Source organism: Rhinoderma darwinii, chromosome 7 (genome assembly GCF_050947455.1).
Source record: "Rhinoderma darwinii isolate aRhiDar2 chromosome 7, aRhiDar2.hap1, whole genome shotgun sequence".
Lineage (NCBI taxonomy): Eukaryota > Metazoa > Chordata > Amphibia > Anura > Rhinodermatidae > Rhinoderma > Rhinoderma darwinii.
Genome location: NC_134693.1, coordinates 91211905 through 91356083, shown reverse-complemented (window position 1 = coordinate 91356083; position 144179 = coordinate 91211905). Strand labels below are relative to the sequence as shown.

Genomic DNA, 144179 nt, shown 5'->3' with positions numbered 1-144179 from the left:
TTTTCCCGCACGATGAACACCCCAAAAAAAATCAATAAAAAACGACACCAGGGGGGCGTGGCCAGCTATGGGAGAGTGAAGACGTGCTCTCTCCAGCTCCTCTCTTAGCGTTCCCGAAATCGGCTGACATCCGCTCCCAGCTATGGGGAAGAATCAAAAAAAAACGAAGGCAGCAGCCCCTACATGCCCCTCATCGCCCCAGCGCGATATCGGGGAGTATTTTGGGCGACAGCCCCAGATGCAGCTGCGGGCTGCGACGCGGGCCGAGGCCGGTGGTCAAGATGGCCGCCCGACCTCTCCATCCCCAACGGACCAGTGCACAGGGGGGCCGGGGATGGCAGAAGGACACGTCCACTCACCCTCTGAGGTGCAGATCTTGAGGGTCCCCGGTCCTCTGTCTCCTTCCCGGGCTGTGATGTTTCCTGCGGCACGGCCGACAGCGCCTGCCGATCTCCAAGATGGCCGCCGGGACCATGAGGCGTGCGGATGCGGGCCTGCTCTGGAGAGCACGGCCCTCCTTTCAGCTGCTCCGGAAGAGAGTGTGCCAACGCAGAAGGTACCGGACCCAGAGGCACCAGATCCCCGGTCTAGCTGGGAGGCATTAGGGGCCCCTGAAGCGGCGGACGCCGTTCCCCTGTCACAGGACCATGTGGCCTCTCAAGATGGCGGCCGGCTTTCTCCGGAGGGCCTGCGCATGCCAGGACACCACCCTCCCCCGTCACTGCTCTCATGGCCTGCAGGCCCTCTCCTTCCGAGACCCGACAGCGGCCTACTACCATCCCCGGGAGTGAGAGACACCACACCTGCCCTGCCTGCAGTGCTGCAGTTGGAGGAGCTAGCTAGGAGGCACAGTGAGTACCGAGGCCCTGAGCCTCCCATCACCCAGCTCACCTCACACGCTGTGGGACTGATAGCTCCAGATCTTCCCCTCCCACCCAGGGACCCTGGGCTGGTGGGGGCCTCTCCCTCTTGGTCCTCTGGCTCTGCATGGCACAGCTTCCCCAATGCCCCAACAACCATAGCCTCGACCCTGCCTATGGGAGCTCCCCAGCACCCTGGGGCTATGCCTGCACTACCTGCAAGTGGCCAAGGTCCTCAATTGCACCCACTCCCGTCGCCTGAAGTGGACACCCCAGCCAGTAGGGGATTAAGTTTTACTGACCCGTCGTCTGGATCTATATGTGAAAATCGGCCGGCGACTCTCTCAGATATCCGCCAGCTTGTTCAATTGTTGCCTACTAGGGCTGATATGACGTCCTTCGCCAGACAGATCGTTGAAGAATGCAAGCTGGAGTTTACACAGTTTCGTGCTGAACTTTCCTCACTTTCTACAAGGGTGGACACTCTTACGCAGGACCGGGTGGCTGATAATGCCACTATTGCAGATATCCAATCCACTATTCAGCAGCACTCAGCTCAGTTGTTCACTTTGCAGCAGCACCTTGATGATATTGAAAACCGTAATAGGAGGAACAACCTACGTGTTCGAGGATTGCCCGAATCTGTTCCTGCGTCTGAGCTGTTTTCGACTCTCTCCACCATCTTCAATACTTTACTAGGCCGTCCGCCGAATACCCATATAGAGATCGACCGGGCACATAGAGCTCTCCGCCCTGTAAGTGTTGATGATCCTCGGCCGAGGGATGTCATCTGCCGAATCCATTTTTACGCAATCAAGGACTCTATCCTCCAAAAAATCCGACGGCAGCCCATCATTCTCCACCAAGGCACGCAGTTGCGTATTTTGCCGGATTTATCTCGACACACGCTGGCGCAAAGAGCTGCTCTCAAACCCCTGCTGGAGGTGCTCCGGAACCGGGACATCATCTACAGGTGGGGCTTCCCGTTTGCCCTGATGGTTCGACAGGAGGGCCGTACCTATACTGTGCGATCCCCGGCCGACCTGCCTGGTTTCTTGCGGGACTTGAACCTTCCTCATGTTGCATTACCGGAGTGGCCCTCGTTGTTATCCTCTGCTGGCGGGGGATCGCGGGGGAGACGCCCGTTCTCTGGGCCCCTGGCTGTGGCGGAGGGTCGTCCTCCGCGTGGACCTCGCAGACGATCTAGACGCCGACAAGAACGTGATCCTACTCCACCCATGGAGACCGCCCGTTCGGCATGATGATCCGGACTGTCGCTCCTGGAATTCCTCCTGTTACTTACTTACTTGATGTCTGATTTCAAGATTGCTTGTTGCTCTGAGTATTACCTTCAGATGCCTTCCAATGTCTTCCTCTCTCATTATTTAAAGTATGCAAATGATGTTAAGCTGTTAATACTTATATTATTGTACGCTAGGGAGTGCGGATAACTCTTATGCATAGTTGTCACCTTCCCCCTGTAGGTTTTGGACCGAATTTTTGGTCTTCCGCAATTGTGCGCTTAGTTTGTGCGGCAGTTGTTTTCGTACTGCCTTTTTTGTTTGATTTTATGTCTGTGTTTTTCTCTAATGCTCTGTTCTTTACTCCTAGCTTGTTTCCCTCCTCTGCTTCCCTCCTGGTGATCCTGGACTCCGATCCTTCGTGCGCTACCCGGCATACCTCAGTGAGCCGTTTAGTCTGCATCCATGGCTGACCTTAATATTGCCTCCTTCAACGTGAAGGGGCTGAACGTTCCTGAAAAGCGGGCGCAAATCTTACACCATCTACACAAGCGTAAGGTACACATCGCATGCTTCCAGGAGACACATTTTAAGGAGGGACATGCCCCTACTATCAAGCACAAACACTACACTACGTGGCATTTCAGTAATAATCCCCTCTCCAGATCGTGTGGAGTTGCCATAGCCCTTCACAAGTCTCTCCCCCATCAGGTTGTCAATCTTGTTGTGGATCCCGAGGCGAGATACCTCATCTTAGTGCTTAATATTGGTGGGAGGGAATTCACGGTGATTAACGCTTATGCTCCTAACCAGGGTCAGGTGCCCTTCATTCTTCAACTTATAGAAACCGCCCTTCCGGTGGTCCGGGGGACTGTGGTGCTGTGCGGAGACTTTAACCTTACTCTGGATCCGACGGTGGATAATTCTACTGGTCGTTCTAGTGTTGCATACGGTGCTATTAGGCGGGCGAGGCGAGCTCTCCTACAACTTCAACTGTGTGATGCATGGCGCATTCAACATCCCACGGATAAGGATTATAGTTTTTACTCCCATCCGCATGGCACCTACAGTCGCTTGGATTACATTTTCCTTCAGCATCATGCTCTCCCCTGGGTAGCCTCTACGTCCATTGGCAGTATCCTGTGGTCTGACCATGCCCCGGTATATTGTACTTTACATCTCCCCTTCATCACTAAAGGCCCCTGGACTTGGAGACTGAATGAGTCCCTGCTCCTGGATGGGGTGTGCCATGCTGATTTGCTTCAAACTGTGGAACATTTCACACTTGATCATGCCCAAGATGACACGTCCCCCTTGGTTCGTTGGGAAGCCCTTAAATGCGTTCTCAGGGGGGTCCTCATAAAACACGGGGCGCGCCTTAAAAGAGAAAGGGCCCACTCCCTTAAAATTGCTCTCCAAAAAATTAGCGCTCTTGAACTGGCTCACAAACGTGCGCTGTCTCTTCCGATTTTACGGGAGTTACAGGTTGCCCGACAGGACGCCAGACGGCTGTTGGACTCTGCCCAGCAGCGCGCTCTCCAAGTCTGTCGCAGTAAATTCTACGAGTTTGGCAATAAGAGCGGACGTATGTTGGCCAGAGCTGTAAAAACTAGAATTGCCCAGTCACACATCCCAAATACTAAGGCTCCTTCTGGCCAAGTTGTTCACACGACCCCAGAGATAGCGGAGTGCTTCCATAGCTTTTTCTCTGATCTTTACAACCTTGACCCTCCCACCCCCGCCCCCTCCCATCCGCCGGACCGGGATTCTTTCTCATCCCCCTTCACACCGTTGTCTGGGGAGATAGCTGAGGAACTTGATTCGGACTTCACTTCCTCGGAACTCCTCAGGGTTATAACCGATCTCCCAGGGGGGAAGAGTCCTGGCCCGGATGGCTACACTGCCAAGTTCTACAAGGTGTTGGCGGACCGGTTGCTACCGCTTTTGTTGTTAGCTTTTAACTCTATTTCCCCGGAGGTCCTGTTTCCTCCTAGTTCCACCTTGGCTCATGTCGTAGTGATCCCTAAGCCGGGTAAGGACCCTCAATTATGCTCCAGTTATCGTCCCATCTCCTTGCTCAATGTAGACCTAAAAATGTACGCTAAATTGCTCGCCAATAGATTGAATAAATACCTGCCTGAACTAATCCACCCGGACCAGGTGGGGTTTGTGCCTGGTCGGGAGGCCCGTGACAACACCCTTAAAACTTTCGATATCACTCACCACGCCCAGACTAACCGAATCCCGCTCATGATCCTGTCCCTGGATGCTGAAAAGGCATTTGACAGAATATCGTGGCCTGCACTTTACCAAACCCTTCGGCATGTGGGAATAGGACCTTCTCTCTTGGCAAAAATTATGGCATTGTATCGCACGCCTTCGGCCCAAATAAAAATAAATGGCTCCCTCTCGGCACCTTTCCCTATTTACAATGGCACACGACAGGGCTGTCCCCTATCCCCCCTGTTGTATGTCCTGGTTATGGAACACCTCATGGCCTCCATTCGGAGCAACACGGATATTAAGGGTATTAACATTGGAGGGAAGGAATACAAGTGCTCGGCATTTGCTGATGACCTATTGGTCTATCTCACAGACCCTCATGTCTCTCTCCCTTCACTGATGTCCGAGTTGTCTCGTTTTGGAACATGGTCTAATTTCAAAATCAATTTCTCTAAGTCTGAGGCGTTAAATGTTTCTCTTCCAGGCCCGTTAGTATCGCTTCTCCAAAGTAATTTCCCCTTTTCATGGCCCTCCAGGGGTATTACATATTTGGGTGCCCGTATAAGTGGGGACCTTACACAATTGTTTACAAATAATTTTATCCCCCTACTGGCCAAGTTTCGCACTGATCTTATTTCCTGGCATAAGACTGAGTTTTCCTGGTTTGGTCGTATCAATATTATTAAGATGTCTCTCCTCCCCCGCTTACTTTATCTCCTGCAGACGATCCCCATCTCTATTCCATCCTCCTATTGGTTGCGGCTTCAGCGATGCTTCGGCTCCTTCATTTGGCCGACTGGTCGTCCACGTCTGAGCCGGGCTCTGCTGACTCGTTCCAGGGGTACGGGTGGGGTTGGTCTGCCGGATTGTCGGCTCTACTATCTGGCATCAACTCACGCACGTGTTTTAGATTTTTTTCATAACCAAGAATCAAAACTATGGGTCCGTTTGGCTCAACAACTATGTCCCAGTACCCTATCATCCCTGCCGTGGATCCTGCCCGGGAACAGACCGACTCAAGCCTCCTTTGTTGTTTACCATACCCTCATGGCGTTGAGGTCCTTAGGGCCTGGATGTTCGCTTATAGACCCCCTGGGTCCTTTAACTCCTATCACAGATAATCCAGCCTTTCCTGCTGGTAAGGCTGGTCGCTCCTTCCTAGGCAGGCCGCCCACCGGCCCCATGTATTTTGCTCAGGTCCTCTCCGCTTCCTCTCTTCTCCCCCTAACCTCCATCTGCCCCGATGCCGTGCCCCTCACTCGCCATATATATGAATATGCCCAGTTAAAACATTTTTATGGAACAGTTAACCGACGCGCACACCTTCACAGGTTGTTGACGGACTTTGAGCGCCTATGTGTCTCCTCCCAGCCACCTACCCATACCATATCCACAATATATAAATTACTCCTTTCACAGCGTTCCCAACAACTACCCTCCTTCTGCGGGGCCTGGGAGAGAGAATTACATACTACATTTACTGATGCACAATGGAAGCGGTGTTTCTCCCTCTCACAAAAAGCCTCTATAGCCATTAGGGCCCAGGAAACTAGTTACAAAATTGTCTCTAGATGGTATAGGGTCCCGGCTGCGCTCCATAAATGGTATCCGTCTGTGCCTGACAATTGTTGGCGTTGTGGTGCTGTAGGAGGTTCTATGTCTCATGTTTGGTGGAGTTGCCCCTTGTTGAGGAGTTTTTGGGATGCGGTGCTTAAATTAATATGGGAGGTTACTGGAGTCTATGTCCCCAACTCTCCGGAAGCAGCTCTTTTATTCATGTTCCCGATGCCAATACAAGTTTATAAAAGCTCACTAGTTAGACATCTCCTTCAGGCAGCAAAGTCAGTAATCCCGCGCAGGTGGAAAACGGCAATACCCCCAACATTAGATGAGTGGTTTCGGGAGGTTGCCTTGATACAGCGAATGGAACACTTGGTGGCTCACTCCCCGGCATCTGTGGTAAAATACACGTCTACATGGTCTCCTTGGATAGTGTTTCTTTCTTCTCCTTCCTACCTCACGGCGGTAACCTGAGTCGGCCTATGCCCCTGTGAAATGTACTATGGCTTTTGCGCGCTGCTGATTTTCATTCATAATACGCCAGAACTGGAGTCCAGGATCCCCTTGTCCTCTCCCCTCCCTCCTATCCCTCCCTCTCTTGGGGCCTTTTTCTATACTTTCTCTTCCCCTGTCTAGGGTAATGTGCCTCTTCTTCTCTGTTTGAATTAAGTGGTCTCGCTGTACATTCTGTTGTTATGCCTCTAGGATTACTCATGCTACTGTTGTATACCGACCACTCTTTTTCATGTTGAGATGTGTTGCACATTATTGATTTTCCTTTTGGTGTTTTGTTTGTTTTTGCTTTGGTCCACTGACCTTGTTTGTTTTTATTTAGGTGTGGAGGCCTTCCCTCCACTATGTTTTGTAAATTTTGTGTTCTGAAACTCAATAAAAATTTGAATAAGAAAAAAAAACGACACCAGAATCGCTATTTTTTGGTGACCACCCCTCCCAAAATAGAGAATAAAAAGTGATCAAAAAGTCGCATGTACCCGAAAATAATACCGATAAAAACTACAACCCGTCCCGCCAAAAACAAGCCCTTACACAGCTTTTTTGACTGAAAAAAGTTACAGCTCTCAGAATATGGTGACACAGAAAATAAATTATTTTATAAGAAAGTGATTTTATTGTGCAAACGCTGCAAAACATAGAAAAACCCTATATACATATGGTATCGCCGTAATCGTACTGACCCGCAGAATAAAATATAATGGTCATTTATAGTGCACGGTGAACGCCACAAAGAATAAACTAAAAAACATTGTGAGAATTGCTTGTTTTTGGTCACCCGGCTTGCAAAAAATTTAATAAAATGTGATAAAAAAAATCGCATGCACCCCAAAATGGTACCAATGAAAAGTACAGATTGTCTCGCAACAAATATGCCCTCACACGGCTCCGGTGGTGAAAAAATAAAGACGTTCTGGCTTCCAGGATTATGGTGATGCAAAATTTGCAGTGTTTTCTAAAAGTGGATAAGATCCGACACAATTTATCAGTGCAACACCGGCCACACATCTATGAATTATTATTTATTTACCGCATTTTTATACCCTCTTATTATGCCCTGATGTTCTCCGCACAGATTACATATGCCCCCACATTATAAACTGAAATACCAGCAAAACCCCAAACAGAACTAATACCAAGCAAAATCTGCGCTCCAAAAGCAAAATGGCGTTCCTCCCTTCTGAGCCCTGCAGCGTGCCCAAACAGCAGTTTGTGCCCACATATATGGCATCGCCATACACCGGGAGAACCCGCTTAACGCTTTATGAGGTATTTGTCTTCAGGGGCACAAACTGGGCATGACATATTATGCACTAAAATGGGATATCAGTGGAAAATTGCAATATTCACACCATCCGCTGTGCATTAACCCCTTTGAGCACTATGACTTAATAGCACGTCATGGTGCGGAGGTTGATGTATGGAGCGGGCTCACGTGCTGAGCCCGCTCCATACGCTGCGGGTGTCAGCTGTGTATTACAGCTGACACCCGGGACTAATGGACAGGCACAGCAATCGCACTGTTACAGGAGTCTGTAAAAATAACAATACACTGCAATACATTAGTATTGCAGCATATTGTACCTACCCGCGGATCCAATGATCGCTGGTACAAGTCCCCTAAGGGGACTAATAAAATGTGTAGAAGAATTAAAGTTATTAGTAGTGAGAAAGAAAAAAGTTTAAAGTTAAAAAAAAACCTTTTCCCATTTTTCTTCAAAAGTAATGTCAAAAAAATAAACAGAATTGATATCGCTACGTCCGTAAAAGGCCGAACTATTACAATATAACATACTTAAATAATTTAAACCGCCAAAATCGCTGTCGTTTTTACCGCACGGCGAAAGCTGTAAAAACGAAAACCCCAAAAAATTGAATCAGATTTTTTTCCTATATTCCTATATTTTCCTATTGTTGTTTTCAGTTTCCCAGTACTTTTTATGGCACTTTAAATGGTATCAATAGAAACTACAATTCCTCCCGCAAGAAATAAGCCCTCACATCACTCTACTGACGGAAAAAGAAAAAAGTTATGGCTCTTGGAAGGCGGGTAGTGAAAAACGAAAATAAGAAAGCCAAAAATGGATCAGTCCTGAAAGGGTTAATTAATTTCTAATGAAAAAAATGTATGACCACATGTGGGGTATTTCCGTACTCGGGAGAAATTGCTTTACAAAAATTGGTTGTTTATTTCTCCTTTATCCCTTGTGAAAATGAGAAAATGCAACATTTTAGAGGAAAAAAATTGTGATATTAATTTTCTCCGCCTAATCCTAATAAATTCTGCAAAAGACCCGTGAAGTCTAAATGCTCACTAAACCCCTAGAAAAATTCCTTGAGGGGTGTTTCCAAAATGGGGTTACTTGGGGGGTTTCCACTGTTTTGGTCCCTCCAGGGCGTTGCAAAGGCGGCATGGCACCGAAAAACAATCCAGCAAAATCCGTGCTCCAAAATCCAAATGGCGCTACTTCCCTTCTGAGCGCTGCCATGGGTCCAATCAGCAGTTTATTACCACATATGGGATATTGCTGTAATCAGGAGACATTGCTTGAGATTTTCATTTTTACAGACTAATTCTGATAAATTTAGCGAAAAACCTGTGCGGTCAAAATGCTAACTATACTCCTAGATAAATTCCTTGAGGGGTGTAGTTTCCAAAATGGGGTAACTTTTGGGGTGTTTCCACTGTTTTGGCACCACAAGGCCTCTTCAAACCTAAAATATATTCTAAAAAAAAGGAGGCCCAAAATCCACTGGGTGCTCCTTTGCTTCTGAGGCCAGTGCTTCAGTCCATTATCTAGGGCCACATGTGGGATATTTCTAAAAACTGCAGAATCTGGGCAATAAATATTGAGTTGCATTTCTCAGGTAAAACCTTCTGTGTTACAAATTTTTTTTTATTAGATATGAATTTCGGCAAAAAAAATAAAATTTGTACATTTCACCTCTACTTTGCTTTAATTCCTGTGAACCGCATAAAGGGTTAAAACACTTTGTGAATGCTGATTCGAATACCTTGAGGGGTGCAGTTTTCAAAATTGGGTGACTTCTGGGGATTTTCTAATATATAAAGCCCTCAAATCCACCTCAGAACTGAACAGGTCCCTGAAAAAATAGCCTTTTGAAATTGTCTTTAAAATATGAGAAATTGCTGCTAAAGTTCTAAGCCTTGTAATGTCCTAGAAAAATAAAAGGACGTTCAAAAAACGATGCAAACATAAAGTAGACATATGGGAAATGTTAACTAGTAACTATTTTGTGTGGTATTACTATCTGTTTTACAAGCAGATACATTTAAATTTAGAAATTTCAGAATTGTGGTGTTTTTCAGAAATAAATACCAAAATTATCGACAACATTTTTTCACTAACATAAAGTACAACATGTCACGAGAAAACAATCTCCGAATCGCTTGGATAGATAAAAGCATTCCAACGTTATTACCACATAAAGTAACACATGTCAGATTTGAAAAAATTGGCTTGGTCCTGAAGGCCAAAACAGGCTGGGTCCTGAAGGGGTTAAACAACATTTCATGTCAGGGGCTATACCAGGTGATGTATAAACAAAGCATATGAGAGGGCATGCAGAACTAAACGGACTCAATTACTTCTACAAACTGATGGGATTCTAGCTGAAATACTACCTACAAAGCCTGCGGTAGCATCAAGAAGGGCAAGGAACCTTCGCGATGCATTGGTTTACAGCTATCACCAACCCCAGGTGGTCAAACCGATCTTTGGAGCATCTAAACCTAAATGGGGTTGTCACCCATGTGGTAGATGCATAACATGCCCAAATATTGTTAGCAGTGATGACTTTGTGGACTCGTCCGGCCAATCAACATACAATATCACTTGGCCTATTAAATGCAATACGAAGGGCGTAAATTACTATGCATATTGCCCCTGCCCAAAAATTTATATTGGTCTCACGACAATAGAACTTAAAATTAGAAAGAGAGAACATGTCAATAGTATTGAGGCAGCTAGGGGGACAGCGCTGGACAAAATAGATCTTTTGAAAACTTTACCACAACATTTTTTCCTGCATCACAACTGTGCATCTAAAGACCTCAAAATTAAAGGCATAGATCACGTGAAACTTGACATGAGAGGAGGGTCTTTAATGAAAAAACTGTTGAGTGTCGAATCGAAATGGATTTGGAAACTAAAGACATTACAACCCAAGGGCTTGAATGAAAGCCTGGGTTTTGCAGCTTTCCTGTAGGGTGTCAGGATTTTTCATGGTGTTGTTTTTAAGTCGTTCTTGGTTGGGTCTTGTATAGGCCATTTTCTAATGTGTATTTGTTTTTTGTTTTTGCAGATTGTCTTCCAATTTATTTAAGAATTTGATATGACCCAATATTATGATGTTTGCCTGAGCCTGTAACAACGTCTTTATTCACTTCTTCTTTTTTGACCATTCTGATGGACAGTTCATGTGAGGAGATGCAGTTTACGTGTTCCATCTACAAAGATTATTTTGATACAATGATATGTATGGACGGATTTATCTATTTATTTTATGTATTTATTATTCATTATATGTTGTTTACCTTAATGTGCAATATTTATTGTGTAATATTTATTATATAGTAATTATCATGTATTATTTAATAGTGTGGATTATCTTTGTCTCGTTTTTTCTTATATGTATATTCATCATACATTTTTAACCAATATCAGCAGTGTCATGGGCGTATGTATACACATACATATATGTGGGTGTATGTTTATGCCTGTTGATATACTATGGATTTATGTAACCATTTTTTTTTTGCACCTAACCACGCTGTTGGTGTGATGCATATATATCGAGATATGTACAATGGGATGTGTATGGATCTCAACAACACGTGCAAAATAATTTCATGTAAAAGTTGAAAATGATTGTGTGTTTCTATATTTATTTGGATTGGACATTTACCATATGGACAGTATTTTTACATGATTAATAATTCTTTGTACATATATTTGTTACCTCATATTTTTAGCCTTTACACACACACACACACACACATATATATATATATATATATATATATATTTTCTTGATATTTAATTTTTGATATATATTATTATATTATATAATTGCATTTTTGCACCTAATTAATTCATACTTGTATCACACTAATAGATAGCTTATTTATCTTAGCTATCACATTTATTTATTTCACAAACTTTCTTATTGTTTAGTCACATTTCTCACAATTAAATATAGGATTTTTTATAATCATTTATTTATTTTTTTATTTTTGTCGTATATGTGTTTATGCATGGGTGTATATATGTATGGTTTTTTATACAAATATAGTTATTAAATACACAATTTTTTAATATAACACATTTTCTATATAACACTTTTTTTCTTCACATGTAGTGATTATTAATTTATTGTTTAGCATTAATGTAAATTAATATATATAGATATACAGTATGTAGAGGGGCAATTAAGAGGAACACAAATGAAAATAGTTAATACATATAAAGTAAAATAAAAATCTTTTTACACTTAATATTTATTCATAATTGTGTTTTGGTCTTCACTGTTGCACTAATTATTACACAATATTTTTGCTATTGAATAGTCATTGGTTTTAATTATTATTCAATATATATATATATATATATATATATATATATATATATATATATTCTTATTTTTTATATATATTTCTTCGTATTCTTAATTATATAGTGCACAATTTATATACATATTTTTGTATATTTTGGTTTATGGTCACAATTTTCACCAAAATATATATTCTAAATAAATTTAGGTATGTCTGTGTATATAGGTATATGAGTATATTCCTTTGTGTGTATGTGTGTGTATATATATATATATATATATATATATATATATATATATATATATGTACATATGTGTTTATTTATTTTTTATTTTTTGTTTGTTTTTATATATTCATTCTGTATATATTCACTTTATATATATATATATATATATATATATATATATATTCAATGTATATACTTTGGATCTTGAATGAGTTGATATCTTATGTATATATAATAATGTCTATTAACTATGTACATCTCCATGTATACAGCTATATATATTTGAATTATGCAATCTAAATGTGTATAATAATAACTATGATTCTTTATCTAACAACTATGTACATTTCCATGCATGCTGTTATATGCATCTAAATGAAATGAAATTATATTTATTTATTTATTACGCAATTTTGAATATGTATAATAACAATAATTTTTGTTGCAATGATTTGCATTTTCACTCGTTATATGGTTTCTTTGTATCACATTGTTTGTATGCCGTTTCCTTTTTATACGAGTAGGGACAGGTTAGGGAAAGATTATAAACTTTTCAATGCAAAACGAACAAACACTTCTCTTTTTCCACTGTTTTATATCTATCATTATTTATTTTTATTATCTTTATCCTTCTTTCTCCATGCTTCAATCCACTATCGTCATTAATATTATTTCTCCTGTTCTTATATTTATTTTGATTTTTGTCCTGTGTTCTATTACGATCCAACTAAGCATCTTGATTGTGTTATAATTGATATCCAATTTTATGCTTCATGCGCATGCGCGGCTTCGCTGTTCCATGATTCCGCCTCCCGGCCGGGTCTGGAGTGCGGGACACGTGTCTTCGGCGTATAGTGCCTCCGGGTCTGAGCTCCGGATGCGGATGTGGGACTGCGGCGCCGTGGACACGGATGTATGCACTCTGTGCATTTGTTTGGTCTTTATCTGGTCATTTGTGATTGGCTCAAGGCAGTTTAAAGGGCCTGTTTTCTGGTCCCGGCACCACCCCCAGACGAAAGCTTCCGGGCCGAAACGTGCTGTCGGGGCTGACACCAGAGACGGTGACTTCCATGATGGGTAAGAGTTCCCTTTCAGTATTGACCTCTCATATAGGGTATATACCTTCTTTCTGATTAATTTATATAGGAAATCTTTTGCTGGTGGCGCAGATAATATCCTGTGTGCACCATGTAGTAGTTTTACATGGTGCATATATTGCCATTTATACCAATTACTAAATTATCATAGGTTTATTTACACCCCACTATTCATTATTATCTATTATGCAGCCCATATATGAAGTGCTGAGCAGGTCTTCTTACCGTTTCATGTGTTGATATAAACATACTATACAAATGTAATGTGCTGTAGCTTTACTTTCTTGTAGTTACACAGCGTTACTTATATATTTATATGTATACAGCTACATTCTCTGTACAATCTGGTTGTCTTTCCGCACTGTGGAAATCATCTCTGCTTTTAAATTTGTGTTATTTTATATTGATCTAATAAAGTTACATTGTTTTAACATAACTTTGGTGTGTCAGACTCCAATCTTTAGGTTTTCTTTATCCATCAGCGGGTTTCACCGTCACCACCATGTTCATTATGGGTTGTTATGCCCCGGTCCCTATAGACACTGCACACTAGGTGAAATACATGGTATAATAAATACTCTAGGGACTTTCGTTTCTGGTGCTCTCCATGCTCTCATGCTCATTTAGTTTTTTACTCAGGTAAAGCACCGGATGTTCTTCTCCTCCCCTCAGTTGTGACAATACAGCCCCTACTCCTACATCACAGGCATCAGTTTGCACCACAAAGGCTTGCAAAAGTCCAAGTGGGTGTGTTTAAAAGTAAAAGTCCAAGTGGGCGTGTATTATGTGCGTACATCGGGGCGTGTTTGCTACTTTTACTAGCTGGGCGTTCTGATGAGAAGTATCATCCACTTCTCTTCAGAACGCCCAGCTTCTGGCAGTGCAGACACAGCCGTGTTCTCGAGAGATCACGCTGTGTCGTCACTCACAGGTCCTGCATCGTGTCAGACGAGCGAGGACACCGGCACCAGAGGCTACAGTTGATTCTGCAGCAGCATCAGCGTTTGCAGGTAAGTAGCTACATCGACTTACCTGCTAACGCTGATGCTGCTGCAGAATCAACTGAAGCCTCTGGTGCCGGTGTCCTCGCTCGTCTGACACGATGCAGGACCTGTGAGTGACGACACAGCGTGATCTCTCGAGAACACGGCTGTGTCTGCACTGCCAGATGCTGGGCGTTCTGAAGAGAAGTGGATGATACTTCTCATCAGAACGCCCAGCTAGTAAAAGTAGTAAACACGCCCCGATGTACGCACATAATACACGCCCACTTGGACTTTTACTTTTAAACACACCCACTTGGACTTTTGCAAGCCTCATTTGCATAACTACAAAAATGGTCATAACTTGGCCAAAAATGCTCGTTTTTTAAAAATAAAAACGTTACTGTAATCTACATTGCAGCGCCTATCTGCTGCAATAGCAGATAGGGGTTGCAAAATCTGGTGACAGAGCCTCTTTAAGCTCTGAAAAGCCTGCTCAGCTTCAGTAGTCCATTTGAGCATAACAGAATCCTTACCCTTTGTGAGGTCAGTTAAAGGTGCAGCAATGGTAGCAAAATTTTCGATAAACCGCCAGTAATAACCAGTTAAGCCCAAGAAGGCCTTCACCTGTTTTTTGTTTACCAGCCTGGGCCAGTTCTGAATGGCCTCAACCTTATTTATTTGAGGCTTTATAATACCTTGCCCAATTGTGTACCCAGGTATTTCGCCTCCTCCTGTCCAACGGCATACTTTTTGGGGTTTGTTGTCAAACCAGCTTCTCTAATAGAGTTCAAGACTGCTTGAACTCTGGGTAGATGACTCTCCCAATCTGGGCTATGTATGATCACATCATCCAGATAGGCAGCGGCATATTTGTAATGTGGCCTTAGAATTCTGTCCATCAATTGCTGGAAGGTGGCCGGAGCCCCATGCAGACCAAAAGAGAAGGACCACATATTGAAAGTGTCCCTCAGAGGTGCTAAAGGCTGTTTTTTCTTTGGCTGAATTGGTCATTGGCACTTGCCAGTAGCCTTTGGTAAGGTCTAAGTTTGTGAAATACCTGCCATTACCCAGCCTATCAATTAGCTCATCCACCCGTGGCATTGGATAAGCATCAAACTTGGATTCAGCATTCAGCTTCCGGAAGTCATTACAAAAGCGTAAGCTGCCATCAGGTTTTGGGATTAAGACTATCGGATTGGACCAATCACTATGTGACTCCTCTATAACTCTCAGTTTTAGCATAATTTGCACTTCTTCGGCTATTGCTTTAAATCTAGCCTCGGGCACTCTGTAAGGCTTTTGGTTTACCCTGATGCCTGGTTCGGTTATTATACCATTACTTTGGTTCGACCGGGTAGCTCAGAAAATACATCTCTGTTGCTCTGTACAAACTCCCTGTCCTATTGGATTTGAGAACCTGACAGGGTGTTTGGAATTTTTACCTCTGGTATCCCAGAGACCTGAATCACTTTACCCGTACTGTTGGTAGCCACCAACACTTCATGGGCCTTACATGATTTAATTAAATTAACATGATAAATTTGGTAGGGTTTGCGTTTACCTGGTTGTGCACCCTATAATTTACCTCTCCCACCTTCTCTACAATTGCATAAGGCCCTTGCCATTTAGCCAGAAATGTACTTTCCACGGTGAGGACTAGTATCAAGACCCTGTCCCCAGGGCTGAAGCTCCTTATCTTAGTGGTCCTATTATAAACCCGGGACTGACTCTCCTGGGCCTGCTGTAAGTGCTCCCTTACCAGGGGCATTACTTTTTCGATTCTGTCCTGCATCTGCGCAATATGTTCAATCACCGATTTGCATGGGGTAGGTTCATGCTCCCAAGTCTATTTGGCAATATCTAACAGACCACGGGGGTGTCTGCCATAAACTAACTCGAAAGGGGAAAACCCTGTAGACGCTTGGGGTACCTCCCGGACAGAGAACATAAGGTAAAGTAAAAGACAATCCCAGACACATTCACTCTAGGCAGTGCCACACACATTCACTCTAGGCGGTGCCACTCACATCCACTGTAGGTAGTGCCACACACATCCTCTATAGGTAGTGCCACACACATGCCCTGTAGGCAGTGCCACACACATCCACTCTGGGCAGTGCCACACACATCCACTATAGGCAGTGCCACACACATCCACTCTAGGCAGTGCCACTCACATCCACTGTAGGCAGTGCCACACATCCACTGTAGGCAGTGCCACCCATATACACTGTAGGCAGTGCCATACACATCCACTGTAGGCAGTGCCACACACATCCACTGTATGTAGTGCCACACACATCCACTGTATGTAGTGCCACACACATGCACTGTAGGTAGTGCCATTCATCCCCCACTTGTAGATAGTGCCCCACAGCCCCCTTGTAGATAGTGCCACACAGCCCTCCCTTGTAGATCGTTCCATACACCCCCATTGTAGATCGTGCCATACACCCCCCCTTGTAGATCGTGCCATACACCCCCCCTTGTAGATCGTGCCATACACCCCCTCTCCCTGTAGAGAGTGAAACACACACCTCCCTGCATATAGCGCCCCCAAGAAATAAAAAAAACCAACCTATACTCACCGAGCCTGGGCCGTTCCCGCGATGAACTGAGCTCCAGCCTACTCAGCCACATTAGGACTGAAGTGTACGCCAGAGCGATGACATCATTGTGCCTGCGCAGTTGCAGCAAATAGCAAACCAGTTCGCTAGCTCCCTGCAGCTCCATCATTGTATTTAATTGTACCTGCATCCAGAGAATAATTGAATATGGATTACTCCATAAACATATTGAAGCAAATATACACATTCAGAGGATAATAACGGTGCTGTCATGGAGGGTTTAATAGAAGGCGAATTACCGGTAAGTAGCAATTCTATTTTCTCAAATACACCCTCCATGACAGCACACAGGAGAGTACCAAATAAATATTACTAGGGAGGGATTGCAGTTTTTAGGACTTTCCAACCGAAGGAAAGATCACTTTGGTGGGGAACGACCGGCCCGCAAGATCATTTGGTCCGGCCTGACCTCACTGACTGCCACCGCGCCATTTGCCACTTGGCTCCATCCACCCTACTCACTCGCATTTAGGAGCAGAAGGGCGGACGGAGCCAAGTAAGGCGGCGGTCTGAGGGAGTTCGGTGCGTGCCGGCCCAAGGAGCGGACCAGTCCGGTCACCTGACCTGAGTCAGTGATGTGAGGTCAAGTGACTGGACTGGTCTACTCCTGTCACAGCTCGTCCTTACCTCACTCACCTGCCACCGTATCATTCCCTCCTTGGCTCCATCCGCCCGCTCTCTGATATTGTCTGAACTAATTGTGGGCATATTTATTTACTGCTCTTTATTCCAGTGGCTATTTATTTTCCATTGCATTCCTTCCAGGCTTAGGATTGGCTAGCCTGGCTGTCAATCAATCTCTGCCCTATTTATAGGGCTGTGTAATGGCGGTCCCCCACCCCTAGAAGAAGCCAGAATGCTGGCGAAACGCGCGTCGGGTGTTCATTCCTTTTAACTGTCCTTGGTGTAACATATGGCTTGGGTTGCCTCCTCAGGCTAATTGATTGATATTTGCTATCGCTCTCCACAATATCTGGCTGACAGCTGATAGCCTACAGCGCGACTGTGCTGCTAGTGCGGCGCACCCAGCTTTCATAACACGAGCGGCTGGTTGTGTTATTCCTCCCAGCCGCCGCTCCTGTCTGACCGCCGGTGTAATTGCCGCGCGGCTCCCTCTATGCTGCCCACTCCTTGTCAATACGGGGACAGGGCTACATGCTTAATTCAGGTCCACCTACAGTGGACCTGTACTCTGGTATAGAGTCTGTGCCGCGTCTCAGCTGACAACTGGGCGCGGGCACATTCAGGGAACCACAGCTGATCTCCACGCTGCCGCCCTGATACACAGGGACAGCGGCGTGAGAGTGCAGCTGTATGCTGATGATTCACACGCACTGCGGCAGACATGCATGGAGGTGCGTTGGGATACTCACTCTGACTGACAGCATGTCATGCTCTGCAGGCAAGAGTGGCTCTTATGTATCCAACCAGTGCAATCTAAATACAATATACCGCCACTTCACACTGTAACTACTGTTTGTTTATAATAAAATTGTTGCTTTTCAAACAGTTTGTTACACCATAACAATATTGTTATGGTTTCCAGCACTCCATAGCAGTGCAGTCTCGGGCTGTGATTTGTGCTCTTGCTCCAGCGCAATAGACACACAGCTATAGGGCGCTGCTTGCAGGCTCCTGTTCACACTACACCGCAGTGCAGCCATATAGTGGTGCAGCAGGCTACCATTGCTTAATCCTGCGCTATCGCCACTTTATAATTTACAAACATTTTGCAAGCTCAGCACTTTATGTGTTCTCCGTATGAACACTTTTGACACAATCATAATCATTATATCCCAATTTATATAGCCTAGGTATGTGAGTTTGGGGGTCACTCGCACATACCTCTTACACCAAGGATTTTTACAATTTATCTCTATTTTAATGCATATTAATAAAAGTTAAATATTATTTCAGATCACATACTTTCTCCCTTTTCCCTTCCCTCATACATATAGAAAGTTTATTAACCCTTTAGTCATGTCACAGGAATTAAAGCAAAGTAGATGTGAAATGTACAATTTTATTTTTTTTGCCGAAATTCATTTGTAATACATTTTTTTCTGTAACACCGAATGTTTTACCAGAGAAACGCAACTCCATATTTATTGCCCAGATTCTACAGTTTTTAGAAATATCCCACATGTGGCCCTAGAGTGCTAATGGACTGAAGCACCGGCCTCAGAAGGAAAGGAGCACCTAGTGAATTTCAGGGCCTCCTTTTTTGTAGAATATATTTTAGGCACCATGTCAGGTTTGAAGAGGTCTTGTGGTCCCAAAACAGTGGAAACCCCCGAAAAGGAATTTTGGAAACTACAGCCCTCAAGGAATTTTTCTAGGGATATAGTTAGCATTTTGTCCCAACAGTTTGTTTTTTTCAGAATTTAGTGGCATTAGTCTGTGAAGATGAAAAGCTACTTTTTTTTTGTAAAAAACATAGAATGTTTTCATTTTTACAAGGAATAAAGGAGAAAAAGCACCACAACATTTGTAAAGCAATTTCTCCCGATTACGGCAATATCCCATATGTAGTAATAAACTGATGTGTAGAACCACGCCAGAGCTCAGAAGGGAAGGATCGACATTTGGATTTTTGAGCGCAGATTTTGCTGGAATGGTTTTCGGTGCCATGTCACGTTTGCAACGCACTGGAGGGACCAAAACGGTGGAAACCCCCCAAAAGTGACCCCATTTTGGAAACTAAACTCCTTAAGGAATTTTTTTAGGAGTATAGTTAGCATTTTGTCCACACAGTTTTTTTTGCAGAATTTAATGGAAATAGTCTGTGAAGATGAAAATCTACTTTGTTTTGGAAAAAACAGAATTTTTTCATTTTTACAAGAAATAAAGGATAAAAAGCATCCCCAACATTTATAAAGCAATTTCTCCTGATTATGGCAATACCCATATGTGGTAATAAACTGCTGTTTGGACCCACGGAAGGGCTCAGAAGGGAAGGAGAACCATTTGGAGCACAGATTTTACTGGGAAGGTTTTCAGATGCCATGTTGTGTTTGCAGATCTCCTGAGGTACTAGTACAGTGAAAAACCCGAAGAAGTGACCCCATATTGGAAATGACACCATCAAGGAATTTTTTTAGGGGTATAGTTAGCATTTTGACACCACAGGTTTTTTGCAGAATTTATTGGAATTAGTCTGTGAAAATGAACATCTACATTTTCTCAGCAAAAAATTTACAAATTTAAACTTTTTACAAGGAACAAAGGAGGAAAAGAACCCCAACATTAGTAAAGCAATTTCTCCTGATTACGGCAATACCCCATATGTGGTAATAAACTGCTGTTTGGACCCACGGCAGGGCTCAGAAAGGAAGGAGAACCATTTGAAGCACAGATTTTGCAGGGAAGGTTTTCGGGTGCCATGTCGCATTTTCAGAGCACCTGAGGTACCAGTACAGTGGAAAAACACAAGAAGTGACCCCATTTTGGAAACCGCACCCCTCGAAGAATTTATCTAGTTGTGTGGTCACTTTTATGACCCCATATTTTTGGGGGCTGAATTTAGTAGAAGTCTGGCATTAAAAATACAACTTTTAATTATTCACAAATGCGCCATTTATAGGACAGATTTTTCAGACGCAGCATGTAAGTGCAGGAAGACACGTCAATGTTTATTGGGATTTTTCTTCTGAGTTTAGAAATAGCCCCAAAGTGGTCTAAATATGTTGTCTGGAAACTTAGCAGTGCCTGGAATTGAGGAAGCACCACAAGGATTTTGAGGCCTTATTTTTACTTGGATGATTTTTAGCCACAAGCATAGGCCTGAAAAAATTGTGCAAATCATACACATTTGTTAGAGTATTAGGTATTCATCTAGGGGTATAATGAGGGTTTTTCGTTTTTGTTTTTTTTTACAATACCTGATGATTCAGTTCAACCAACCACCATGAATTTATTATATGCCTGAACGCACACACAGGCTTCATCGTGGATTATGTGAATCCACGTGTGGGGACAGGGGTGCAGATGGCGTCATGTATAGATGTCAGCATAAAGACCTCTTTTTTGTCTCTAAATTTTAGACACAGGATCCTGTCCTGCAGCAATGCCCTGCTTTCGCCAATTTGCAGGTATTGGCTGATGAGGGTCTTGGGAAAGTGTCTGATTTTTTTCGCACCGTCCCACATGCCACTTTTTTTTGTCTTTTAGACATTTGAACAGGGGTACACTTCTGTACCAGTTGTCCAAGTAAAAGTTGTACCCCTGATCAAGCAGTGGGGGCAGGAGGTCCCACACTATCTTGCTTGTGTCACGATGTGGGGTGTGGACCCACTGGGCCATACCACGTAGCGGGATGCCAGCTGGCCAAACAGGTATAGTGCAGAGTCTATATTCCAAGAGGGTACATGTGGCAACTCGGACAGTAGCAAGGCAGGCTCGGCTGGGACCAGGCGGCAGGTAGAAGTCAGGCGTGGCATAGCAGAACAGGCGTGGAATACAGCACAACACGACAACAGCTCAGCACGGCACTTGACCAGGATAGCACGGGAAACAGGATACAGGAACAGGGAACACTTGGGAACTGGAAGACACTAGGAGACCATTTGCTAGACAAACTTTGAGTAACGAACAACGCTTAGGCAAAGAACAAGAGGATATAACACTTTTTATAGTCCAGTAGCATTCTGGGCTTGATTGCAGACTTCCTGCACTTATGCGCGCACTGGCCTTTTAAGATCGTGCGCGCGCGCCCTCCGGGAGACAGTCTCGATACCAGAAAGTGAGTGCCGGCGCCTCACAGGGGGACAACACTGAAGGCAACTCACATGTCCATGGCCGCGGCCGTCGAGGGGTAAGTCAGAACGACGGGCCGTGGCCATAGACGTTACAGTATCCCCCTCTTACACCGCGTCTTCTTGGGACCAGAGCGGGAGAGAAGCTTCCTCACAAGGACAAGGGCATCGATGTTCTCCTCTGGTTCCCAGGACCTCTCTTCTGGACCGAATCCCCTCCAATCCATCAAATTAAACATCCTTCCTCCCACCTTCTTGGTGGCTAGAATCTCCCTTACTTTGAAAGTCCCTGACGAGCTGCCAGGAGCCACTGCAGAACTAGGAGTCCTAGAGTAGCGGTTCAGGACCACGGGCTTTTTCACGCGTGTCGTACGCACCTATGTTAGGCTATGGGGCAGTGCAGACAGTGTGTGAATTTTGCGCAGCGCGAGTGCTTTGCGTAAAACTCACGACATGTCATTTCTTTGTGCGCTGTTCACGCATCACGCACCCATTGAAGTCAATGGGTGCGTGAAAACCACGCAGGTCGCACAGAAGCACTTCCGTGCAAACTACGTGATTCGCACAACAGCTGTCAAACTCTGAATGTAAACAGAAAAGCACCACGTGCTTTTCTGTTTACAAACATCCAAATGGAGTGTCATAATGATGGCGGCTGCGCGAAAATCACGCAGCCGCTCATCATACAATGATGACACACGCAGCTGTTAAGTGCCTTTTGCGCACACAAATCTCTGCGTTTTTTGCGTCCGCAAAACGCACACGCTCGTGTAAATCAGGCCTTAGGGATCATGAGGGTAGGAGGCAGCCGCAGCTTGTAAGACACCGGGTTAATCTGTAGCTGGATCTAGAAGGGTACGAGGAACCTGGGAGCAAATTTGCAAGACAGCACCCTCAGCCGGGTATTCTTTGAAGACAACCAGACCTTCGTACCTGCAGGATAGAAGATCGGGTCTGTTGCCAGATTTGCAGAAAGTCTCTGAAGGTAGAGTCAGCTGCAGGCACTGGGACATAGTAGAGACAGGAAGAGGCATACGAGGGTGTTGGCCGTTGTCATATCCGTGGGTGCGGGCTGTCAGCTCCAATCTCCCCCTGACCGCCACAATCACAAGTCGGCAAGCGCTGGTCCCAGCCTCCTCCTCAGGAAACGCCAGCGCTCGCTTCCACTCACCTCAGCCGGATCCCGTAGGGTGTGCGCGCACACTCGTGCCCGTGCGCAAGGGACTTTGATGAACTTTGAACCCATGAGTCCCTGAACTATAAGAAGGGTTCAGGACCTTGCTTCTATGCCTGAGCATTGTTGTTGTTTCCTCAGTTTGTCTATGTGATGGCCTCCTAATGAGTTCCTGTTCCTGATCCTGTTACCTGCATTCCGTACTATCCTGGTCGCGTACTGTGCTGAGCCAAAGTCGTGCCGTGCTGTATATCACGCCTGACGTCTGCCTGCTGCCTAGTTCCAGCCGAGCCTGCCTTGCTACTGTCCAAGCTGCCACAGGTACCCTATACGAACTATAGACTTAGATCTGCGCCCTGTTGGCCAGCTGCCATACCGCCAAGGCGGTACGGCCCAGTGGGTCCACAAACCCTATGAGACAGTACGCTCAGGCAATGGACCGTGCTACTCGATTCAAGACCATGACGACGTCACAAGAGATGCAGGCGGATATGCTAGACCTCCAGTCTCGACAGGACCAACTCCACCAGGCATTGAACATTATTGCACGTCGACAGGAGGCGCAAGCTGCCGTTCCTTCTACTACACCTCCTGGGGCAGTGTTGATCCTCAGACTACAACTCTTGGTGGCAGTGTAGACTGGCGTTTTCTTTGCCATTACCTGACCGCTATGATGGAGACGCAGGTACCTCTCGTGGATTTTTTAATCAGTGCCAGATCCACTTCACCCTGTATTCTAGGACATTTTCGTCTGATGGCGCAAGGGTCGCGTTCATCATTTCTCTCCTCACTGGCAAGGCTCTTGCATGGGCGAACCCTATCTGGGAGAGACAAGGACCAAAGACCCGTGACTTCCAGGGCTTCCTCCGGACTTTTCGCATGGTGTTTGAGGAGCCTGGCCAGGTCTCATCTGCAGGAGAGCTGTTATGGAACAATGAAGCCCTGGTGGCTGCATTCTGGCATGGACTGACTCCTAAAATTAAGAACAAACTTGCCGCTCGAGATCTGCCGTGTATCCTAGATGACCTCATCCTTCTGTCCGCCCGGATTGATATACGGATCTGAGAACGCCTCCGAGAGGTTCGTCGGGAGGGAGGCCTTCCTAGTCTGGTTCCTACTTTGCAGCAACCCCTATGGTCCTCAGATGTCGATCCTCCTAAGGATTCTGTGAGGATTAACCAATGTAAGCTATCCACCCAGGAGAGACAACGCAGACGCACTTCGGGACTCTGTCTATATTGCGGCCTGTGTGGAGAAGCAGGACAGGCGTGGTATACAGCACAGCACGGCTACAGCTCAGTACGGCACTAGATCAGGATAAAGGTTACAGGATACAGGAACAGGAAACACTGGGAGCAGGAAACACTAGGGGACCATTTGCAAGACAAACTTGGAATACGACAACAAAGCTCAGGCGTGGGAGGATGGGGCTGAGACTTTCTTATAGCCCAGGGTGCTCTGGGAGCAATTAGCTCAATCTCCAACTTGCGTGCGCTCTGGCTTCTTAAGTCTAGATTGAGCTCGTGAGCGCACCCTGGTGGTCTTTGTGGAGCAGGATGGCCGTATGTGCAGACATCTCTTGAGAGAAGGGCATCGACTGTATGGAAGGAATTTGTTGTCAGCGACCACGGACGTTACAGTATCCCCCCTCTTACGCCCCCTCCTCTTGGGACCAGAACGATAGAGAAACCTCTTAATGAGGGTTGGAGCATTGAGGTTCTCCTCTGGCTCCCAGGACCTCTCTTCAGGACCAAACCCCCTCCAATCCACCAAATAAAAAGTCTTTCCTCTCACTGTCTTGGTGTCCAAGATCTCCTTAACCTCGAAGATATCTGAAGGACCGCTGGAGGCAACCGCAGGGCTTGGAGTCTTGGTAAAGCGGTTCAGAACCACTGGTTTCAGGAGAGAAACATGGAAGGAGTTGGGGATCTTGAGGGTAGGAGGCACCCGAAGCTTGTAGGCGACAGGGTTGATCTGCTGCAGGCTCTCGAAGGGACCGAGGAACCTGGGAGCAAATTTGTAAGATGGCACCCTCAGTCGAATATTCCTGGAGGACAGCTAGACCTTCGTGCCAGGAAGAAACTGAGGGGGTTCTCTTCTCCTTGTGTCCGCCTTCCGCTTCATGCGGTCGACCGCCAGCCGGATGTTGTATAGAGTCTGCTGCCAGATCTGCAGAAAGTCCCCAAAAGCCGTGTCAGCAGTTGACACCTCGGACATAACAGGGACAGGGAGAGGAATTTGTGGGTGCTGGCCATAGCCAATAAGGAACGGTGTCTTCTGTGTGTACTCGCTGGTATGATTGTTGTAAGAGAAATCAGCCCATGGAAGCAACTGCACCCAGTCATTATGCTGCTTGGAGATAAAGTGGCATAGGTAGTTCTCCAAGATCTGATTGATCCTCTCGACCTGATCATTGGACTGAGGATGGTAGGCCGAGGAAAAGTCCAACTTCATACCTAGGAGTCCGCAGAGGGCTCTCCAGAACTTCGAGGTGAACTGAACCCCCCGATCAGACACAATACGCTGCGGCAAGCCATGCAAGCGGAAGATGTGTTGGATGAACAGCTTGGCCAGCAGACGAGCAGAAGGAAGACTGGTCAGAGGAACGAAGTGGGCCATCTTTGAAAATGGATTAATCACCAGCCAGACAGTACTGCATCCGGTAGAGAGAGGCAGGTCCGTAATAAAGTCTATAGCTATATGCTGCCAGGGGGCATTGGGCACAGGCAATGGCTGGAGCAGACCAGCAGGTCTGGAGTGAGCGACCTTGTTAGCTGCACATACTGAACAGGAAGAAACAAAGTCCATAATGTCCTTGGGCAGCGTGGGCCACCAGAAATTACGCGCAATCAGATTCCGAGTCTTACGGGTCCCCGCGAGACCTGCCAGTCTAGAGGAGTGTCCCCAGCGGAGGATTCTTCCACGGTAAGCCAGGCGCACAAAAGTCCACCCTGGAGGAATGTCCACAACTTGCAGGGGATTGACAGAGACAATGCAAGACAGATCAATGATGTTCTGTGGAATCTCCATGGGGGCTTCTGTCTCTAAATACCTGGACAAGGCATCGTCCCTCACATTCTTGTCGGCCGGGCGATAATGGAGCTCAAACTGGAACCTGGTAAAGAACAGTGACCACCTGGCCTGACGAGGGTGCAGCTGTTGGGCCATCTGAAGATAGGTGAGGTTCTTATGGTCCGTAAAAATCAGGATGGGATGAGCTGCGCCCTTTAGTAGATGTCTCCACTCCTCCAGGGCCAATTTGATGGCCAGTAACTCCCGATCCCCAATCGAGTAGTTGCGTTCTGCGGAAGAGAAGAGCTTAGAAAAATATCCACATACCATTGACTTGCCCTTGGAGCCTCTCCGGAACAGGAGTGCACCATCACCGACAGAGGATGCGTCCACCTCCAACGAGAGACATCTGGATGATGGAGGATAGAGGCTGACGTGAAGGCACTCTTCAGGCTATTGAATGCGGACTCTGCCTTAGGAGTCCACGCTTTGGTGTTCATGCCCTTCTTAAGTGAGGTTAGAGATAGGAGAAGTCAGTGAGGAGAAGTTTGGAATAATCTGTCTGTAAAAATTGGCGAATCCCAGAAAGCGCTGTATGGCCCTCAAGCCTTGAGGGCGTGGCCATTCCAGGACAGACTTTACCTTTTCAGGATCCATCTTGAGACCTCGATTCGAGATGATATAGCCCAGGAAGGGTAGAGCATCTTTTTCAAACACGCACTTTTCCAACTTAGCGTATAGACGATTCTCCCTTAACCGCAGCAGAGCATGACGGACATGTCTCTGATGCGTCATAGGATCTGGAGAAAAAAATCAAGATATCATCAAGATAGACTACTACACAAACATAGAGGAGGTCACGAAAAATGTCATTAACATACTCCTGGAAGACCGCGGGAGCATTACACAGGCCGAAGGGCATTACTAGATACTCGTAGTGTCCATGACGGGTGTTAAAGAGGCTCTGTCACCAGATTTTGCAACCCCTATCTGCTATTGCAGCAGATCGGCGCTGCAATGTAGATAAGAGTAACGTTTTTATTTTTAAAAAACGAGCATTTTTGGCCAAGTTATGACCGTTTTTGTATTTATGCAAATGAGGCTTGCTAAAGTCCAACTGGGCGTGTTTAAAGTAAAAGTCCAACTGGGCGTGTATTATGTGTGTTACATCTGGGCGTGTTTACTACTTTTACTAGCTGGGCGTTCTGACGAGAAGTATCATCCACTTCTCTTCAGAACGCCCAGCTTCTGGCAGTGCACAGACACAGCGTGTTCTCGAGAGATCACGCTGTGACGTCACTCACTTCCTGCCCCAGGTCCTGCATCGTGTCGGACGAGCGAGGACACATCGGCACCAGAGGCTACAGTTGATTCTGCAGCAGCATCGGCGTTTGCAGGTAAGTCGATGTAGCTACTTACCTGCAAACGCTGATGCTGCTGCAGAATCAACTGTAGCCTCTGGTGCCGATGTGGCCGACACGATGCAGGACCTGGGGCAGGAAGTGAGTGAAGTCACAGCGTGATCTCTCGAGAACACGCTGTGTGTCTGCACTGCCAGAAGCTGGGTGTTAACGAACAGAAGTGGATGATGCTGATTGGTCAGCATCATACACTCCCATTCCTAACGCCCAGCTAGTTAAAGAAGTAAAAACGCCCCGATGTACGCACATAATACACGCCCAGTTGTACTTTTACTGTAAACACGCCCAGTTGTATTTTTGCAAGCCTCATTTGCATAAATACAAAAATGGTCATAACTTGGCCAAAAATGCTTGATTTTAAAAATAAAAACGTTACTGTAATCTACATTGCAGCGCCGATCTGCTGCAATAGCAGATAGGGGTTGCAAAATCTGGTGACAGAGCCTCTTTAAATGCAGTCTTCCATTCATCAGCCTTGCGAATCCGGACTAGGTTGTAAGCCCCACGCATTTCTAGTTTGGAAAAAATCTTGGCACCACGTATACGATCAAACAGTTCTGAGATCAGTGGCAACCCTCTCCAAGTTCTCTTTCACATAGGCGGACACGGACAGTCTCTGGCAAAGAGAGGGAATCAGCTCGACAGGGCAGTCATACGCCCGGTGTGGAGGCAATGTCTCCACCTCCCTCTTGCTGAAGACGTCCAAAAATGCAGCATAATGACCTGGCAATCCTGCCAATGACCGAGGCAACGAAGGCTGGGCCGGACGAATCTGCACCAGGCATCAGCTTTGACACTCAGGGCCCCACTGGAGAACCTTTCCAGAATTCCAGTCCAGGACTGGGGCATAGAGTTGGAGCCAAGGCAGGCCCAGCAACACAGGGTTAACGACTTTGGATAGGACATAGAACGACAGAAGTTCGGAGTGAAGAGCTCCCACTTGGAGCCTCAGCGGCTTGGTCACAGCTATAACTGGGTCTGGCAGAGGTAGTCCAATCACTGATGCAACCGTCAACGGCCTCTCCAGGGGGATGGTGGGTAATTGAAGAAGATACACCAGGTCTCTACTGATGAAATTAGCAGCGGATCCAGAGTCCAGATATGCAGAGACCTGATGGGTTCTCTCGCTGGACACTATGGTCACTGGTATGGACACTTTAGACAGAAGTCCTTTCTTACCCAAGGTTGTCACTTCTAGCAACCCTAGGCTTTGGGATTTTTGGGGACACGGGCGCACAAGATGGCCACCGGGGCCGCAATATAGACAGAGTCTCGAAGTGTGTCTGCGTTGTCTCTCCTGGGTGGATAGCTTACACTGGTCCATCATCACAGAATCCTTAGGAGGATCGACACGTGTGGACAGCAGGGGCTGCTGCAAAGTAGGGACCAGACTAGGAAGGCCTCCCTCCCGACGAACCTCTTGGAGGCGTTCTCGGATCTGCATATCAATCCGGGCGGGCAGAAGGATGAGATCATCCAGGGTAGATGGCAGGTCTCGAGCAGCAAGTTCGTCCTTAATTTTACGAGACAGTCCATGCCAGAATGCAGCCACCAGGGCCTAATTGTTTTTCCGCCAGGGTGCGGAAGTGGATGGCATACTCGCTCACGGAGGTGTCTCTTTGGTGTAGGTTAATCAAGGAAGCCGCTGCAGATGAGACCCGTCCAGGCTCTTCAAACACCATGTGAAAAGTCTGGAGGAAGCCCTGGAAGTCACGGGTCTCCGGTCCTTGTCTCTCCCAGATAGGGTTTGCCCATGCAAGGGCCTTGCCAGTAGGGAGAGAGATGATGAAAGCGACCCTTGCGCCGTCAGACGAAAATGTCCTAGTATACAGGCTGAAGTGGATCTGGCACTGGTTCAAGACAGGTATCTGCGTCTCCATCATAGCTGTCTGGAAGTGGCAAAGAAAAACGCTGTCAACACTGTCAGGAGGTGTAGTCTGAGGATCAACACTGCCAGGAGGTGTAGTAGGAGGAACGGCAGCTCGTGCCTCCTGCTGACGTGTGAGAATGTTCAAGGCCTGGAGGAGTTGGTCCTGTCGAGACCGGAGGTCTAGCATATCCGCCCGCATCTCTTGTGACGTAGTCATGGTCTTGGATTGACCAGCGGGGTCCATGGCCTGAGCTTACTGTCACGTAGGGTTCGTGGACCCACTTGGCCGTACCGCCTTGGTAGTATGGCAGTTGGCCAACAAGGCGCAGGTCAGAGTCATATAGGGTACCTGTGGCAGCTCGGACAGTAGCAAGGCAGTATAGGCAGGAACTAGGCATCAGGCGTGGAGAAGCAGGACAGGCGTGGTATACAGCACAGCACGGCTACAGCTCAGCACGGCACTAGATCAGGATACAGGTTACAGGTTACAGGAACAGGAAACACTGGGAGTAGGAAACAGTAGGGGACCATTTGCAAGACAAACTTGGAATGCGACAACAAAGCTCAGGCGTGGGAGGATGGGGCTGAGATCTTCTTCTGGCCCAGGGTGCTCTGGGAGCAATTAGCTCAATCTCCAACATGCGTGCGCTCTGGCTTCTTAAGTCTGAACTGAGATCATGAGTGCACCCTGGTGGTCACTGTGGAGCAGGACGGTCATATGTGCAGACATCTCTTGAGAGAAGAGCGTCGACTGGATGGAAGGAGTTCGTGGTCAGCGACCACGGACGTTACAAGTGCTTTCACGTCAGCGTCTATCCTCAAATCATCCGGATGTCTCTCTGCAGTTCTCCTTGGAGGTGGACGCATCCTCTGTCGGTGCTGGTGCACTCCTGTTCCAGAGAGGTCCCAAGGGCAAGTCAATGGTATGTGGATATTTCTCTAAGCTCTTCTCTTCCGCGAACACAACTACTCGATTGGGGATCGGGAGTTACTGGCCATCAAATTGGCTCTGGAGGAGTGGAGACATCTACTAGAGGGCGCAGTTTATCCGATCCTAATTTTTACGGACCACTAGAATCTGACTTACCTCCAGACGGCCCAGCGGCTGAACCCTCGTCAGGCCAGGTGGTCACTGTTCTTTACCAGGTTCCAGTTTGAGCTCCATAGCTCCATTATCGCCCGGCCGACAAGAATGTGAGGGCCGATGACTTGTCCAGGTCTTTAGAGACAGAAGACACCATGGAGATTCCACAGAACATTATCTGTCAATCCCCTGCAAGTTGTGGACATTCCTCCAGGGAATGTGCGCCTTGCTTGGCGGCGGAAGAATCCTCCGCTCGGTACACTCTTCTAGACTGGCAGGTCACGCGGGTGTCCGTAAGACCCGGGATCTGATTGCTCGTAATTTCTGGTGGCCCACGCTGCCCAAGGACATTATGAACTTTGTTTCTTCCTGTTCAGTATGTGCAGCCAACAAGGTCGCTCACTCCAGACCTGCTGGTCTGCTCCAGCCATTGCCTGTGCCCAATGCTCCCTGGCAGCATATAGCTATTAACTTTATTAGGGCCCTGCCTCTCTCTGCTGGATGCAGTACTGTCTGGTTGGTGGTGAATCGATTTTCTAAGATGGCCCACTTCGTTCCTCTGACCGGTCTTCCTTCTGCTCCTCAGCTGGCCAAGCTTTTCATCCAACACATCTTCCGCCTGCATGGCTTGCCGCAGCATATTGTGTCTGAGCGGGGGCTTCAGTTTACCACGAGGTTCTGGAGAGCCCTCTGCGGACTTCTTGGCGTGAAGTTGGACTTTTCCTCTGCCTACCAACCTCAGTCTAATGGTCAGGCCAAGAGGATCAACCAGATTTTGGAGAACTACCTACGCCACTTCATCTCCAAGCAGCATGATGACTGGGTGCAGCTGCTCCCATGGGTGGAGTTCTCCTATAATAATCACACCAGCGAGTCTACTAGGAATACACCGTTCTGCATTGTCTACGGCCAGCACCCATGAATTCCCCTCCCGGTGCCTGATACTTCCGAGGTACCTGCAGCTGACTCCACGTTTAGAGACTTTTTGCAGATCTGGCAGCAGACTCTATCCTCCATCCTAATGGCAGTGGACTGCATAAAACGGAAGGCTGACACAAGGAGAAGAGAGCCTCCTCGGTTTCTTCCTGGCACGAAGGTCTGGCTGTCGTCCAGGAATATCCGACTGAGTGTGCCGTCGTGTAAATTTGCCCCCAGGTTCCTCGGACCATTCGCGGTCCTGCAGCAGATCAACCCTCTCGCCTACAAGATTCGGCTGCCTCCTACCCTCAAGATCCCCAACTCCTTCCATGTCTCCCTCCTGAAGCCGGTGTTTCTGAACCGCTATACCAAGACTCCTAGCCCTGCGGTTGCCTCCAGCGGTCCTTCAGACACCTTTGAGGCTAAGGAGATCTTGGACACCAAGAAAGTGAGGGGAAAGACTTTTTATTTGGTGGATTGGAGGGGGTTTGGTCCTGAAGAGAGGTCCTGGGAGCCAGAGGAGAACCTCAATGCTCCCACTCTTCTGAAGAAGTTTCTTTCTCGCTCTGGTCCCAAGAAGAGGGGGTGTAAGAGGGGGGATACTGTCATATCCATGGCTGCGAGCCGTCATCTCCAATCTCCCCCTGACAGGCTCAGCCGCGAGCCGGCAAGTGCTGGTCCCAGCCTCCTCCTCAGGAGACGCCAGTGCTCGCTTCCACTCACCTCAGCCGGATCCCGAAGGGACTTTGATGAACTTTGAACCCATGAGTCCCCGAACTATAAGGGTTCAGGCCCTTGCTTCTATGCCTGAGCGTTGTTGTTGTTTCCTAAGTTTGTCTATGTGATGGCCTCCTTGTGTATTCCTGTTCCTGTTACCTGAATTGCATACTATCCTGGACGATTACTGTGCTGAGCCAAAGTCGTGCCGTGCTGTATACCACGCCTGACCTGCTTCACCACGCCTGACGTCTGCCTGCTGCCTAGTTCCAGTCGAGCCTGCCTTGATACTTTCCGAGCTGCCACATGTACCCTATACGAACTATAGACTTAGATCTGGCCCTGTTGGCCAGCTGCCATGCCGCCAAGGCAGTACAGCCCAGTGGGTCCACAAACCCTAAATGACAGCCGTAAACGATGAAGAACGGACTGGAGTTCACTAGTATGGTTATTATAGGAGAACTCTTCCCACGGAAGAAGCGGCACCCAGTCATCATGCCGTCTGGAAACAAAGTGACGCAGATAGTTCTCCATAATCTGGTTAACCCTCTCGAGTTGCCCATTGGATTGGAGAAGTCCAACTTTACACCGAGGAGACCGCAGAGTGCTCTCCCAAACTTCAAGGTGAACTGGACCCCTCGTTCCGAGACAATATGCAGACACAAGAGTGCAGACGGAAGATTTGTTGAAGGAAGAGTTCGGCCAATCGCGCAGCAGAAGGCAGACCAGTTAAGGTGACAAAATGAGCCATTTTAGAAAATAGATCCACCACCACCCAGATCACTCTGCAATCCGCAGAGAGCGGCAGGTCCATGACAAAGTCCATTGCAACATGCTGCCAGGGAGCAACGGGCACACGCAGTGGTTGGAGCAGACCAGCTGGTCTGGAGTGGGCAAATTTATTTGCTGCGCATACCGTAAATGAGGAGACAAAGTCCATGACGTCTTTGGGCAGCGTGGGCCACCAGAACTGACGGGTGATTAGATCTATGAACTTACGTGCACCCACGTGACCTGCCAGCTTGGAACTGTGACCCCCATCGAAGGATTCTTCCTCTGTCTGCCAGACGTACAAAAGTCCTTCACGGAGGAATGTTTCTAACTTGCAGAGGGTTCACAGAGATGATGCAGGAAGGATCAATAATATTCTGTGCGGGATCCACAGTGTCCTTTGTTTCAAATGACCTAGACAAGGCATCGGCCCTTAGATTTTTGTCGGCAGGTCGGTAGTGGAGTTCGAAACGGAACCGAGCAAAGAACAACGACCACCTGGCTTGACGAGGATTCAACCGCTGAGCCGTCTGTAGATAGGTCAGGTACTTGTGATCCGTGAAGACCAGGATAGGATGGGCTGCGCCTTCCAGTAGGTGTTTGCATTCATGAAGATCCAGCTTGATGGCCAGTAACTCCCGATCCCCAATCGAGAAGTTGAACTCTGCAGAAGAAAACAGCTTGGAATAGTAGCCACATACCACAGTCTTGCCTTTCGAACCTTTCTGGAACAACTGTGCACCAGCACCAACAGAGGAAGCGTCCACCTCTAATGAGAACTGTTGGGATACATCAGGGTGGTGAAGAATAGTGGCTGACGTGAAGGCTTTTTTTTAAGGATTCAAATGCGGCTTCTGCCTCCGGAGTCCACACCTTGGCATTCATACCCTTTTTAGTGAGGGTAGAGATGGGAGCTGTCAAAGACGAGAAGTTGGTAACGAACAGACGGTAGAAGTTGGGGAATCCTAGGAAGCGTTGTATGGCCCTTAAGCCTTGGGGGCGTGGCCATTCCAGGACAGACTTTACCTTCTCAGGGTCCATCTTGAGACCATGATCGGAGAGGATATAGCCCAAGAAGGGAAGAGACTTTTTTTTAAATACACACTTCTCCAGCTTGGCATAAAGATGATTCTCTCTTAAACGAATAAACATGTGGCGGACATGACTCTGATAAGTTACTGGATCTGGGGAAAAAAATCAAAATCTCATCGAGATACACCACAACACAGACATAGAGGAGATCACGAAAAATGTCATTGACAAAATCTTGAAACACCGCGGGAGCATTACATAGGCCGAAGGGCATACCTAGGTATTCATAGTGCCCATCACGTGTATTAAATGCAGTCTTCCACTCGTTACCTTGACGAATCTTGATCAGATTGTAGGCCCCCCGAAGGTCCAGTTTAGAAATGGGTACCTGTTCTTCACCGTGATCTGGTTGAGGCCTCGTTAGTCAATGCAGGGTCGAAGGGATCCATCTTTCTTCTTGACAAAGAAAAACCCAGCTCCGGCCGGGTATGAGGATTTAAGAATGAAGCCCCTCTCCAGATTATCCTTAATGTAGACAGACATAGACTGGGTCTCAGGCAAGGAGAGAGGGTACACTCTACCGCGACGAGGGGACGAATCAGGAACCAAGTCGATCAGACAATCATATGCTCGATGTGGCGGCAAGGTATCTGCTTCCTTCTTATTGAAGATATCAGCGAACATAGAGTAACAAGAAGGCAACCCTGTCAATAACTGAAGCGGAGGAGGCTGCGGTGAATGGATATGACCCAGACAGTGGTCGAGACACTTGGGACCCCACTGGAGAACTTCTCCAGAGTTCCAATCCAGGACTGGGGAGTGCAAACGGAGCCAAGGCAAACCCAGCAGCACGGGGTTGACGGCCCTGGACAGCACAAACAGGGAGATGAGCTCAGAATGAAGAGCTCCCATTTGAAGTCTTAATGGCTTGGTCACAGACAAAACTGGGTTAGGCAATGGCAGTCCATCTTCCGAGGCCTTTCCAGCAGGACAGTGGGAAACTGAAGAGGATCCACAAGGTCTTGGCAGATGAAATTGGCTGCAGAGCCATAGTCCAGGTAGGCAGAGACCGGATGGGGCCTCTCGCCAGCAATGATGGTCACAGGAATGAACAGTTCTCGAATAAATGCAGTAGCGTCCAGGGTTGTCTCTCCAACCAAACCTAGTCATTGGGGTTTTTTAGCTTCTGAGGACACAGACCCACGACATGGCCAGCGAGGCGGAAATATAAACAGAGTCCAGAGGTGCGCCTGCACTGTTTTTCGTGAACGGACAATTTTGGCCGATCCACCTGCATTGGAACCTCGGGCACAGCAGTAGAAGGAGGCAAGAGGGGTTGCTGGAAGTTGGGCGCCAGTCTAGGAAGCCGTCTCTCCTGTCGAACCTCATGAGATTTCTCTCTCAGCCTTATGTCCACCCGAGTAGCAAGCAGAATCAGGTCGTCCAAGACAGATGGCAGATCTCGAGCAGCAGTTTCTTTCTTGATCTCGGGCGATAGACCATGCCAGAAGGATGATACCAAGGCCTCATTGTTCCAGGACAGTTCTCCTGCCAGGGTCCGGAACTGGATGGTGTATTCACCCACGGAGGTGTCCTCCTGGCGAAGGTTATAGATAGCAGTGGCTGCCGATGAGACTCGCCTGGCTCCTCGAAAACAGTTCGTAATAACCGCACGAACCTCTGGAAGTCTTGGGTCTCAGGTCCCTGACGTTCCCAGATTGGGTTCGCCCATGCCAGGGCCCTGCCGGCAAGTGGAGACACGATGAAGGCGATCTTGGTTCCGTCCGATGGAAATGCTCTGGCGTGCAGGGTAAAATGGATATGGCATTGGTTCAGAAATCCCCTGCACATACTTGAGTCTCCATAGAACCGAGAAGGTAATGGCAGCGAGAACTGCGGATCCGAACCGGCACTGCCAGGTGGTGTAGCAGGAGGGTCGATCTGAGGAGCTTGCATAAGAGCAGGAAGGGAACCAGCTAGCACCCCTAGCTGCTGTGCCATGGAGTCCACTGCCACAAGAAGTTGATCCTATCTTGCTCGGAGATCCTGCAGCTTTGCCTGCATGGCTTGGAAGGGTGACATGCCCTTGTATTGACCAGCGGGGTCCATGGCCTGAGAGTACTGTCACGATGCAGAGTGTGGACCCACTGGGCCATACCACGTAGCGGGATGGCAGGTGGCCAAACAGGTATAGTACAGAGTCTATAGTCCAGAAAGAGTACCTGGGGCAACTCAGACAGGAGCAAGGCCGGCTCGGCTGGGACCAGGCGGCAGGTAGACGTCAGGCATGGCAGAACAGGCCTGGAATACAGCACAACACGACAAAACAGCTCAGCACGGCACTTGACCAGGATAGCACGGGAAACAGGATACAGGAACAGGGAACACTTGGGAACTGGAAGACACTAGGAGACCATTTGCAAGACAAACTTTGGGTAATGAACAACGCTCAGGCAAAGAACAAGAGGGCAGAGCCCTTTTTATAGTCCAGTAGCATTCTGGGTTTGATTGCAGACTTCCTGCAATGATGCACACGCTGGCCCTTTAAGACCATGCTTGTGCCCTCCGGGAGACAGTCTCGGTACCAGGAAGTGAGTGCCGGCGCCTCACAGGGGGACGACGCTGCAGGACACTCACATGGCCACGGCTGTCAAGGGGTAAGTCAGAACGACGGGCCGTGGCCATAGACGTTACACCCTGTTGTGGACAGGACGGGGGAACAATTTGGGGGCTGTATTGTCCTGTCCTTCCCCTTTTATCCCGTACCTGGCACGCTTATTTGGTAAATATTGGCGAAACTCCAGCCTGCCTTTGAAGTGCACCAGGGATTCATCTATGGATATTTCTCTTTGAGGGGTGTAGACTGATGAAAAATGTTGGGATAAAATGTTAATGAGGGGCCTAATTTTAAGAAGTCTATCGAAACGTAGGTCATCCTCAGGGGGGGCATTGGGAATTGTCATTAAAGTGCAGAAATTTATAGGAGGACCTCAAAGCGGGATCTGGTCATAGTATTGCGGTACAGCGGACAATGATAGAGAATGTCCGTGGACCAGTGGGATCTCACTTTGGGCTTTTTAGGGAGACCAATGTTGAGGACTAACCCCAATACTTGTGCATTTCTTCACAATTAGTCGGTTTCCACCAATTGGCCTGGGCATGAAAGGCATTGGGGTGTTCCGAAATAAACTGCTGGGTGTAAATGTTGGTTTGATCAACCATGAGCTGGATCAAATTGTCTGTCAAGAATAATTGGAAAAATCCAATAATAGGCAGCCCTTCTGTCTGTATTTTAATTCCTGCCGCAGCAGTAAATTCTGGGATTTAGGGGGGGGGGGGGGGGTGTAATTGGTTGGTGTTGACCAATCACTGCTGACTGTACCAGGGTCAGGCAGATCGGCAGTTTCAGGGTCAGGCAGAACCTGGGCACTAACCCTCCTGCGACTACGAGGAGGTTCCTCACGGTCACTGGAGGAGGATGAGGATGAGAGAAGGAACTGGGGTTCCTCACCATTCGCTGAGTCCGTATCGGACGCGGTCATGGCATACACCTCTCTTCAGCGGTGTAAAGTCTCGCTGCCATTTTGGGGGTGTGTGTGTGTGTGTGTGTGTGTATATATATATATATATATATATATATATATATATACACACACATATATACTGTACATGTGTGTATATATATACACATATATATTTATATAAATATATTGCAAGAGGGCAGCCCACAGGACTTTTAGCACAGTAAGAACAGACTACAGTCCAGTCACAGTGTGGTACTACTGGACAGTTTTATTAGGTAGAAAAGCCATAGCAGAAAACAAATAAATACATAAAGTAAATCCTAGGCCGTCTGGCCACTAACTAACATGTAGTTTAGAGCTCCAACTCCCAAACACAACACCACAGTTGCTTTACTCACATCCAGCTTTCCCAGGAGCAGAGAGACTGTGAACTCTTCCTCTGTTTAAAGCACACCTCAGCTGTGCAGGTAATTAGCCACAATGCAATACCTGAAGTGGCTAGTTGAATAGAAACCCTCCCAACTCTCCCTATTCCAACAACCAGGCCCTTTTACCCAGGTTTTCCAGAAAACCCTTGAGCAAGGAAAACACATTTTCCTTCTAGCGCAATTTTATTATTTTCACATAAAATACTAACGCGAATGCTGAAACACTAAAGTTTTTTTGCGGTTTTTAACATTTCTCACATAAAACACAAAGTATTTTTTTTTGTTTTATAGCACTTCGTAAAACTTACTACACTTACTAACGGACACTGAGACTGACTGACACGGATGCTACAGATTGATACCGACAATGGATTGAGGCTGATTTACAAGTGACACGACTGACAGTAATGGATTGACGCCGACTTACATGGACGCTATGGATTGATACGGACAATGGATTGACGCTGTCAACTGACTTACACGGATGCCACGAATTGACGTAGACAAGCAACTACCTACGAAATAAATCAAATTATTATTTTTAAGTGATCAAAAAAAAAAGAGAAAAAAAATCTCCCTTATACACGGGGAGGTGGTGGAGAACAGTGGAAGTGAAAATTAGGGGTTATTCACTATTTTCACTGACAACACAATACAGGCTCTGATCTCTCCAACTACTAAACACCAACTAAGATATCAGAGCCTGTATCCTTCATCCGCTCTGCAAGAAAACGCACTGTGATTGGTGGGTCTGAACAGACCCACCAATCACAGCTCTCGAAGGCAATGGGCAGCAGTCCATTGCCGTTCACATGGGACATGTGGGGGGGGGGGGGGGAGGGAGCACAATTAGAGTTTTTACAACTTTTCTGATACTTTTGATAACTTTTAGGGAGGATCAGTGGATCTGTACAGATCCTTTGATCACATCGATCATCGGCATTGGACCGCTTTTACGGGCCCGTTGCCGGTGACTGAGATATGTAAGCTATCGGGGGCGGGCATTTTTTAGGGAGAAATGCCAGTTGTGAGCAAGAGCATCTACTCCCAAACTGGAATCTCTTGCGTTTAGAGGGAAAACATTTTTTTAAAAAAATTTGCGCTTTGGAGTTTTGTTGATTCGCAAATAGATCTACTTCTGGGCTGTCCCATAACAGTGTGATCGGATAGAATATTTTCTGGTGAGTAGAGATCCTTTCGACTGAGATAGTCTGCCTGTATGTTTAGAGACCGTTTTAGGCGAAGGGCAGAGATGAATCGGACATGTCGTTCTGCCCAGTTCAAAATCTGAGCTGACAGCAGCTGGAGGTTTCTCTTCCTTGTCCGTCAAATAGGCAACAGAAGTTACGTATGTTGTCGGAATCAGTTTTTATATTTGAGCCGCTTGTGAGATGTTCTGATGCCCTCAACACTTCCAGGACTGCTCAGTGTTCCAGAAAGTTGGATGAGTGATGTCTCAGGCTTTGAGGGCAGACTCGCTGAAACGATAAATGGGAGACAACTGCTCCCCAGCCACTTCTAGGCTGGCATCTGTGGTGATGGCAGACACAGGAAAGCGATGCCAGGCTACTCCCATATTTAACCCCTTAACGCTCCATGACCTACTATAAGGTCATGCTAACTGTAGCGTTCGCGCTCAGTGACCTAATAGTAGGTCATGGAGTAAACACGGCGCCGTTCGCGTGGGGCGCGTTCATGAGCTGTGATAGCTGCTGTTTCCGACAGCAGACTATCACTGCTCAATGTGCCGGGACCGATCGCGGAGCTCCCCCGCCGATTAACCCCTCAGAAGCCGCGTTCAATAGCGATTGCGGCTTCTTAGGGGTTAATCCGCCATCGCCGGCCTGCTACACGATAGCGGCCGGCGATGGTGACTATGGCAACCGGACACCAAACAATGGCGTCCGGCTATGCCATAGACGGAAGCCTAGTGGGTCCTGACAACATCAGGACCCACTATGCTTGCTGTCAGTGAGTAGCTGACAGTTCTAATACACTGCACTACGCATGTAGTGCAGTGTATTAGAATAGCGATCAGAGCCTCCTGCCTCATGTCCCCTAGTGGGACAAAGTAAAAAAGTTAAAAAAAAAGATGTGTAAAAATAAGAAAATAAAAGTTTTAAAAGTAATAAAAGTAAAAGTCCCACTTTTTACCTTATCAGTCCTTTATTATTAATACAAATATATAAACAAACAAATAAACTATACATAATTGGTATTGCCGCGTCCGTAACGGCCTGAACTACAAAATTATTTTGTTATTTATCCCGCACGGTGAACGCTGTAAAAAAAAATATTAATAAACCGTACCACAATCACAATTGTTTGGTCACTTCACCTCCCAAAAAATGGAATAAAAAGAGATCAAAAAGTCGCATGTACCTAAAAATGGTATTGATGGAAACTACAGTTCGTTACGCAAAAAATAAGTCCTCGTACGGCTTTATTGATTGAAAACTAAAAACGTTCTGGCTCTTAGAATAAGGTAACACAAAAAGTGAATGATTGTTTACAAAACGTATTTTATTGTGCAAACGTCATAAGACATAAAAAAAAACTATAAACATCTGGTATCGCCGTAATCGTATCGCCCCGCAGAATAAAGTGAATATGTCATTTATAGCGCACGGTGAACGCTGTAAAAAAAATAGAATAAAAAAACAATAGTAGAATTGCTGTTTTTTAGTCACCACGCCACCTAAAAATAGAATAAAAACTGATCAAAAAGCCGCATGCATGACATGAAAACTGCAATGGATTCCTCAAGGGGTCTAGTTTCCAAATTGGGGTCACTTTTGAGGGGTTTCCAATGTTTTGGCACTACAAGACCTCTTCAAACCGGACATGGTGCCTAATAAAAAAGAGGGCTCAAAATCCACTAGGTGCTCCTTTGCTTCGGAGGCCGGCACTTCAGTCCATTACCACACTAGGGCCACATGTGGGATATTTCTCTAAACTGCAGAATCTGGGCAATAAGTATTAAGTTGCGTTTCTCTGATAAATCCTTTTGTGTTATAAAAAAAATGGTATAAAGAGGATTTTCTTACAAAAAAAAATTTAAATGTCACCTCTACTTTGCTCTAAATTTCTGTGAAACACCTAAAGGGTTCATAAACTTTCTAAATGCTGTTGTGAATACTTTGAGGGGTCTAGTTTCTAAAATGGGGTGTTTGATAGGGGTGTCTAATATATGGGCCCCTCAAAGCAACTTCAGAACTGAACTGGAACCTAAAAAAATAAATAAATGAGGCAATACTTTGCTTCTCACATTATACTGATAATGAGCCGTGCCCACCCCGAGATGACCCCAGTTTTGACCGTTTGTATAAACGGAGACCCCTATTAGACCGTTTCAGTGCCCGGTTTTCCCAAGCATACACCCCCGAGAAGTGTATTTCTATTGATGAGTCCCAGGTACATTTTAAAGGGAGGGTTCAATTCCGCCAGTACCTGCCGTGTAAGAGGGCAAGGTATGGCGTGAAGATGTATAAGCTGTGCGAGAGTGCATCACGGTATACCTACAGATTTAGGATATATGAAGGAAAGGCCACCCCCAAACCAGACTGCATCCTGGACTAGAATAGGTACATGGGAGGGATGGACTTGTCAAATCAAGTCCTGAAGCCCTACAGCGCCATGCGGTGTGGTATAAGAAGCTGGCCGGGCACATCATACAGATGGCTTTGTACAATGCGTACGTGGTACGTCGATGTGCAGGCCAGAGGGGAACTTTCCTGGAATTTCAAGATCTAATCTTTAGGGACCAGGAAGGGGGGGCACCCAGTACTTCTGGAAGCGAGGCCACACGCATCGTACCAGGGCAACACTTTCCAGGAGAAGTTCCCCAAACCGGTGGAAAGGGAAAGAGTCAAAAGAGGTGCAGAGTCTGCTATAAGAGGAGGATAAGGAAGAACACAATATACCAATGTGACACGTGTCCCGAAAAACCAGGGCTCTGTATAAAAGATTGTTTTAAAATGTATCATACATCCCTTGATTTTTAATTTACCATGATGCACTCCGCACAGCTTACCCCCCTCATCTTTCCCTTCTGAGCCCTGCCGTATGCCCAGGCAGCTGATAACAGCCACATGTAGGGTATTGCCGTACCCAGGAGAACCCACATTACAATTTAAGGGGTGTATATCTCCGGTGGCGCATGCTGGGCACACTATATCGGACACGGACATGCCATATATATATATATATATATATATATATATATATATATATATATATATATATATATAAAATTGCAAATCTCACTCTGCATCATCTGCTGCGCATTATCTTTTACACAGTACCTGAGGGGTCAAAATGCTCACTACACCTCTAGATGAATGTCTTGAGGGGTGTAGTTTTTAAAATGGGGTCACTTCTCGGGGGTTTCAACTGTACTGGTACCTCAGGGGCTTCTGCATACATGACTTAGCACCAGAAAAGCTCCAGTAGGCCAAATGGTGGTCCTTTCCTTCTGAGCCCTCCCATGGGCCCAAACGGCAGTTTATCACCACAAATGGGGTATTGCCGCACTAAGGACAAATTGGGCAACAAAATGGGGTATGTTGTTGCTTGTGAAAATAAGAAATTTTGATCAAAAATGACATCTTATTGGAAAAAATATAATTTTTTTCATTTCACAGCCCAATTCAAATAGGTGCTGTGAAAAAACTGTGCAGTCAAAATGATAACAAAAACCATAAATGAATTCCTTGAGAGGTGTAGTTTCCAAAATGGGGTCACTTCTGGTGGATTTCCATTGCTGTGATACCTCTGGGGCTCTGCAAATGCGACATGGCACCCAAAAACCAATCCAGCAAAATTTGGACTCCAACAAACACATAGCGCTCTTTTCCGTCTGAGCCCTCCCATGGGCCCAAACGGCAGTTTATCACCACACATGGGGTATTGCCGCACTAAGGACAAATTGTGCAACAAAATGGGGTATGTTGTTCCTTGTGAAAATAAGAAATTTTGATCAAAAATGACATCTTATTGGAAAAAATATAATTTTTTTCATTTCACAGCCCAATTCAAATAGGTGCTGTGAAAAAACTGTGCGGTCAAAATGATAACAAAAACCATAAATGAATTCCTTGAGGGGTGTAGTTTCCAAAATGGGGTCACTTCTGGTGGGTTTCTATTGCTTTGATACCTCTGGGGCTCTGCAAATGCGACATGGCACCCGAAAACCAATCCAGCAAAATCTGTACTCCAACAAACACATAGCGCTCCTTTCCTTCTGAGCCCTCCCATGGGCCCAAACGGCAGTTTATCACCACAAATGGGGTATTGCCGCACTAAGGATAAATTGGGCAACAAAATGGGGTATGTTGTTCCCTGTGAAAATAAGACATTTTGATCAAAAATGACATCTTATTGGAAAAAATATCATATTTTTCATTTCACAGCCCAATTCAAATAGGTGCTGTAAAAAAACTGTGCGGTCAAAATGATAACAAAAACCATAAATGAATTCCTTGAGGGGTGTAATTTCCAAAATGGGGTCACTTTTGGTGGGTTTCCATTGTTTTGATACCTCAACACCTCTTCAAACCTGGCATGCTGCCTAAAATATATTCTAATAAAAAAAAGAGGCCTCAAAATGCACTAGGTGCTTCTTTGCTTCTAGGGCTTGTGTTTTAGTCCACGAGCGTAGTAGAGACACATGTGGGACATTTCTAAAAACTGCAGAATCTGGACAATACATATTTAGTAGTATTTCTCTGGTAAAACCTTCTCTGTTACAGAAAAAAATTGAATAAAATTGAAATTCAGCAGAAAAAATGAAATTTGCAAATTTCATTTCCACTTTGCTTTAATTCCTGTGAAATGCCTTAAGGGTTAAAAAACTTTCTATATGCTGTTTTGAATACTTTGAGGGGTCTAGTTTTTAAAATGGGGTGTTTTATGGGGTTTTCTAATACATAGGCCCCTCAAATCCACTTCAGAACTGAACTGGTACCTTCAAAAAAAGGCTTTTGAAATTTTCTTAAGAATATGAGAAATTGCTGTTTATGTTCTAAGCCTTGTAACGTCAAAGAAAAATAAAATAATGTTCAAAAAATGATGACAATCTAAAGTAGACATATGGGAAATGTGAACTAGTAACTATTTTGGGTGGTATAACCGTCTGTTTTTCAAGCAGATGCATTTAAATTCTGAAAAATGCTATTTTTTGTAAATTTTCTCTAAATTTTGCAATTTTTCACAAATAAAGACTGAATATATCGACCAAATTTTACCACGAACATGAAGCCCAAAGTGTCACGAGAAAACAATCTCAGAATCGCTTGGATAGGTTTAAGCATTCCGACGTTATTATCACATAAAGTGAAATATGTCAGATTTGAAAAATGGGCTCTGAGCCTTAAGGCCCAAACTAGGCTGCGTCCTTAAGGGGTTAAATTACAGTCTCCATCAATTTAGTGAACAATTCACTCCGATGGGCAAATTGATTTTCTTGTCTAGAGATAAGGAGGTTTGGTCCCATTCTAAAAGGACTAACGCTTGCAGAGTCCTTGAGTGAGCCTGCGCCCGCGGAATTGCCTGGATGCATGGACCCAATATAGACATCGCTTGTTTTATAGACACATTTGATCTTCTTTGAAATGCAGATATATTTGTGATCAGCGTACATTTTTTCTCTGGAGGGACAAATTACATCTGCTGATGTGAGTCTAGGAGAAATCCTAGACATTTTCCGGTGAGGAGTCGTCAGATTGGATTTTTTGAGGTTTATAATCCATCCTAATTTCAGGTGGGTCTGAGAAATTTGATGAAGTTGTATAGAAAGAAGTGATGGTGCTGGAGCAATTATTATACTCATACCTTGTTTTCTGAGGAACGCTATTACCTCCACCATTATCTTCGTGAATATAGGGGGGCAGAAGATATTCCGAATGGAAGGGCATTGAACTGGAAACGTAGTATCTTGATTTTGCAGGATGGCAAATCTGAGGAATTTTTCATATTGTGAATGCACTGGGATATAGTAATAGGTGTCCTGTAGACCGATGGTTGCCATGAAGTTGTTGTGACCTATTAGTGGGATGGATGATCTGATTGATTCCATCTTGAAACGCTAATATACTACAAATCAATTAAGTTCTTTCAGATTTATTATCATTCAATAGACTCCAGTTTTTAATACAAGAAATAGACAGGAATAGTGACCTTCCCCTATTTCTTTTACTGGAACTGGAGAAACTACTTCCATCTCTTGTAACTTCCGGATTCCCCTTTATCAGGGCTTCTTGCAATGTGCTGGAGGGGAGAGAAGTGATCACCAATATTTGGGGGGGGGGGGGATAAGCAGAAAACTTGATATTGTAACCCTCTAAAATAGTGTTCAGGATCCATTCCTTTGTGGTGATGTTTCCACTGGGGAAGGTACCTTGATAAGCTGCCCCCCACTCGTCTGGCATCATTGCCTGTCCGGTTGTCTATTTTGGTTGAAGAAAATATTTCTTCCTCTACCCTCCTTTGCATACCTCCAGCGACCGGTCTTTCCCTTTCCTCTATAGGCCTAACTGTAGTTTCTAAATGGACAAAAATTAGTGTTTTTCCTTGTTATTTTTGGCTCTGGCAAGGTATTTTGATTGTCAGCAGCTTTCTCTAATATAGTATCCAGGACAAGACCAAAGACGAATTCTCCTTGGAAAGGTAAGGCACATAACTTCTGTTTTGAGAGTGGGTCTCTGGTCCACATCGTAAGTCACAGACCACGTCTGGTGGTATTAGCTAAAATGCCAGTTCTGGCTGCCACTTTTAACACAGATTCTGCTGACCCATCTGCTAAGAATCCAGTAGCTTTCTGTAGGAGTGGTAGTGAGGCTAGGATATCCTCTCTAGGGGTACCTGCTTTTAAGTGGTCATCTAGTTGGTTGAGCCACCTATACATTGCTCTTGCCACACATGTAGTGCCAACATTAAATTTGTTGAAGGGCTGCTGAGGCTTCCAGGTCTTTCAACAAACAGCCTTCTCAGCTCAAAGATCCATTAGATAGGAAGAGTCTTCAAGGGGTAAAGTAGTTTATTTACTCACCAGTATATCTTGGGCAGCTCTGACCAACCTTTAATAGCCTCTTCACAAAGAGGGAAATCAGTCTTTTATTTCTTGGATGGATAGCCTTTTCTCAGGGTGTGTCCATTCCTCCTCTATAACAGCTTTTAGGTTTTCATGAATAGGAAAAACTAATCTTCTGGGCCTAAGCCCTCCATACATTCATTACATCATGTATAGAACGAGATTCTTGAATCTCTTCGATGTTCTTCGTGGCTCTAACAGCAGATATTAGTCAGTAAACTTAGAAGAGATGTGACATTTTTTAACCTCAATCTGGGGGTTTACAACTCACCTTCTAAGTAGTCTTCTGACATAGAAATAGGGAATAGGTAGAAGAAAAGGAATTTCCCTCTGGCGCATCCTCAGTTTGAGATTATTTGCATTCAAAAGAAGTGATTCAGGCTAAAACGATCTTTATTCAGGTACAATTACGACAAAAAAAAGTTTCGAGATCGTACTGATCTCTTCCTCAGGTAGTGTACGAGTGCTTAACAGTGGATATCAGTCTGTTTTATAACACAGATGAGTAATTAACAAGGAAACAACTACCGGGTCAAATTGGCAGGTCAAACAACAGTTCAAAAGAAAGGTATGTATAAATAATTCCTTTCTATTAAAATACCAAATCAATTGAAAAATAATTTGTTTATACCTTATATGTTACATAGAATAATTTTGTTTTATTTTGCTTTGGTCTTGTATTTGTCCAAAGGTTCAAATATATTAATATACTATAAGGCCCTGTTCACACGGAGTTTCTCGACGAGTTCTTTGGGGCAGAAAAAAAAAAAAACTCCTGCAAAAAAACTCAGTGTGAACACAGCCCAATAAGAAACGATATCAATGATTAAAAGGAGACAGTACCGCCTGTTATTTTAAAAGAGATACAATAAATATATTTTAAAATTACATAAACAGCTAAAATAATGTAAAATGGCAGAAATGTAATAACAATATTAATTTAAAATTATTTTTTAAATAACTAAGCATCACTTATATGAAAAAGATAAATAATTCATTTTTAATGCGATTGAACAACTGTATAGTGAAAAGATATAATTTTTTATTTGATCATATCATAGTACTGTATTTTTACGATCATAATTCGTTGACAGTAATACGCTATTTTGTGTTTATTATGAATATTCGTTCGATGTATAGAAGAAACCACTTGCCTGTAATGCGCTATTGTATAATTATGAAATGAATAGTCATATAGCTACAAAAAAATCATCTTATTAAAGGTTTTATTATAAATAAATATAATTAAATAAAAGTTTAGTTATAACTATATGACGGTCTCCATTTTTTCGTTCAATCCTTCTGGAACTAATGTTTTTAATTTATAGATCCAGAAGTTCTCTCTATTGCATAAAGTCGCAAATCTGTTGGTGTTGGACGCTGAAATTTGTTCAATGGGAGTAATTGTGAAACAATCAAAATTGTCACTATGTGCTAACATACAGTGTCTAGAGATACTATGTAGCATAAACTTGTTCTTGCAATTGAACCTATGTTTATTAACATGGCAGTGTAATTGTTGTGTAGTTCTGCCCACATATTGTAAGCCACATTGGCAGTTTATCAGATATATAACAAATTGTGACTGACAGTTTAAGTGCGTATCAATTTTATATATATTTTTTGTTTGATTTGATGTGAGCGTTATCAGTTTCAGTAATCATATTACAACATAGGCATCTTATTCTCCCACATTTCGAACTGCCTTTTTTGGTATGTTTGACAACAGTGGTTACTTTGGTTTCATTCTTATGATCAGGAAAAATTACTCTGCTAGGTGCAAGTATATTTTTGATGGTTTTTGCTCTTCTAAAAGTTTTTAACGGTTTTAATGGTAAATTGGGTCTTTTTGCAAGATGTGCCAATGTTTGCACATGATGTCCCTAATTTTTTTGTGTTCACTATTGTATTTTGTAATAAAATTGAACGAAAATTTATTGGTTTTTTTCTTTACTTAATAATGCTTTTTTTGGCTCAGCTATTTTAACACAATCCAGTTGTTTTAGGTCTTTTGTTTTTTTATATGCATCGGATAGAAGAGTACAGGGATAATTTTTCTCTAAAACGTTTATAAATAATACGGCTTTGTATGTTAAAATCTGTATTTGATGTACAGTTTTTCCTGATACGCATGTATTGGCTATAAGGTATGTTCTGGAGCCATTTGCGGTAGTGGCCGCTTTTGTAGTCTAGGTAGATATTACTGTCCACTTGTTTAAAGTGGGTTCGTGTGATGAAATTTTCTGTTGATTTAGTGATTACTAAGTCTAAAAATTGAATTTCTTTTTCCTGGATATTAAAAGTGAAACTGATGCCCCAGATATTATTGTTCAGGGACTGGCAGAATGATAGAGCAGAGGAGACGTCTCCCTTCCAAATAATAAAGAGGTCATCTATAAATCTCCTAAAAAAAGTAAAATGGGTGGTTGCCCACATGTGTTGCCATATATGTACCTTTTCAAACATACCCAAAGAACTCGTCGAGAAACTCCGTGTGAACAGGGCCTTATAGTATATTAATATATTTGAACCTTTGGACAAATACAAGACCAAAGCAAAATAAAACAAAATAATTCTATGTAACATATAAGGTATAAACAAATTTTTAAATTGATTTGGTATTTTAATAGAAAAACGAATTATTTATACATACCTTTCTTTTGAACTGTTTGACCTGCCAATTTGACCCGGTAGTTGTTTCCTTGTTACTCATCTGTGTTATAAAACAGAGACTGATATCCACTGTTAAGCACTCGTACACTACCTGAGGAAGAGATCAGTACGATCTCGAAACTTTTTTTGTCGTAATTGTACCTGAATAAAGATCGTTTTAGCCTGAATCACCTCTTTTGAATGCAAATAATCTCCAACTGAGGATGCGCCAGAGGGAAATTCCTTTTTTTCTACCTATTCCCCATTGCTATTGAAACATCGAGCCTGTTTCACAGACCTCGAATTGGATCCCTGGCTGCACCTGAATTATAGCTATCACTGCTATCAAGGATTTATTCCATGCAACTATGGATGTTATGCTCCTAGCATAACTCCATAAGGTGAGCATATATTGTTACCTTCAACAGACCTATATCTCTTTTGGTTCATGCACTATTGTGCGCTTTGCATTTTTTCTTTTGTACTTCTGACATAGAAGGAATATATGAATTGCTCTCATCTGACCATTTCCACAGCAAGCTCTCTCTTTTTAGGTGCAGGTGATGGTACAGAGGGCACAAAGGTTTGGGAAAATAACGGCAAGGGAGTTTGAACTTCCTGCTTAGCAATTCCACTAATTTCACCAATTAAGGATGGTTGCTCTTCTCTAATACTTTGTGCAATGCCGAGAGGTTTTTTGTTAGATAATTTTTTCCCACATATCGCACTTATGATATTGACTCTACCTTTTAGATTGAGGATAGCTCTCTAGGAGTGCCCTATAAAACAAACAAAAAAAAAAGGGGGAAGACGACTTCACAATATGTATAGAGAAGATAACACATAACCAGATTACTTACTGGAGCTGGGAGCACGCAGCGTTCAGAACCTAGCTTAGAGGTTGAAACCACCTCCTGTTATCATGGTAACAGTAATGTCGACTTACCTGAAGGAGATCTTTCTGTAGTCTGGCGGTATTTAAATCCACCGTGATGAATGCATCCCAATTCCCTCTGATCCCTGGAGTCCATGTCCAGAGGAAGCACGCTAAAATTAATACTGCACATGCGCGCAAGCAATCCTCCGAACCGGAAGTGCGTCAGACGCACGACCGGAAGTAAATCACTTATTAACCCACCTGGAGGAGTTCCGCGAGTATGACTCAAGGTGGAACGCACACAAGTCGAGGGTAGTCCACAAGAGAAGCATGGCTGGGGAGCTACAGGAGGACCAGTCTGCTTGTTCAGCCACCTCAGTATTACCCGAAGGTGCAGGAGGCAGATCAGAGACCAAGAGGTCTTACCTTGAGCTAGGGAACTGGAAAACTGAACTGAAAGCCAGGCTGTAAAAAAGAAACTTAAAATTTTAAGTGTTCGCTGCTACGAGAGCAGTAACCTCTCGTATGCCCCTAGCAGGGACAGGAAAAACACTGAGGTGGGGAGGGGCTATTTAACATTTTGTGTGTTCCTGTTAGGCGTGGAGATTCAACCTCCTGTGTGCGGTCACGTAATGTGTATTTCAGAAAAAAGCTCTTCATGAAAGTCTGTGATCATCTTGACAGTGTCAAACTCTGGCCCCTACCCAAAAAATAAGGGTGGCAACAGCTACTCAACACTATAATAAAAAAAAACAAAAAACAAAAAAAAACACATGACCCGTGTCTACTTTGGACTCATTTGCTGTAGGGGCACATATACTCCAGGGTTAGTAATCTAATAGAAGTGGATTGGTTGCCGGTTATTTTCTGCTGATACTTGTAACAATTGTATAAAGCATCGCTTACTCTGCTTTCTCAGAAACCAGGTGTTGTATTAAAAATGTCTACAGCCAGAAGATCATTTACAATGGGGTAAAAATAAAAAAAATAAAAAATGGGATAACTGGTTTTGCAAGTTTTCTGAATTTTTATTAAAACATTTTATAGTCCGTTTGATATTGACTGCAACGTGTTGGTAGCTGTAGGTTGACATTTAGTCTTTATAAATATCTGGTCTATGCTCGTTGTCTTCAAGGCTTTTGGCTCATTTTCTTCAAAGTTTTGTTTAGCTGTAAAATAAATATAAAAATGGCAGTTAATGAACAGGGACAGGTATTCTGTGTGTTTTCAACAAGCACATGTATTTAACCAATAGTATAAAATCAATACGTCTTCATGGTAAGTACGGATGATAGAATATTAGATACAGGAAGTTGTACAAACACAGATAAAGGGGTTATCAGATGCCCGGAGGAAAAAAAAATTCCCCCAAAATACTTTAAAAAAGGTTCCCTTATCTTAAATTATGTTTTATAGAGAGTAAAACATAGGGGTTCCATATGTGCAGAGATCACGGCACATATGGTCTTCCGCTTGAGATGAGGTACTTAATTTTTAGTGCTCGCTAAGAGTACAAGTTCCAGGATCCAATTCTCTCCTTGCAGCCCAATTCTCTGCGCCCACCCCTCTCCTTTATAATGATCTATTCATCACTACCATCGCATGCGTTATGAAGATCTCTTTACAGAGAGAGCAGGGAGCAAGTAAGGGGGCAAGCTACAGAAAGCAGTCACAGTGTGCCAGCCCCTTTGCTTGACAACACTCCGCCGACACGCACAGGAGCAGTCTGTTATACGGTGCGGTGTCGGAGTGTCATCAAAGAGGAGAAAACTACAGTTGTTCCGGCACCACGTGACCGAATTCTGGCTGGACGTTTCGGAACACATTTAAAAATCAAAATATTTTGGCGACTTGTTTTCTTATAATCCGATGAATGATGAATCATTTTAGGTCTCTGGATAACACCTTTAATCCAGCAAAATAGTCTTGATGTTTCAACTGAATTTTGAATCTGGTGTCAGAGTAGAATGTACCATTTTAGTCGGTTTGTTGGTTAGGGGATCTATGGATCTCTAGTAACTATTCAGTAAATCGTAAAGTACAAATATATGGTTTCCAATTAGAATCCAAAAATGTTTTTGTTTTTTTTATAGCTGTACACCTGAAAATCAACAAAGCCTAAATCTGCAAGGCCAGCTGTTCAACATGGCATTTATCATAAGATAAGGCAAAAGCAGAATCTAAAGAAAGCCTGACCGAAGGAGCCAGGAGAAAAACTTAAAGCAACAGTGGACCTGGGGGATATGAAAAATCCTTACCTCTTCAAACTTGTGTATCTGTCGTATAAAGAAGTCTCCGTAGCGTCTGGCAACTTTGGTATCCGCTATGTGAATCATGTCCTGAAGAAGAATGTAGTAAATATTAGTTGCGGAGTGTCAGTCACATATTAAGCCATTATATTATACAAGCTGAATCTCGTCTATATACTTTATCTATGTAGAAGTCCACTTCTGATGCAGACTGGAATTCTCCCTCCAGTGCAGAAATGCCACTTGTCCACACAAGGTTCTTCATCTTATGCTTGAAAACAAGAAGCTGTATCCGAAATTCCTGCTCTGGCAAATCCAAGAATCCTGCCAACTTAGCCACTGGCATAGTAGTGTATAACTTCAGGAAACTGAAAGCAAAAAATAAGTGTGGAAAAAAAAGGCCTTATATGCATCAGCATATGATGGAGCATTCTGCAATTTTTTTTTTTGCAGACTCAGAAGAACGTGCCTCTGCATGATCACGCAGTTCTCAACATGAACTCACAGGAGGGGAGCTACATATACAGAATGCTGGTTCTCTGTTATTTCCCTGTACACAATCTCGAAGTGATAAAAAAAAAAACAATTTCTTACAGAAGCACTAGAAGTGAGACGCACCTGCGGATGGTGGACAGTTGTGCCTGCTGCTGAACTTCATCGAGAAAGACTTTAAGTTGTTGAAGATATGGCTCTTTGTGATAGTTGGGGTGAACGTTGTCATAGTTTGGGACCACCGGTGACAGGAACTTGGGACATGCGTAATTAAAGAGTTCTTCATAAATCTGTGCATCACTTATGTAGAAGAGAATTACAAGTGGTCAGAAATAGACTCAAAATTAAACCCCAAAACAGAAGCTTTACTTGTGTACCTGTAATCCTAGACTCCGTATCAATTCCGTAAAAAAAAAAAAAAAAAAAAAGTAGACGCAAATGCTATAGATCTGAACAATGAGACAGCTATGCAGAGGTGTCACTTTTTTCATTTTAGCTTGAGATGGTGGTACTAGCAATATTCGATAACTATAGTGGGAAACTCCTTTAGATGCACTGTCATTTCTATTAAAAAGCGCTCTTTACAAATACTGAATAGTTTGTAATAAATAATGATCAATTATTTTCTAATTGGGTACACAAATTTTTTTTAAATAAAAATGAAAGCCGTTTTTTTATATCTGGAATTGGAAACCGGACACAAAATTAACAATGGAGGTACCATTAAGGAGATTTGCATGGGACTTTCAACTTCCTTACCCTTTTTGCATACGCAACATTTTGTCACCATATTTTTCTCTCAGTTGAGTATGAATACTCTCATCTATGCGCATGGGGTACATGGTGAGGGCAATGGCCAGCAGTGCATGCATCTGCTCATTCTGCTTATTTATCTGTGCAGAGGAGATATAAATGACAACTGGATCAGCAAACCTGGTCACGTAATAAGTGGTAAACCGATTGTGGGCAACAGAAGGCACTTACCATTTCATATTTGTATGTGGTTCTCTGAAACATGCTCTTGGTTCTCTGGATATACAGCAAGATATTGGCAAAAACACGAATAGCATCCTGATATCTTCGCATCATAAGGTAAGCGAAACCCACATAATAGTATGTGGTTACCTGGCACTCAGGAACTCGAGAGTACATGCTCTGCAAGCAAAATATAACACATGCATTCTATTTCCAGATGTACATTTGAAGTAGCATTTTTTAGTGTTCAATTAACTTGCAGACATATCCTTAGTAGGTACAGACATTACACTCGTCACTGATGAGAATGGTGTTCATTTAATTGCCTGTGTGTAACTCAAAAAAAGTCACAATAGCTGCATGTGCGATTTCAGTCATAAACCAGCCCAAATTGAAAGAATTTTGCACTAAATACTCAAGTTGAAATGTAATAAAGCAATACTGCCACATTTATAAAACATCACAAGAAATTGGTTTGGTGCCACATCGGACTTCTGCTTAATCTAGTCTGCAACAAATTTTTATGCAGTCTCAATAATGGTCATGGTTTATGGTACCTTCTTGTTGAGCTCGATATTTTCCAATACTTTAATAGCCTGGTAGTAATCCCCAAGCAGTGAGTGCAAACGGAGCAGTCCAACCAAGCTGAAGTATCCAAGCATCTTGTATAGTGAATGTCTCCCATATTCTCCAGCTACACTTTCAGGGTCACCTGAGGATGATAAATATAAAAAAAATCTCTTTACAGGATGAATTGCATGAGGAGATGAAACCCAGAAGCAATGATTACTTCAAATTCTAGATATGCAGCAGAATGTCAAATAATCTTTAACCTGTTAGTGACCGCCAATACGCCTTTTCACGTCAGCCACTAATGGGCTTTATTCTGATGCATAAGCCTTTTTACGGCACTGCATCAGGATAAATAAACAGAGCAGGGAGCTGTCAAATCTCCCTGCTCTCAGCTGCCAGATGTAGCGGAGAGCTGGGGGCGTCCCTGCTCGAACGTGTGAGATCGATATAAGTATCGATCTCACCCGTTTAACCCTTCAGATGCAGTGCTCAATAGTGTGCCTCCGACGGCAGCCGGGGTCCTAATAAAGGCCCCCAGGTCTGCCTGTAGTGAATGCCTTCTAGGTCATGCCAGAGGCATGTCCTAGCAGATGCCTGTCTGTTTTAAACGGACAGGCAGTAATACACTGCAAAACAAAAGTATTGCAGTGTATTATAATAGCGATCGGATGATCGCATATTAAAAAAGTCTCCTAGTGGGACTAGTAAAAAAAAAAAAAAGTTTAATAAAGTTAATAAAAAAAAATGTGAAAAAAAAATGAAAAACCCATTTTTTCCCCTTACAAACTGCTTTACTATTAAAAAATCAAAATAAAGTAAAAAAAGTTACGCATATTTGGTATCGCCGTGTCTGTAAGGACCCAGACTATAAATCTATTACATTATTTAACCTGCACGGTGAACGCCGTAAAAAAATTAAATAAAAAACTATGGAAAAATTGCTGTTTTCTGCGAATACTGACTTTCAAAAAAAAAGTGATCAAAAAGTCACACCCTACTCCAAAATGGTACCAATAAAATCTACAAGTCTTCCCGCAAAAAAAAGCCCTCATAGAAACTGCATCGGCGGAATAAAAAAAAAACAAAAAAAAAAACTATGGCTCTTCAAAATATGGAGACACAAAAACAAATAATTTTGAAAAAAAAAGCATTTTTACTGTGTAAAAGTAGTAAAACATACAAAAACTATACAAATTTGGTATCGTTGCAATCGTAACAACCCACTGAATAAAGTTAGTGTTATTTATACCACACGGTAAATGGCGTAGATTTAAAATGCGAAAAAATAGTTTTCTATTCCCCTCCAAAAAAAGTGAATAAAAGTTAATCAATAAATAATATATACCTCAAAATGGTGCGATTAAAAAAAATACAACTTGTCCCGCAAAAAACAAGACCTTATACAGCTATGTCGACGCAAAAATAAAAAAAAGTTATAGCTCTTGGAATGAGACGATGGAAAAACTTAAAAAATGGCTTGGTCATTAAGGGGTTAAACAGGCCGCATGGTTATGTTGATAACGCTCTTGTATAGGTTAGGGAGTAGAGACACTCAAGTTAACTTGGTCATATATGGCTCAATCCTGATTGTATTTACAGGAGAAAGAGAGAACTTCTAGCTAACACGCATTTGAAAGTGTCCAACAAACACATTGTAGAAAATACGAGGAATCGTGTCCAGCACTAAGGGGTCCAAAAACAGGCAGGTGCCTCACTGACCGTAAAAGCACATCTATGGTGGACTTAACCCACGATGGCTTCCTTATTAAGAGCATGACAGGTATACAAGCCAAAAGCTACCAAATATGAACACAAATCAACAAAGGGGGACATGCCAAAAAGCCATTATTGGGTATTAAAAAAAAATCCCTAGATGACATAAACCAAAGTCCTCTCACCTCCGCTTGTGTAAATCTCTAGTTGGCGGTTAATGTTGGATTTGTCCACTAGAGAATGTAGCACATTAAGAACGCTGTGAACGTTCCAGATCTTGGGGTTGGAACGCAGGAATTCAATTTCTTCCTCTGACTTCTTTGCGGTCTTGCACCGATATTGGCTGAATGACTGAAACTGAAAGGTGCAGAAGTAGACTGAATTAACCAAAAATGAAAATGTTTGAACTAGATGTTAAAATATCGAAAAATGTAGACTTCAGCATAAGAAAGTCCACAGAAAAAAAACACAATATATAGTTTTTTGCAGGCGGAATTTCCGTTTGGAAGTTTGAGGCGGATTTTCCTCTCCCTGCATCCGATAATCGCGGCGTTTTTCGCCCGCGGCCATAAAACGCCGCAAAATACGCTTTCTCTGCCTCCCATTGAAGTCAATGGGAGGTCAGAGGCGTAAACGCCTGAAAATAGGGCATGTCCCTTCTTTCTCCCGCGAGGCGGTTTTACAGCTCGTGGGAGAAAACCGCCCCCGCCTCGCTTTGAAATCAATGGGAGGCATTTTCGGGCCGTTTTTGACGAGTTTTGCGGCGCGGTTTCCGTGTCCAAAAACTCTGTCTGGACATAGCCTATATCTGTAGCTGGTATATGAAATCAAAATATAATGGATTAAATGAAGACTCAAAAACATACACAAGGGAGAGTACTGCATTAAGTTTGACATTTTAAAACGAGGATTGTACTCAGACAATTCAAAGGATCCACTCATTAACTGTGCAAATATTCCTATATTTAAAACAGAAGAATGGATTACCAATCTTTATTCATATACATTAAAAGAATTATAACTAAACCCCATCAAGGACGCAAAAGTAAGTTAAAAATGAATCCATGGAAAAAAAAAAATATTTTAAATCTGCTACTCAGCAGATATAGCTTGTAGGGGGGAGAGGAGAGCTTGTTTGCATATGTTTGTTTGTGGAATTAAAGTTAGTACTCCAGTTGGGAGAAATAACAGTCTATTTCAATAGCGAGAGGTAGCCACTATATAATATAGATCAGGAGTCTCAAACTCGGCCGGGTAATTGCGCCAGATATAGAAAAAATGTGAAGTTGACGGGGCGCATTACTTTCAAATTTGATACAATACAAAATTATTGTTAATCAATTAGTTATTTGATTACTATAACACTATATTACTATAATAATAATAATACTACATTACTATAATAATACCGCTAGGTTTAAAATTGTATTAATCTTATTTCAACAATCCAGTTTAAGTATCGCTAAATGCAGTCTGGCGGCTCAGTTAGCAGTGTTTGGCAGACACATGTCAAGATTGGGCGGCCACAGTGCACTCTGCAGATGCGGCCACAGTGCACTCTGCAGATGCGGCCACAGTGCACTCTGCAGATGCGGCCACAGTGCACTCTGCAGATGCGGCCACAGTGCACTCTGCAGATGCGGCCACAGTGCACTCTGCAGATGCGGCCACAGTGCACTCTGCAGATGCGGCCACAGTGCACTCTGCAGATGCGGCCACAGTGCACTCTGCAGATGCGGCCACAGTGCACTCTGCAGATGCGGCCACAGGGCACTCTGCAGATGCGGCCACAGTGCACTCTGCAGATGCGGCCACAGTGCACTCTGCAGATGCGGCCACAGTGCACTCTGCAGAATGTCAGTGCCCTCTTCAGATAATGCAACACACCCTTGCAGAATGCCACAGTGCCCTCTTCAGATAATGCAACACACCCCTAGATGCTGCCACAGTGCCCTCCGCAGATGCTGACACACACACCCCAAATAGATAGCTCCATTGGGGCTCCCTCTAGGAGTGGAATCCCCAGCCAGAGCGTTGCCGATGCTTTGGCTGGGGATTCCTCTACTGTTGGAGCCCCTGACGTCACTGTCCATACACAGTGACGTCAGGGGATCCTCCTGGACCGGATGTGATATCAGGGGCAACCCCAGAGCCGGAGTCCTGGAGCAGAGCACTAGTATAGGCTCTGCGCCGGAACTCTGGGGAAGCCATTAACTTCAGTGTCCATATATGGACAGTAATGTCAGGGGCTTGCCCAGAGCTGGAGTACCGGAGAAGAGCCGCTTCTAGCGCTCTGCCCGGGACTCCAGCTCTGGGGAAGAACGTGACAACACTGTCCATATGTGGACAGCGATGTCAGAAGATTCCACAGAGTCCCGGAGCAGAGCCTATACTAGCGTTCTGCCCGTGACTTCTCTGGGGAAGATCCTGACACACTGCCCATATATGGACAGCGATGTCAGGGAATTCCACAGAATCCAGGAGCCGAGCCTATACTAGCGCTCTTCCCGAGATTCCGCTCTGGGGAAGACCCTGACACACTGTCCATTCATGGACAGCGATGTCAGGGAATTCCAGAGTCCCGGAGCAGAGTCTATACTAGCGGCTCTGTATCCCGGGGGCCACGTGCTTGAGACCCCTGATCTAGATATAGAAAAGGATATAATAATAGTCTGTTTGTTTAGGTGCAACTGGAGGCATTCCTCCTAGAAAATTTCAGACACCATTGCTATGAGTTTATCTAAGGTAATGGATACTCTCAACATTGACAAATAGAGGCATTCCTCCCAGTGTCACTAAACCATCAGTTGTAACAACCTCTTAAGAGTCATTCCTCTTAACCTTCCACTGCTCACTCAGGGTGAAATTGTCAATTTCAGCAAACTATCTAGAATATCTAAAGTGCTAGAGGCATTCCTCTTGAATTTATGAACATTGGAGAGGTCTCCTACGGTATGTTACACACTCAGTAATAAATGTATTCATCTCAAATCAATAAACACATGCAGGAATTCATCCTATGGTATTTTACACACAGTATTAGAGGCATTCCCCTCAGAGTGAGCAAACACATAGAGGCATTCCTCCTACAGTATATCGCACACTCGGTATTAAAGATATGCCTCTCAGAATCAGCAAACACATGGAGGCACTCCTCCTAAAGAGCTACACATTCAGACTCTCCCTCTATTGTCACTAAACCATAGTGATGGTATTGTATTGGTATTATAAGGGCTAATCCTAACAAGGATTGTATATTAAAAGAACAAAAAAGTCCCTAAATCAGCCTCCCTACATGTTTCACCACATACAGTGGAGTCATCAGGGGAGAATGGCTGTTCTAATAGTGTCCCCATGAGGTGTTAAAGAAATAGTAAGGATGCACTCCTAAAATCGTTGGTGCTATTGTAGGTTCGGGTTGTACCCCACTAGTAGAGATAGAAAAACCTATAAGCACTCCAAGAACAAAAGGTCGTGTAGATTCCCAAAAAGAATAATTTATTTCTTATTCATTCCACAGGTTTTGATATGTACAGAACAAAAAGAGGTATAAATGCAAGCGATCAGTATTAGACGTTTCGGCCCAACCTAGGCCTTTCTCACATTCGCTGCAAACAGAAAACAAAAATACACAATAACATAGCTATTCATTTTTAAATGGAAGAAAAAAATAAATAATGATACATATATAAATTCAAGCGTTCAAATACAAAGAAATACAAATAAAATTATATATAAAGATAACTGAATGATATACATGGTATTCTGTATAAGCAGTAAGACAGACCATATAATCCGACTATTCCAATGGTAATACAGTATGTTAGAGAATCATCTCCTAAGATAAAATAGAATATAGTATATAAAGATACGTAAAGGGAATAGAACCTCTGAAATATATAGACACTGCTTCTCTAGATAATGATGCGTAGATATAGATAAGATATATAGTAGGAGAGGTATTCTAAAAATACCTCTCTAGACCATACCATAAAATACCGGTGTGGAAGACGATGGTGAATAATATATATATATATATATATATATATATATATAGATAAAGGGCAAGGAAAGGAGAGGAACGATAAGGAGAGGAACGATAGGTAAAAGATAAATGAATAAAATGTTGTCCAAATAAAGTAATAGAGTCGTGTCATACCTGCATAAACTCGAAAAGAATGTATGGGATATTAATGGAGTCTGCCATACACCGGATTTCCGGTTTTGCGATGAGCGCTTTAAATGACAGACGCTCGTGGGAGATCTCCCACACTTGTGAGCGTCTGGCAGACGCCATTAATATCCCATACATTCTTTTCGAGTTTATGCAGGTATGACACGACTATTACTTTATTTGGACAACATTTTATTCATTTATCTTTTACCTATCGTTCCTCTCCTTATCGTTCCTCTCCTTTCCCTTTATCTATATATATATTATTATTCACCATCGTCTTCCACACCGGTATTTTATGGTATGGTTATCAGTTATCTTTATATATCATTTTATTTGTATTTCTTTGTATTTGAACGCTTGAATTTATATATGTATCATTATTTATTTTTTTCTTCCATTTCAAAATGAATAGCTATGTTATTGTGTATTTTTGTTTTCTGTTTGCAGCGAATGTGAGAAAGGCCTAGGTTGGGCCGAAACGTCTAATACTGATCGCTTGCGTTTATACCTCTTTTTGTTCTGTACATATCAAAACCTGTGGAATGAATAAGAAATAAATTATTCTTTTTGGGAATCTACACGACCTTTTGTTCTTGGAGTGCTTATAGGTTTTTCTATCTCTCCCCATGAGGTGTGGCATCTCCTTAACCCCTTAAGGACGCAGCCTAATTTGGGCCTTAAAGGAACAGTGTGACCCAAATTTTTTTTTTAATATGTTAACCCCTTAAGGACGCAGCCTAGTTTGGGCCTTAAGGCTCAGAGCCCATTTTTCAAATCTGACATATTTCACTTTATGTGGTAATAACGTCGGAATGCTTAAACCTATCCAAGCGATTCTGAGATTGTTTTCTCGTGACACTTTGGGCTTCATGTTCGTGGTAAAATTTGGTCGATATATTCAGTCTTTATTTGTGAAAAATTGCAAAATTTAGAGAAAATTTACAAAAAATAGCATTTTTCAGAATTTAAATGCATCTGCTTGAAAAACAGACGGTTATACCACCCAAAATAGTTACTAGTTCACATTTCCCATATGTCTACTTTTGATTGGCATCGTTTTTTGAACATTCTTTTATTTTTCTTGGACGTTACAAGGCTTAGAACATAAACAGCAATTTCTCATATTCTTAAGAAAATTTCAAAAGCCTTTTTTTGAAGGTGCCAGTTCAGTTCTGAAGTGGATTTGAGGGGCCTATGTGTTAGAAACCCCCATAAAACACCCCATTTTAAAAACTAGACCCCTCAAAGTATTCAAAACAGCATATAGAAAGTTTTTTAACCCTTCAGGCATTTCACAGGAATTAAAGCAAAGTGGAAATTAAATTTGCAAATTTCATTTTTTCTGCTGAATTTCAATTTTATTCAATTTTTTTTTAGTAACAGAGAAGGTTTTACCAGAGAAACACTACTAAATATGTATTGTCCAGATTCTGCAGTTTTTAGAAATGTCCCACATGTGGCCCTACTGCGCTCGTGGACTAAAACACAAGCCCTAGAAGCAAAGAAGCACCTAGTGCATTTTGAGGCCTCTTTTTTATTAGAATATATTTTAGGCAGCATGCCAGGTTTGAAGAGGCGTTGAGGTATCAAAACAATGGAAACCCACCAGAAGTGACCCCATTTTGGAAATTACACCCCTCAAGGAATTCATTTATGGTTTTTGTTATCATTTTGACCGCACAGTTTTTTCACAGCACCTATTTGAATTGGGCTGTGAAATGAAAAAAATGATATTTTTTCCAATAAAATGTCATTTTTGATCAAATTTTCTTATTTTCACAGGGAACAACATACCCCATTTTGTTGCCCAATTTGTCCTTAGTGCGGCAATACCCCATTTGTGGTGATAAACTGCCGTTTGGGCCCATGGGAGGGCTCAGAAGGAAAGGAGCGCTATGTGTTTGTTGGAGTCCAGATTTTGCTGGATTGGTTTTCGGGTGCCATGTCGCATTTGCAGAGCCCCAGAGGTATCAAAGCAATGGAAACCCACCAGAAGTGACCCCATTTTGGAAACTACACCCCTCAAGGAATTCATTTATGGTTTTTGTTATCATTTTGACCGCACAGGTTTTTCACAGCACCTATTTGAATTGGGCTGTGAAATGAAAAAAATGATATTTTTTCCAATAAGATGTCATTTTTGATCAAAATTTCTTATTTTCACAGGGAACAACATACCCCATTTTGTTGCCCAATTTGTCCTTAGTGCGGCAATACCCCATTTGTGGTGATAAACTGCCGTTTGGGCCCATGGGAGGGCTCAGACGGAAAGGAGCGCTATGTGTTTGTTGGAGTCCAGATTTTGCTGGATTGGTTTTCGGGTGCCATGTTGCATTTGCAGAGCCCCAGAGGTATCAAAGCAATGGAAACCCACCAGAAGTGACCCCATTTTGGAAACTACACCCCTCAAGGAATTCATTTATGGTTTTTGTTATCATTTTGACCGCACAGTTTTTTCACAGCACCTATTTGAATTGGGCTGTGAAATGAAAAAAATGATATTTTTTCCAATAAGATGTCATTTTTGATCAAAATTTCTTATTTTCACAAGGAACAACATACCCCATTTTGTTGCCCAATTTGTCCTTAGTGCGGCAATACCCCATTTGTGGTGATAAACTGCCCTTTGGGCCCATGGGAGGGCTCAGAAGGAAAGGACCACCATTTGGCCTACTGGAGCTTTTCTGGTGCTAAGTCATGTGTGCAGAAGCCCCTGAGGTACCAGTACAGTTGAAACCCCCGAGAAGTGACCCCATTTTAAAAACTACACCCCTTAAGACATTCATCTAGAGGTGTAGTGAGCATTTTGACCCCACAGGTACTGTGTAAAAGATAATGCGCAGCAGATGGTGCAGTGTGAGATTTGCAATTTTATATATGTATATGCCATTTCAGTGTCCAATATAGTGTGCCCAGCATGCGCCACCGGAGATATACACCCCTTAAATTGTAATGTGGGTTCTCCTGGGTACGACAATACCCTACATGTGGCTGTTATCAGCTGCCTGGGCATACGGCAGGGCTCAGAAGGGAAAGATGAGGGGGGTAAGCTGTGCGGAGTGCATCAGGGTAAATTGAACATCAAGGGATGTATGATACATTTTAAAACAATCTTTTATACAGAGCCCTGGTTTTTCGGGACACGTGTCACATTGGTATATTGTGTTCTTCCTTATCCCCCTCTTATAGCAGACTCTGCACCTCTTTTGACTCTTTCCCTTTCCACCGGTTTGGGGACCTTCTCCTGGAAAGTGTTGCCCTGGTACGATGCGCCCCCCCTTCCTGGTCCCTAAAGATTAGATCTTGAAATTCCAGGAAAGTTCCCCTCTGGCCTGCACATCGACGTAGCACATACGCATTGTACAAAGCCATCTGTATGATGTGCCCGGCCAGCTTCTTATACCTCACCGCATGGCGCTGTAGGGCTTCAGGACTTGATTTGACAAGTCCATCCCTCCCATGTACCTATTGTAGTCCAGGATGCAGTCTGGTTTGGGGGTGGCCTTTCCTTCATATATCCTAAACCTGTAGGTATACCCTGATGCACTCTCGCAGCTTATACATCTTCACGCCATACCTTGCCCTCTTACCTGGCAGGTACTGGCGGAATTGAACCCTCCCTTTAAAATGTACCAGGGACTCATCAATAGAAAAACACTTCTCGGGGGTGTATGCTTGGGAAAACCGGGCACTGGAACGGTCTAATAGGGGTCTCCGTTTATACAAACGGTCAAAACTGGGGTCATCTCGGAGTGGGCACGGCTCATTATCAGTATAATGTAAGAAGCGAAGTATTGCCTCATTTATTTATTTTTTTAGGTTCCAGTTCATTTCTGAAGTTGCTTTGAGGGGCCCATATATTAGAAACCCCTATCAAACACCCCATTTTAGAAACTAGACCCCTCAAAGTATTCACAACAGCATTTAGAAAGTTTATGAACCCTTTAGGTGTTTCACAGAAATTTAGAGCAAAGTAGAGGTGAAATTTACTCTTTTTATACCATTTTTTTTATAACACAAAAGGATTTATCAGAGAAACGCAACTCAATACTTATTGCCCAGATTCTGCAGTTTAGAGAAATATCCCACATGTGGCCCTCGGGCGGTAATGGACTGAAGCACCGGCCTCCGAAGCAAAGGAGCACCTAGCGGATTTTGAGCCCTCTTTTTTATTAGGCACCATGTCCGGTTTGAAGAGGTCTTGTGGTGCCAAAACATTGGAAACCCCCCAAAAGTGACCCCAATTTGGAAACTAGACCCCTTGAGGAATCCATTGTAGTTTTCATGGGGTGCATGCGGCTTTTTGATCAGTTTTTATTCCATTTTTAGGTGGCGTGGTGACTAATAAACAGCAATTCTACTATTGTTTTTGTATACTTTTTTTTTTACAGCGTTCACCGTGCGCTATAAATGATATATTAACTTTATTCTGCGTGGCGATACGATTACGGCGATACCAGATGTTTATAGTTTTTTTTTATGTCTTATGGCGTTTGCACAATAAAATACGTTTTGTAAACAATCATTCACTTTTTGTGTTACCTTATTCTAAGAGCCATAACGTTTTTATTTTTCAATCAATAAAGCCGTGCGAGGACTTATTTTTTGCGTAACGAACTGTATTTTCCATCAGTACCATTTTTAGGTACATGCGACTTTTTGATCTCTTTTTATTCCATTTTTTGGGAGGTGAAGTGACCAAACAATTGTGATTGTGGTACGGTTTATTAATATTTTTTTTTACGGCGTTCACCGTGCGGGATAAATAACAAAATAATTTTGTAGTTCAGGCCGTTACGGACGCGGCGATACCAATTATGTATAGTTTATTTGTTTGTTTATATATTTTTATTAATAATAAAGGCCTGATAAGGGAAAAAGTGGGACTTTTACTTTTATTACTTTTAAAACTTTTATTTTCTTATTTTTACACATCTTTTTTTAACTTTTTTTTTACTTTATTACTTTGTCCCACTAGGGGACATGAGGGCAGGAGGCCCTGATCGCTATTCTAATACACTGCACTACATGCGTAGTGCAGTGTATTAGAACTGTCAGCTACTCACTGACAGCAAGCATAGTGGGTCCTGACGTTGTCAGGACCCACTAGGCTTCCGTCTATGGCATAGCCGGACGCCATTGTTTGGTGTCCGGTTGCCATAGTCACCATCGCCGGCCGCTATCGCGTAGCAGGCCGGCGATGGCAGCTTAACCCCTAAAAAGCCGCGATCTCTATAGAACGCGGCTTTTAAGGGGTTAATCAGCGGGGACACAGCGATCGGTCCCCGCTGTAGGAGCTGTGACAGCTGCTGAACAAGACAGCAGTGTCACAGCTCCTGTATGTGTCGGGAGGACGGCCGAAACGGCCGTTACTCCCGAGACGTACTATTACGGCATGGAGCACGAACGATACAGCTGCCATGACGTAATAGTACGTCAAGGAGCGGGAAGGGGTTAAAGATGTTAGTGCTTTATTAAAAACGTTTGGATTAATTTGTGTGTTACTTTTTTTTATTTTGACACTTTTTTTCCCTATGGGGGCTGCCTTTTTCCATTTCTGTATATGTCGATTAACGACACATACAAACATGGAATACGGCAGCTCCAGTCCCATAGGGACTGCGAACGGGGCACGTTCCATCCACTATCGTGTACGCCGCTGTGTGGGAACGGCGCATGCGCCGCTCCCACACAGTTCAATTTGAAATGCACGCCGTCCGGCGCCATTTTCCTGCGGACCGGAAGTCGCAGCCGGACAGTAAGATTACTACTTCCGGTCGCGGCTTCCGGACTTGTGCACATGGAGCAGCGGCAGCAGACGGAGCGGATGGGCCGGCGGCGACTGGAGCAGGTAAGTTATTTCTATGTATGTTCGTGTTTCAGTGTGTGTTTACTACTGTATGTAAACCTACTACACTGTGTGTTAGCTCAAAAATTGGCGACACACAGTGTAGGAGGTTAGACCGTTCAAACCCCTCGTTTCTCCCGGCACTAGCCAGGATAAAGGAGGGGGAGGGGGGATTCTGAGAGCTCACTAGAGCGAGGGATTTTTACCCAATTTTGCAGCATAAAGCAATGTGGTTGCTTTACCACATGCAATGCTGCAATTTTGGGAATGGCTCCATCTAGTGACCAGTGCTGGGAAATATTATAAATTGAATCCAATTTATAATATTTCCTGACTCGTGGAAAAAATAAAAAATAAAATAGAACAATGTTTAATCACCTATACACTAACTGTTTAAAGAGGCTCTGTCACCAGATTTTGCAACCCCTATAGGCGCTGCAATGTAGATTATAGTAACGTTTTTATTTTTTAAAAACGAGCATTTTTGGCCAAGTTATGACCATTTCTGTAGTAATGCAAATGAGGCTTGCAAAAGTCCAAGTGGGTGTGTTTAAAAGTAAAAGTCCAAGTGGGCGTGTATTATGTGCGTACATCGGGGCGTTTTTAATACTTTTACTAGCTGGGCGCTCTGAAGAGAAGTATCATCCACTTCTCTTCAGAACGCCCAGCTTCTGGCAGTGCACAGACACAGCGTGTTCTCAAGAGATCACGCTGTGTCGTCACTCACAGGTCCTGCATCGTGTCAGACGAGCGAGGACACCGGCACCAGAGGCTACAGTTGATTCTGCAGCAGCATCAGCGTTTGCAGGTAAGTAGCTACATCGACTTACCTGCTAACGCCGATGCTGCTGCAGAATCAACTGAAGCCTCTGGTGCCGGTGTCCTCGCTCGTCTGACACGATGCAGGACCTGTGAGTGACGACACAGCGTGATCTCTCGAGAACACGCTGTGTCTGCATTGCCAGAAGCTGGGCGTTCTGAAGAGAAGTGGATGATACTTCTCTTCAGAGCGCCCAGCTAGTAAAAGTATTAAAAACGCCCCGATGTACGCACATAATACACGCCCACTTGGACTTTTACTTTTAAACACACCCACTTGGACTTTTGCAAGCCTCATTTGCATAACTACAAAAATGGTCATAACTTGACCAAAAATGCTCGTTTTTAAAAAATAAAAACGTTACTGTAATCTACATTGCAGCGCCTATCTGCTGCAATAGCAGATAGGGGTTGCAAAATCTCGTGACAGAGCCTCTTTAACAAAAAAAACAAAAAAAAAACATGTTTTGCTGGAAACACATTTCCTTTAAGGCTCAGAGCCCATTTTTTAAATCTGACATATTTCACTTTATGTGGTAAGAACGTCGGAATGCTTAAAACTATCCAAGCGATTCTGAGATTGTTTTCTCGTGAGACATTGGGCTTTATGTTAGTGGTAAAATTTGGTCGATATATTCAGTGTTTATTTGTGAAAAATTGCGAAATTTAGATAAAAATTTGAAAAAATAGAATTTTTCTGAATTTAAATGCATCTGCTTGTATAACAGATGGTTATACCAGCCAAAATAGTTACTAGTTCACATTTCCCATAAGTCTACTTTAGATCGGCATAGTTTTTTGAGCATTATTTTATTTTTCTTGGACGTTACAAGGCTTAGAACATAAACTGCAATTTCTCATATTTTTAAGAAAATTTCAAAAGCCTTTTTTACCTGTTCAGTTCTGAAGGGGCTTTGAGGGGCCTGTGTATTAGAAACCCCCATCAAACACCCCATTTTAAAAACTAGACCCCTCAAAGTATTCAAAATAGCATTTAGAAAGTTTTTTAACCCTTCAGGCATTTCACAGGAATTAAAGCAAAGTGGAGGTGAAATTGGCAAATTTCATTTTTCTTGCTGAATTTCAATTTTATTCTATTTTTTTTCTGTAACAAAGAAGATTTTACCAGATAAACACTACTAAATATGTATTGTCCAGATTCTGCAGTTTTTAGAAATGTCCCACATGTGGCTCTAGTGTGATACTGGACTAAAACACAAGCCCCAGAAGCAAAGAAGCACCTAGTGCATTTTGGTTCTTCTTTTTTATTAGCATATATTTTAGGCAGCATGCCAGGTTTGGAGAGGTGTTGAGGTGCCAAAACAGTAGGAATCCCACAAAACCATGTTGATTTGCAGAGCCCTAGAGGTATCAAAGCAATGGAAACCCACCAGAAGTCACTCCATTTTGGAAACTACACCCCTCAAGGAATTTATTTATGGGTGTTGCGACCATTTAGGCCACACAGTTTTTTCACAGAATTTATTTGAATTGGGCTGTGAATGTAAAAAAAAAATGTAATTTTTTCCAATAAGTGGTAGTTTTGGCTCAAAATTTCTTATTTTCACAAGGAATAAAATACCCCATTTTGTTGCCCAATTTGTCCTGAGTGCGGCAATACCCTATTTGTGGTGATAAACTGCTGTTTGGGCCCATGGGAGGGCTCAGAAGGAAAGGACCATTTGGCCTACTGGAGCTTTTCTGGTGCCAAGTCTTGTACGCAGAAGCCCCTAAGGTACCGGTACAGTTGAAACCCCCGAGAAGTGACCCTGTTTTAAAATCTACACCCCTCAAGGCATTCATCTAGAGGTGTAGTGAGTATTTTGACCCCACAGGTATTGTGTAAAAGATAATGTGCAGCAGTTGGTGCAGAGTGAAATTTGCAATTTTCTATACATATATGCCAATTCAGTGTTATATTGTGCCCAGCATGCGCCATCGGAGACATACTGTAATGTGGGTTCTCCCGGGTACGGCAATACCCTACATGTGGCTGTTATCAGCTGCCTGGGCACGCAGCAGGGCTTAGAGGCGAAAGATGAGGAGGGGTAAGCTGTGCGAAGTGCATCAGGGCGAGTAAAACTGGGGGAAATTAAAAATAAAGGGATGTATGATACATTTGAAAACTTTCATACAGAGCTCTGGTTTTTCGGGACACGCGTCACATTGATATATTGTGTCCTTCCTTATCCCCCTCTTATAGCAGACTTTGCACCTGTTTTGACTTTTTCCCTTCTTGCCAGTTTGGGGAACTTCTCCTAAAAAGTGTTGCCCTGGTACGATGCGTGTGGCCTCGCTTCCAGAAGTACTGTAGGGCTTAGAAAGTTTATTAACCCTTTAGGTGTTTCACAGGAATTTAGAGCAAAGTAGAGGTGACATTTAATTAATTTATTAGGCACCATGTCCGGTTTGAAGAGGTCTTGTGGTGCTAAAAAACAGTGGAAACCCCCCAAAAGTGATCCCTTTTTGGAAACTAGAGACCTTGAGGAATCCATTGTAGTTTTCTTGGGGTGCATGCAACTTTTTGATCAGTTTTTATTCTATTTTTAAGAGGTGTGGTGACTAAAAAACAGCAATTTTACTATTGTGTTTTATTCTATTTTTTTTACAGCGTTCACCGTGCGCTATAAATGACATTCACTTTATTCTGCGGGGCGATACGATTACGGCGATACTAGAGGTTTATCTTTTTTTATGTCTTATGGTGTTTGCACAATAAAATACTTTTTGTAAATTATTATTCACTTTTTGTGTTACCTTATTCTAAGAGCCATAACTGTTTTATTTTTCCATCAGGAAAGCCGTGCGAGGACTTATTTTTGCGTAACGAACTGTAGTTGCGATCAGTACCAATTTTAGGTACAAGCGACATTTTGATATCTTTTTATTACATTTTTTGGGAGATGAAGTGACCAAACAATTGTGATTGTGGTACGGTTTATTATTATTTTCTTTTACGACGTTCACCGCACGGGATAAATAACGACATCGTTTTGTAGTTCGATATCAATTATGTATAGTTTATTTATATATATTTTTATTATAATAAAGGACTGATGAGGGAAAAAGGGGGATTTTTACTTTTAAAACTTTTATTTTCTTATTTTTACACAACTTTTTTTTACACTTTTTTTTTTACTTTGTCCCACTAGGGGACATGAGGGCAGGAGGCTCTGATCGCTATTCTAATACACTGCACTACATGCGTAGTGCAGTGTATTAGAGCTGTCAGCTGTTCGCTGACAGCAAGCATAGTGGGTCCTGACTTTGTCAGGACCCACTAGGCTTCCGTCGATGGCGTAGCCAGAGTCCATTGTAAGTACTCTGGTTGCCATAGTAGCCATCGCGGCCCGCTATCGTGTAGCGGGCCGTCGATTGTGGCTTAACCCCTAAGAAGCCGCGATCGCTATTGAACGCGGCTTCTAAGGGGTTAAATCGGCGGGGACCACCGCGATCGGTCCCTGCACACTAAGCTGTGATAGCCTGCTGTCGGAAACAGCAGGTATCACAGCTCAAACACGCGCCGGGGAAAGTTGGCGCCGTGTTAACTCAGGTCAGTACTATTACTGAGCTGAGCGCGAACGATGTGCTCAGCGCGACGTAATAGTACTGACCTGAGCGCGAAGGGGTTAAATAACTTCCACTTCAAATTGAGGCCAATCAGGGAGTCTATCTAGTAGCCAGTTAGATAAGCCCCAGCTAAAATTACAGAAGTAACTGGCTTCACTAATTGGTCTACAACAGAGAGTAACTGGCCTCCTGATTAATATGCAGTAAAAGGAGTAACTAGCTTCCCAATTGGACCTATAACAAAAGGAAGTAACGAACTTCCTGTTCGGGCCCGGACTCCAGGATGTGTTAGACAAACACAATGTCATTGCATGCGTCACTAAGCAAAGCGTCGCCAGGACGCATCACTATATAAGTAAAAAGGAAAAATAAGGAAACAGTGGGGTATAGTTAGAAGAAAAATAAATAAATAAATAAAAATCGATGAACGACAAAAAACATTCTCAAACGTCGCTATTAACATAGGAGAAAAACATCAATGGAAAAAATACTTCACGTACTGTTCCTGCCTGTTTAATGTAGTATGCCAGCATTATAATGTAAGATAGTTATCACTATTTTAGTAAATCTTTACAAAACGGCAGAACATTTTAAAGTTAATAACTATTTATTAATTACATAGAAACTATAGAAATAGTATTAATAGTAATAAATGAAAAGCACATGAACACCGGCACCCGACGCATTATAAAAACGGTGTAAATGTAAAGCCTTCATTCAAACCTGGTATATGAATTCATCAATAATGTCCCACAGCCACTGGTTCGGAAGCTCCAAGGGTGCTGGGCCATCCGCATCTACAAGAAAGCCAACAGTGTTAGCACTAATAAAATCAAGCTAGCAACACAAACCACAGACAACACAATTATATCCATTTTTTTGAGTAAATGTTTAAAAAGGGAAAAGAAAAACCCCAAAAAACAGCCCTCATACTTACTCAGAATGTAGTTGAAGAGATTGCAGTAGTTGTAGTAAGATTCAAAGCGTTGCTCCAATGTGGGTCCTCCCTACAAAAAGGGGAAGAGTTTCATATGGAGATTATATCACACCAAACGCCTACACCACTGCGCCAAATAAACATGTAAAATGTATGCTTACGCTGACTTTGGCATAGATGTGTCTATAATATAGCTCCTTATAGAGAATTAAGAATACCGCATCTAGAAGAAAAGTGAAATGGTTATAAGAACCGCATACTGAAAATAACCGCATTGAATAATGGCAAAGTTTAGAAGTAGAATTATAACAAACAGCCAGAAAAAAATATATATATGTAAAAAGCGGAAGGAGGGGGGGGGGGGGGGGGATTTATCAAAACCAGTGGAAGGGGTACGTGGAGGCGCCTATAGCATCTAGTCAGATAGCAACTTTTATTTTTCTGAGGTCCTTGGGTAAGGAAAACAGTTACCTAATGTTGCTATGGGCAACTGCTTAACTTTTCCCTTACTCTAGTTTTGATAAAATCTCCCTGGCACCCTAAGACAGACATTTCAGACCTAATAGTAACATATAAGAGCACAAGTATTTATAGGTCACACAACCTCCCATAACAGGGTAAATCCCCACACTTAGGCCTCATGCACACGACCGTAAAAACACCCGTTATTGCGGGTCGTTATTACGACCCGCAATAACGGGCTCATAGGCTTCTGTTAGCCACGGGTACCTTCCCGTTTGCTCACGGGAAGGTACCCGTGCCGTTAAAAAAGATAGAACATGCCCTATTTCATGCCGTAATAACGGCACGGGCATCCCATAGAAGTCTATGGGGCTCCCGTAATCATGGGTGGCTGCGTGTGTTCACCCGTGATTACGGGAGCGTTGCGAGGTGAGGCGAGGTCAGGGGACTACCCGGTCTGCAGGCCACAGCCCAGTGGCGTAACTACCGCCGGGACTACAATGAAAACTATGGCAGAGCGGGGAGGTATCTCCCCGCTCTGCCATAAACAAAAGACATGTATCCCCTATTCTGTAAAAAATAAAAAACGTTCATACTTACCGACAACTTCCTGCTTCTCCAGTCCGGTCTCCCGCCCGTTGCCTTGGTGACGCGTCCCTCTCGACATCCGGGCCGACGTCCTGGATGACGTTTCAGGCCATGTGACCGCTGCAGCCAATCACAGGTCAATCACAGGCTGCAGCGGTCACATGGACTGCCGCGTCATCCAGGGATGTCGGGCTGGATGTGAAGAGAGGGACGCGTCACCAAGACAACGGCCGGGTAAGTATGCATTTCTTTAACTTTTATTACAGAAAAGGCTGTCCCTTCTCTCTATCCTGCACTGATAGAGAGAAGGGGCTGCCGATAAGTGCAGTGCTATTTTGCTGCCAAAAACGTGCTCGGAAATACGGGTGGAATACGTGTGACACCGGACCCATATTTACGAGCACGGGTTCGTAAATACTGGTGCAAAACGGGTGGAATACGTGTGACACCGGACCCGTATTTACGCCAGTATTTACGGGTGTGAAAAAATACGGTCGTGTGCATGAGGCCTTACCATTCCCAACTTGAGGAGCGATGGCTTCTGCTTCAGGCCAAGGGGAATTCTTGAAGAAACGTTCAGTTAACTTTGTCCAGCTGCAATGAGAAGAGAGATGTCATATTTCTCTGTTTAATTCCACTTCATAAGAGAAGTGCAGAGCAATAAGTCAGTGTGGAATAGTGGCGTAGTGTGCGATGTACTCAACTCAGCACGTGCTACAGAACAATACTGAAAAAGAGAACGTTAATATATCAGAAAGCTGAACCCAATTTTCCCATCACAAACAAAAAAATCTTGTCTGTGTGGAATAGGGATGCACGATGTATCGAAACGTCAATACTGTCTCGATACTCTGCATCCCCAAACGGTTCTATACTGTTATTTCATGTATTTCGATACTTAGCTGTGCGGCCGCACAGCTCAGTATAGTAACACATGAATGTATGAGAGCGGGGCTGCGGCTGTGTAATACAGTCATTGCCACGCTCCCGAGTCCTGATAATAAGTGCGCGGGGTCAGGATGATGCAATGCGGCCGGCGCTGCACTAATGAGCGGCGGCACTGAAAACAGAACATGGCGGGCGCTGTGCAAAACACCCATGTTCTGTCTTCAGTGCCTGAACCACCGCTCATTAGTGCAGCGCCGGCCGCATCTCCTCAGGCTGACCGCACACGCACTTCCTGTCAGGAGCGGGGCAATGACTATTACACAGCCGCAGCCCCGCTGGCGGAGATCAGAGAATCCTCTCATCTCCGCCGTTATTCCCGTGAATGCTGCGATCATAGCAGACATCAGTATTCAGGGGAAAATGAGAAGGGGGATGCCCCTTGGATCGCGTCACAGGGAATTCCTGTGATGCGATTGAGGGACATACCATATATGGCCAGACAGCCCAGGGTCCATTGAAGGACCCCAGGGCTGTCCTACCATATTTCCTGTTAGGGCATACTTAGTTATGTCCTAACAACTGCCTGTGTACTATCCGTACACAGGCTAATGTACTGGCATATAGATATATGCCAGTACATTAAAGTTTAAAAAATGAAAGTAAAAACAAAGTAAGGTTAAATAAAAAAAAATTACACATACACCTTTTTTACAATAAACATTAAAATAAGTCTCAATACATAAAATATACACATTCAGTATTGGCGTGGCCGTAATAACCTGCACAACAATTTTTTTGCATCATTTATGATGTGTACGCTGTAAAATAATAAAATAAAACTGCTTTCTATCACTTATTGTGGGGCACGAGGTGATGAATTTAACCTCCGTGTGCCTCACATTAATAGTAATTAACCCCATCATGTACCTTACATATTAACCCATTATGACTGAGAAACATGGGGTTAATTACTATTAATCCGAGGCACATGGAGGTTAAATTCATCATCACACCACGCGCCTCACATCAGAAAATGGAAGAACTTTTTTTTTTTTTTTATTACTGTTGGCAAAGTATCGAAATCGCAATACTAAACCAAGTATCGGTATCGAAGTCCAAATTTTGTTATCGTGACATCCCTAGTCTGGAAATATAGTAAAGAAATTTGGCAGGTTCAAAAATATGGCATTTGAGTGAAGTAGAAAGTAGCTGCAAAGAGCATATAGGAAAATCCCAGAGTAAGATGTTCATATGATTAAACAGGGCTGATGTCAGATGTACTTGGACCATCTTTAAGAACTTGCTTTTTTTTTTTTAAACTCCAGTTTATACTTTTCAGTAACATATAAACCGTACAGTACAATCATACGTGATAATAAAAACAAAAGATCAGTAGGCAGCAATGACAAAATGAAACATCAGTGCGGTGGAACCCTTACACAACGGAGACAAACGGAAACCATTGGCACCGGATCCGTCACCATTGAAATCAATGGTGATGCAAATGGAAACCTATGGTTTCCGCTTGTGTCCGTCAGGGCTCCGTTCCGACGGAACTTCGGAATAGAGCCATAGCGCAGATGTGAAAGTAGGAATTAGACCTACCGGTAATTGTATTTCCAGGAATCCATCATGACAGCAACACAGGAGGTTGCCCTATGGACCTCTGTAGGAACAGGAAGACCGAGGTTAAAAGGCCCCTCCCACCACCCATTTGCCAGTGTTTTTCAATTACAACACCAGGATGGATGCAACGCTATTTTATTTCTATGGATAATAACAGACATGTTACTTGAACAAATCAGAATTTCAATAAGAGGGGGAATGTAAGGGTGCTGTCATGATGGAGGACTTTCCGTCCAAAACTTAAATCCGTATCGGACAGAACATCGAGCCTATGTTTGCAAAACGTATGATGGCTTGACCAAGTGGCAGCTCTGCAGATTTGGTCCATAGAGGCTTCTTTTCTTTCTGCCCAGGATGCCGAAACTGGCCTCGTTGAATGGGCTTTATTGCCTTGTGGGGCACAAAGTCCTTGGGACTTGTATGCTTCTTGTATGGTAGTTTTTACCCATCAGGCTAGAGATCCTTTTGAGGCTCTCTTTCCTCTATGCTTTCCCCCATACAGGACAAATAGATTTTTATCTGGTCTCCAAGAGGAGGTTCTATCCAGATACTGGAGAATTGTTCGCCAGACATCCAGGCAATGGAATGTTTTTTCTTGTTGATCTTTAGGATCTGGACAAAAGGAAGGTTAGAATTATTTCTTGTTCCCTATGGAAGGCAGTAGATACTTTCGGAATAAAGGAAGGATCTAGCTTTAGAATGATCCTGTTTTTTGTACTTTTAGGTAGGGTTCTATGACCGACAGAGATTGGATTTCTCCAATCCTTCTTGCTGATGTAATAGGTACTAGAAATGCAGCTTTTAGAGTTAAAAAATGCATACTAATCGTGTCGAGCAGCTCGAGCAAGGGTGGATCGCAAAGAGCCGTTAACACTACATTTAAATCCCAGGTAGGTACGGATTTCTTTAGGGAAGGTTTCAATTTAGAAACTGCTTGAGTGAATCTTCTGATCCACCTATGTTCAGCTAAAGGAGTATTGAAAAAATTACTTAAAAGAGGCTCTGTCACCACATTATAAGTGCCTTATCTCCTACATAAGGAGATGGGCGCTGTAATGTAGGTCACAGTAATGCTTTTTATTTAAAAAAACGATCTTTTTTCACAAAGTTAGGAGCGATTTAAGTTTATGCTAATGAGCTTTCTTAATGCCCAAGTGGGCGTACTTTTACTTTCGACCAAGTGGGTGTTGTACAGAGGAGTGCATGACGCTGACCAATCAGCATCATGCACTCCTCTTCATTCATTTACACTGCACTAGCGATATAGATATATCGCTATGTGCAGCCTCATACACACACCCTAACATTACTAGTGTCCTAATAATGAATACACATGACCATCCAGCCTGGACGTCATGTGTACTCAGAATCCTGACACTTCTGAATATTTTTTTTTGAGATTCCGGCAAGTTAAACCAAATCTCGTTTAGCTCCGTGATCTCGCGAGATTTCGTATCCGTTGCTGGAATCTCACAAAAAAGAGTCAGAAGTGTCAGGATTCTGAGTACACATGACATCCAGGCTGGATTTCATGTGTATTCATTATCAGGACACTAGTAATGTTAGGGTTTGTGTATGAGGCTGCACATAGCGATATATCTATATCGCTAGTGCAGTGTAAATGAATGGAGAGGACTGCATGATGCTGATTGGTCAGCGTCATGCACTCCTCTGTACAACACCCACTTGGTCGAAAGTAAAAGTACGCCCACTTGGGCATTAAGAAAGCTCATTAGCATAAACTTAAATCGCTCGTTTTTTTAAATAAAAAGCATTACTGTCACCTACATTACAGCGCCGATCTCCTTATGTAGGAGACAGGGCACTTATAATGTGGTGACAGAGTCTCTTTAAGGCTGAGATCTGCACTTTTAAAGGGAAGGTGTCACGAATTATTTTTTTTTATATATATAATATTGCTTTTAGTATGATATTAAAATACATTTTATTTATTTGTGTTCTTCTGTTGTACTTTTTTCTTACTTTTACTTCTCCATGGGAGCTGCCATTTTTTTTTTTCATCTCTGTATGTCGATTAACGACACATACAGAGACGAAATACGGCACATACACCCCCATAGAGAATGCGAACGGGAGCCGTTCCATTCACTATAGCGTACGCCGTCTGTGTGGGAACGGCGAATGCGCTGCTCCCACACAGACCAAAAGAAAGGTCTTTGGCAGAGCGAAATCCGGCACCATTTTCATGTGGACCGGAAGCCGCGGCCGGACAGTAAGACGACGATTTCCGGTCGCGGCTTCCGGGCATATGTTCAAGGCAGCGATGAAGCAAGGTATAGGAGGGGAGGCGGCAGCAGGAGCAGGTAAGTTATGTTTGTGTATGCGATGTGTGTATTATGTCCGTGTAATACTGTCTGATTACCACTGTATCTAATCCTCCTCCACTGTGCATTCGCTCAGAAAATGGCGGCACACAGTGTAGGAGGTTTGAAGATTCAACCCCCTCCTTCTCCTGGCACTAGCCAGGATAAGGAAGGGGGGATTGTGTGAGGACACTAGAGCGAGTGTGTTTACCCCAAATTTGCAGCATAAAAGCAATGAGGTTGCTTTACCACATTGACCATGCTGCAATTTTGGGAATTGCCCCCTGTAGTGAGCAGCACATGGAAATGTTATAAATTAGAATCAAATTTATATTTCCTGACTTGTGAAAAAATTCTAACAATGTGTAATCACTTATATACTAACTGTTTACCTGAAAAAAAACAAAAAAACAAAAAAAACAAAACATTTCTAGCGACACATTCCCTTTAAAAGGTACTTGGGCTAAGCCCTTTTTTGAATACGGAAATCAGAATTTTCGCGATGTTGGGAAGACAGGGGTCTGGTCCCGGAGCTCCATACCAGGAACAGAATTTCTTCCAAATTTTTTAATAGATTTTTGAGGTAACTTCTTATGGCTTAATAAGATAGTTGAAATTACCTCATCTGACAAACAGTGTTTCTTCAAGATCTGCCCTTCAGGATCCATGCTGACAACTGCAGAGTTTCTATTCCCTGAAAGAATAATGGACCCTGAGAGAGAAGATTCTTCTTGACTGGAAGCATGATAGGGTCTTCCAATGCTAGGTACTTTAGGATTGGAAATCAGCTTCTTTTTGGCCAAAGGGGAAGAATGATAAGCTTGGTCATATCTTCCTGGATTTTTCTTAATACCACTGGTATTAGAGGAAACGGAGGAAAGGCATAGGCCAGAACCATATCCCAGGGATGGGATAATGCATCTACCCCCAATGGGTTGTCTTTGAGATTTAGGGAGAAGAATGTCTCTACCTGGGAGTTTTTCCTTGTGGCAAATAGGTCTATTTGTGGATAACCTCACCTTCGGGTTAAGGACAGAGAAATTTCCCTGTTCAGGGACCATTCTCCTGGGTCCCCTTTGCTTTTGTTGTTTGGGCAGAGCCACCAGTGGAGTGATGACTTCATGGTTTCGGAAATCTGAATCCTTGAATTCAAGGAGTCCGGTTTCCGATCCCACTGGTACATGATCAGATTCTGTAAGGGTCTGGAGTGAAATTGACTCCATGGAATGGATGCAAGTCATCATTACCAGCATCCGCATTCCTTCTCTTATGGAACAGGTGCTCCGTCCCCAAAATGTCCTCACTTTTGTCACTAGAAGTACTTGTTTCTCCCTTGGGAGGAAGAAAAGTTGAATGTCTAGCAGCACTTCTAAGAAGATCTTCTGTTTTGGGGAGGAAGACTTGACTTCTCGAAGTTGATTATCCATACCAATTCCTGTAGAAGGGAAAGAACATGTAAGTAATGGCTGTTTAAGATAGACGGAGTATCTGCTGTCAACAGGAAGTCGTCTAAATATGGGATAATGACTATGCCCTGACTTCTTAAGAATGGCATAATCTCTGCCATAGTTTTTGTAAAAATTCTGGGGGCGGCCAAATGCCGAGGGGGAGACAGACAAATTGGAAGTGGAGAACGGAAGGGCCATGCTGAATCGCTAATCTGAGGAATCTCTGGTAACCGGGGTGGATAGGGACGTGATAGTATGCATCTTTTAAATCGATCGTACACATTGACGCTTCTTCCATTAGAGGAATAGTCGATCTGATAGACTTCATTTTGAACTTGTGATATTTCACCCATTTGTTTAGTAACTACAGGTTGATTATCGTCCTGTAAGAACAGTTTGTTTTCTTGACTAAGAATATTTTTGAATAGTGGCCTTTGAACCGTTCGTTGTGGGGAACTGGAGTAATTGCTTTTAATTTTAGCAGTTTCTGGATGTCTAGGATAAAGATTTGATGAAGATCTTTTGCTTGTTACTGGGTTATTAGAAATTTCTCTGGAGGAATGGAGGAGAATTCTATTTTGTACCCTTCTTCTATAATCTGTAAAACCCAAGGGTTCTGGGTTATTCTGGCCTAGATTAAATAAAAATGTAGGAGTCTTCCCCCCCCCCACACTCTTGGCGTCATTTCTTTGAGGGCTGAAATAAGTTATTGGGGTTGAGGAGATATCCTCGACCCCTTCCCCCCCCTTGGGGTAACTCCAGCGAACGGCCTTCCCTTTTCCTCTGTTGGCAAAACCGCCGAAACTGAGGGGGTTTTTAGGTTTCTTCTGGAACCCCCCCCCCTTTTCTATCCGTTGCACTCTCCAGTATGTTATCCAGGCGAGGACCAAACATCAGAGATCCTGTAAATGGGATAGAACATAGCTGGCTTTTGGGCTTCGTGTCTCCTGACCACATCTTGAGCCATAATGCTCTTCTAGCAGCATTTGAGAGAGCCCCATTCCTGGCAGCAAATCTAATAAGTTCAGCTAATGCGCCAACCAAGAATCCGGTTGCCATTTTTAGCAAGGGTAGAGATTCTAATAAATCTTCCCTTGATGTTTTCATCATTAAATGGGTTTCCAGTTGGTCTAACCATATAAACATTGACCTTGCTACAGATGCGGCCGTGATATTTGTGGAGATATGGCGATTCCCAAGCTCTTTTCAGCAGCCCGTCTGCCTTCCGGTCCATGGGGGTCACTCAACTGAGAGGAATCTTCGAAGGGGATTGCGGGTTTTTTTTTATTTTAGCAACCCTAGATACTGTAATATCTGCTTTTGGGATTTCATACCAAGGTTTAGAGTCTTCTGGATCAAAGAGAAGTCTGTTTTTAAATTCCTTTGAGATGAAGTCTTTTTTCTGAATTCTCCCATTCCATCGTTACCAGTTTTTTTTAGATTCCCATTTACCGGAAAAATCTTTGTTTTCTTCTCCGTCAGGCCCCCAAACATCTCATCCAGGATGGTATGGGGTTGGTCTTCTTCGGGAATCTACATGGTTTCCCGTGTTGCTTGGATTAAGGTGTCGGACAGAAGAGAATAATTTTTTTTCTCCTGAGTAGATGAAGCTGAAGGCAAGAGTTCCTCTCCTTCTAACACCCCCTCTAATAAATAATAACACTCCTGCTCAGAGTCCGACCCTTGAAATGGCGCGCACCATTTTTGTTCCACTTCAGTCCGTGGCCTTTTTTCCCGGGAGTGTGTCGGAGTTTCCTGAGGAGGGGCGAGGGAGGCTATGGACTGACTCACTTCCTCACGAATCATAGCCCTAAGTTCAGACATAAATGTTGGTTGTTCCTCTTTAAGTAGTTTTGCAATACAGTCTTGACAATTGTTTCTTATGCGACTCTGGCAATTTTTTCCCACAAGTCGTACATTTTTTAACCTTCTTTTTATCAGTTTGTCTCTGAGAGGAATCTTTATCCTAGAGAAAACAGAAGGCAGGTAAAGTATGGTGTACTTACATACTGAGTCGTAACCCTTACCCCAAGGGTGAGACTCACATGACCCTGGGACATATCTGGAATTCCGTCAGAATGAGGTAGTTTCATCACCGCAACAAGTAATAGTCACAATATCCACTTAAGGCTGTATATATAATTCCACGTTAGAGGTATTAGTTCTAACTACATACCTGTGCGGGTCCCTTTGAATTTCCCGCGTTTCAAGATGGCCGCGGACCGGAAGTAGCCCGACGTCATTTCTGGTCGCGTCATAGCCGGCGCTAAGAACTTCTGGCTATGCGATCGCTTACGAGGATGTTGCCGGCGCCATCATCCTTATGGGGCTGCCAGTCCTCGCATGGTCACAAAGCCTCGGCCGGAGCCTGCTTGGGAAACCCGAACCCCACACACTACCGGAACCCTGCCTAGGATCCGTAAGGTAGGTGTTTCAGTTGGGAGCTAAGGGACCTTTCGTTTGAGAGGTAGTTAACACAGGCACATGGGAGGAATAGAAGGGAGAGTGCACGGACTCTCCGATCTCGCCTCCTGCCTGAGTTTATACAGGAGCGACGTCTCTCTGCTCCTGACCCTGTAGGGACAGGAAGAACACTGGCAAGTGGGTGGTGGGAGGGGCCTTTTAACCTCTGTCTTCCTGTTCCTATAGAGGTCAATCTCCTATGGTGCTGTCATGAGGGATGTACTGGAAAGAAGCCTAAGTTGGAGGAATCCAAAAAAAAACAAGTAAGGCAACTCATTTGTTTCTTGAATTTAATTTAACGTGTACCAGGACTACTAAATGTGAAAATTGCATTAATACCCAATGCCTCCCAGAACTCATGGCCCTGCAGATGTAGTTAATTTAATGACGGATTATTCCAAAGAGGCCGTTAAGTCAATGCTCCCTCAATATGATAGATTCTTTTAACGAATGTCCAAACTTCCTTAGCCAATAAAAGTAGAGAAACTTCCCAACTCCCGTGCATTACCCTCCAGAAATAAACGCAGGATGAACAAACCCGCTGGACCACGCAACATGCATTCATCCCCGTGTAGCCCATCGGCCAGAAATATGGACCTAAATATTTAAAGTTGTGAAGCTGTATTGATAAGAGGAAATAGGAGTGCCAGGCTTCTAATATCCTTAGGGTGTCTTATGTAACCCAAGTTAAAAAACAAAAAAAACCACCAGCAGACTGTACAGAGTCTGGAAAAATGATCGAGTAAAAAGGCACGCATGCGTGCTGGAGGACATACAGAATCAGCATCTTCACTAGGTTGCGACCCGTCTAGCCACACATAAAAAGGTAATTTCCTCAAAATGGTGAACTCGAGTGAAGGTGTTAGGCGATGTTCACACGCTTAACAAAAAATGGCTGTAAAATACGGAGCGGTTTTCAAGGGAAAATAGCCTTTGATTTACAGCCATTTCTTATGTATCCAGCGTTTTTTAAGCGATTTTTCTATTGCCACAATGAAAAACAGCTGAAGGAGTGACATGCACGGTTTTAAAAACTGCCGTGCAAAAACACCCTGTGGGGATGGAACACTGTTTTTCCCACTGAAAATAATGGGCAGATGTTTGGAGGCGGTCAGCCCCCGGATGTTCAGCCGAAAAATGGCTGAAAATAGGCCGTGTGAAAATACCTTAAAGGACGAGTGTCACAATTTTTTTTTTTTTTATATCAATTTGCATTTAGTGTTTTATTATAAAATCTTTTATTCAGGTGTGTGTTTGTGTTTTACTTTTACTTCACTATGGGGGCTGCCATTTTGTTTTTCATCTCTGTATGTGTCAATTAACGACACATACAGAGATGGAATACGGCAGCTACAGTGCATAGGAGTCAATGAACGGGAGCCGTTCCATTGACTTTGCTCTATGGCTCTGTACGGCGCAGACACAGGTCAGAGTCACACAGAGCAGAGCAGCTGTTTGCAGGGAGACAGCAGGCGCCATCTTGAAGACCAGCTGCACTGCAGTTAAGATGTGTGTCTCTGCATGTCCCACTCTCTCTCTCACAGACACCCGCTCTCGTGACCCCCGACCCGACGCCCCCCCCCCCGACGGCCCCCCTTGTATGAAGGACACGATGAAACTGTACTGGGAAAGCCCTGAACGATAAATCTCTAGTTGTGCTGAGACTGTTTGGGGAAGTGACTAATGAACCTCTCAGTCTTAGCACAACTAGAGAGATTTATCGTTCAGGGGTCTGGGAAAGCTGGGTGACCACCATTACCCCTCCTACTGGAGTGTGAGATTCATTAGTCACATCCCCAAACACACTCCAGTAGGAGCAATGGTGGTCACCCAGCTTTCCCAGACCCCTGAACGATAAATCTCTCTTGTTGTGCTGAGACTGAGAAGTTCATTAGTCACATTCACAAACAGTCTCAGCACAACTAGAGAGATTTACCGTTCAGGGGTCTGGGAAAGCTGGGTGACCACCATTACCCCTCCCACTGGAGTGTGAGAGCTTCATTAGTCACATCCCTAAACACTCCAGTATGAGGGGTAATGGTGGTCACCCAGCTTTCCCAGACGCAGCTATAACCAGGAAAGGGCTGGATGGACGGGCTGAGGGTGCACAGGGTTTTTGGTGACCCCCTCCGTCATGTGATCGGACCTAGGTTACCGGTTCATCAGACGGGGTTCATGTGACTATAAATCTGTCCATAACAAGACACAGTGCACTCAGGACAAGCCCTGCCCTCATGCCGTAGTTGTGTGGTTCTGTCTGCAGTGATGGCGGTGGGTGGCTCTGACACCCGCTTCCCCCGTCGGGTCATCTCAGGACAGAAGGGGTTGTCCGGATTGGAGACAGCGCCGCACCTGTCCTCAGGTTGTGTCTGGTATTGCAGTTCACCTCCATTGAAGTGAATAGGACAGAGCTGTAATACCACACACACGACCTGAAGACAGGTGCGGCACCATGTTTTCCTGGAAGACCCCTTTAAGACTTTTCCCATGTGTGTGTGTGTGTGGCAGAGCGGAGTGTGCCGCTGATACTTCATAGCCGCTTATCAGCTGTTTTGAAGAATCAGCGACGAGCACCCCCCCCCCCCACCCCCACATCCCCCAAACACGCAAAATCAAGTGTAATCAAGCGTTTTTTATGTGTTTTTTTGCACGTAAAATGTGCAAAAAAAACACATGTCAAATACACGGCGTGTGAACCGGTCAACTGAAAAGTCATTCACTTCACTTTCATCATTCTAAGGTTCACACGACCTATTTTCAGGCGTAAACGAGGCGTTTTACGCCTCGATTTACGCCTGAAAAGACTGCTCCAATACGTCGGCAAACATCTGCCCATTCATTTGAATGGGTTTGCCGACGTACCGTGCCGACGACCTGTCATTTTACGCGTCGCTGTCAAAAGGCGGCGCGTAAAATAACAGCCTCGGCAAAGAAGTGCAGGACACTTCTTGGGACGTAATTTGAGCCGTTTTTCATTGAATTCAATGAAGAACAGCTCCAAATTACAGCCGAAATTGACGCCTCGCAAAACGCGAGTACGAGCAATTACGTCTGAAATGACAAACCTGTTTTCTCCTGAAAACAGCTCCGTCATTTCAGACGTAAATGCAGTTAGCGTGTGCGCATACCCTTCGGGTATGTTCACACACAAGGTTTTCAGCTGAAAAATCGGAAGCAGAATGCCTACAAGCATCTGCCCATTGGTTTCAATGGGAAATACGGCGTTCTGTTCCGACAGGGCGTTTTTTCCGTGGTAGTTTTCCAAAAACGGCACGTAAAAAGACGCCCGACCAAAATGAAGTGCACATCACTTCTTGGGACGTTTTTGGAGCAGTTTTTCATTGACTTCATAGGAAAACAGCTCCAAAAACGGCCGTTAAAAAAACGCGAGTTTGATTAAAAATGGCTGAAAATCAGGAGCCGTTTTCCCTTTGTTTAGTAAGCGTGTGAACATACCCTAAGGCCTCATTCACACGACAGGTTTTCCCGGCCGGGTGCCGGCCGTTCATAAATCGGCCGGCACCCGGCTGCATTAGGAATAATAGACCCCTAATGGGGCTATTCACGCGACCGATTTTTTGACGGCCAACACCGGAATGTGTCCCGAGTGATGGCCGGGTTTCCCGTCGCTTGCGCTCTGTCTCCTCCTCACAGCGCAGAGTGCATGTGAGGAGGAGTTGATGCCATTCGGACGAATGGCTGTACGCTGGAGGTAAGTATATACAGACTGTGTGGCAGGGCCGGGGTGTACAGCAGGTGGAAGGGAGCGCTGCGCTGGCTCCCTTCCCCTGCTTGCTTTAAAAGCGCCCTGGCTCGGCGACACCTTCGATGGCGCCGCTAGCAGCTGCTGCTACTACTGTAGCGACGCCACTATAGCAGAGCAGGGAGGTATCTCCCCGCTCTGCTATGTGCTAGCCCCACTTTAGCTCCTTGAAGGAGCGGAATCCCCGTGTTTTCGGGGATTCCGCTCCTGGACAGAGCGCTTGATGTCTCTGTCCATATCTGGGCAGTGACATCAGTGGAAACTCCTGAAAAGGAATCCCCGAACACATGGGGATTCCACTTCAGGAGTTGCCACTGATGTCACTGTCCAGACCTGCCCGGCCCGGAACGGATGCATAACTTTATGCAAACCGGCCGGGCAAAATGGCCGATTTTACTGGCCGGCACTCGGGCGGGACCCGGTCGTGTGAATCCCGCCTTAGCCTTTTGGTGTGTCCTATAACTTCTTCCAGCTGCAGAATCACACCCAATATGGCTGCCGGACACTGCTTAGCAATTTGAAGACACCTTTACCTGGCTTGTGAGAGGGGGGGGGGGGGGTGAGGTTCCCTCCCACATTTACAGCAGCTGTGAGTCAGGTTGCTTTGCCTTATTCACCTTGCTGTAATTCTGGGAAGTGCTCCCCCTGGTGGCCAACATTGGAAAACATGTCAAATTATTTAATTTTTAATACTTTCCACCATACGGAAAAAAAAATAAAAAATACAGCAAAAAAGGTAAAAAATATAATAGAAATAAGTAACGACACTTAAAAAAAAAAAGGTTTAATTTTCGACACATTCCCTTTAATAGTCACCCAACAGTATTTGTAAAAAGGTACCACCTGCTGGGGAACCCCATCTGGAACTTTAATCTCTTTAAGAACTTATTTAAAGGGGTATTCCCAACTTAGACTTTTATGGCATATCCTGTGGATATGCCATAAATGTCTAACAGATGCGGGTCCCACACTTATATCGAGAACGGCGCCCGTTTCGCCCAATGAAGCAGCCGCAAGCTTACAATTATAGACTGACACTAGTGGGGAGGGTCCCACACTTCTCACAGCTCTCTCCATTCTGCTATAGGATTGTTATGGAAACAGCTAAGCAGTGCCTCCATACACGCCTCTCTCCACTATTTCCCGCCTGGAATCTGCAGCCACAACACCAGAATAGACGAGGGTTGGGTCCAGTTTCAAATATAGGTGCTGGTACCAGAGCATATCCTATAAATATGCAATAAATGTCTAAGAAGGGAATAACCCTTTATCTAGATTGCAGGGTTTCTAAACGCTTAAATGAAAAGTGGTAACTTTGTCATGCTGCAGATCATCATTACCTGTTTTCATAGATATCTTGTATCTCGTAAACCTTCTGGTCAATGACATCACTGGACACTCTGCTGGCTTGGAGCTCATACACCTTCTGATCAATCAGGTCAGACACAGTCTTGTGGAAGTACTGAATAAAGTTCTTAATCACTTCAGGGATGACCTGATACGTTTGCTGCTCAAACTGGCGTTCGTATGCCAGGTCCTGCTTGGGGTCACCTGTTACGAGAGAAAACAATGCATATGATCACCTACGTAAAAAGCTAAATTGCTCTGGTTTTTTTTGTGCCACTAAAATTTACCTGCGTAGCTTAGACCTTAATGGGAGACTCCTGAATTACTGCCTGTTCCACTCCCTACACTAAACTCTGTAGTACATAATAGCAGTAGAGCCAAACATCTATGTGGATATAGCTTTGTCAAAACAAAAACATCAATTATTTATAGTGCAAGCAGCATTGAACCCCTTCCCGACATTTGCCGTATGGGTACGCCATGGAAAGCATTGACTTCCCGCAAATTGCCGTACCCATACGCCAAATGTTTGGCACCGGCTCAGAAGCTGAGCAGGTGCCATCATCGCCGGATCTCAGCTGAATCTTACAGCTGACATCCGGCTGTAATGGTGGGGACCGAAACTAGCTTTGATCCCCGCGAGTGCTGCACTTAAAGAGGCTCCGTCACCAGATTTTGCAACCCCTATCTCCTATTGCAGCAGATCGGCGCTGCAATGTAGATAAGAGTAACGTTTTGTTTTTTTTAAAACGAGCATTTTTGGCCAAAAAAGTACAACTGGGCGTGTATTGTGTATGTACATCTGGGCATTTTTACTTCTTTTACTAGCTGGGCGTTGTGAATAGAAGTGTATGATGCTGACGAATCAGCATCGTCCACTTCTCTTCGTTACCACCCAGCTTCTGGCAGTGCACAGACACACAGCGTGTTCTCGAGAGATCACGCTGTGACGTCACATCGCCACCAGAGGCTACAGTTGATTCTGCAGCAGCATCAGCGTTTGCAGGTAAGTAGCTACATCGACTTACCTGCAAACGCCGATGCTGCTGCAGAATCAAATGTAGCCTCTGGTACCGATGTGTCCTCGCTCGTCCGACACGATGCAGGACCTGGGGCATAAAGTGACGTCACAGCGTGATCTCTCGAGAACACGCTGTGTGTCTGTGCACTGCCAGAAGCTGGGTGGTAACGAAGAGAAGTGGACGATGCTGATTCGTCAGCATCATACACTTCCATTCACAACGCCCAGCTAGTAAAAGTAGTAAAAACGCCCAGATGTACACACACAATACACGCCCAGTTGTACTTTAGAAAGCATCATTTGCATAAAAATGGTCATAACGTGGCCAAAAATGCTCGTTTTAAAAAAAAACGTCACTCTTATCTACATTGCAGCGCCGATCTGCTGCAATAGGAGATAGGGGTTGCAAAATCTGGTGACAGAGCCTCTTTAAGGTGTTTGCAGCTCATCGGAACACCAGCAATGAAATGCCTAATACTGGCCCCCCGGTCTGCAGATGGCGCCGGCTCACGAGCTGATCCGGCGTCATCTGCGGTGGAAGTCAGCTGTATGCTACAGCTGACATCCACCTGTAACGGCAGGAACCGGAGCTAGCTCCGATCCAGCAATCGAAAGCGAATGCTGCATCGTAGCGGTTGCTAGCAGATCGCCAGCCCTGACAGGCAATCAGGACTGGCGACTGCTGCTATGGCAACAGGAGACACAATGGCCTTCTGCTCTGCCATTGCGGAAGCCGATTAGGCCCCGCCGGGAGGCGAAGCCTAAGCGGCTTGCTGTCAGTGAATAACTGACAGATCTAATACATTGCACTACGTAGGTAATGCAATGTATTAGAAAAAAATAAATCTGACAGCTGGACCTTCAAGTCCCCTAGTGGGACTTGAGAAAAAGTGTAAAAAAAGTATTAAAAAAAAAAAAAAAAAAAGAAGTGTCAAAAAAAGTGAAAAAAATAAGTTTGAAAACAATAAAAGTTCCAAGTAATAAAAAAAAAACACAATCCCCCTTTTACTCTTATCAAGTCCGTTGTTATTGAAAAAAAAAATAAACCATACGTATTTGGTATCGCCGCGACCGTAACGACCTGAGGTATCAAAATATTATATTATTTATTGAACGCGGTGAACAGCATAAAAAAAAAAACCAAAAACTGAAGGATACCAGAGTTTCTGTTTTTTGGTCACTTTGCCCTATAAATATAGGAATAAAAAGTGATCAAAAAGTCGCACGTATTCCAAAAATGGTACCTATAAATACTATAGCTCGTGTCGCAAAAAACAAGCCCTCATACAGCTGCATCGACAAAAAGATTAAAAAGTTATGGTTCTCACAACTTGGCAACAGAAAAAATACATTATTTCTACAAAAGTAGTTTTATTGTGCAAAAAGTTGTAAAACATAAAAAGGTGCTATAAATCAGGTATCGCCGGAATCGTACGGACCCGCAGAATAAAGTTAACATGTAATTTATAACACATGGTGAACGCTGTATAAAAAAAAACTAAATAAAACTATGCCAGAATTGCGTTTTTTTTTGTTTACCTGGCCTCCCAAAAAATAGGATAAAAGGTTATCAAAAAGCCGCATGTACCCCAAAATGGTACCAATAATAACTACAGCTCATCCCGCGAAAAAAAAAGCCCTCATATCACTACGTCAATGAAAAAATTAAATTAGTTATGGCTCCAAGAGGCGATTTATCAAGGACCTAAAATTAGGGAACCAGGAAAGGGCCCAAACATATCCGCTGGAACCGACGGTGCCCGTATTATAGCAGGACAACACTTTCCCAGCAAAATTCCCCAAACTGCAAAAGGTGCGGAGTGTGGACCAAAAGGGGCATAAGAAAGGACGCCATATATCAGTGCGACACCGGCCTGTGCAGAAAGGATTGCTTCACAGCGTAACACACATCTATGGATAATTATTTTTTTTCACCCCATTATTATACCACCTGACTATGCGCCTGATGTACTCTGAGTATTGCTGGTGCTCCGTTTATAATGTGGGGTACATGTAAGCTGGGCAAACAAAACTACTACCAAGCAAAATCCGCTCTCCAAAAGCCAAATGGCGTTCCCTCCCATCTGAACCCTACAGCGTGCCCAAACAGCAATTTCCTTCCACATATATGGCATAGTCATACCCGGGAGAACCCTTTTAACAATTTTTGGGGTGTGTGTCTCCAGTGGCATAAGCTGGGCATGACATATTTGCCACTGAAATGGCATATCTAGGGAAAAATATACATTTTTAATTTGCACCATCCGCAGCGCATTCGTTAATGGAAAAGACCTGTGGGGTGAAATGCTCACTACACCCCTTAACAAAAGCCTTGAGGTGTGTAGTTTCCAAATGGGGTCACTTCTCAGGAGTTTCTTTTTATTATTTCACATCAGAGCCTCCGAAATTGAGGCCTAATTTGGCGATTTACAAAGTATTGGTTCACAATTGCAGATGGTACTCTTTCACTCCTGAGCCTGGTCGAATGTCCAGGCTAAAGATTAGGGTCACATGTAGGGTGTTTCTAAAACCAGGAAACACTGCATAATAATTAGGGTATGTGCACACGTAGTGACCAAAAACATCTGAAAATACAGAGCTGTTTTGAAGGAAAAACAGCCCCTTATTTTCAGACGTTTTTTGAGCAACTCGCGTTTTTTACGTCCGTTTTTGGAGCGGTTTTCATTGGAGTCTATGAGAAAACGGCTCCAAAAACGTCCCAAGAAGTGTCCTGCACTTCTTTGACGAGGCAGTCATTTTACTCGTCGTCGTTTGACAGCTGTCAAACGACGGCGCGTAAATGACAGGTCGTCGGCACAGTATGTCGGCAAGCCCATTCAAATGAATGGGCATATGTTTGCTGACGTATTGGAGCCGTATTTTCAGGCGTAAATCGAGGCATAATACGCCTCGGTTATGTCTGAAAATAGGTCGTGTGAACCCAGCCTTAGAGGGCTGTCACCACATATTGGCATATCTATGGAAAAAAATCAAATTTTCACTCTGCAACATCGAGTGCACACTAATTTCTACAAAACACCTGCGGGGTTAACATGCTCACTACACCACTAGGTAAATGCATTGAGGGGTGTAGTTTACAAAATGGGGTTACTTCTGGGGGGTTTCCACTGTTTTGGTCCCACAGGCGCCCAGAAACCAATCCAGCAAAATCTGCACTCCAAATAGCACTCCTTCCCTTCTGAGCCCTGCCGTGTGCCCAAACAGCAGTTTATGACCACATATGGGGTATTGCCGTACTCGGGAGAAATTGCTTTACAAATGTTGGGTTCTTTTTTTTCCCTTTATTTGTTGAGAAAATGAAAAATTTTGCGCTAAAGCTACGTCTTATTGAAGAAAAAGGATTTTTTTTATTTTCACTGCCCAATTCTATGAAACATCTATGGGGTCTAAGTGCTTACTACACCCCTAGATGAATTCCTCAAGGGGTGTAATTTCCTAAATGGAACCACCTTTTGGGCATTTTCATTGTTTTGTCCCCTCAGGGGCACTGAAAATGTGACATGGCCTCCGCAAGCCATTCCTGCTAAATGTGAACTCCAAAAGCCAAATGGCGCTCCATCCCTTCTAAGCCCTGCTGTATGTCCAAACAGCCGTCTATGACCACATGTGGGGTATTGTTTTACTCAGGAGAAATTGGTTTACAAATTTGGTGTTGCTTTTTCTCCTTTGGTCCTTGTGGAAATGAGAAAAAAATGCTAAACCTACATTTTCTTTGAAAAAATGTAGTTATTAATGTTCACAGCCCACTTCCAATCATTTCTGTAAAAAACCTGTGCAGTCAAAATGCTCACTACACCTCTAGATCATTTCCTTGAGGTGTGTAGATTCCCAAATGGGGTCACTTTTGGGGGATTGCCATTGTTTTGGCACCGCAAGAGCCCTGCAAACCTGACATGGTATCCTCAAAATATATTGTAATAAAAATAAGGCCCCAAAATCCACTAGGTGCTCCTTTACTTCTGAGGCATGTGCTTCAGTCCAGTAGCACGCTAGGGCCACACGTGGGATATTTCCTAAAACTGCAGAACCTGGGCAATAAATATTGAGTTGCATTTCTCTGGTAAAACTTTGTGTTACAAAGAAAATTGGATTAAAAATTAATTTCTGCAAAAAAATATGAAATTGAAAATTTCACCTCTACTTTGCCTTAATTCCTGTGAAAAGTCTAAAGGGTTAAGAAATTTTCTAAATGCTGTTTTGAATACTTTGAGGGGTGAAGTTTGTAAAACGGGGCGACTTTTTGGGGGTTTCTAATATATAAGGCCCTCAAAGCCACTTCACAACTGAACTGACCCCCTGTAAAAATAGTCTTTTGAAATTTTCTTGAAAATGTGAGAAATTGTTGCTAAAGTTCAAAGCCTTGTAACGTCCTAGAAAAATAAAATGATGTTCAAAAAACGATGCCAATCTAATGTAGACATATGGGGGATGTTAATTAGCAACAATTTTGTGTGGTATAACTGCCTGTCTCACAAGCAGATACATTTAAAGAGGCTCTGTCACCAGATTTTGCAACCCCTATCTGCTATTGCAGCAGATAGGCGCTGCAATGTAGATTACAGTAACGTTTTTATTTTTAAAAAACGAGCATTTTTGGCCAAGTTATGACCATTTTCGTATTTATGCAAATGAGGCTTGCAAAAGTACAACTGGGCGTGTATTATGTGCGTACATCGGGGCGTGTTTACTACTTTTACTAGCTGGGCGTTCTGATGAGAAGTATCATCCACTTCTCTTCAGAACGCCCAGCTTCTGGCAGTGCAGATCTGTGACGTCACTCACAGGTCCTGCATCGTGTCGGCCACATCGGCACCAGAGGCTACAGTTGATTCTGCAGCAGCATCAGCATTTGCAGGTAAGTAGCTACATCGACTTACCTGCAAACGCCGATGCTGCTGCAAAATCATCTGTAGCCTCTGGTGCCGATGTGTCCTCGCTCGTCTGACACGATGCAGGACCTGTGAGTGACGACACAGCGTGATCTCTGGAGAACACGGCTGTGTCTGCACTGCCAGAAGCTGGGCGTTGTGAAGAGAAGTGGATGACACTTTTATACACAACGCCCAGCTAGTAAAAGTAGTAAACACGCCCCGATGTACGCACATAATACACGCCCAGTTGTACTTTTACTTTTCAACACGCCCAGTTGTACTTTTGCAAGCCTCATTTGCATAAATACGAAAATGGTCATAACTTGGCCAAAAATGCTCGTTTTTTAAAAATAAAAACGTTACTGTAATCTACATTGCAGCGCCTATCTGCTGCAATAGCAGATAGGGGTTGCAAAATCTGGTGACAGAGCCTCTTTAAGTTGAGAGAAATGCTAATTTTTCGCTAAATTTTGGTGTTTTTCACAATTAAATATTGAACATATTGAGCAAATTTTGCCAGTACCATAAAGTCCAATGTGTCACGAGAAAACAATCTCAGAATCGCTTGGATAGGTGCATTCCGACGTTATTACCACATAAAGTGAAACATGTCAGATTTGAAAAATGAGGCTCTGTCAGGAAGGTCAAAAGTGGCCAAAGAGGGAATGGGTTAAAGAAATAGAACACAATATAAAATAGAAAAATGGTTTGTATTAACCCCTTCCCGAGATTTGTCGTAAGTATACGACATGGAAAGCCAGTGCTTCCCGCAAAATGTTGTATACTTACGACAAATGCATGACACCGGTTTGGAAGCGGAGTCGGTGCCATCATTCCCGGATGTCAGCTGTATCTGACATTCTGCTGTAACGGCGGAGTCCGAAGTTAGCTTCGATCCCTGCCATTAACCCCTTAAATGCAGCCGTCAAAACTGATCGCTACATTTAAGGCGTTTGCAGCTCATCGACACCCCAACAATGAAATAGTCAGGGTGTCGGTGGCTGCAATGGTAACCGGAGGCCTAATACTGGCCTCCTGGTGTGCCTAGCACGGAAAACTGCTAGCCCCCGCACGGAGGTAGGGCCTGAAATTCAGGCTTACGTAGCCGCCGGCAAGATAGCGCCGGCTCTGGAGAGGAGCCGGCGCCATCAGCGGTGGATATCAGCTGTATGTTACAGTTGACATCCACCTGTAACGGCAGGAACCGGAGATAGCTCCGATCCCTGCCATTAACCCCTCAGATGCAGCGATTGGATACGATCGCTGCATCTTCGTGGTTGCTAGCAGATCGGCAGCTGTGCCCTGCAATCGCACGACTGCCGACTGCTATTATGACACCAGGACACCTAACAACGGCCTCCTGTTTGCCATTACGGAAGCCGATTGGGCCCCGCTCGGAGGCGAAGGCTAATCGGCTTGCGGTCAGTGAATGACTGACAGATCTAATATATTGCACTACGTAGGTAGTGCAATGTATTAGAAAAAAAAAAATCTGACAGTTGGACCTTCAAGTCCCCTAGTGGGACTAAAGTAAATTATGAAAAAAAGTGAAAAAAAAAAAGTTGTAAAAAGTATAATAAAAGTTTAACGTAATAAAATAAAAACACAATCGCCCTTTTTCCCTTATCAAGTCCTTCATAAATAAACCATACCTATTTGGTATCGCCGCGACCGTAACGGCCTAAACTATAAAAATATTAGGTTATTTATTCCACGCGGTGAACAGCGTAAAAAAAAACCCGTAAAAATAATGCCAGAATTTTTTTGATCACTTTGCCCCACAAAAATTAAAATAAAAAAAGTGATCAAAAAGTCGCATGTATCCAAAAATGGTGCCTATAAAAACTATAGCTAGTCTCGCAAAAAACAAGCCCTCATACAGCTCAGTCGACGAAAAAAAATTAAAAAGTTAGGGTTCTTACAACATGGCGACAGAAAAAATATATTATTTTAACAAAAGTAAATTGTATTGTGCAAAAAGTTGTAAAACTTCTGGTATCGCCAGAATCGGACTGACCCGCAGAATAAAGTTAACATGTAATTTATAACGCATGGTGAACGCTGTATAAAAAAAAACCCTAAAAAACTGACAGAATTGCAGTTTTTTGGTCACCTTGCCTCTGAAAAAAATAGGATAAAAAGTGATCAAAAAGTCGCATGTACCCCAAAATGGTACCAAAAATAACTACAGCTCGTCCCGCAAAACAAAAAAAAAAAAACAGCCCTCATACCACTACATCTATGAAAAAATATAATTGGTTAAGGCTCCATTAAGTCAGGAAATAAAAAATATGCAGTTGTGCAGATCAGTGAGGAACATTTCGTCTGTTTCAAGAGGCGATCAGGGCTCTAAAATTAGGGAACCAGGAAGGGGGAGCTCAAACATAACTGCTAGAAGCGAGGGTGCCTGTGTTAAACCAGGACAACACTTTTCCAGCAAAATTCCCCAAACTGCAAAGGTGCGTAGTGTGGACCAAAAGAGGATAAGTAAAGACACCGTTTATCAGTGCGACACCGGCCTGTGCAGAAAGGACTGCTTCACAGCGTAACACACATCTATGTATTATTTTATTGTTTATCCCATTATGCCCCTGATGTACTCTGCCCAGCTTACATATGCCCCCACATTATAAACGAAAATACCAGTAATACTCAAACAAAACTACTACTAAGCAAAATCAACGCTTCAAAAGCCAAATGGCGTTCCCACCCATCTGAGCCCTACAGTGTACGCAAACAACAGTTTACTTCCACATATATGGCACCGCCATAGCATGGAGAACCCTTTTAGCAATTTTTGGGATGTGTGTCTCCAGTGGCATAAGCTGGGCACAACATACCTGCCACTGAATTGGCAATTCTGGGAAAAAAAAATAATTTTTACTTTGCACCATCCGCAGCGCATTAATTTATGGAAAAGACCTGTGGGGTGAAAATGCTCACTGCACCCCTTAATAAATGCCTTGAGGGGTGTAGTTTCTAAAATGAGGTCACTTCTGGGGGGTTTCTCTTATTATTTCCCATCTGAGCCTCTGCAATTGTGAACCAATTCTGTGTAAATCGCCAAATTAGGCCTCAATTTTGCATGGTACTCTCACTCCTGGGCCCTGACAAATGTCCAGGCAAAAGATTAGTACCCCATGTAGGGTGATTCTAAAACCAGGAAACACAGCATTAGAGCTTATTCAGACGAACGGGATATACGTCCGTTTAACGTGTGCGATTTTCACGCGCGTCGCACGAACCTATATTAGTCTATGGGGCAGTGCAGACAGTTGCGTGATTTTTACGCAGCTTGAGTCCGCTGAGAAAAAGTCACGACATGTCCGTTCTTTGGGCGTATTTCGCGCATCACGCACCCTTTGAAGTCAATGGGTGTGTGAAAATCACGCGCACCACACAGAAGCACTTCCGTGGGACGAGCGTGATTCGCGCAACAGCTGTCAAACTGTGAATGAAAACAGAAAAGCACCACGTGCTTTTCTGTTAAACATCCAAACGGAGTGTCATAATGATGGCGGCTGCGTGAAAATCACGAAGCCGCGCATCATACGGGGCTGACACACGGAGCTGTTAAAGAGGCTCTGTCACCAGATTTTGCAAGCCCTATCTGCTATTGCAACAGATCGGCGCTGCAATGTAGATTACAGTAACGTTTTTATTTTTAAAAAACGAGCATTTTTGGCCAAGTTATGACCATTTTCGTATTTATGCAAATGAGGCTTGCAAAAGTACAACTGGGCGTGTTGAAAAGTAAAAGTACAACTGGGCGTGTATTATGTGCGTACATCGGGGCGTGTTTACTACTTTTACTAGCTGGGCTTTCTGATGAGAAGTATCATCCACTTCTCTTCAGAACGCCCAGCTTCTGGCAGTGCAGATCTGTGACGTCACTCACAGGTCCTGCATCGTGTCGGCACCAGAGGCTACAGTTGATTCTGCAGCAGCATCAGCGTTTGCAGGTAAGTAGCTACATCGACTTACCTGCAAACGCCGATGCTGCTGCAGAATCATCTGTAGCCTCTGGTGCCGACACGATGCAGGACCTGTGAGTGACGTCACAGATCTGCACTGCCAGAAGCTGGGCATTCTGAAGAGAAGTGGATGATACTTCTCTTCAGAAAGCCCAGGTAGTAAAAGTAGTAAACACGCCCCGATGTACGCACATAATACACGCCCAGTTGTACTTTTACTTTTCAACACGCCCAGTTGTACTTTTGCAAGCCTCATTTGCATAAATACGAAAATGGTCATAACTTGGCCAAAAATGCTCGTTTTTTAAAAATAAAAACGTTACTCTTATCTCCATTGCAGCGCCTATCTGCTGCAATAGCAGATAGGGGTTGCACAATCTGGTGACAGAGCCTCTTTAAGTGCCTTTCGCGCACACAAAACGCAGCGTTTTTTGCGTGCGCAAAACGCACATGCTCGTGTGAATCCGGCCTAATAATTAGAGAGCTGTCTTGTTATGGTGGCACAAGATGGGCACCACATATTAGCATATCTATTGAAAAATCCCATTTTTACTCTGCAATATCGAATGCACACTAATTTATGCAAAACACCTGCGGGGTTAACATGCTCACTGCACCCCTAGGTGAATACCTTGAGGTGTGTAGTTTCCAAAATGGGGGTCACTTCAGGGGGGTTTCCATTGTTTTGGTTCCACAGGGGTTTTGCAAATGCTACATAGCAACCAGAAACCAATCCAGCAAAATCTGTACTCCGAAAGCCAAATGGCTCTACTTCCCTTCTGAGCCCTGCCGTGTGCCCAAAAATTAGGTTATAACCACATATGGGGTATTGCCATACTCAGGAGAAATTGCAAATGTTGGGGTTCTTTTTCTGCTTAATTTTTTGAGAAAATGAAACATTTTGCACTAAAGCTACGTCTTATTGGAAAAAAATTTAATTTTTATTTTCACTGCCCAATTCAAATAAGATCTATGAAACACCTGTGGGGTCAAAATGCTCACTACACCCTTAGGGCTTATTCAGACGAACGGGATATACGTCCGTGCAAAGCGCGTGATTTTCACGCGCGTCACACGGACCTATATTAGTCTATGGGGCCGTGCAGACAGTTGCGTGATTTTTACGCAGCGTGAGTCCGCTGAGAGAACTCACTACATGTCCGTTTGTGCGTATTTCACGCATCACGCACCCATTGAAGTCAATGGGTGCGTGAAAATCACGCGCACCCCATGGAAGCACTTCCGTGGGACGCGCGTGATTCGCGCAACAGCTGTAAAACTATGAATGAAAACAGAAAAGCACCATGTGCTTTTCTGTTAAACATCCAAACGGAGTGTCATAATGATGGCGGCTGCGCGAAAATCACGCAGCCGCGCATCATACGGGGCTGACACACGGAGCTGTTAAGTGCCTTTCGTGCACACAAAACGCTGCGTTTCGTGCGCAAAACAAACACGTCCGTGTGAATCCGGCCTTAGATTAATTCAAGGGGTGTAGTATCACAAATTGAGTCCCTTTTGGGTAGTTTCCACTATACTGGTACCTCAGGGGCTTTGCAAAAGTGACATGGTGTCACGAAACCAATCCAGGAAAATCTGTGCTCCAAATGCCACTCCTATTCTGATCCTTGCCATGTGCCCAAACAGCAGTTTATGACCACATATGGGGTATTGCCGTACTCGGGAGAAATTGCTTTACAAATGTTGGGGTTCCTTTTTTCCTTTATTTGTTGAGAAAATGAAAAATGTTGAGATAAGCTACATCTTATTGAAGAAAAAGGATTGTTTTTATTTTCACTGCCCAATTCTAATAAATTCTATGAAACACCTGTGGGGTCAAAATGATCACTACACCCGTAGATTAATTCTTTAACCCCTTAATGACCAGGCCATTTTGCGCATTAATGACCAAGGATTATTTTTTGTTTTCTCACGGTCGCATTCCAAGAGTCGTAACTTTTTTTTTTTCCGTCGACATAGCCGTATATGGGCTTGTTTTTTGCAGAACGAGTTGTATTTTGTAATTGTACCATTTTTAGATGTTTATAATATATTGATTAACTTTATTTTAGGAGAGAATTGAAAATAAGCAGCTATTCCAGCATTGATTTTCACGTTATAAATTTACGCCGTTTACTATGCAGCGTAAATAACCTGTTAACTTTATTGTATGGGTTGGCACTATTACGGGGATACCAAATATGTAAAGGTTTTATATGTTTTCCTACGTATTCACAATAAAAAGCCTTTTAGAAAAAAAATTACTTGTTTTTGCATCGCCGCATTCCAAGAGACGTAATTTTTTTATTTTTCCGTCGATGTGGCCGTTTGTGGGCTTGATTTTTGCGGGCAAATGTGTAGTTTTCATTAGTACTATTTTGGGGTACATAGGACTTCTAGATTAACTTTTATTTAATTTTTTATGGGGGGGGGGGGGACGGGAGAAGAGAGAGAATTTTGCCGTTGTCTTTTGCGGGTTTTTTTTACGCCGTTCATCCGGCAGTTTAATTAATGTGTTCATTTTATTGGTCAAGTTGTTACGATCGCGGGGATACCATATATGTGTATGTGTTATTTGTTTTGACACTTACTAAATAAAACCACTTTTTAGGCAAAAAAAGTAGTTTTATTTGATTTTGACCGTAATGGTTTTTTTTTTCACAAACTTTATTTAACTGATTTACATTTTTTTTTTTAGTCCCACCAGGGGACTTCACTATGCGATCTGCTGATCGCATATATAATACTTTGGTATACTTAGTATACCAATGCATTATTGCCTGTCAGTGTAAAACTGACCGGCAATATATTATGCCATGCCTCTGGCACGGCATAATAGGCATACAGCCAGGGCAGGCCTGGGGGTCTTTGTTAAACACCCGGCTGCCATGGCAACCCGTTGGAAGCCTGAGATCGCAATCGCGGGCCGCCGATGGGTGACAGAGGGAGCTCCCTCCCTCTGTCAATAGATTTAAATGTCGCGGTCGCTATTGACTGCGGCATCTAATGGGTTAAACGGCTGAGATTGAAGATTTCTTCCATCTCGGCAGTTGCAGCGGGAGCCCAGCTGTCAGTCACAGCCGGGCTCCCGCGGCGATCGCGCAGCCACAGCTTCTGTGCCCGCGCGATCTCCATCACGTACATGCACGTGGGAATTCGCGAACAGGCTGCATTCCCCGACATGTATGTACGTGAAAATGCGGGAAGGGGTTAAGGGGTGTAGTTCCCAAAACGGGGTCACTTTTTGGGCATTTTCATTGTTTTGTCCACTCAGGGGCTCTGAAAACATGACATGGCCTCCGCAAATCATTCCTGCTAAATTTGAGCTCCAAAAGCCAAATGGCGCTCTTTCCCTTCTCAGCCCTGCCGTGTGTCCAAACAGACATTTATGACCACATGTGGGGTATTGTTTTGCTCAGGAGAAATTGCTTTACAAATTTTGCAGTGCTTTTTCTCCTTTAGTCCTTGCGGAAATTAGAAAAAATGAGCTAAACCTACATTTTATTTGAAAGAATGTAGAATTTCATTTTCACGGCCTACTGCCAATAATTTCTGCAAAAAACCTGCGGGGTCAAAATGCTCACTATACCCCTAGATAATTTCCTCAAGGGGCGCAGTTTCCAAAATGGGGCCACTTGTGGGGGGTTTCCACTGTTTTGGTCCCTCATGGACTTTGTAAATGTGACATGGCCTCCAAAAACCATTCCTGCAAAATTTGAGCTCCAAAAGCCAAATGGCGCTCTTTCCCTTCTAAGCCCTGCCGTGTGTCCAAACAGCCGTTTATGACCACATGTGGGGTATTGTTTCACTCGGGAGAAATTGCTCTACAAATGTTGTTGTGCTTTTTCTCCTTTAGTCCTTTTGGAAATTAGAAAAAATATTAGCTAAACCTACATTTTATTTTAAAGAATGTAGATTTTCTTTTTCATGGCCTACTTCCAATCATTTCTGCAAAAAAAATGTCCGGTCAAAATGCTTACTATACCCCTAAATAAATTCCTTAAGGGGTGTAGTTTCCCAAATGGGGTAAATTTTTGGGGTGGTTTCCGCTGTTTTGGTACCACAAGACCTCTTCAAAGCTGACATGGTGCCTAAAATATATTCTAATAGAAAAAAGGCCCAAAATCAACTAGGTACTCCTTTGATTCGGAGGCCTGTGCTTCCGTCCAGTAGCACACTAGGGCCACATGTGGGATATTTCCTAAAACTGCAAAACCTGGCCAATAAATAGTGTTGTGTTTCTCTGGTAAAACTTTGTGTCACAAAAAAAAATGGATTAAAAATGAATTTCTGCAACAAAAAATGAAATTTGTAAACTTCCCCTCTACTTTGGATTAATTCCTGTGAAACGTCTAAAGGCTCAAGAAACTTTCTAAATGCTGTTTTGAATAATTTGAGGGGTGCAGTTTTTAAAATTGGGTGACTTTTTGGAGGTTTTGTAATATATGAGGCCCTAAAAGCCACTGTGAAGGATGATTTATTTGCTTATATTCTCCGTATGAAATTACATTGTGAATTATCAAGCAGGATGCCGAATTACTAAGATATGTATTACGTGAAAGTGATTATAATAATGTTTAAAGGGAATGTGTTGCCAGAAAAACATGTTTTTTTTTTAAAAATTAAACATTTAGTGTGTGGGTGATTAAACATTGTTCAAATTTTTTTTATTTTTTTCGCGAGTCAGGAAATATTATAAATTTTTTCTAATTTATAATACTACCCATTTTTGGTCACTAGATGGAGCTAGTTCCCAAAATTGCAGCATTGCAACATTGGGTTAAAAGCACTCGCTCTAGTGAGCTCTCAGCATCCCCCCCTCCTTTATCCTGGCTAGTGCCGGGATAAACGAGGGGTTTGAAAGGTTTAACCTCCTACACTGTGTGTCGCCATTTTTTGAGGTAACCCACAGTGTAGTAGGTTTACATACAGTAGTAAACACACACAAACACTAACATACATTGAAATCTCTTACCTGCTCCTGCCGCCGAGGCTCCATCCGGCCCGTCTGCTCCGTTTGCTGCCGCTGTTCCATGTGCACAAGTCCGGAAGCCGCGACCGGAAGTAGTAATATTACTGTCCGGCCGCGACTTCCGGTCCACAGGAAAATGGCGCCGGACGGCGCCAATTTCGAATAGGACTGTGTGGGAGCGGCGCATGCGCAGTTCCCACACAGACGCCGTACACGGCAGTCAATGGGACGGGAGCCGTTCACAGTCCCTATGGGACTGTGGCTGCCGTATTCCATGTCTGTGTGTGTCGTTAATCGACACACACAGAAATGGAACAAAAAATGGCAGCCCCCATAGGGAAGAAAAAGTGCAAAAATAAGAAACAGTAAAACACAAACACACAAATGAATATAAACGTTTTTATTAAAGCACTAACATCTTTAACATATAAAAAATTTATTTGTGATGACACTGTTCCTTTAAAGAGGCTCTGTCACCAGATTTTGCAACCCCTATCTGCTATTGCAGCAGATAGGCGCTGCAATGTAGATTACAGTAACGTTTTTATTTTTTAAAAAACGAGCATTTTTGGCCAAGTTATGACCATTTTTGTAGTTATGCAAATGAGGCTTGCAAAAGTCCAAGTGGGTGTGTTTAAAAGTAAAAGTCCAAGTGGGCGTGTATTATGTGCGTACATCGGGGCGTTTTTAATACTTTTACTAGCTGGGCACTCTGACGAGAAGTATCATCCACTTCTCTTCAGAACGCCCAGCTTCTGCCAGATCACGCTGTGACGTCACTCACAGGTCCTGCATCGTGTCAGACGAGCGAGGACACATCGGCACCAGAGGCTACAGTTGATTCTGCAGCAGCATCGGCGTTAGCAGGTAAGTCGATGTAGCTACTTACCTGCAAACGCTGATGCTGCTGCAGAATCAACTGTAGCCTCTGGTGCCGATGTGTCCTCGCTCGTCCGACACGATGCAGGACCTGGGGCAGGAAGTGAGTGACGTCACAGCGTGATCTCTCGAGAACACGCTGTGTGTCTGCACTGCCAGAAGCTGGGAGTTGTGAAGAGAAGTGGATGATACTTCTCATCAGAGCGCCCAGCTAGTAAAAGTAGTAAACACGCCCCGATGTACGCACATAATACACACCCACTTGGACTTTTACTTTAAACACACCCACTTGGACTTTTGCAAGCCTCATTTGCATAAATACAAAAATGGTCATAACTTGGCCAAAAATGCTCGTTTAAAAATAAAAACGTTACTGTAATCTACATTGCAGCGCCGATCTGCTGCAATAGCAGATAGGGGTTGCAAAATCTGGTGACAGAGCCTCTTTAAGAAAGGCTCATTTGCATAAATATAAAAATGCGCATAACTTGGCCAAAAATGCTCGTTTCTGAAAAAAAAACAAAAAACTTTACTGTAATCTACATTGCAGCGCCGATCTGCTGCAATACAAGATAGGGGTTTGAAAATCTGGTGACAGAGCCTCTTTAAGGACAGCATAGTCCAAGGACAGGTCCATTCAAAGATAGCCATACTGATGTAACTGGTTACAACTCTTTACAAATGGAACACCCCTTTAATTTACATATAAAAGTAAGATTAGGGCCCCAGAAAAGGCGTCCATGTAATAGAAAGCCTTATCATACACAAAACTGTCGTAGAAACAGCTAGGAGATATTACATACCTGTGTGCGTGTCAAACTCCGCCTGATAGCTGTATGGATCATACTGGGTCTACAGAAAAACAGAACAGAGGGACATGAGGACATACTATAATCATCCATCTACACAACAGCCGGGGAGGTCGACAATCACTTGGGTCACGTCCACTCATTCGGACAAACAGCGTCCTTTACTCCATGGGCATCAACACCGTATCATTGAATCGCGATATATGAGCTCTTAGGCATATTTATCATATAGCTACTCACATCGTAATCCTCGTACGACATGATGAAGTCTGAAATTTGCAGTCTCCACCGGACCGATGAACGGCAATTGCAACGCACACGGAGAGGAAAGGAGAGAGCCACTTCCGGCGACGTACTATTGCCGCTCTTCCGGCGCCATTCTCATCCAATCACCGTGACTCTTACATTCCTGTTTTCTCGTGTTTCTTTTTTTTTTTCTCTAACTGATTGGCTGGAGTTGAATACGCCTATTAAAGGTCGTTCTCGAGCGTTTGTGGGCTTAACACATGGAGATGGGTGATATTTCGCTGGACAAGCTGTTGTGAGAATGCCTGTGAGGGGTTGTATATAGAGCTCATTTTAATCTCAAACCAACCAAGAGGAGGACACTTTTTATTTTTGTCTATTGAGATAAAGTGTTTCAAATATCATATAATGAAAAAGTTTGCTAAGGGTAAAGACGTATGTAACGCCCATCCATTCAGCAGTTGCTGTGTGGTTTTATTGCAAATAGGCGTAATTTTCAAACGGTGTTTGCAGGTAAGGCTGGGTTCACACGAGCACATTAAGGGGATGTTCACACAGAGTATTTTGCCGAGTTTTTTGACGCGGAAACCGCGTCGCAAAACTCTGCAAAAACGGCCCGAGAACGCCTCCCATTGATTTCAATGGGAGGCGTCGGCGTCTTTTTCCCGCGAGCAGTAAAACTGCCTCACGGGAAAAAGAAGCGACATGCCCTATCTTCGGGAGCTTCCGCCTCTGACCTCCCATTGACTTCAATGGGAGGCAGAGAAAGCGTATTTCGCCCTGTTTTATGCCCGCGGCGCTCAATGGCCGCGGGCGAAAAACGGCGCGAAAATCGGCGTGCAGGGAGAGGAAAATCTGCCTCAAAGTTCCAAACGGAATTTTGAGGCAGATATTCCTCCCCCAAAATACTCAGTGTGAACATAACCTAACGTCTGTAATGGACGGACGTATTTCGGGCGGAAGTCCCGGACCGAACTCAGTGCAGGGAGCCGGGCTCCTAGCATCATAGTTATGTACGATGCTAGGAGTCACTGCCTCTCCGTGGAACTACTGTCCCGTACAGAAAACATCATTACAGTACGGGACAGTTGTTCTGCAGAGAGGCAGGGACTCCTAGCATCATACATAACTATGATGCTAGGAGCCCGGCTCCCTGCACTAAGTTCGGTCCGGGACTTCCGCCCGAAATACGTCCGTCCATTATGGACGTTAATGTGCTCGTGTGAACCCAGCCTAAACGTGCCACATATGGTCGTGCGTTTTGGGGAGGAGCTAAAACGCTGTGGCCATATGCCTCTTGGGGTCTATATTAATTTATGAAAATGTCTACACAGAGTGGATCAAGCACTAGGTATGTTTTTTTTCCCCCTCAATTTTTCGGCATCTTGAAAAATGGATGTGAAAACGCCATACAAAAAGCTTCGACCTGCAGGCGTTTTCTACATGTGTCTTAAACTGAAAAAAAATAATATATATAATAAAACAACCTGAATCATTGGCCTAGCTTGCCCTACTGTTTCTCTAGTTGTACTGGTTTTATGAGGTGACCAATTGTTCTTCCATTCTTGGTTTCGTTTTTTGAAGATAATTGCAAAAACGGCAGTGATGATTGCGTCACATGACAAGGGAAGCATTTATTTTATCCCCCCCCCCCCCCCCTCAGGTGCTCATAGGCTAATTCTGTGTCCTAGAGTTACACTCTGACAAACCCACACCTATTCTCACAACAGGGGTCCCTTGTCCCCTGTCTTCCAATTTTGTATGACCACTATCCCACATAGAATTCAAAGGAGAGGTGGCCATCTTCATTGAAGACTATTTTGGCCTCACATAATCGGTAAACGGGGATAATTGAACCCTTGTTGCTCTTCTGATGGGTGAGCGTCCTAGAGGTTGTGAAGGAATAATTTCCAAATTCTATGTTTTGTATTTTGTGTCAGTATACACAGTGTAATATTAATTTTTGTTTTTTTACTTTTGCCTTGTAATGATCTGCAGAATACTCCGTTATTTCTCTTTGGCAGTTAAACAGTTTATATAAGTAACCGTTTGGGATGGTGCTCAAGGTCAGAGGGAGGGATTCTCCCTTTGATTATGCTCTATGAGTTCTGCTCTTTGTTCTGAGTCCTATAAATATATGCTGTATATAATCATAAATGAGAATCTTTCCTATTGAGAACTTGGTCTCAGCGTCACTAATTCTCCAGCTGGTATATATATACTTCTAATTTGAAACGTACAGAAATCAAGGCGTAGTGGTACCGTTGCGACCACCGAAATTGGCGCCGACCAGGGACCGGCAGCTACACCTTGGTGCTTTTATGACTCTCCGAACACCCTGCAGTGACTAGCCAGGAACGTGCAGACCATCGCTGCAACATAAGGTAAGAAGCCTTTATTCTTACAACTTTGCTCTGCACCTTCTCTGTCCTACACTGTGAGTTCGGGGATGAGTGGGAGACATAAGGTAAGCGGGACTTAAATGCTTGCCGGCCCATGAATCCTTGTTCCCTTAGGAAAAGTGCCTGATTTCTGTAACGCTTGTGTGAATGTGTTTTAGGTAAAGAATACGTTTTTGATCATGCCTCACTCATGCTAGGATTGTTGTTTTTGTTTGCCATTTTTTGAGTTTTGTTACTATATTGGATTAGTGTGGGTGAGTGTCCGAGACCCCGGTCCGCAGTTTAAAGCTCTGGCCAGAGTAGTGTGTGGGTGACTGCAGAAACTAGATAGTGAGTTTCTATCAGTCTATCAGCACCGTCCCAGCAGGTGATGCTGGGACAAGTACGTGTTTGGGTAAGTGTAGAAAATAGATAGTAAGTCAGAATCTATCAGTCTGCCCTATTCCAGTAGACCGTGATGCTGAGACACGTAGCGTGACCAAGATGGGGAATTTAGTGACACTGACACCCCAGAAGAAGAAACCCGGAGTTTCTCCGGTGAATATAGTAAAACAAAGGGAAGGGAGAGATGCAGTCAAAAACCTGAGGAGATTTATGAAAGGGGTGAGGTATGTAGAACCCATAGAGGATGGTTAAAAGATAAGATAAAAAGTTCATGGAGCAAGAGAATGCCTGGGAAAAAATGTCAGAGGAAGTACAGAGAGGAGGGGCGAGGGAAATCGAATGTGGAGGAAAGTTATATTATGAATGTTATGACTTTTATGGTTAGCCAATAAAGGTATCATACCTTCTATACTTTTGTCTTTTTTGACATAACGGTATCTAACATTTCAGAATGTTATGATGGTAAGAGATGGGGATGACGACGGGAATAGAGAAAGGAATGAGGAAGTGAAACCGAAAAAGGGATTTATCCTTCATGGAAGGGTTAAAGAAACCCATAAAAGAAGCTGTAGGAGAAGCCTGCCCTGAATGGAGGAGCCTAGACCCACGAAAACTCATGAAAGTGGCACAGGGATTAGAACAAAGTTAGAAACCACACAAAGAAAAATCATGTAGCGGGAGTGGCTCCCTACTACCCCCAGAATCAAGGAGGACAGGGCAGGGGACAGATAATTTGTTACACTTGTGATAAGCCTGGACATATTTCCAGAAATTGTAATGCCCAGACCTAGGGACCCCAATTGGCAGCCACAAGCTCAGTCACAGGAAGAAGCTCAAGAACAACCTCCTCTGCAGCACTCGGGCAGGCATCGCCCGAATCAGGAGGATTTAAGAAAATTTAAATTTAAGAAAATTTCAAAAGCCTTTTTTTTAAGGTACCTGTTCGGTTTCCGAAGTGGCTTTGAAGGGCCTATGTATTCGAAACCCCTATAAAACACCCCATTTTGAAAACTAGACCCCTCAAAGTATTCAAAACAGCATTTAGAACGTTTATTTAACTCTTCAGGCATTTCACAGAAATTGAAAGCAAAGTAGCGGTGAAATTTGCAAATTTAATTTTTCTTGCTGAATTTCAATTGTATTCAATTTTTTTTTTTTTTTTTTTTTTAATTCGAATTTTTTTTAGGCAGCATGCCAGGTTTGAAGAGGTGTTGAGGTGCCAAAGCAGTAGGAATCCCCCAAAAGTGACCCCATTTCGGAAACTACACCCCACAAGGAATTAATTTATGGTTGTTACCATTTTGACCCCACAGTTTTTCCACAGCACGTATTTGAATTGGGCTGTGAAATAAAAAAAAAATGAAATTTTTTCCAATAAGATGTCATTTTTGATCAAAATGTCTTATTTTCTCAGGGAACAAAATACCCCATTTTGTTTCCCAATTTCTCCTGAGTGCAGCAATACCCCATTTGTGGTGATAAACTGCCGTTTGGGCCCATGGGAGGGCTCAGAAGGGAAGGAGCGCTGTGTGTTCTTTGGAGTGCAGATTTTGCTGGATTGTTTTTTACGTGCCATGTTGCATTTGCAGAGCCCCAGAGGTATCAAAGCAATGGAAACCCACCAGAAGTGACCCCATTTTGGAAACTACACCCCTCAAGGAATTCATTTATTGGTGTTGTGACCATTTTGACCCCATAGTTTTTTCACATAACTTATTTGAATTTGGCTGGGAATTCAAACAAAATTAATTTTTTCCAATAATATGTAGTTTTGGCTGAAAATTTATTAATTTCACAAGAAATAAAATACCCCACTTTGTTGCCCAATTTGTCCTGAGTGCGGCAATACCCCATTTGTGGTGATAAACTGCCGTTTGGGCCCATGGGAGGGCTCAGAAGGAAAGGACCACCATTTGGCCTACTGGGGATTTTCTGGTGCGAGGTCATGTATGCAGAAGCCCCTGAGGTACCAGTACAGTTGAAACCCCCAAGAAGTGACACAGTTTTAAATACTACACCCTCTAAGGCATTCATCTAGAGGTGTAGTGAGCATTTTGACCGGAGACATACACCCCATGAACTGTAATGTGGGTTCTCACAGGTATGGCTGTTATCAGCTGCCTGGGCACTCAGCAGGGCTTAGAATGGAAAGACGAGGGGGGAATAAGCTGTGCGGAGTGCATCAGGGTAAGTAAAACTGGGGTAGATTAAAAATCAAGGGCTGTATGATACATTTTAAAATACTCTTTCATACAGAGCCTTCGTTTTTCGGGACACGTGTCACAATGATATATTGTGTCCTCCCTTAGCCCCCTCTTATAGCAGACTTTGTACCTCTTTTTCCTTAATTGCCAGTTTGGGGAACTTCTCCCGGAAAGTGTTGCCCTGGTACGATGCGTGTGGCCTCTCTTCCAGAAGTACTTCTTGGTCCCTAAAGATTAGGTTCTTGATGACCACCTCTTGAAATTCCAGGAAAGTTCCCTTCTGGCCTGCACATCGATGTAGCACGTACACATTGTACAATGCCATCTGTATGATGTGCACGGCCAGCTTCTTATACCACACCGAATGGCGCTGTAGGGCTTCAGGACTTGATGTGACAAGTCCACCCCTCCCATGTACCTATTGTAGTCCAGGATGCAGTCCGGATTGGGGGTCTCTGTATTGCCAACTCGTACAGGTACATGGGTACTGGTGTGGCCATGTATTGTCAATACAAGGACATCTCTCTTGTCCTTGTACTTGACACACAATATGTTGCTGCTAGAATGTGCCCTGCTCTCACACCTGAGTGTTTGCCCAAGCAGATGCTTAGGGAGGCCTCTCAGATTTCTTCTAGCAGTGCTGCATGCCGCAGTACTTCTGGAAGCGAGGCACTTGAAGAGTGGGACGCTGGTATAAAAATAACCCTGGTCCAGCACCAAATCCCACAAATTTAGCATTAACTCCCAGTAAGGGGGGGGGGGTGCATTCTGGGGGCTGAATACTGGTGTCCTTCCCTTCATACACTACCGTTCAAAAGTTTGGGGTCACCCAGACAATTTTGTGTTTTCCATGAAAACTCACACTTATATTTATCAGATGAGTTGCAAAATGACTAGAAAATATAGTCAAGACATTGACAAGGTTAGAAATAATGATTTTTATTTGAAATAATAATTTTCTCCTTCAAACTTTGCTTTTGTCAAAGAATGCTCCATTTGCAGCAATTACAGCATTGCAGACCTTTGGCATTTAGCTGTTAATTTGCTGAGGTAATCGGGAGAAATTTCACCCCATGCTTCCAGAAGCCCCTCCCACAAGTTGGATTGGCTTTAAGGGCACTTCTTGCGTACCATACGGTCAAGCTGCTCCCACAACAGCTCTATGGGGTTGAGATCTGGTGACTTCGCTGGCCACTCCATTACAGATAGAATACCAGCTGCCTGCTTCTTCCCTAAATAGTTCTTGCATAATTTGGAGGTGTGCTTTGGGTCATTGTCCTGTTGTAGGATGAAATTGGCTCCAATCAAGCGCTGTCCACAGGGTATGGCATAGCGTTGCAAAATGGAGTGATAGCCTTCCTTATTCAAAATCCCTTTTACCTTGTACAAATCTCCCACTTTACCAGCACCAAAGCAACCCCAGACCATCACATTACCTCCACCATACTTGACAGATGGCGTCAGGAACTCTTCCAGCATCTTTTGAGTTGTTCTGCGTCTCACAAATGTTCTTCTGTGTGATCCAAACACCTCAAACTTCGATTCGTCTGTCCATAACACTTTTTCCAATCTTCCTCTGTCCAATGTCTGTGTGCTTTTGCCCATATTAATCTTTTCCTTTTATTAGCCAGTCTCAGATATGGCTTTTTCTTTGCCACTCTGCCCTGAAGGCCAGCATCCCGGAGTCGCCTCTTCACTGTAGACGTTGACACTGGCGTTTTGTGGGTACTATTTAATGAAGCTTCCAGTTGAGGACCTGTGAGGCGTCTATTTCTCAAACTAGAGACTCTAATGTACTTGTCTTGTTGCTCAGTTGTGCAGCGGGGCCTCCCACTTCTCTTTCTACTCTGGTTAGAGCCTGTTTGTGCTGTCCTCTGAAGGGAGTAGTACACACCGTTGTAGGAAATCTTCAGTTTCTTGGCAATTTCACGCATGGAATAGCCTTCATTTCTAAGAACAAGAATAGACTGTCGAGTTTCACATGAAAGCTCTCTTTTTCTAGCCATTTTTAGAGTTTAATCGAACCCACAAATGTAATGCTCCAGATTCTCAACTAGCTCAAAGGAAGGTCCGTTTTATAGCTCCTCTAAACAGCAAAACTGTTTACAGCTGTGCTAACATAATTGCACAAGGGTTTTCAAGTGTTTTCTAATCATCTATTAGCCTTCTTAGCAAACACAATGTACCATTAGAACACTGGAGTGATGGTTGCTGGAAATGGTCCTCTATACACCTATGTAGATATTGCATTAAAAACCAGACGTTTGCAGCTAGAATAGTCATTTAGCACATTAACAATGCATAGAGTGTATTACTGATTAATTTAATGTTATCTTCATTGAAAAAAACTGCTTTTCTTTCAAAAATAAGGACATTTCTAAGTGACCCTAAACTTTTGAACGGTAGTGTGTATGTATGTATGTATGTATGTGTATATATATATATATATATATATATATACAGTCCAGCAATGGAAAAACACAGCACTCCAAAATAACAGAAGATCAGGCCATGTGCTCGTCACCAGGGGATGAATCAATTCCCCTATTTTATGGATAGAAGACAACGTAGAAAGCAGTGACGGCACCAGGACTTCAAGGCAGATGCAAGCAAAGTGGATTTATTCACCTCAAAAAAAACACAGCAACGTTTCGGTTCAACAGGAACCTTTCTCAAGCCATGACAAACTAACAAAAGTGCCAAGTATATATAGGGAGGACGTACATCAACTGACAATCAAACAAATTGACAGTACAATTCTCATAAAATCCATAAAAATGTGAACATAGCAGTGTATTATGGCTTTTATACAGACAGTGCAGCAATGAGTCTTCAAAACGCTATTAATAAACGGCAACATATTTGAAGACATGATTTATGCGTCAATACCGGATATTAAATCCGGTGAAGCGCATCGTGGAACGCAATCGCTATCGCGCAGGCGCAGGGATTTTTTTTTAGGTGAATAAATCCACTTTGCTTGCATCTGCTTTGAAGTCCTGGTGCCGTCACTGCTTTCTACGTTGTCTTCTATATATATATCTCCATATATCCATGTGATTAGTGCAAGTTTTAATTACTTTTTATTGAAAATTATTTTTACTTTTTGAGATACAGCTGCTTTGTATCCTGTATTCAGAGCAGCTGTATCTAGTGCTGAGACCTGAATCCATTAGGTCACCTATTATCAATCACATCTAAGTTATGAACTTAGATGTGATCGGTAACAGCTCGATCCTGCCCCTACTAATTTAAAAGAGGTCGGCCGACTCTGGGCGTCGGAAGTATACTGCAAGGGGGTTCTGGGCATTTTACTGACAGCAGATGGCTCTATAGGGGGGAATAATCCCCCCCCCCCATAGAGCCCTCACTAGTTAATATAATGAATGGTTAGGGGGGTCTGAGTATCCGACTGACCGCTCTAAAGACGGGGCAGAATACTTCCCCCTATAGAGCCCTCTGCAGTAAGTCAGACGCTCAGACCGCCCCTCCCCTGCATCCCCCTATCCTTCCATTATAGTAACGTGGGGACTCTATGGGGTGGATTATCCCCCCCCCTCATAGAGCCCTTGGCTGTCAGTAAAATACCCAGACCTCCCTTGCAGTATACTCCCGGGTACCGGTCCCCCAGCTACGGCCGACCGACACATTTTAAATTACTGAAGGCAGGAGCGTTAGTGCTGTAAGTGGCGCTCCGTTTTTAATAAAGGCCACCGCTCAACGCTCACCTCGTGCATCTCGTTACTCCTCTTCTTGAGGAGAGAGCACTCGACCGCTCCTTCTGCAGACCTGCTCCTCTCTGGTAGCGTGTGCTGCATACAGCGTCAGAGAGGAGGAGGAGCGTTTTTACAGATGGGCACATCAGGTAAGTAAGGCATGCCCCCTCCCCCCGGTCCAGTCCATTCCTGGTTCAAAATGCTGCCCAGGGTCGTAACTAGGAAAGACTGGGCTCAATAGCAGGCAGACAAAAATTCTTGACTGAGGCCCCCCCCCAGGTGCCACAAGCAGCCCCCTCATAGTGCCCCCTGTAAAATGTGCCATACAGCCCCCCTGTAGACAGTGCTATACAGCCCCGCCTATAAACAGGCACACCCCACTTGTAGTTAGTGACCCCCACCTCCCCCTTGTAGATAGTGCCATACAGCCCCCCTGTAGATATAGCGATATACAGCTCCCACTGTGTATACTGCCACAGCCCCCCTCCCTTGTATATAGTGCTGCACAGCCACCTTTAGTAGATGGTGCCACACACAGACCCCTGTAGATAGAGCCACAGCCCTCCACCTTGTAAAAGTGCCACACAGCCCCCCTTAGTAGTGCCACACGGCCCCTTGTATATAGTGCCACACTGCTCCCCATGTGTACAGTGCCACTCAACTCCCCTAGAATATAGTGCCATGCAGCCCCCCTTTGTCTATAGTTCCACAAGGAAATGGCGCATCCGAGGAAGTTGTATCAGCCAGGGGATGTCAATCAAACATGGAAAGTTGGGTTTGGAGGCAGGACTATGTGACTCATCAGGATAGAGGCACCGCCCCATGTCCCTTTAATGAGTAATTAGCATATAGTGTGCACCGTTTTAAAAGTGGATTTTAAAGATTTTGCTGCATCTGAGAAAAAACATACAGGGGAAATATTGTCCCGTCATGTATTACTTCATGGTGGCGGTTCAAGGGGTTAAAACTACCAGGTTCCAATGAAATATACAATGAATTGAGAACAATTCCATCTGCCCTGCAATTTTGTTGTTATAGATATATCTTATATAATTACAACTCCAGAACCAGGCTCATACATATATACAGTACCACAACCAAGCTCATTATATATATAATAGGTGGTGTATGTCTGTATGTGAGAAGTGATATGAAGGCTAGTGTGAAAGAGACAATAGCGAGTGAATATTGTGAGGCGATTGAAGCCTTGTGGGTCGAATTACAAAGGGAGGTAAACACTGAAAAAATTACTTTTGGTGTAAACTATAGGCCCCCAATATAACTGAAGAAATAGAAGGTCAAATATATAAACAAATAGAGTGGGCTGCACAGCCTGGTACTGTAGTAATAATGGGAGATTTTAATTACCGGGATATTAATTGGTCTCATGGTTCGACTTCAACTGCAAAGGGGAGAAATTTCCTCAACCTGTTGCAGGAACATGTTATGGACCAGTTTGTGGCTAGAGGTAAAGATCTGTTGGATCTGGTCATTTCTAATAATGCAGAGCTTGTTGGGAATGTCAATGTTCGTGAAAACCTTGGTAACAGTGATCACAATATAGTTACATTTTACCTATACTGTAAAAAAACAAAGGCTGGAAGGGCAAAAACACTTAACCCCTTAATGACCAGCCTATTTTAGACGTTAATGACCAAGCCATTTTTTACGTTTTTCCATCGTCTCATTCAAAGAGCTATACACTTTTTTTTATTTTTGCGTCGTCATAGCTGTATAAGGTCTTGTTTTTTGCGGGACAAGTTGTAATTTTTAATAGCACCATTTTGGGGTACATAGAATTTATTGATTAACTTTTATTTAACCTTTTTTTTTGGGGGGGAATAGAAAAAAATCAGAAATTTTGCCACGTTTTGTTGCATCCTAAATTTACGCCGTTTACTGTGTGGTATAAATAACACAATAACTTTAATCAGTGGGTTGTTGCGATTGCAACGATACCACATTTATATAGTTTTTGTTTGTTTTACTACTTTCACACAGTTAAAACACTTTTTTTTCAAAACTATTTGTTTTTGTGTCTCCATATTTGAAGAGCCGTAACGTTTTTATTTTTTCGCCGATGCAATTGTAGGAGGGCTTTTTTTTTGCGGGACGACTTGTAGTTTTTATCGGTACCATTCTGGAGTATATGCGACTTTTTGATCACTTTTCTAAAAAAAATTTTTTTTTAAGGCTGGATTCAAAGAAAACCGCAATTTTTGCATGTTTTATTATTTTATTTTTTACGACGTTCACCGTGCGGGTTAAATGATGTAATAAGTTTATAGTTGGGGTCGTTACGGACGTGGCGATACCAAATATGTGTAACTTTTTAACTTTATTTTGTTTGTTAATAATAAAACCGTTTGTAAGGGGGAAATGTGGGTTTTTCATTTTTTTTTTCACGGCATGACCTAGCAGGCATTCACCACAGGCAGACCTGGGGGCCTTTATTAGGCCCCCGGCTGCCATCGGAGAAACAGACGCTCAGATCTTATCACCGGGTGTCATTTAGATGAGAGGGAGCTCCCTCCCTCTCTGCAATACCACTCAGATGCGGTGCACGCTATTGTGCACCGCATCTGAGGGGTTAAACGGGTGAGATCAATATTTATATCGATCTCACCCGGCAGAGCAGGGACGCCCCCCAGCCCTCAGCTACGTCTGGCAGCTGAGAGCAGAGAGATTTGACAGCTCCCTGCTCTGTTTACTTATTCCGATGCCGCAAAGTAAAAAGTCTATGGCATCGGAATAAGGCCCGTTAGTGACCGACGTAGAAACACTATGGGCCGGTCACTAACGGGTTAATTTTAAGAAGGCCGATTTCCCCAGGATGAGGGCTGCAATTCAGGATATGGACTGGGAAGAACTAATGTCAAATAATGGTACAAATGATAAATGGGAGATTTTCAAATCTATTTTGGGTGATTATAGTGCAAAATGTATTCCTATAGGTAACAAGTATGAACGACTAAAATGAAACCTCACATGGCTTACACCTTCTGTAAAAAGGGCAATACATTACAAAAAATGGCCATTTGAAAAATACAAATCTGAGGGTACAGCTATAGCCTTTTTAAATTATAAAGAGCTTAATAAAATCTGTAAAAAGGTAATAAAATACAAAATGGCAGGTGGCCAAGGACGGTAAAACAAATCCCCAAAAATTCTTCAAATATATAAATGCTAAAAAGCCAAGGTCTGAACATGTAGGACCCTTAGATAGTGGTAATAGGGAGTTGGTGACAGGGGATCAAGAGAAGGCAGAGTTACTAAATGGGTTCTTTAGCTCTGTATATACAACAGAAGAAAGAGCAGCTGATGTAGCCGGTGCCAGTGCTGTTAATATATCAGTTGATCTACTGAATTGGATGAATGTAGATATGGTCCAAGTCCCCCGGGACCAGATGGGTTACACCCTAGAGTTCTTAAAGAGCTTAGTTCAGTTATTTCTGTCCCCCTCTTCATAATATTTAGAGATTCTTTAGTGACTGATATAGTGCCAAGGGACTAGCGAAGGGCAAATGTGGTGCCTATTTTCAAAAAGGGCTCTAGGTCTTCCCCGAGTAATTATAGACCAGTAAGCTTAACATCCATCCGGGGGAAAATGTTTGAGGGTCTATTGAGGGATTATTTGACAACAAATAGTATTACATGTGACAGCCAGCACGGTTTTACTAAGGACAGAAGTTGTCAAACGAACCTGATTTTGTTTTTATGAAGAGGTGAGCAGAAGCCTAGACAGAGGGGCCACAGTGGATATAGTGTTTTTGGACTTTGCAAAGGCATTTGACACTGCCCTCATAGACGTCTAATGGGTAAATTAAGGACTATTGGTTTAGAAAGTATAGTTTGTAATTGGATTGAGAATTGGCTCAAGGACCGTATCCAGAGAGTTGTGGTCGATGATTCCTACTCTGAATGGTCCCCGGTTATAAGCGGTGTACCCCAGGTCCCATCCTGGGACCACGATTATTCAACTTATTTATTAATGATATAGAGGATGGGATTGATAGCACTATTTCTATTTTTGCAGAGGACACCAAGCGATGTAGTAATTTTCAGTCTATGGAAAATGTTTGTGAATTGCGGATTTAAGCAAACTAAGTTTTTGGGTGTCCACTTGGCAAATTAAGTTGCTGGATCTGGACTCTTGGGACAATGTTTCCACATGGACTTAATGAATCTCTGAGCTTCGCCCCGTTTTTGTAGCCATTGACTCCTGTCATGGGTCTTGGTTTTTACCCTTTCCTCATTTTCTGTGTCACTTTTTAGCACTAACTACCCTCTTTCTGCCCATTTGTATATACAGAGCCATGGTATCATTCACAGTGATCATCAGAGGAGGCTATCGATTGGACCACAGTGAAAGTTCCGAATAGAGGACAACGAGGAAATAAGAACGAGAATTTATTTGATATGTTTTCCTGCATTCATATATGCACTTTATTGTTATGTGATTTTAATATTAATTTTTATACATATTGCGTTTTACTGTTACGTCACATATATACTATACGCATAGTCCTTAGTATGGTCTCTTGTTGTGACTGGCGACCTATTTCCTTTAAATATAGCATACTTATGGTGTATTGCACGATATGTTCACATGCTTATGGTGTATTGTACGATATGCTCATATGCATAAAAATTCAATCTCCTTCACACATTATTTTGTCATGTACACTTAGTATAGTTTGCATCACAGTTAACAACTACCAGCTTGTTGACCTCGTATTCACATTTCATGCCATCACATTATCGGTCCTTTTTATTTTACATTTTTCGGTACCGTCGTACACTTTTTATGTTTCACCAACTGGTCCATTTATTTTTTAATATCCAGGCACAAACTTCACCAACTGGTCCATTTATTCTGTAATATCCAGGCACAAACTTTCTCCTATTTCATTTCACTCATTCCCTTTACTTGTCATTCATTCACTTCACCACAAGGTGTCTCACTCCACTCCTATTCACATTCTCACTTATTATCCTTCACCTTTTGTGATTGATTTTTTTATGTTTGCATCGGCACATTTAGATATTTTATGGTATTATCTGTAACATCTACTCTGGCTGTACTATTTCAGCTTAAACATCTATCCTGTCTAATCCTCTTCTGGCATACATGTGATCTGTGGCAGTGCGCTGATGGTATGGTTATTCTGTATAATTACAGATTTCCCCCGGGGGGGGGAGTGGCCCTGGCCTCTTCCGTCCGCTGTCTATGATTGGAGCAGGATGTGGGGGGCGTGGTCAGACCTCGCCGCCTCACATCCTCTCTGATGACGTGGTACAGGAAGTGGGGCAGCGCCATCTTGGTACCCCGCATCAGACGCCGACTCTCCACATCCGGTCCATGATACCTCTCCTTACAGCATCTAATTACACACATGTACATGGCTCTATACTATATATAGGTGGGCACAAGCAGTTGTGACCCTAACCCCGGACGAAGGCAATCGCCGAAACGCGCGTCGGGTCAGGACGTTTCATCCCTGTTTCCATCATGTCCACTGGTATGTAGTGTTATCTTTTCTGTCCTGTGTAGCAAGCATAGCTCCATTATGTTCATCATTTATGGTCATCTTCTGATTTCAAGCACTTTCTGGCACTACTTGGTGCACATTACATTGGTAACTAGTTGTAATCATTATTGATGGTATATACGTATTTTGTAATTACCACAGCTATCGGCATCTGCTTTTTACCTCTCTGCGATTTGTGCTGTTGTCATCTGATGTACCTTGATTATATCCGTGCTGTTTTCCATTAGACACGGCTCTTTATATGACTACATGCATTTACTCCTATTTTGCTATTACACAATACGTGGACACAATATCCATACCTGGCATGTTTGACTGATCAGACGTCCTTTTTTACTGTGTGACTCATCCCCTAGTTCCATTTTTATCTGTCTCATGTTTTTATTCCAATAAAGAATAATTTGTATTTTTCTCTACATTTGTGCTGTAGTCGATCATATTTTCTTGGGTTGGTTTTCTGTCAATTTCTGATCGACGCACCAAGTATATCTTGGTTACTTCGTAGGATTCAATATATAGTGCATCTATTATGGCCAGTAATGTTGTCTCATAGTTCATTTTGTTGATACTTTCTAGCACTATTTTCCATTGCATCCTATGTGTTGGTATTTTATCGGTCTTGTACTTAATTTTTTCTGTGTTCTCACAGAGCTCAATACCACGGGCCTCATGGATTATAAAGCCAGGGAATGTGCCTGGCGATCCCAGATGGAACAGGTTTTCAAGGATGAGTCCCCAGTATTTGGTTTTAATGTTTGCAAAAATGTCAGCGAGCTTCAGAGTAAATACACAAATCTGTTACACCGCCGCATGAAAGTGTGGTGGAACAAAACCTTCCTGGAAAATTACATCCAGAGAAACCTTGTCCCAAGGGGTCTGAGAATCCAAATCTTCCCTTCCTTCCCCATTATTGAGGAGGAGTTCACGTCTAAATGGGAAGAGGTGTGCAACCAGAGCTCGAGGAAATTCATGGAGCTTCTGGTTGACCTCAACCAGAAAATGATAGTGTCAATGGACGAAGAAATAGAAAATGTCCAGGCTCAATTTTTTCCACTTATGTCCACAGACAGTATGGTCAAGTTTAAACACAACCTTGATGCACAATTTGTTGAATGGGAAAAAGACATTCAAGACACTAAATCTAAGAAATTCTCTAGAGACATCGGAGACTTCCAAAATAATAAGGTATATAGATGGAGAAGAAATCATGCCCCAGGAGGCCGTAGCCGTACTCCCTCTATTTCCTCTGTGTCCTCCCAGAGTGAAACAGAGCACATGTCCCTTAGACCCAACTTCAACACTCGCCCTAAAAGGAAAATGGCACAGAGACAAGTGGCCAATAGAAAGCGGCTAGATGTACGGGATCAGAGCAGCAGTTTGAAGGTAATTAATTTGTCAACACACGTATTTTCTAATATCGATCTAGAATTAATAACCAAAGGCTTGACGTTTTCACCAAGTGCTGGTTTTGATATATTCTCTGCAGTGAAAGACCTACACATCTTCGGCCGTTCACTCATCTTTAAAAAATGGTTTGATAAACCAGTGGACAGGGAACATTTTCCAACTATGGAGGAACAACAGGCACTTAAAGTTTTAGAGGATCTATTGGATGAGCACAAGACTGACGATGCTACAGGTAATATTCCAGTGTGCATCCGCACTAAATCCAAGAAGTTCCCTGCTCTTAGCTTATGCCCCGCTGTTGATCTGTTTATCAAAACAGTGACCCAGGAATTTTGGAACATTCCAAGGCACATTAAAAATGATAACCTAACTCCCTCAGAGAGAAGCAGCCTCAAACAATTACAAAAAATCAACGATGTGGTATTCAAGGCGGCGGATAAGGGGGGAAATGTGGTGGTCTGGCCATGTGTCATGTATGAGGCAGAGGTGAATCGACAGTTGAGGAATAAACAATGTTACAAGAAATTAACTTTTAACCCCTTGCTGTCCTTTAGATCAGAGTTACAGGGCAGACTTCTGCAGGCAGTAGAAGATAACACCATCTCCAAAGAACTACATACGGCACTTTCAATGGATGAGCCAACCGTACCAACCCTATATCTACTACCCAAGATCCACAAAAATGAAAAGATCCCACCAGGAAGGCCCATTATTTCAGGTAGGGGCAGCCTCACGGAGGGGATTTGTAAATTCATTGATTTCCATCTCAAAAACCTTGTAATTAATTTACCATCATACATTCGTGATACGGCCGACTTGCTGCAGAAGATCAGCGGTGTCAGCATTGACAATGATATGCTCCTTGTGACCATTGATGTGGAATCCCTATACACATGCATTAAGCATGAAGACGGGATAAGGGCAGTCAAATATTTTCTATCTATGTCAGAATTGGACAAATCACTCTGCTCATTCATCATTCAGATGCTTGAGTTTGTCCTAACACACAACTTTTTTGTATTCAATGGTTGTTTCTACCTACAGCTCCAGGGAACAGCCATGGGGGCAGCATGTGCACCATCGTATGCAAACCTGTTCCTGGGGCTGTGGGAAAGAGATCTCTTTTCAGATGACGGGAATGACTCAATGGCACGGGTCCTTCTTTGGACCCGTTACATTGATGACATTCTGGTCATCTGGAAGGGCACACATGTGGATCTTGACTCATTTATGATTGGGTTGAATACAAACGATGTAAATTTAAAATTTACGTATAAAGCACATCCCAGTTGTCTGGATTTCTTGGATGTCAAAATTTTCACGGATGAACAGGGTTTCCTGCATAGCGATGTTTTTCGCAAGGAAACTTCTGTGAATGCATTACTACATTCTTCTTCATCTCATCCCCCGCAGACCATCCAAGCGGTTCCCATCGGGCAATTTTTGCGAATAAGGAGAATATGCTCCTCTGATCCATTATTTGAAAGACAGGCAGATGATCTCAAAGACCGATTTTTGGAACGGGGTTACAGCAAGAGATCCATTAAAAAAGCCTACCAAAGGGCAAAGCGCACACCGAGAGATGACCTGCTGTTTCCTAAGCAAAAGACAGATAAACTCCATCAGGTGAGATTCATCACTGGATATCACTCACGATGGCAACAGATGAGAGAAATCCTAAAGAGGTACTGGCCGATCTTACTATCTGATCCCACTTTGGATAGGTTCATTACGAAATATCCTAGTGTTACAGCTAGACGATCCAAAAATCTAAAAGATCATCTAGTCAAAAGTCATTATGATCAAACAAAATCAAAATACCCATTTGGGACCAAGGGTCCAAAATGGGGTTGTAAGCCTTGTGGACAATGTGTCGCGTGCCCCAATGTAGAAAAAACAAGCACCTTCACTAATGCCTCAGGTAGTAAGACCTTCAACATAACTCACTCCATCACATGTACCACCAAAGCTGTTGTGTACTATGCAGTTTGTCCTTGTCCAAAAATTTATGTCGGTCTCACTTCCAGGGAGCTAAAGGTCCGTGTACGAGAACATATGGCCGACATTAAGCGGGCATCAGGGGCAGAGAATTTGGAGAACTTGAAACCTGTGGCTCGGCATTTTAAATTGCATCACTCCTGCGACCCCTCAAAATTAAAGGTGAGGGGAATTGACCATATAATTTGTGGCACGAGAGGTGGGGCCATTAAACAAAAGCTTGCACAATGCGAGACTCGCTGGATCTGGACTCTTGGGACAATGTTTCCACATGGACTTAATGAATCTCTGAGCTTCGCTCCGTTTTTGTAGCCATTGACTCCTGTCATGGGTCTTGGTTTTTACCCTTTCCTCATTTTCTGTGTCACTTTTTAGCACTAACTACCCTCTTTCTGCCCATTTGTATATACAGAGCCATGGTATCATTCACAGTGATCATCAGAGGAGGCTATCGATTGGACCACAGTGAAAGTTCCGAATAGAGGACAACGAGGAAATAAGAACGAGAATTTATTTGATATGTTTTCCTGCATTCATATATGCACTTTATTGTTATGTGATTTTAATATTAATTTTTATACATATTGCGTTTTACTGTTACGTCACATATATACTATACGCATAGTCCTTAGTATGGTCTCTTGTTGTGACTGGCGACCTATTTCCTTTAAATATAGCATACTTATGGTGTATTGCACGATATGTTCACATGCTTATGGTGTATTGTACGATATGCTCATATGCATAAAAATTCAATCTCCTTCACACATTATTTTGTCATGTACACTTAGTATAGTTTGCATCACAGTTAACAACTACCAGCTTGTTGACCTCGTATTCACATTTCATGCCATCACATTATCGGTCCTTTTTATTTTACATTTTTCGGTACCGTCGTACACTTTTTATGTTTCACCAACTGGTCCATTTATTTTTTAATATCCAGGCACAAACTTCACCAACTGGTCCATTTATTCTGTAATATCCAGGCACAAACTTTCTCCTATTTCATTTCACTCATTCCCTTTACTTGTCATTCATTCACTTCACCACAAGGTGTCTCACTCCACTCCTATTCACATTCTCACTTATTATCCTTCACCTTTTGTGATTGATTTTTTTATGTTTGCATCGGCACATTTAGATATTTTATGGTATTATCTGTAACATCTACTCTGGCTGTACTATTTCAGCTTAAACATCTATCCTGTCTAATCCTCTTCTGGCATACATGTGATCTGTGGCAGTGCGCTGATGGTATGGTTATTCTGTATAATTACAGATTTCCCCCGGGGGGGGGAGTGGCCCTGGCCTCTTCCGTCCGCTGTCTATGATTGGAGCAGGATGTGGGGGGCGTGGTCAGACCTCGCCGCCTCACATCCTCTCTGATGACGTGGTACAGGAAGTGGGGCAGCGCCATCTTGGTACCCCGCATCAGACGCCGACTCTCCACATCCGGTCCATGATACCTCTCCTTACAGCATCTAATTACACACATGTACATGGCTCTATACTATATATAGGTGGGCACAAGCAGTTGTGACCCTAACCCCGGACGAAGGCAATCGCCGAAACGCGCGTCGGGTCAGGACGTTTCATCCCTGTTTCCATCATGTCCACTGGTATGTAGTGTTATCTTTTCTGTCCTGTGTAGCAAGCATAGCTCCATTATGTTCATCATTTATGGTCATCTTCTGATTTCAAGCACTTTCTGGCACTACTTGGTGCACATTACATTGGTAACTAGTTGTAATCATTATTGATGGTATATACGTATTTTGTAATTACCACAGCTATCGGCATCTGCTTTTTACCTCTCTGCGATTTGTGCTGTTGTCATCTGATGTACCTTGATTATATCCGTGCTGTTTTCCATTAGACACGGCTCTTTATATGACTACATGCATTTACTCCTATTTTGCTATTACACAATACGTGGACACAATATCCATACCTGGCATGTTTGACTGATCAGACGTCCTTTTTTACTGTGTGACTCATCCCCTAGTTCCATTTTTATCTGTCTCATGTTTTTATTCCAATAAAGAATAATTTGTATTTTTCTCTACATTTGTGCTGTAGTCGATCATATTTTCTTGGGTTGGTTTTCTGTTAAATTAAGTTTAATGTAGATAAATGTAAAGTTATGCTTCTGGGTACCAACAACTTGCATGCATCATATGTCCTAGGGCAGGGGTGTAGCTAGAGGGGACAGGCGGGGTGCGACTTGGTGATAAGGAAGGGGGGGGCGCCGCAGAGCGGCTGACCGCTGCTGATTTGTGCCCTGTATGTCGAACACCTGCAGCAGCTATCATCTTTAGGCAGAGCCAGGAGATCACGCAGCGGCGTTCTGACTTGGGTCCAGTCTCGTGCTGCACCCTCCCAGCATGTAGGGGGCGCCACTGGGCTCTGTGTCTATATTGTGCTTTGCACACACACGGAGTAAATAACAGCCGAGAAGCAGAGGTGGAAGCTCCGCCCACAGCCCGTCCTGCAAGAAACCTGAGTGTCTGTGTGTGTTGTGTGTATACAGTATGTTTCTCTGTGTTTGTACGTGTATATGTCACTGTGTGTGTGTGTGTGTATGTATGTCTCTGCATGTGTTTATGTCTCTTTGTAAAAGTGTGTCTTCAATATTAAAGTAGAACAGATGAAATGCAGATATCTATGCTGCCTCTTATGTACCCTGCTGCCCCTTATATACCCTGCTGCCCCTTATATACCCTGCTGCCACTAATACACCCTGCTGCCACTAATACACCCTGCTGCCACTAATACACCCTGCTGCCACTAATACACCCTGCTGCCCCTATATACCCTGCTGCCCCTTATATACTCTGCTGCCCTTATATATATGACTTTGTGTGCCTGTGGGTATAGTTATCTACTACATTATCTGTACTCCGAGAGTTGTCACTGTGTGTTATCTATGGTGTTAGATAGGACTGCAGGTAACATCTACCACATTATCTGTACTGTGTATATATGGGACTATTTGTGAATGTGTCTTTGTGCTTGTATATATGTGCCTTTTATGTATTTGTATATGTTCCTGTCTGTGTATTTATCTGCGTGTGTATGTGTCTGTACGTTTAATGATGGGGGTAAGGAAACAGACAAGTGAGCCCTAATCTACCCGCCACTCAGTCCCTGCCTACTTGCAGCGACCCGCCCTAGGCGACGGGGTACAACTGGGCGACGGTCCCTACGCTCAATAAGTGCCCGACAGACAAACAGACAAGAGTACACAGAAGCAAGGGAAAAGGGGCAGTTGCCCACGGCAACACCGCGAGCAACAAGAGTGGTGAACGAGCCGAGTCAAACCAGGAGTGTACGAGGTACCAAACGCAGAGCAGGAGAGTAGTCAGTAAGCCAGGGTCGATATGAAGCAGGGTCAAATGGTTAAAGAAGCTGCAGCAGGGCCAGGAAACAAAACAAGAATCACAAGCAAGGAGGAACAGGAAAGGCAGGTATAAATAGACAGAGGGTGGGAGCTAGCTCCGTCTGGCCAGGCTGTGATGGGCTCTCCCACTCCTAAGCCTGCCATCCTGAGTGGTGGAAGATGGAGTCAGTCTCACAGACATAGAAGCAGGTGCAGGCTGATTACCTATGGGCGTGGATACAGACGCTGTGCCTGGCAGATCCTTAACAGTACGTCTATATATTTACCTGTATGTATATATTCCAGATGTGTGTATGTGTATTTGCCTGTATGTCTAAATATCTGTCTCTATGTATGTATGTACAGTATATATGTTCCAGTATGTGCGTGTCTATATATGTGGTTAATTTTAGTTTTTTTTGTAGGGGGCGGCAATAGAGAGTCCCGCACAGGGCTCCATCCAACTTAAGGTCGGCCCTGGCTGTCACCGACCCTAGTCAGAAGGAATTCCGCCGCTGCTTGCGCCGTATGACCTTCTCGGCTCCTCCGGTAAGTCATGTCAGGCAGAGCGGTGAGTGGTAGCGGTAGGCTACCGCTCATCGCTCTGTTTACAGTGTGGCGCTAAGTACAAGAGGGGAGTGTGGTGCTATTTACAAGGGGGGAATGTGGTGCTATTTACGAAGGGGCAGTGGGCTGTGTGTGCGCCACTATTTACAAGGGGGCGGAGTGTGCCGCTATTTACAAGTTGTGGATTGTGCCGCTATCTACAATGGGGGAAGCGGCCTGTGTGTGGCACTATCTACAAGGGGTCTGTGTGGCGCTATTTACAAGGGGGGCTGTCTGTGGCACTATCTACAAGAGAGGGGTTGTATGTCACACTATCTACAAGGTGTGTGACACCTCATTGATTGGTAGACAAAGCAAACATGGCGAGGGGGAAGGAGATGTGGGGGGGACGCCAATCTTAATCTTTGCCCCAGGTGCAGGAGAACCTAGCTACGCCTCTGGAGCTACACTGGGGGAGTCACTTGTTGAGAAGGATCTGGGTGTACTTGTAAATCATTAACTAAATAACCGCATGCAATGTCAATCAGCAGCTTCAAAGGCCAGCAAGATATTGTCGTGTATTAAAAGAGGCATGGACTCGTGGGACAGGGATATAATATTACCACTTTACAAAGCATTACTAAGGTCTCATCAAGAATATGCAGTTCAGTTCTGGGCTGCAGTTCATAGAAAGGATGCTCTGGAGTTGGAAAAAATACAAAGCAGAGCAACGAAGCTAATAAGCGGCATGGAGAATCTAAGTTATAAGGAAAGATGAAAAGAATTAAACCTATTTAGCCTTGAAAAAAGACGACTAAGGGGGACATGATTAACTTATATAAATATATGTATGGCACATACAAAAAATATGGTGACATCCTGTTCCATGTATAACCCCCTCAAAAAACAAGGGGGCACTCCCTCCGTCTAGAGAAAAGAAGGTTCAACCTGCAGAGGCGACAAGCCTTCTTTACTGTGAGAACTGTGAATCTATGGAATAGCCTACCGCAGGAGCTGGTCACAGCAGGGACAGTAGATGGCTTTAAAAAAGGCTTAGATAACTTCCTAGAACAAAAAAATATAAGCTCCTATGTTTAGACATTTTTCCCATCCCTTGGCTGAACTTGATGGACATGTGTCATTTTTTAACCGTACTAACTATGTAACTGGCTCCTGACATCACATAATTTCTTCTCATAGTTTTCAGTCCGCTGCTAGGGGGGAGAAAATTACATGCAGGCGCTGGGATAGCGCAAGAGTGGGCATGTGTGGTAAACACTGCTAGTGTAGAAACCACGCATGCTCAGAGACTAGCAGTGTTTCTCTCCCCTAGCAGCAGATCGGAAACTATCAGGAGAAAGGGAGTATCCGGTCCACCACTTCCCTCAGTGACATGAGGAATGACGTACCCGTACATTGAGCCAGCCGGAAAATGGAACTCCGATCATGGACGTGCTAGCGCCGGAAGTAAGGATTTTGCTACTTGAGACGCATCACGTGACCAGCGCTGGAATTGGGTGTTAGAAGATTAAATCAAAACGTAAGTATATGACAAATGACATTATTTGTATATGTGCAGTGAAATAGAACTTGGTTAATTGGTTCCCAATGAGAGTATGTACCGTTAAAGTGTAACTAAACTTTCAAAAAACTTTTGACATCTGATAGTGACATATTGCAAAGTTTGATCGGTGGGGGTCCAAGCACTGAGACCACCACTGGTCGCTAAAACAAAGCGGCAGAAGCACTTGGGTGAGCGCTGTTTCGCTTAGTCTTTGATTGGCTTTCCTCAGAGCAGTGTAAGGGCGCAATAGAAAGGCTATGTGTCCGTACACCGCTCATTTGGCCTTCCAGTGGAAGCTGATCAGAAACGAAGCGGCACCGCCATCACCTGAACGCTTAGTTTCAACGATCAGTGTGGGTCTCAGTGTTCGGACCCCCAGTGATCAAAACTTCTGATATGAGCAGCACAATGGAATAACGAACGCAGATGGAAACAGTCTTACACACATTTTCTCTCTGTCCCAACATATGTAGCAACTTTTTATGTAGCACAATATCAAATGCTTTGGAGAAGTCAAGATATATGACATCCAGTGATTCACCCCATTCCAGTCTAGGACTTACCTCCTCATAGAAGCTGTTCAGATTAGTTTGACAGGACAGATCACTCATAAATCCATGCTGACATGGAGTTAAACCTTTTATTTTCATTGAGATACTCCAGGATATCATCTCTTAGAAAACTTTACCCACAATAGAGCTTAAATTTTACTGGCATATAGTTCCTGGGCTCACTTTTTGACTCCTTTTTGAATATTAACTTCAGAAATCATGGTCTGCGTAGCGTTCATGGCCACGGGCCGTCGGGTTTACTCGCCTCCCGACGCTGCAGCCATGGATCTGTGAGCGTTGGTCCCCATCTCCTTCCTTGGAGACGCCAGCGCTCACTTTCGCTCCGGTCCGCTGTGTCCCGTAGGGTGCGTACACACGCTCGTGCCTGCTCTTAAAGGGCCAGTGTGCGCACATGAAAGCAATCATCATCATCATCAACTCACATGACTTCCTGGACTATAAGAAGGCCCCTGCCCTTCTGATCCTTGCCTGAGCGTTTAGTTTATCCCAAGTCTGTCCCTTAGTATTTTCCCGTTCGAGTTGTTATCTGTTACTGTATCCTGTGCTGTGTTCTCGTTCCTGTGCCTACTATTGTTGGAGTCGTGTCTACTGCACCTGCTGTCGTTTGCCACGTCCAGTGTCTTCTGCCACGTCCAGTGTCTTCTGCCACGTCTTCTACTGTCCGCCACGTCTGGTGCAACCTGCTGCACCTACCACCATCGGTGCTGAAGCCACAGCCACTGTCTGGACTAGTTCAGGTACCCGTGTGTTACAAACTGATATAGACTCTTTTATAGACTGTGACTAGGCCAGCTGCCTCCCGGCCTAGGGCAGAACGGCTTAGTGGTTCCACATACCCTGTGATCGTGACAGTCTGTCTATAACTATACTTAAGTCCCTTAGAACTCAGGAGTCTAAGCCAGCTGACAAGGTGATTTGTCTATTAATATTTTTAAGGCGTCTTTGCACTTCTTCCTGGGTTAGACATGTGGCATTTAATGGAGAATTTACTTTTATTCCTCTGTCTTTCATCTATTTCATTCTCTTCTGTGAACACATTGGGGAAAAAAAAAAAGTTTAACAAATTAGCTTTTTCATCATCTACCTCCACTAGTTCTTGCACATTAGATTTAATGGACCAACAATTTTTTTTTATTATTTATGTAATTTAAGAAAATTTTAGGGTTAGCTTTACCCTCTTTAGAAATTAGTCACACTGTCTCCAGGTTTGCTGCCTTTATCTGTTTTTACATAATGTATTTTTCCCCCTATAGCTTTTTAGTGCTTCTTCACTGCTTTCTTGTTTTAGTAGTTCAAATGCTTTCTTTTTGTCATTTATTGATTTACATTTTTATTTATCCACATTGGTTTTCTCCTATTCCTAACCCATTTATTTCCAGAAGGTATGTACCTCTCACAATAAAAATGCTAAATATTTGAGATTGCTGCTTGGTAGTGGACTACCCTTCTCTGACGACTCTGCATTCAATTACCTTTTACTGGTTTTTGGTGCTGTTCCTGTTCTATTTGTTGTACATATGGAATATGTTTGACTTCATAAGATAACCCTTTAAAGGGGTTTTCCAAGATTTTACATTGATGACCTCCAACAATTAGCAGAACGCTGTCCCAAATTTCAGTACCTGTCACAGTGACAGTCCGTGCACGTGCAGCTGTTTCTGGTACTGCAACTCAGCCCTTCGAAGTGAATGATGCTGAGCAGCATAACCAGACTCCGTGTCATAGACCAATGTCACACTACTGCAGTTCAACACAAATTCAGTTGCAACAGCATCCTCTATGGTGATCTTTTATTGGTCCAAGATACACATACAGACCTAGAAGCAATGCTTCCACCCAGGGCCGGACTGGGACTTAAAATCGGCCAAGGGCATTTTCAAGCACAAAAGCCCACCGCCAGTTTTTGGTGGAGTACATGGGACCACCTTCCAGCTATTCAAGACATGGGGAGATTTATTAAAACAGGTGTAAAATGTAAGAGGAATAGTCCTGATAGCTCCAACAAATCCACTGCTCCTCCACGAGAATAATGAACATGCTCATTATTCTAGAGATTTTTTTTTCGTGGAGCGGAAAAAAATTCAAGCAGACTTGTTTCCGCTGCATGTGAATGTGGTATAAAATAGCCCATTCACTTGTAATTGATGCAGAATGTTAGTGGATTTGAAAGGGATTTAGGTGGAATCAGGGACTTAGTCCTAATCAAATCCTGATTGCGTGATCATTGCCTAAAACTGACGTATAAATATTGCAAATTATACAATGCTAAAATATCACCATACTGTAACTAAATAGTAGGTTTCATATTCAGACACACACACACACACACACACACACACACACACACACACACACACACACACACACACACACACACACACACACACACGCTGGACACATGACGCACCGATGCAACCCAGAAGCTGGACAAATGCTGCATTCGTACCACTCGCATTTAGGACACGTGCGCACGCACACCACTCGCACCTAGGACACGTGCGCACGCACACCACTCGCACCTAGGACACGTGCGCACGCACACCACTCGCATCTAAGACACATGCGCACGCACACCACTCGCACCTAGAACACATGCGTACGCACACCACTCACACCTAGGACCAGTGGCGTATTAAGTAGACTATAGGCCCTGGGTTGTTGACCAACTTGGGCCCCCTCTCCACCACTGCCCTGCCACGCCGTGTCTATATTAAACACCTCCTTTCTGTGTGAGCATTGACAAATTAATGTTACGATTCCCCTTCTCAAAGAGCTGTGTCCCCACATACTGACAGTCTCCAACCATCAGTATGACAATGTTTTTATTAAATCAAAGAACTAAAATTTGGTGGAACAAGGCGTTCCTGGACAAGTACTTGTCCAAAAATCTGATCCCTCGTGGTTTACGAGTCCAAGTTTTTCCCTCCTTTGAAATGGATGATGTTAACTTTAAAAAGAAGTGGGAGGAGCTCTCTGATAAATGCTCTAGGGGTTATATGGAACTATTGGTTCTTTCCAACCAAGCTAATTTGGTAGAGATTGAGAAAGAGATAGAGGGCATTGAAGCAATACTCAGATATGAATTGTCCAACAGTGCACTGGACAAACTGAGGATCTGGATAAAGAATTTATAAAATGGGAGAAAGAGATATGTGCAGTCAAGGCTGGCAAATTTCAATGAGATGTCCACGACTACCAGCAACACAGAGTCTATAAATGGCACAGGGAGAGGGGGAGATCTAGGAATGGGAGCTTTATCTCCCATTCAAGGTCATCCTCCACTGGTTTGAATTTTTTCACCTTCCAATTCTTTAAATTTTTTCACAGCTCTAAAGTTTTGCACCTTTTCTCAAGAAAGGTAGTTCTAAAAAAAACTACACAGTAGGGGACCTGTGGAATTTAATAGTCAAGCCGAAAGGGAGGCTCTGCTAGCACTGGAAGAACTTTTGCATGAACAAACAGCTGAAGTGCCAGGTATGTTTCCTTCAAGTGTTGTGTCTAAATCCACCAGATTTCCCCCCTTGTCCCTATGCCCACAGGTGAAAATTTCAACTAAAATGGCTACTGATGATTTTAAAAGATTATCAACTAACAAGACCAATGATAATTTAACTCACTGTAAAGGATCTGCCAGGCACAGCTTCGGTGTTAACGCTCATAGATAATCAGTCTTCACCTGAGTCTATGTCTCTGAGACTGACTCCAGCTTCCACCACTCAGGCTGGCAGGCTTAGGAGTGGGAGAGCCTATCGCAGCCTGGCCAGACTCAGCTAGCTCCCACCCTCTGTCTATTTATACCTGCCTTTCCTGTTCCTCCTTGCTTGTGATTCTTTCCGTGTGGTTTCCTGGCCCAGCTACAGCTCCTACTATTTGATCCTGCTCCATACTGACCCTGGCTTACTGACTACTCTCCTGCTATGCGTTTGGTACCTCGTGCTCTCCTGGTTTGACTTGGCTCGATCACCACTCTGGTTTCTCACGGTGTTGCCGTGGGCAACTGCCCCTTTCCCTTTGCTTTGTATTCCCTTGTATGTTTGTCTCGTGCACTTACTGAGCATAGGGACCGCCGCCCAGTTGTACCCAGTCGCCTAGGGCGGGTCGTTGCAAGTAGGCAGGGACAGAGTGGCGGGTAGATTAGGGCTCAATTGTTCGTTTCCCTACCCCCGTCGTTACATAATCACAAGCCCATACCTAGTCTACCCTGGTCCCTGTCACTACTATGGACCCCCTTGAGACCCTAGCTCAGCAAATGCAGGGTCTCTCCCTACAGGTCCAGGCCCTGGCTCAGAGGGTCAACCAGCCTGATGCTACCATGGTAGACCCCTCACCTCACCTCTTGAACCCCACCTCAAGTTGCCCGACCGGTTCTCAGGGGACCGGGGGGCTTTTCTCTCCTTTCGGGAGAGTTGTAGGCTTTACTTTCGCTTAAAGCCTCATTCCTCAGGTTCTGAGAACCAGCGGGTGGGTATAATTATGTCCCGGCTCCAGGAAGGGCCCCAAGAGTGGACCTTCTCCTTGGCTCCTGACGCCCCTGAACTTTCCTCCGTTGATCGTTTTCTTTTCTGCTCTCTGACTCATTTATGACGAGACCGACAGGACTGCCTTTGCCAAGAGTCAGCTGGTGACCTTACGTCAGGGTAAGAGACCTGTTGAGGAGTATTGTTCTGACTTTAGGAAGTGGTGCGTAGCTTCTCGGTGGAATGACCCTGCCTTAAAGGGAATGTGTTGCCAGAAAAACATGTTTTTTTTTAAAAAATTAAACATTTAGTGTGTGGGTGGTTAAACATTGTTCAAATTTATTAATTTTTTTTGCACGAGTCCAGGAAATATTATAAATTATTTCTAATTTATAATACTACCCATTTTTGGTCACTAGATGGAGCTGTTCCCAATGTTGCAGCATTGCAACATTGGGTTAAAAGCCCTCCCTCTAGTGAGCTCTCAGCATCCCCCCCTCCTTTATCCTGGCTAGTGCCGGGATAAACGAGGGGTTTGAACGGTGTAACCTCCTACACTGTGTGTCGCCATTTTTTAAGGTAACCCACAGTGTAGTAGGTTTACATACAGTAGTAAACACACACAAACACGAACATACATTGAAATCTCTTACCTGCTCCTGCCGCCGCGGCTCCCTCCGGCCCGTCCGCTCCGTTTGCTGCCGCTGGTGCAAGTGCAGAAATCCGGAAGCCGCGACCGGAAGTAGTAATATTACTGTCCGGCCGCGACTTCCGGTCCACAGGAAAATGGCGCCGGACGGCGCCAATTTCGAATAGGACTGTGTGGGAGCGGCGCATGCGCAGTTCCCACACAGACGCCGTACACTGCAGTCAATGGGACGGGAGCCGTTCGCAGTCCCTATGGGACTGTGGCTGCCGTATTCCATGTCTGTATGTGTCGTTAATCGATACACACAGAAATGGAATAAAAAATGGCAGCCCCCATAGGGAAGAAAAAGTGTAAAAATAAGAAAAAGTAAAACACAAACACACAAATAAATATAAAAGTTTTTAATAAAGCACTAACATCTTTAACATATAAAAAAATAATTTCTGATTACACTGTTCCTTTAAGGTGCCAGTTTAGGTTGGGTCTGTCGAATGCCCTGAAAGACCTGCTAGTTAGCTATCCCTCTTCTGACTCCCTAGACAAGGTTATGGCTTTAGCGGTACGACTTGACCGACGTCTCAGGGAACGACAACGTGAACGTTTGTGTTTTCTCCTCCGACTCCCCCGTGATACCTTCCGAGGTTCCGTTGCTTCGTTCCTCCCCGGAAGACTCAGAGGTACCTATGCAACTCGGGGCCTCCGTGTCCCCCCAACAACGTAGAGAATTCCGCAGGAAGAATGGTCTCTGCTTCTACTGTGGGGATGACAAGCATCAAGTGAACAACTGTCCTAAGCGTAAGAATGCAGCCGGAGAACTTCCGCGCCTAAGTGATCATCGGGGAGGTCACTTGGGCGCACAGGTATTTCCCGTAAATATGAAACGTAATAAGATCTTGCTTCCCTTTCAGGTCTCTTTTGGTGGTAGGTCTGCTACCGGCAGTGGATTCAGGGTCCTCTGCTAATATCATGTCAGTGGAATTTGCTAGGTCTCTTGCTATGCCTTTGATTGATTTGCTTAAACCTGTCCCGGTAGTGGGTATCGACTCCACTCCTCTTGCTAATGGTTATTTTACACAGCATACCCCTGTTTTTGAACTCCTTGTTGGCTCCATGCATTTGGAGCAGTGCTCTGTACTGTTGATGCAGGGATTATCGTCCGATTTGGTTTTAGGCCTTCCCTGGTTGCAGTTGCATAATCCCACGTTTGACTGGAATACTGGGGAGCTTACCAAATGGGGTAATGAATGTTTGACGTCATGTTTTTCTGTTAATTCTATTTCTCCCCCTGAGGAGGTGAACACGCTACCTGAGTTTGTTCAGGACTTCGCTGATGTTTTCTCTAAGGAGGCCTCCGAAGTGTTACCTCCTCATAGAGAATTCGAATTGGTACCAGGAGCTAAGCTTACTAAGGGTAGGATATTTAATCTTTCTTGTCCCGAACGTGAAGCCATGAGAGAGTATATCCAGGAATGCCTGGCCAAGGGTTACATTCGCCCCTCTACTTCTCCGGTAGATGCTGGCTTCTTCTTCGTAGGGAAGAAGGATGGTGGTCTTAGGCCATGCATTGACTACCGTAACCTGAATAAGGTCACTGTAAGGAACCAGTATCCCCTTCCTTTGATTCCTGATCTCTTTAATCAGGTTCAGGGGGCCCAATGGTTCTCTAAGTTTGATCTACGGGGGGCGTATAACCTTATCCGCATCAAAGAGGGGGATGAGTGGAAGACTGCGTTTAACACGCCCGAAGGTCATTTCGAATACCTCGTCATGCCCTTTGGGTTGTGTAATGCTCCGGCGGTCTTCCAGAATTTCATAAATGAGATTTTGAGATTACCTGGGGATATTTCTTGTAGTGTACCTTGATGACATACTGGGGTTTTCCAAGGACTGGTCCTCCCACATTAAGCATGTCAGGAAGGTGCTCCAGGTCCTTCGGGAAAACAAACTGTTTGCAAAAACCGAAAAATGTGTGTTTGGGGTACAGGAGATACCATTTTTAGGTCAAATCCTCACTCCTCATGAATTCCGCATGGACCCCGCCAAGGTTCAGGCTGTGGCGGAATGGGTCCAACCTGCCTCCCTGAAGGCGTTAGTGTTTTTTGGGGTTCGCTAATTATTACAGGAGATTTATTGCTAACTTCTCGGTCATCGCTAAGCCTCTTACGGACCTCACTCGCAAGGGTGCTGATCTCCACTGGCCTCCTGAGGCTGTCCAGGCTTTTGAGGTCCTTAAGAAGTGCTTTATCTCGGCCCCGGTTCTGGTTCAGCCCAACCAAATGGAGCCATTTATCGTGGAAGTTGACGCATCCGAGGTGGGAGTGGGGGCTGTCTTGTCCCAGGGTACCAGGTCCCTCACCCATCTCCGCCCCTGTGCCTACTTCTCCAGGAAGTTTTCGCCCACTGAGAGTAACTATGATATTGGCAACCGCGAACTCTTAGCCATTAAATGGGCATTTGAATAGTGGCGCCACTTCCTGGAGGGGGCTAGGCACCAGGTAACGGTCCCTACCAACCACAAGAATCTGGTTTTCCTAGAATCTGCCCGGTGGCTAAACCCGAGACAAGCTCGATGGGTGCTATTTTTTACCATATTCAACTTTTTGGTTACCTATAGGGCTGGGTCTAAAAATATTAAGGCCGATGCACTGTCGCGTAGCTTCATGGCAAGCCCTCCTTCGGAGGAAGATCCTGCTTGTATTTTGCCTCCCGGTATAATCATTTCTTCTATTGATTCTGATTTAGTCTCTGAAATTGCGACTGATCAAGGTTCAGCTCCCGGGAACCTTCCTGAGGACAAGCTGTTTGTTCCCCTGCAATACCGGCTAAGGGTACTTAGGGAAAATCATGACTCCGCACTATCTGGTCATCCAGGCATCCTGGGTACCAAACACCTCATTGTCAGAAACTATTGGTGGCCTGGGTTGCCTAAAGACGTTAAGGCCTACGTCGCCGCTTGTGAGGTTTGTGCTAGGTCCAAAACTCCCAGGTCCCGACCAGCGGGCTTACTACGTTCGTTGCCCATTCCCCAGAGACCCTGGACACATATCTCCATGGATTTTATCACCGATTTGCCTCCATCCCAAGGCAAGTCGGTGGTGTGGGTGGTAGTGGACCGCTTCAGTAAGATGTGCCACTTTGTGCCCCTCAAGAAACTACCCAATGCTAAGACGTTAACTACCTTGTTTGTCAAACACATCCTGCGTCTCCATGGGGTCCCTGTCAATATTGTTTCGGACAGAGGGGTACAATTTGTTTTTGTTTTGGAGAGCCTTCTGTAAAAAGTTGGAGATTGATCTGTCCTTCTCCTCTGTCTTCCATCCTGAAATCAATGGCCAAACGGAGAGGACTAATCAATCTCTAGAACAATATTTAAGGTGTTTTATCTCTGATTGTCAATATGATTGGGTCTCATTCATTCCCCTCGCTGAATTTTCCCTTAATAACCGGGTCAGTAACTCGTCAGGGGTCTCCCCCTTTTTCTGTAATTTTGGGTTTAATCCACTGTTCTCCTCCGTTTCACCTGGTAGTTCCAAGAATCCCGAGGTAGAGGTCGTTCATCGGGAACTGTGTACAGTCTGTGCCCAGGTTCAGAAGAACCTAGAGGCGTCCCAGAGCGTACAAAAAACTCAGGCTGATAGAAAATGTTCTGCTAACCCCTTGTTTATGGTCGGGGATCTGGTGTGGTTATTGTCTAGGAACTTGTGTCTTAAGGTCCCGTCCAAGAAGTTTGCTCCCCGGTTTATTGGGCCGTATAAGGTAATTGAAGTCCTCAATCCTGTCTCCTTCCAGCTGGAGTTACCCCCATCTTTTCGTATACACGACGTGTTTCATGCCTCCCTCCTTAAACGCTGCTCCCCGTCCTTGGCTCCCTCGAGGAAACCTCCTGTTCCCGTTCTCACCCCTGAGTGGGTGGAATTCGAGGTGGCCAAGATTGTGGACAGCAAGATGGTCCAAGGCTCCCTCCAGTACCTGGTCCATTGGAGAGGATACGGGCCTGAGGAGAGGACTTGGGTACCCGCCCGGGATGTTCACGCTGGGGTATTGGTCAGGAAGTTCCACCTTCGTTTCCCCAATAAACCAGGTCCACTTAGAAAGGGTCCGGTGGCCCCTCATAAAAGGGGGGGGTACTGTAAAGGATCTGCCAGGCACAGATTCGGGGTTAACGCCCATAGATAATCAGTCTTCACCTGAGTCTATGTCTCTGAGACTGACTCCAGCTTCCACCACTCAGGCTGGCAGGCTTAGGAGTGGGAGAGCCTATCGCAGCCTGGCCAGACTCGGCTAGCTCCCGCCCTCTGTCTATTTATACCTGCCTTTCCTGTTCCTCCTTGCTTGTGATTCTTTCCGTGTGGTTTCCTGGCCCAGCTACAGCTCCTACTATTTGATCCTTCTCCATACTGACCCTGGCTTACTAACTACTCTCCTGCTTTGCGTTTGGTACCTCGTGCTCTCCTGGTTTGACTTGGCTCGTTCACCACTCTGGTTGCTCACGGTGTTGCCGTGGGCAACTGCCCCTTTCCCTTTCCCTTTGCTTTGTATTCCCTTGTATGTTTGTCTCGTGCACTTACTGAGCGTAGGGACCGCCGCCCAGTTGTACCCCGTCGCCTAGGGCGGGTCGTTGCAAGTAGGCAGGGACAGAGTGGCTGGTAGATTAGGGCTCACTTGTTCGTTTCCCTACCCCCGTCGTTAGGGTATGTGCACACACACTAATTACGTCCGTAATTGACGGACGTATTTCGGCCGCAAGTCCCGGACAGAACTCAGTGCAGGGAGCCGGGCTCCTAGCATCATAGTTATGTACGATGCTAGGAGTCCCTGCCTCTCTGCAGGACAACTGTCCCGTACTGTAATCATGTTTTCAGTACGGGACAGTAGTTCCACGGAGAGGCAGGGGCTCCTAGCATCGTACATAACTATGATGCTAGGAGCCCGGCTCCCTGCACTGTGTTCGGTCCGGTACTTGCGGCCGAATTACGTCCGTCAATTACGGACGTAATTAGTGTGTGTGCACATACCCTTACACTCGCATTCAAAGAAAGGCACTGAGCGAACTTCAAGCGTTGGATGATGTAGTCTTCAAGGCTGCGGACAAGGGGGGAAATGTCGTGGTTTGGCCAACAGTAAAATATGAGAAGGAAGTTTTTAGGCAGCTATGTGATAGATCGATATATGACAAATTGCCAACAAACCCAATCAATCTCTTTTCTCAGAAACTAAGGAGAATTGGAGAATTGTAGATATGACTCTTGAGGGTATTATTCCCCAAAAAATACATGATGGGCTAATCACTAATGATCCTAAAGTCCCTACTCTATATCTCCTACCAAAGATTTACAAGGATCCCATTGATCCCCCAGGACGCCCGATCGTGTCCGGGATAGATGGATTATGTGATCCGGCATGTAAATTTATCGACCCCTATTTAAAAACTTTGGTAAACGACTTACCGTCTTATGTCAAAGACACGACGGACGTTATTGGTAGGATCAATGGGATCCAAATTGAATCGGACATGTATCTTGTGACCGCAGATATAGAGTCACTTTATACGAGTATAAGGCATTAGGGCTGGAGGTGGTCCGCTTCTTCCTAGGGACCAGCAACCGGGATGGCCAACTCTGTGATTTTATCCTTGAACTATTGGAATTCAGTTTGAGTCATAACCTCTTCGTATTCAAGGATTGCTTCTATTTACAGAAGCAAGGGACTGCAATGGGGGTGGCGTGTGCGCCGTCCTATGCGAACCTGTTTCTTGGACTTTGGGAGAGACAGGTTTTCCTCGGGGACTGCGCCCATGCTGCCGACCAGGTGCAGATATGGCTACGTTACATTGATGATATTTTCTTTATTTGGCAGGGATCGGAGTCTGGTCTGATGAGTTTCATGCAGCAACTTAACCAAAATCCATTCAATATTAACTTGACATACAAACATCATCGTCACCATGTGGAATTCCTGGACATACAGATTTTTTTCGGATGTTCAGGGTTTTCTACACACTGATGTATTCCGTAAATCCACATCGGTTAACTCATTGCTGCATGCATCATCAGCCCACACTCCGTCCACTATTAAAGCCATCCCTGTTGGGCAGTTCCTCAGGATGAAGCGGATCTGTTCCTCTGACGCCTTATTTGAACAGCAATTCCTGGACCTGAGAAATAGGTTTAGAGATAGAGGATATAGCAATAGATTCATTAAATCTGGTTACAGGAGAGCAAGAAAAACAACAAATTTGTGAATCCAGGGGTACGTTTCATATCCACCTATAATGGACAATGGAACAAGATGAGAGCCATCTTGGAGAAACACTGGCCTATTCTTAAATCTGAACCACAGTTGGCCCAAAACTTATCTGAAAGACCTATGATGACAGCTAGAAGAGCTAAGAACTTGAAAGATTTTCTTGTGAGAAGTCATTATGTTCCATGCCAGATATCCCCCTTTGGGTCCCGGGGACCTAGAAAAGCATGTCATCCTTGTGGTCAGTGGCGGATTATCATTAGGGCGGTTCGGGCGGCCGCCCGGGGCCCAAGGCTCCCAGGGGGCCCATGACCACCCGAACCCCCTCATGCCCAGTGGCGTCGCTAGCACTGGAGGGAGCCCCGATGCCAGGACCGCATCTGTCAGGCGAGGGGAGCTCCTACTTAGCAGCGTGGTCTGTGCTGCTTTAGAAGCTCCCCCTCCAGCCCCCCTTCCCTGCTCTAAACATCTCTCCTGCTGCTGCTAGCTGTCGGGACATGGGGGAGGGGAGACTGTCAGCGGGCTCTGAGTCGGGCTGTGAGCAGGAGAAGAGCTGCAGTGAAGACTCACAAATATCCTACATAAAAGGTAAGTGCATGTGTGTTTACAATGTGTTTAATGTGCATATTCATGTGTGTTTAATGTGCATATTCATGTGTGTTTACAAGGTGTACTTTATGTGTATAATGTGCATACTCGTGTGTACTTTGTGTATAATGTGCATACTTTGTGTACAATGTGCGTACTTTGTGTACTTTGTGTATAATGTGCGTACTTTGTGCATAATGTGCGTACTTTGTGTATAATGTGCCTACTTTGTGTACTTTGTGCATAATGGGAGTGCTCTGTGTACTCTGCATACTTTGTGCATAATGTGCGTATTTTGTGCATAATGTGCATACTTTGTGCATAATGTGCGTATTTTGTGCATAATGTGCGTACTTTGTGTGTACTGTGCGTACTTTGTTTATACTTTGTGTACTGTGCGTACTTTGTGCATAATGTGCGTACTTTGTGTACTGTGCGTACTTTGTGCACTGTGCGTACTTTGTGCATAATGTGCGTACTTTGTGTACTTTGTGTGTCTGTGATAGAGATAGTGTGTGTGTGTATATATACATACATATGTATAGTGTGTGTGTGTGTGTGTGTATGTATGTGTGTGTGTGTGTGTGTGTGTGTGTGTAATATATATATATATATATATTTCAGCAGAAATTCCGCTACAGAAAAAAAAGCACCATTTCCTGTGGTTTTTACTGCAGTAAGTGGTGCGTATTTTGCTGCGTTTTTCTCAATGTTAGGAGATGGTGACGTCTCCTTTGAAAAAACGCAGCAATTCAGTCACTTTCGGCAGCAGGAATTGACATGCTGCAGCACGAGAAATACTCACCGCAGGACAAAATGTCTGGTCGGAAATTTTACGCAGCATCTGGATGAGATTTGGTAAATCTCACTCACTTTGCTGCTACCGTATTCTGAGTATTTTCCGGGCGGAAAATACGCAGCAATTCCGTTAAGTGTGGACAAGCCCTAAGCCCAGTAGCAGCAGAGTAGATTAGATGTGAACAATTCTCATCACACGCTGCGTAAATGATAAGCGGGAAATAAAAAGCTCAGAAATTGACTTGCGGTGCGGTTTTTTATTCCGCAGCATGTCAATTGTATTTGCGTAAACGCTACTCAATTGTTTCGGGTTTTCCCCATTTAACTCAATGGGGAGGTAAAACCCGCAACAAATAACCGATGTTATATAACGCAATTTATAAAAAATAAAAATCTTACACTTGCCCAGAATTCTGTTTCTTCGTCCGGGCCGGCCTCCTGGGATGACGTTTCACCCCATGTGACAGCCAATCACAGGCCAATCACAGGCTGCAGCAGTCATATGGGATAAAATGTCATCCCAGGGCTTCAGCGACGCTGTGTAGCACTATATACAAGGGGGGGGGGAGCTCTGTGTGGCACTATATACAAGGGGGGGGGAGTGCTGTGTGGCACTATATACAAGGGGGGGGAGTGCTGTGTGGCACTATATACAAGGGGGGGAGTGCTGTGTGGCACTATATACAAGGGGGGAGCGCTGTGTGGCACTATATACAAGAGGGGGAGTGCTGTGGCACTATATACAAGGGGGGGAGCGCTGTGTGGCACTATATACAAGGGGGAGTGCTGTGTGATGCTATCTATAGGGGGCTGTGTGATGCTATCTATAGGGGGCTGTGTGATGCTATCTATATGGGGCTGTGTGACGCTCTCTACAGGGGGTTGTGTGTGTGGCGCTATCTACAGGGGTGTGTGGCTCTATCTACAGGGGTGTGTGTGTGTGTGTGGTTTTATCTACAGGGGTGTGTGTGTGTGTGTGTGTGTGTGGCTTTATCTACAGGGGGGGGTGTGGCGCTGTCTACAAGGGGGTTGGCGCTGTGTCCATGCACAGTGTGTTCCTGTCAGTATGTAGGGACACATCCCTGTGAAAGGGGAAACGTAACACCCATTTGTTAATGCTTGTGCAAAAAGGTAGTGTTAGCAATAGTAAGGGTATGTGCACACGATAGCAGGCTTTTACGTCTGAAAAGACAGACTGTTTTCAGGAGAAAACAGCTGCCTCGTTTCAGCCGTAATTGCTCCTCCTCGCATTTTGCGAGGCTTCTCTGACAGCCGTAAATTTTGAGCTGCTCTTCATTGAGTTCAATGAAGAACGGCTCAAATTACGTCTGAAATAAGTGTCCTGCATATAATGTATATAAGTGTCCTGCATATAATATATATAAGTGTCCTGCATATAATGTGTCCTGCACTTCTTTTGACGAGGCTGTATTTTTACGCGTCGTCGTTTGACAGCTGTCAAACGACGACGCGTAAATGACAGGTTGTCTGCACAGTACGTCGGCAAACCCATTCAAATGAATGGGCAGATGTTTGCCGACATATTGTAGCCCTATTTTCAGACGTAAAACGAGGCATAATACGCCTCGTTTACGTCTGAAAATAGGTTGTGTGAACCCAGCCTTACGGCGCGGCAGGGTGGCGGTGGAGAAGGGGGGCCCAAGTTTGGGTAACAGCCCAGGGCCCATGGTCTTCTTAATCCACCACTGCTTGTGGTAACTGCAAAGCCTGCCCTAACATTTGTCGGGCAACCAACTTCTCCTCAGCCGATGGAAGGCGACATTTTGATATCAGAGATTATATCTCATGTAGCACGACACACGTGTCATACTATGCCACATGTGGGTGCTCAAAAATATACGTAGGACTTACCTCCAGAGAGCTGAGAATTCGCACAGGAGAACACGTACGTGACATTATGGGGGCTAGTGATGTGGAAGATTTAACACAGCTAAAAACTATAGCTAGACCTTTCAAGGTACACCACAGTTGTAACCCCAGAACACTATAAGTAAGAGGTATTGACAGAATACATTGTGGCATCAGAGGGGGCAATGTGAAGAAGGTGTTGGCACAAAGGGAATGTAAGTGGATAGACATGCTGGGATCAATGACACCTCAGGGACTCAATGAAAATATTAGTTTTGTTCCATTCTTGTAATCTCTACCTTCCATCTGTTTTTTATTATTCTATATTAATTATGTGTTGTCTTGTATGTGTTTTTATTAGGTACCGCGTTCGATACATCAAGTGCCCTTTGTTTGATCCTTAGAATGGGAGAGAGCCCTCTGAATTTTTTCTGGTTAACATATATGATGATACGGTGTTGTTTCTTTGTAATAATGTGGATTTTCCGTTATATTCATGCCATGCCGGAGCGTCTCTTGCTTGGCTATGTAATTGAATGTATAGGTATTTTACAAACCTTTTATCACTTTTGTGTGTATGTGTCCAATTATAATTGCATAATAACTAGCATACACTATTAATAATATTCTGAGTACGTCTAATTTGGAATGAGTATGATGATGTAGAAAAACATTTATCATGCTTTACACGGATGCCTTCACTTCAGTTTTCGGTTATGTATTTGAATATATATGTATGTTATAAACCATTCATCACCTTTGTGTGTATTTATCTAACTACAACTAGCATACATTACTAATAATCTATGTACGTGTAATTTGGAATGAATATATGATGATTTACATAAATGTCTATCACGCTTAACATGGATTTTTTCACTTTAGTTTTTGGCATATTTGTATATATAGTATATGGGTCTTCTTTGTAATCCGGGTTATTGAGTACCCCTTAATTTTTGTTTTGTTTACTTGTATATGTCATACACTGTTACACTGATGTTTGTGTTTTTGATACATTTTATCCTTTTTTTGTTTGTCTTTTTCCTTATACTGATTAATCAATCTAAATTTTTCAATTATAGTATTACTGTACACAGTTCTTCACTTTCGGTAGCACTCCTTTCGGTCTTACACATTGCATCTTCCTATACAGGATTTCCTAACTCTACAGTATACAGTACCGTTATATATGAACACATTTGCAGAGATAACATGCCGTACCTCCTTTCAGATGTTTTTCGTATACTGGATTATAAGGGGAATATGGCCATTTAGATTCATATAAGTCAATTAATACATCTTAATGATATAGGGCATGGAGGGAAAATTAGTATAGTACACAATACGATTCATTTACATTTTTTACCAATGATGTGGTGCGCATGTCTGTTGCGGCGGCTGTTTGCGATTCACTCCGTCTCCAAGGGCGCACTGCGCATGCCCGGATCTCCCGATACGCGTCGGGAATCCGAATGTGTGCTGCCGTGCCCGGAGCCGGATGTGGGGCTTGCCTCGCTTCCAGTCGCTCCAACGGAGATGCGCCGATGTGCATCTAACTGATTACACTTCCCAGTGACTATTTAAGGGCTGCTAAAGGGAACACATATACACACATCCCCCTGAGGAAGCACTCGTGGCGAAACGCGCATCGGGGTTCATGTGGAGGAGCGGACACTAATCACCATCTTTCTTGCTGTCTATGGGTAATTCTGTGGCCATACATGTTACTGTCTATAGCACTGTCACTCTATTGTACCTTCTTTTGTTTACATTTACTCAATATACTGACATAGTATACTCACTAGGATTGGGAAAATTTCCCCTTGTGAGGGGAGGTGTACACCTTTTGAAACAAGTAACTGTATACTATTTGTTAACCCATGTAACTGACTCAGCAACAATAATTATTACTAGCTCCGCTATCCTTACTAGAGTCGTATCTTTTTGCATTTTAATATTGTCTGTGATATATGTTCAATAAAAGTTAAAAAAATGTATATACAAATTGGCCTCAAACGCTCTGATTGTTTTCTCTTGTGTACAGTATCACACTGTGTAGGGACACCTCCTCTTGACAATGCGAATTGTAACACGCATTTGTCTATTTGTCCTGGAAACACAAAGAATTTATGTGTAATACAAGGATTTCCTATAACAGCCATGTGAGGAGAAGGGACAGATCCTCTCTAGTTCCAGTGACTCACAAGTGATTTCTTCTCTGTTGGGAGTCGTCCTCTTTTCTTCTCTTCTCCATCTGACACAGACCGTTATGGCGACTTCTCCTGATGACTGCAGAGTTTCCTTATGAGAAATCTTTTCCCCTCAATTCTGCAGCCATTTTCAGTGTCTATAGCAACACAGAAATTCAGAAACTAAATACCCTAAATTGTTTTATACCCCCAGACGAAACCCCTAAGCAACTTAAGACCCCAGGCCCATAAATTAACTCAGACCAATAAATTCAGTCCCCAAGGGGTTACTTAACTTTCAGAAAACTTTTGTCGTGTCATAGTGATATGTCAGATATACACTATACACACCACACACTATATAGACTTACACTATACATACACTATATAAACACACTATACACATACCACACACTATATAGACATACACTATACACACAATATATAGATTATACACATGCCACACACTATATAGACCTACACTATACACACACTATATAGACTTATACTATATATATATATATATATATATATACATACATACACAATATATATACACACACACACACACACACACACATACTATATGCACTATACACACACACACACACACACACACTATATGCACGATACACACACTATATGCACGATATACACACACACTGTATGCACTATAATGTCTGTGGCTGCGGGCTGTCCGCTCCAACCTCCCCACAGCCGCAGCCACGAGTCAGCAAGCACTGGCCCCAGCCTCCTCCTCAGGAGACGCCAGCGCTCGCGTACACGCTCCTCTGCTGGATCGCGTAGGGTGCGCGTGCCCGATCTTAAGGGGGCAGCGCGCGCACTGGACCTCATGGACGAACTTTGACCCGTGAGTACCCTGGACTATAAGAGTGGTCCAGCCCCCTAGCTCTATGCCTGAGGGTTGTTGTGTTCCCTATAGTTTGTCTATGTGATGGCCTCCTAGTGTGTTTCCTGTTCCAGTCTCTGCCCCTGTACCTATACTTGTTTCCAGTTCCTGTTCCTTGCAATCCATACCTTCCTGGTCTAGCACGGAGCTGTGCCAAAGTCGTGCTGTGCTACATCCACGTCTGACCTGCTTCACATCCGCCTGCTACCCAAGTCCCAGCCGAGCCTGCCCTGCTGCTGTCTGAGCTGCCACAAGTACCTTTAGAACTATAGACAATCACCTGATCCCTGTTGGCCAGCTGCCTTACCGACCAAGGCGGTACGGCCCAGTGGGTCCACAGACCCTTCGTGACAGTATGCTCAGGCCATGGACCCCGCTGGTCGATCCAACACTAGGACGACATCACAGGAGATGCGAGCGGATATGCTGGACCTCCGGTCTCGACAGGACCAACTCCTCCAGG

General features: G+C 44.0%; 2 protein-coding genes across 8 annotated transcripts; one reads left to right on the top strand and one right to left on the bottom strand.

Moving 5' to 3' along the window:
• Positions 1–50238: 50238 nt before the first annotated feature.
• On the bottom strand, positions 50239–102402 carry EIF3L (eukaryotic translation initiation factor 3 subunit L). Its single transcript, XM_075833669.1, has 15 exons — positions 102281–102402; positions 102035–102083; positions 85487–85697; positions 72149–72228; positions 70746–70807; positions 70585–70654; positions 70371–70444; positions 55419–55590; positions 53505–53659; positions 52957–53127; positions 52732–52865; positions 52099–52272; positions 51659–51848; positions 51490–51570; positions 50239–50400 (listed from the first exon to the last, which is right to left on the bottom strand). Exons 1-15 carry the CDS (start codon positions 102299–102301, stop codon positions 50362–50364), a joined length of 1683 nt encoding a protein of 560 aa, XP_075689784.1. The 5' UTR covers positions 102302–102402; the 3' UTR covers positions 50239–50361.
• A 12425-nt stretch (positions 102403–114827) lies between these two features.
• Positions 114828–141558, top strand: LOC142658024 (uncharacterized). Of its 7 annotated transcripts, none has more exons than XR_012850020.1 (5): positions 114828–116514; positions 117194–121571; positions 123757–123880; positions 125214–125417; positions 140979–141558. XR_012850020.1 is itself a non-coding variant. In XM_075833666.1 (3 exons), exons 1-3 carry the CDS (start codon positions 116505–116507, stop codon positions 120416–120418), a joined length of 2985 nt encoding a protein of 994 aa, XP_075689781.1. In that variant the 5' UTR covers positions 114828–116504; the 3' UTR covers positions 120419–122017. The 7 variants fall into 7 exon arrangements, 4 of the variants coding, with proteins under 4 accessions (XP_075689781.1, XP_075689779.1, XP_075689782.1 ...); XR_012850019.1 differs by having other exon boundaries at positions 125211–125417; XR_012850021.1 differs by lacking the exon at positions 125214–125417.
• The last annotated feature ends 2621 nt before the right edge of the window (positions 141559–144179 follow it).

Coding starts and splice junctions, on each gene's coding strand:
- EIF3L (XM_075833669.1), bottom strand. CDS start 102,301: ATGTCGTACGAGGATTACGAT. Junction 102,084..102,280: donor TGTCGTACGAGGATTACGAT/GTGAGTAGCTAT, acceptor GTTTTTCTGTAG/ACCCAGTATGATCCATACAG. Junction 50,401..51,489: donor AGATACACAAGTTTGAAGAG/GTAAGGATTTTT, acceptor TTTATTTTACAG/CTAAACAAAACTTTGAAGAA.